Genomic DNA, 144,179 nt, shown 5'->3' with positions numbered 1-144,179 from the left:
ACTAATTCTAACTAAAATCCATAATAAACCAACTATCACCTGCATTTTCATAAATACAAATATCTCCAAAACATTTCAGTATTTTCACAACCATTCATCCCTCAACAGCCATAAAACATAAAGACATAAAACATAAACATATACATCCCCAAAATATGCTCAACAAATACCCTTTCTTATATAGTCCTCAAAATGCTAAAATACCCTCGAGCTCCTAAGCCTGGCCTCAAGGATGTCTTGAAAAAGAAACAATCATATTCAGGTGAGACACATCTTAGTAAGGGAAGAAAATATACATATTAAAACAGCATGTGGTCAACATGAGGTAAATAGATATCATTTTAATTACATTTGCAAATTATTAACATTACTCTGAAATCATTTTTTGAACCTAATCAAACACATGCAAAGATTTAGCCCACGAGACTACCCAAGGTAGGGGTGATTACCCGCTCATACAAGTAGCACCCCTCTACTCTGATACTTAGGCAACCTTGAGGTCATAGCTAAAGCACACTAGGGCACTCACCTTACTCAGTAAGCCCTTAAGTGTTAACTTGATATCGTACTCACGCATTCAACAATAGTTTACCGGCAAAGACCTTAAGGATAGGGAAATCTACCTGCCGATACAAATAGGTTCCCTCTGCCCAAGTACGTTATGCAGCTACTACCACATCTGAAGCTACTAGTGCACTCGCCTTTCTCAGCAAGCCCTCAGGCGAACAGTTTGCCTCGCCCAATTGTAACATGTTCTACATACATAGATACTTCTAATATCATAATACTTTATTCTTTTCTATCATTATTCATTCATACACATCTGTTCATGTTCATAGCTTAAACATTGCATTTTGTTTCACTTTAAGTGACTCTTTCCCATTTATTTCGTTCACATTTGTCATTTCATTTCATGGTCATTCCATTGTCATTTCATTGCATAACATTTTCATTTCATTCCTTCATACTACAACTGGTCTTTAGCCATCATTCGTTAGTCCACATAGAAATGCGCTAGAATCTGCTACAGTTAGTTCACATAGAAATGCGCTAGAATCTGCTAACATGGCTGTCTTTCAGCTATCTTACATTTATATGGTTGCATTTAACATACGCAAGCAACATTGTCCATATCATATTTGATTCTCAATAGTTTACTTACTTAGTCAGCATCTCATACATTTAACATATATTTGTACAGAACCTCATGCCACACAATTTAATAGTAAAATTCATATACATTTCTTACAAAATAAGTCAACCCACATTTAACATTTAAATGTTGAAAATACATTTCATTTCTCACATAAATTCCTCAAAAAATTCCTTTTCACTTTCATTCATTTACTTTCACATATACATAGCTATATAAACATTCCTAGGCTCTGAAAACATCAATTTCATGGTTGACATTTTAAACCCACAAAAACACACACACACACACACACACATATATATATAACACATATTCCATTTGAATTCATGAAAAACCTGATTTAATATATAAATTTTCCCCTTACCTGACTTTCAAACTACGCTTGTAGGGTCCCCGAACTAATACCCACAGCGTTCACCTAGACCCTGAATCCAAAAATCCTAACTTAATTAAAATAAATTCCAACTAACTCAAATCTTAAAATAAAATAAAAAAAACACTTATTTACTATTTCCTAGGCTCCAAATAACAATATTCGTTAAGGAAATCCCAAAATAACTTACTTACCCTGATTTTGGGATGTTTATCAAACCTTACAACCCAACGATCAGCTCCTATAGCCTTGTAGAGAATGATCCTACGAATCTCATGGCGATTCCGGATCGTCAAACCGGGTCAAATTTGGCCCAAAATCGAAGAGGGAAGGCTGGGAAAACCATATTTTAGAGAGAGAAGAAGAAGTTTGCTGAGTTTCCTCGCTGAAATGAAGAAAACTTCAATTTATAGGCAGAGTTTCGTCGACGAGACACGTGGATTTGTCGATGAGACGCTATAGAGACTTCATCGATGAGAAGATACCTTCATCAACAAAATTCAAAGTTCTAAAATATACTCTCTCAGGATTCCTTCATCGACGAGGAACAGAGTTTGTCGACGAGCTTTAGAAGGACACTCGTCGACGAAGACAAGTCATTCATTCGTCGACGAGGCCTTCTTTTCTTTTTAAAAAAATCCTTCCTTTTCCTTTATTATCCATTAATCCATTCCATTTATTATATTTTCTAATTATTTAAATTCTTGGGTCATTACATTCTCCCCTCCTTAAGAAATTTCGTCCTCAAAATTTTACTATGTAATCATGCTTTCACATTACTTGAATTCATTTTCTAACTACCATTATAAGAACTCTACATGCATATCATCATATAAATCATTCCATCATTTCTCATTAAATAAAATTATCATACCTGCTTCTCTAATGGCATCCTCCTTAGCTCGAAGTGTATAAAGCCGAGGCGAACCACCTCTTCCAAGTGGTATCTGCTGCTTTCCCCTATCCTCATTCTGAGCAGCTACCATAGGCAAGGGTTCTCGGTAATCTTTCCTGTGGTGCCCTGGCTTATCGCACCTATAGCAATTCAGAGTGTCATACCAACATTCGCCCCTATGCCTTTTATCACACTTCGGGCATACGGAGCCCATTGCTTCTTTCCTTTTCTTCGCTAATCCCTGACTGGCCTCAAACTGATAACTAGATGGTGCAGGTCTCTTCTTCTGCTCTGAAGGCTCAGTGCTACCCTAGATACTCTTTTCCAACACTGAGGCCTTGTCGACTAATTCTGAAAAACTCTGAACCTGAAACCCGACCACCAATTAATAGATCTTGCACCTTAGGCCTTTCTCAAATTTCTTGGCCTTCCTAACTTCACTTGGGACCATAAATGGAGTGAAACGCTATAGTTCCACAAATTTACCCGCATATTTCGCAACTGTCATATCCCCATGGGTCAGATTAGTGAACATCTCAATCTTTTCCTCTCTAACAGATGAAGGAAAGTACCTGTCAAAGAACAACTCCTTGAATCTCTCCCAGGTAAGAGCTATCCTTACTACCCTCTGATCCTCTAGCAGCTTCGTAGAAAGCCACCAGCACTTCGCCTCTTCTGTCATTTTCAAAGCGGTATAGCGGACCTTTTGTTCGTCCATGCAGTCGAGTACAACCATAATATCCTCTATCTCATGTAGTCAATTCTCTGCTACCACTGGATCAAGTCCTCTTGTAAAGGCTGAAGGGCTCATCCTCATAAATTCTTTTATGCTGCAGCCTTGTCCTGCAAGTGGACAGTTCTGTTCCTTCGGTTCCTTCTTCATTTCTGCTTTAACTTGACGAACGATACCTCGCAGCACCTTAGAGGTATTTATTTCTTCCTCGCTAAAGGTCACTGAATCCTACCTTCCTTCAGCCTCTACATTCTCATCACTAGAATCCATCCTAAAAATAGGACAGAAAAGAGATAAGATTCCATATCATAATTCCAAATATCATAATCATTAACTTAAATCCAATAAAAATCCAAAATCTCCATATAAGGACTAGTCTCACAATTCAGAAACAAAAACATCTAAGGTTTACTGTGGCTTTTCCGAGGCCGCCAACTACTCCGGAAAAATCACAGGAAATCGTCGACATATTTTCGCCTCTAAATTACAAAACACAATCCTATACTTCCCTATATCAAACCTATTTCTCAATACCTAACCTATTCATCTCCTATTTTCATCCTAACTTATTCCTATACTCTGGTATAAATCATCTCCTAAATCCTCAAAATCCCAAAATCATTGCTCTAATACCATAATGTAATGCCCCAAACCCTTAAACCTAGGTCCGGTGCATTATACCTGATAAAATCTTGAAAATACATAATCCATAACATACGCATCAGAAAACATAACATAATCTCCCTATAACATTATACCAAAGTTTACTAATTCTAACTATAATCCATGATAAACCAATCATCGCCTGCATTTCCATAAATACAAACATCTCCAAAACATTTTAGTATTTTCACAACCATTCATCCCTCAATAGCCATAAAACATAAAGACATAAAACATAAACATATACATCCCCAAAATATGCTCAACATATACCCTTTCTTATATAGTCCTCAAAATGCTAAAATACCCTCGAGCTCCTAAGCCCGACCTCGAGGATGTCCTAAAAAAGAAACATTCATATTCGAGTGAGACACATCTCAGTAAAGGAAGAAAATATACATATTAAAATAGCGTGTGGTCAACATGAGGTAAATAGATATCATTTTAATTACATTAGAAAATTATTAACATAATTCTGAAATCATTTTCTAAACCTAATCAAACACATGCAGAGATTTAGCCCACGAGATTACCCAAGGATAGGGGTGATTACCCGCTCATACAAGTAGCACCCCTCTGTTGTGATACTTAGGCAACCCTGAGGTCACAACTAAAGCATACCAGGGCACTCACCTTACTCAGTAAGCCCTTAAGTGTTAACTTGATCTTATACTCAGGCATTCAATAATAGTTTATCAGCAAAGGCCCTAAGGATAGGGAAATCTACTCACCTATACAAATAGGTTCCCTCTGCCCTAGTACGTTATGCAGCTACTGCCACATCTGAAGCTACTAGTGCACTCGCCTTTTTCAGCAAGCCCCCAGGCGAAGAGTTTGCCTCGCCCAATCGTAACATGTTCTACATACATAGGTACTTCTAATATCATAATACTTTATTCCTTTCTATCAATATTCATTTATACACATCTGTTCATGTTCATAGCTTAAACATTGCATTTCGTTTCACTTTAAGTGACTCTTTCCCATTTACTTCATTCACATTTGTCATTTCATTTCATGGTCATTGCATTGTCATTTCATTGCATAATTTTTTAATTTCATTCCTTCGTACTACAGATAGTCTTTAGCCATCATTTGTTAGTTCACATAGAAATGCGCTAGAATATGCTAACATGGCTGTCTTTCAACTGTCTTACATTTACATGGTTGCATTTAACATACACAAGCAACATTGTCCATATCATATTTTATTTTCAATACTTTACTTACTTAGCTTGCATGTCATACATTTAACATATATTTGTACAGAATCTCATGCCACACAATTTAACAATAAAATTCATATACATTCCTTACAAAATAAGTCAACCCACATTTAACATTTATATGCTGAAAATACATTTAATTTCTCACATAAATTCCACAGAAAATTCCTTTTCACTTTCATCCATTTACTTTCACATATACATAGCTATATAAACATTCCTAGGCTCAGAAAACATCAATTTCATGGTTGACATTTTAAAGCCACATAAAAAACACACACACACACACACACACACACACACACACACATATATATATATATATATATATATATAACACATAATCCGTTTTAATTCTTGAAAAACTTGATTAAATATATAAATTTCCCCCTTACCTGACTTTCAAACTATGCCTGTAGGGTCCCCGAACTGATACCCACAACGTTCACGTAGACCCTGAATCCAAAATTCCTAAATTAAAATAAATTCCACCTAACTCAAATCTTAAGAAAAACACTTATTTACTATTTCCTAGGCTCCAAATAACAATATTCGTTAAGGAAATCCCTAAATAACTTACTTACCCTGATTTTGGGATGTTTCCCAAACCTCACAACCCAACGATCAGCTCCTACAACCTTGCAGAGAAAGATCCTACGAACCTTGTGGCGGCTCCGGATCATCAAATCGGGTCAAATCCGGCTCGAAATCGAAGAGAGAAGGCTAGGAAGACCATTTTTTAGAGAGAGAAGAAGAAGTTTGCTGAGTTTCCTCACTGAAATGAAGAAAACTTCAATTTATAGGCAGGGTTTCGTCGACAAGACACGTGGATTCGTCAACGAGGCGCTATAGAGACTTCGTCGACGAGAAGATACCTTCGTCGAAAAAATTCAGAGTTCCAAAATATACTCTCTCGAGATTCCTTCATCGATGAGGAACATAGTTCATTGACGAGCTTTAGAAGGACACTCGTCGATGAAGACAGGACATTCGTCGATGAGGTCTACTTTTATTTTTAAAAAAAATCCTTCCTTTTCCCTTATTAGTAGCATATCTTTGTCCAACACATGAAATTGAGCTTTATGGAATTATTCTAGTACTACATATTTTTTTTTTTACCCTAAACTCATTTTGAAACTTAACAGTTTAATCATCTTAAATTGGCTGCATAATTTAGGGGGAGGAACCTTGTTTTTCAAAATTCATCCGATAAGCAATATATTATCTTGTTTTGTTTATTGGATGATTTGTTTGAGCTGAATGCAACTATCCATTGTTCGCAAAATGATTATATCTTCATATGAATAATTTATATTTTATTTGATATATTGATTGAACTACTGAATGCATGTCTGTATTGAAAGTCTCTTGCATAACGGATGCAGTGATGTGAATTGCATGCTAGTAATGGATATAGGTTCTCGCATGCCTTTAACTAAATGGTATCTGCATGATGCAGATTATTTTATATTGCTTGCTTGAATCTATCAGGTTTTTGGTACATGGAAAAATGAAAAATTATTCAATTTACATATGGCATGCTGCTGAAATTTTGGTAAAAATTTACCCAAAATTAAAATCATGTACCAAGATAAGTAAAATAAAATGCATGCTAAAATGTTTTTTAAAGGATGAGTGAATGATAAATGGATATTAATTTTCATCCTTAGATAAAAATGCATGCAAAACAACTTAATAGGGTAGTACATGTAAAACCCAAAAGGCTATATAATTTGAAAACATGTACAATTTTAATAATCATTAATCTTTCCTAGAATGCTTTAAATTAGACAAATTCTTTACGTCTAGGAAAATATAGTTCATAGACCCCATTTGGTCCTAATCCCTAGGATGTGAATTTCATGTTGGACCCAAATGGTTATTAATCATGTCATACATTTCAAGTCCATGTAACTAGGAAGATTGCATGAATCAGGGGGGGAGTTTTCACTTTGCGCACACTCATTGTATTTTGAGTTGTGTCATTCATCTTTTGATCCCCTATTGCATAATTCTTAAGTATAGCCTTGATTGGCTATCGAGCCTAAAATTGAAATGCAATATGTCATGTTGTGCGCTGAATGACCAATATTTTCTACATACTGAAATTGTTGGAATTGGCATATTCCCAAGAAGGGGGGTGAATTGGACATTTAAAACTTTTTCGCTAATTTAAAAAATTACACCGATTCACCACATCTCATATCCCATTTGAAATAAAACATATATGGAAAGTAAGTGAGTAATGTGTGCATACATACACGTGTATCTCATTTAAAATAAATGTGTGCATGTAAATTGATATAACCATAAATGAACAAGCATACATGTGTTGAATTTAAAGTGCATAAATTAAATGAGATAAGGAGAAAGTGACACACGATATTTGTTATCGAGGTTCGGTCAAACCAGCCTACGTTCCTCGCCTTGGGCATACGCCCCAAGGATTACACTAACCCTGCTCACTTAAATGGGCAGAGCAGAAGCCATTTACATCCTATCCTTATGGGGCGAGGAAAACCCTAGTTTAATTTTTGGGTTGAATCGAACCGATCTCACTTACGGGGTTGAGACTCCCCAGTTCAATTTTTGGGCTGAACCGAACCGGTCTCACTTACGGAGCTGAGACTCCCTAGTTCAATTACGGGCTGAACCTAATCGATACATGAAAAATATTTTTGTACATAAAACATGCTTTTACAAGCAGAGATGTACACATTATAGCTCAAATATATGCACTCTCTAATGATATGCATTATGCTCAGTAGAGTGAAGGTGTTTATCAAATAATATTTGCACAAATAAAATGTATATGAAAAATGAGTATTATTGTTCTCCTATAAATATTTTTCCAAATAAAGAATATTTGGAGAATCTAGGAATTTAAGTTCCAGAAAATATTTGTGCAATAAAATATCTCTTCCAAAAATGTTTATTAAGAAAAATGACCGGAAGAAATGTTAAGGCTACTCTCAAACATGATTTTAGTAAGTGAAGATGCAAATGAGAGTAAGTGTATATGAATGTAAAATAAATGCCCAAAATAAACATGTTCTCTTTCAAAATGATTTTGAAATAAATAAGTGGAAAGAGAGTGGAAGAGTTTTGATAACAAATATGCCCCAAAGAAATGATTTTATTAATAAAAATTGGTTTGGGGGAACTTTGATTAACAAAGGGTTTAGAGAGAATTTGGAATTAATCAAAGTTACTAATCTAGAGTTATGAGGGGATATTTATAGATTTTACGAAAATTATGACCGTTGGGGACACACTCGGTATTTTGGAAAAGTTTAATTAAAAATTAATGACGTTTTAGTGCTTTAAAAAATTCCAACCCGAGAGGTTTCGATTGTCTATATTTTAAGTTTGGTTGACCCAATTTCCAAGTTCAGTCGACCAAGACACTTTTGAACTAAAGGTTCGGTGGACTGAAACAAGGCGATTTCTGAACCTTTCGAGGTTCGGTCGATTGTATTTGAGTTCGGTCTACTATACTGTATGGTTCGATTGACTCAATAAAAAATGATCTGGAAGTTCGATCGATTAAGTTGTTGGAGAGCAGACATGTGTGAGTTCGGTCGACTGAGAAAAATATGTTTTTAAAAGATTCAGCCGACCGAGTGAAGTCAAAATATTGACTTCCACTCAGTTCGATCGACTGAGGCATTTTACACTGGCAGGATTCAGTCGACCGAATTAGTCCACAACTTATTTTTTGTCCAAATAAAAACTTAAATTAAATCCCTATAAATGTGAGTTATTAGCCTAATTGCTTGAGAGTTTCCTATAGTCTTTCTATGGCCTTTTTTTGAAAGTTAACCCCAAAAATCCAACGTTAGTCGATCGAAACCTAAGGTCACTCTACGGTCTTATGGCTCCTTATGGTCAATCTATGGTTCTATCTGAGAAAATAACCATATCATGCATGCATGCAGTATTACAGACCAAATAATAAAAATAAATACAATTACAATAGGAAATAAATGTCTTCTTTGTCTTTTTGCTCTTCTAACTTCATGGAATGCGCTTGATCATATAGGTTTTAAGTCCTACAAGCTTCTATTTCTATTTCCTTATATGTGTGATAAATTAATGGACCTATTCACATGCTAAATACAAACATAAGAAACATGTGCTTTGTCAACATCAAAATTGGGATCGGACTCAAAAAGTCAATAGAAATCCTTTGAAAAGGATGAATATATTATAAGTGTCCTTACATGACTATCATCCTTGAACTATAATGCAAGTATGTGTGCATGCAAATATACAGAGGGAGGTTAAGCCCCACATTTAGGAAAAATGAATAAGAGTTTAATGCATATAATCTCTTACATACTAAGTTTTATTATGAAGGATGAACATATGACGGATGTGCTTAAATGAAATTCATCCTTGAGCGTAAATGCACTTATGTGTGCATGAGACTATACCGGGGAGTTTAAGCCCTATCCTTGTGAAAATGATTAATAGAACCTGCCCCATGGACTCTTCATTATTTCTGTTTTTTGAGTCCTAATTTCTTTTAGTACTCTGAACATCATATCCTATATTTATTGAATCATCTTTGATATGAATTGTTCCTGGTACGCACGAACACTGCACATAACTTAATGTTTGTATTTTCTGGTGCATGTGTTATCCATAGTATCTAAGCACAAATTCAAATTGATAAGGGGAGCACCTAGAAATTAAAATTATATATTGCTGTGCTTACCAACATTATAGGCTTAGATCCATTGTTGAAATTTTCTATGGCTTGCGTACTTTAAAGCATGATGTTTTTATTGAATATTATAAATGAAAATATTTTATTTGCCATAGTTCTTTGCTTTGCCATATGATCCCTATTTTTAAATTTATTTAATGTCTTTGGATCTATGTGGCTGCATTTTTCTAGTACTTTGTGATTTGTGTTTAAATGATAAACCAAAAAAATTATGCTTGCTTGTTCTTTGAATTAAAGTTTCTTTTTCAACAAGCATCGCCCCCAGTGTTTATTGAAAACCATAAGGGGATATATATTTTTATACATATATATTTATTTATTTATATATATGTACATATTCTAAAAGCAAGAAATGAACTTATATATAATATATTTTATCTCTTACTTATGTGTGTGAATGTTTTCATGACTGTCCTTGTATTGTATTGAAATTTTATGTCATGAAATTATATTGTTTATAAATTCCTTATAAGGGTGTTGCATAACTAGTTCATGAATCTTACATGAAATGTATGTGAACTAGTTAGACCATTCTTATGCTCGAGCCTATTTTTTATATATGTTGCATGCTTTAAATTCAAATCTTTTGCGGGGACTTACATTGTGCTTAAATTGCAATGGTTTGAGGATATTTCTGGTCTGATATTGTTAACATGTCATTTTAATATTTTAAATGACCAGTTATATTGTTTTTTATGCTTAACGACCATATCTTTCAAACAGTTATAAATTTTTTTTTTATGCCAACTGTTATATTGAATAGGGGAGAGTTTTCTTCTTTTCTAAGAGAAATAAATAAATATTTTTTTTTTAAAAAAAAGAAGTTCTCTTGGCTAAGTCAGTTTCCAAATGAACAAAATGCTTTCTACTTAACTTAGCCCTTTTGTTGATGACAAAAGGGGGAGAATGTTTTTTTGCAAAAAGATAATGACCGAAAGGGAAAATTTTAGGGGCAAATCGTAAGGACAAATTTCTGAGCGTGTACTTTAACGCAAAAATTTAAATGCATGATTGTTTATTGTGTCTTCTTTCATGAACATAACTGAGTTATTATGTTTATTTTTACACTATGCATATTCTTAAGGGGAGCCTTTTTAAGTTGTACCCATTTTACTCTTGGGTGTTTGCCATCATCAAAAAGGGGGAGATTGTTGACTTTTTGAGTTCGATTCCTATTTTGATGCTGACAAAGCACCAGTTTCTTATGTGTGTTTTTAAGTGTTTGAATAGGTTTATTATTCAACACACACATAAGACAAAAGGGAAATGGAAGCCATAAAACTTAAAACTTACTTCAACTAATGCATTCTATGGAGTGAAGAGCAAAAGAAGAAGATATTTTGTTTTTAATTATATTGCACTTAGTTTTTTTATATCTTTGGTCCGTAATAATGCATGCATCTGCATGATATGTTTGAATGCTCAGAACAACTGCAGATAGACCATAGGGACCAACACATTTCACCAAAAACTTTTTTTCTAAAAATACTAAAATCATACAAAGTTCTTGGAATAGCTTAGGGTCAAAATCAAGGCAAAAACAAATTCGGTTGACTGACGCCAGATTTTTTGGGCAAAATATTCATTGTTAATGCCCTCGATTGACCGAACAAAACTAGTAATAACTAGCTTGGTTGACCGAACCATTGTTTGCCTAGGAGTCAAAAGTTTGATTTGCCCGGTCGACCGAACCTGTAGCGTTATAATTGCCACAGTCGACCGAACCATTCGAAAGTCAACTTTTTGACTTTGGACAGTCGACCATTATGTTTTGAATGTATCTTCCTCGGTTGACCGAACCAACACGTGTCTGACACCCAACTACTTGGTTGACCGAACCTTGTAGTTCTATTTTGCCACGATCGACCGAACCTAAAGGAATGGTCAATCGAACCTTACCTTAGTCGACCGAACCTACGAAAGGTTCAAAATTGCCCTGATATGGTCGACTGAACTTGTAGTTCAAATTATCTACGGTCGGCTGAACTCAGTGATATGGTAGACCGAACCTCTCGGGGTTGGAAATTTTTTAAGGACTAAAATGTAATTAATTTTTTTTATTAAACTTTTTCAAAATACCGAGCGTATCCCCAACAGTCATAATTTTTGGAAAATTTATAAATACCCCCTCCATAACTCAGATTAGCAACTTTGATTAGCCCAAATTTTCTCTCTAATCCATTGTTAATCAAAGTTACCACAACACGTTTTTTATTGTTAAAATCATTCTTTTGGGGCCAAATCTTTTATACAAATCTCTCAGACTCTCTTTTATGAATTTATTTCAAAATCATTTTTGATAAGAGTATTTTATTTAGGGCATTTTATTTGCTTTTATTCTCGCATAACTTTTATTTTTGAAAAATATTTTTAAGAGTATTTGCTTAGGTTTTCTCTCAAATATTTCTTTGATAAATATTTTTGGGAGAAAATTATTTACAACACAAATATTTTCTTGAGCTTAAATTCTTAGATTCTCCAAATATGCTTTATTTGCAAAAATATTTATAGAAGAACAATAATACTCATTTTTCATATATTTTATTTGTACAAAATTATTTGATAGCACCCTTACTCTAGTGAGCATAATGCATATCATTAGAGAATGCTTATATTTTATAAGCTTAAATGTGTACATCTCAGCTTATTATTTGAAGTATGTAATATGTATAAAAATGTTTTTATTGCATCGATTTAGTTCATCCCATTAATTGAACTTGAGAGTCTCAACCTCGTAAATGACACTGGTTGGGTTAAGCCAATAATTTGAACTGGGGAGTCTAAGCCTCGTAAGTGAGACAAGTTGGGCTCAGCCTTGTAATTAAGCTGAGGTTTTCCTTGCCCCTTAAGGAGAGGAGGTTTGTATCTTTTTGACAAACCATATGGGAGGTCCCTGAAATTCTTGAAACCTTAGGTGTGATTTTTGGAATTTTTGAAATCTTAAGGGAAGTCCCTATCTTTTTGCCAAACCTCAAAGGAGGTCAGTGTCTTTTGTTCTTTTATTTTTTAATTTTATTTTTTTTGAATTTGCAAAGGCAATAAGTAGTAAGGTCTTTGGTTTTTTTTTTTTTTTATCAGTAAAGGTAAATGTATTGATCAAATGAATATTTACATGCATTACCTGGGCATTCCCAGGGATAAGGGGGGGACATCCCCATCCTAATTGTTCAAAATATAATCAAAAGGCTAGACGAAGTGGTCTCCCTGTCACCTCAATATATCAAGCCAATCATAACATCAAAAATACCCATTACAACCCATTATAACTTAGTCAATGGAGTACATATCAAATTTATCATACACCATTCTATACGTGTGGCTTTGAATCACTTTCAACAACTTTATTGGCGAGATGACCCTCTTTTTAAATTTCTTTTTATTTCAGAAGTGCCAAATAAAATACGCCGTTGTAGCCAATTAGACCTTCTTCTCAATTGACAGTATCCTTGTTCCTTTAGCTTCTTTATGAAGCCATTTCGAAGCTGCTTTAAGAGTAGTTATGGCTCTAGTTATCCCCAACTAGGATCTGACCAAATCCCAAACTTCTTTAAAGAAATTGCACTTAAAGAAGAGATGCTCATTTGATTCATCATCCTCATTACATAAGTTGCACTGCAAATCGATCCCCTCTCCTTTTAGTCTGTCATTTGCCAACAGTTTCCCTTTTACTCCCATCCACAAGATGAAGGCATGTTTCAGGGTGCTTCCACACTTCCACACTACATTGTACCACCTTACATCATTTGCTTTGTTCCTCCAAAATCCATAGCTTTGTGAAGAGCAAACATTCCCATCAACCACCCATTGATTTATCAAACTCTCTGCTAATCTCTGATTCCCACACCCTTGTAAAAATTGATTTTTCAATTCAACCAATTTCTTAAACAAAGGAGAATCTTCATGCTTTGCTATGGCTTCCCATATGCTAGCCCCTTTTAAGTAAATCTGATTATCCCATTTCGACCATAATGAGTACTTTTTATCATGAATATTCCACATTGCCCAAGTAAGCAATGCATTGTTCCAAGCTTTTAAGTCAAACACTCCAAGTCCCCCTTCAGTTTTTGGCAAACAGACCTCTTTCCAAGCTATCAGGGGCTTCCTTCTATCACCCCAGAGGAAGGTTCTACACAGTCTTACAATGTGGTCCATAACATATTTTGGAATAGTAAAAATGGCTAACCAGAAGCATTTTACTCCTTGTATTACTGAATTGATCAGTTTCATCCTCCCAGCATAGGAAATAGTGTGTTTAGGCCATCCACTCAGTAGATCAGCAATTCTATTAATCAGGGGGCTATAATGTACTTTGTTTAGTCAAGATGTTGCCAATGGGATGCCCAAATATCTAAATGAAAAGTCCCTATCCTGGAAGTTAGTTACTCTTCTAATTTCCTCCAACTCAATATCTTTAATACCAGCAAACAAAATGTTTGATTTCATATTGTTAGCTCTCATCCTTAAACATTCAGAGAACTTACCCAAATAGCTTATGAGCAACTTGACTGAATTAGAGTCTCCTCTGGGAAGCAGAATTAAATCATCTACAAAGGCTAGGTGATTAATCTTTAACTTCTCACATCTAGGGTGGGACTTGAACTCGCGGTTTTTTTCAAGAGTTAACAGGATTCTCGATAGGTATTCCATACATATAACAAACAGCATGGGGGATGATGGGTCCCCTTGCCTCAACCCCTTCTTGCCCTTGAAAAAACCATGATATCCTCTATTTAAAGAAAGGGAGAAGGAAGTGGTGGACACACACTGTATGATCCAACCAACCATAGTTCTAAGGAAGTTCAAATGCACCAGCATATCCTTCACAAACTTCCAAGAGATGGAATCATATGCCTTCTTGAGATCAATTTTTAACAAATATCTAGGAGAGACCATTTTCCTTGCATATTTTCTAATAATATTTTGGACAAGGTATATATTTTCAATCACACTCCTTTGTTTCACAAATGCAGATTGAGCAGGGCTGACCAACTCTTCCAAACATGGCTTAATCCTTTCAGCAAGGATTTTGGAAATTATCTTGTGTGTCACATTGCAGCATGCTATAGGCCTATATTCCTTAACAATAGCAACATGATTGGATTTTGGGATGAGAGCAATAACTGTGTGATTTAGCCGCTTTAATAATTTCCAGATTCAAAGAATTCCTTAATAGTTAAGGAGACATCCTTCCCAACCGTACTCCAAGCCCTCTTGAAAAAACAAACTGAGTAGCCATCAGGACCTAGAGACTTTAGATCCCCAATGCTAAATAATGTTGCTTTTATTTCTTCATCTAAAACTAAGGTAATCATTTGTTCACCCTGGGATCTATTAAGTATTTTCCCATTCGTTATGATTTGAGGATCAATAACACTAGTTTGAGATTCCCTACCCAGTAGCTCCTTATAATAGATTAAGAATTCATCCACCACCTATTGCTGGGATCTGGTTTGTTCACCATCACTCTTAGTAAGAGCTGATATATGATTCCTGCTTAAGTGTCTCCTCATCAAAGCATGGAAAAATGAGGAATTTTTATCACACTCCTTCAAGTACTTTGTTTTTGCTAATTGGGATAGAAATAGTCTATTTGCATCAGCAGTTCTAAAAGCCTCATTTTTTTTTTCAAAACTACCTTTATTTGGAGTTCCTTATCCTCCAGGGAGTCATGCAACATTGTCTAGAGCTCAATAAGCTCAGACATATCATTTTCATCCCTTGTAGATATATGAGAAAAGTGAGTGGAGTTAAGGGTTCTCAATGGACTCTTCAAAGCCTATAATTTTTTAACCAGACTGTATTGGATCCATCCTTGGACTTCCATCTCCCACCCCATTTCAACCACTTTCTGAAAGCTACAATGGTTTGTACACATACTGAAAAATTTGATAGGTCTCTTACCCACATTCTCTTCCTCAAACAATGAGACATTACATATTGAGTGGTTTGACAGTAAGCCTGGAAACTGAAAGTTGGCATGACCTTCCATCCTGTTTTGAACCAGTTCAAGTTGACCATAGCTCTATCATGTTTGCTCCACACCTTACCAATTGTCTAGGTTAGAAAGTATCCCGATGAATTCAAGTCTTCCAACCCCAACCCATTAAAGCATTCATTAACATCTTTCACATCATAATCTGTGACATGCCTTCCATTCTTTCTTTTATCAACTTTCACTATACTGTTAAACTCCCCCATCAATATCTAGGGTTCCATATTTTGATGGTTGAACTAGTAGCGGTCTTGCCAGAGGGGTCTCTTACCTATAATTTTAATGCCATGAACCCTTAAATCCTGGTCCAGCGCGTTATACCTGATAAAATCCCTAATCAACATATACGCAGCCGAAAAACATAAATATAATCTCCACAAATATAGCATAATACCAGAGTTTACTAATTCTAACTACCAACCATAATAAATTAATCATCCACCAGTATTCAAATATATACATGTCTCCAAAACATTATCCACTAATACCAGTATGTTTCACAACTATCCTTTCATAACTGAGTTAAAACATAAAAATATAAAACATAAAATATACATATCTTAACATAAAAATATACCCTTTTTCTTATATCTTCCAAAAATGTTATAAAATCTCGAGCTCTCAAAGCTCGATCCTAAGAAATCCTGAAAAAAATGAATTCATATTTGGGTGAGACACATCTCAGTAAGGGAAGAAACAATATATTAAACTCAGCGTGTGACCATCATGAGATTATACATATCATTTTATAATATTTGCAAATCATTAACATAATTTCCTGAAACCACTTTCTGATCCTAATCAAACACATACAAATATTTAACCCACGAAATTACCCAAGGATAGGGGTGATTACCCCCCCATACAAGTAGCACCCCTCTGCTCTGATACTTAGGTAACCCTAAGGTCACAATTAAAACATACCAGAGCACTCACCTTACTCAGTAAGCCCTCAAGTGTTAAACTGATCTCGTACTCACGCATTCAACAATAGTTTAACGACAAAGGCCCTAAGGATAGGGAATTCTACCCACCCATACAAGTAGGTTCCCTCTGCCCTAGTGCGTTATGCAGCTACTGCCATATCTGAAGGTACTAGTGCACTCGCCTTACTCAGCAAGCCCTCAGGCGAAGAGTGTGCCCTGCCCAAACGTAACATGTTCTACATACATAAATACTTCTAACATCATAATACACCATTCTTTCTGTCATTATACATTCATACACATTCATTCATGTTCATAACTTAACTTTGCATTTTATTTCACTTTAAGTGGCTCTTTCCCATTTACATCATTTACCTTTATCATTTCATTTCATCGTCATTTCATTGCATAACATTTCATTTCATTACTTCGTACTATAGCTGGTCTTTAGCCATCATCAGTTAGTCTACGTAGAAACGTGCTAGATCTGCTAACACGGCTTCCTTTAGCTGTCATCAGTTAGTCTACACAGAAGTGTGCTAGATCTGCTAACATGGCTGTCTTTCAGCTGTCTTACATTTACATGGTTGCATTTAACATACACAAATATCATTGTCCATATCACATTTTATTCATAAGCTTTACTTACTTAACCTGCATCTCATATATTTAACATATATTTGCACAGATTCTCATGCCACACAATTTAACAGTAAAATTCATACATTGCCTATAAAATAAGCCAACCAACAATTAACATTTATATACTGAAAATACCTTTCATTTCTTACATGATTATCCTGAAAATATTTTTCCCACTTTCATCAGTTCATTTTCGCATATACGTATCTAATAAACCCTAAACTCGAAAAAAATATAATTTAAGCAGTTGATATTTTACCCATATTGAAACATATACACGTACATATAACACGATTTATTTTCCATTTAATTCCTAAAAATTATGATTTAATATATATTTTTTCCCTTACCTGGTTTCTTGAACTACGCCAACAAGGACTCCGAAAAATACCTGCGGCGCTCACCCGGACCCTAAATCAAAAATTCCTAACTCCAATAAATTATTCCTGAATAAAATATTATTTAAATATTTCCTAGGGCCATAATTCCTGAATAAATAAATATACCCTTAAATTTAGCCAAATTGCCAAATTTCCTAAATCCCACTCTCGCTTTGGAGTAGAGCCTAGAAAACCCCAATTGAAAAATTAACTACGCCAAAATGACGACAATGACGATTAGGACCCCGTGGTGGTGCCTGATCGTCGATTCAACAGCAGATTTAAAGTAAAATTGAGAAAATGAGGAAAAATTTCCTTTCCCCAGTAGTAGTACCTAAGCCGTTCCCACGACAAATCTGCTCCAGTAGAAATGTCGGTGGCGGAGTTACGAATCCAACGGCACCTTCCGTTTTCTGATCTGCCATAAACTCGTCAAGAAATAAGGGAAGAGAGAGAGATGGAGATGAAGACGACGAAGGAATTCAAAGCGGGGGCGGGCGCAGCTCTCTACAAGTCTAATTTCAGATTTCAATTTGAAATCTGAAGCTTCCTTTCCCTTTTGTCTTTTTCTTTTCTTTTTCTTTACTTTAACTTACTTGAAGATAACTTTTATATGTATAAATATATATATTATACTTTAACTTTTATATATACATATATTAAACTTACATATATATATATATATATATATATCTTTATTCCTTTTTTTTTTACTATTTTTGTTTATTTATTTATTTAACTTAATAAGGTTTAATTAATTCATTAATTAATTAATAATTACTCTTTTTTTTTTCATACCATATTTTTTTGTTTGTTTATTTAATACATTAATTGAATAATGTTTAATTAATTGATTGATTAATAATTTTAATTAATTAATTTTTTTAATAATTTTTTTTCAGGTTATTACAATAATAGTATTAAACCCATAGACAAAGCTCAGAGCAAACTTGTTCAATGTGATAGGACAAGTAATCAAACAGTGTATTACCTAGGCACACATACCTGCCACCTGGAGGTGTTCCTTCTAAGGATTCCACATCACAATAATCCTTCTTGCCCTGTGATATTCAAAGTTGTTCACTTGCTTCCAACTTCTAAACTTTTTATTCATAAGACCCTCAAGATTGGTAGTTGAGAGTTTAAATTCCAAAATACAACAAACATCCACTTTGTTTCTTTTCATGAGGTCAACTACCCCATTTTGTTTCTGGGGTTTATTTAAACCCCTGATATTCTAGCTTGTAATCTTCATTGGGATTTAGAAGGGGGTCTTAACCCCTTTCCAAAAGTCAATGGCTTGAACTGAGGCCCTTTCCCTTCTTTCTTCCTTTTAACAGTTTGAAAATATTCCACTTTTTCCTTTTCTCTGGCCATCTGATTCATCTGTTGCCCAATATTGTTCAGGTCTATGCCATTTCCATTCCTATTTTCCTTCCTAGCCTCCACTAATTCAATAGCTTTACCAAGCCCTGTGGATTCAACATTCTTCTTCTCATTATTAACTTCATCTTGCACTTGGATAGATAGGGCCCTACCTCCATCATCAGTGTTAGATATACCCTCATAATTCAGTTCAATATCCTCTAAAGGGTTTGCATTGTCCTCACCAGTATTACCAGCATCTGTATTTATCAAGTTGTTCTCAGAACTATTGCCTTCACCTTGTGTCTCCTTTTCACTACAAGTATTCCCAATGTTTTTTCCCACCTCCGCCACTTCAATATCATCATCCCCTTTCTCTGGTTTTGATATCTAAGTAGGCACTTTGGGTTTGTACTATGAACCCAATGGCCTTCTAGCCATATCTTTAACACTACAAAAAGTTTCAAAATGGCCAATAGCCTTGCATTTTTTTACAAAACCTCAATAATCCTTCATAAATCACTTCTTGCACAATTTCAACATCATCAGGAAGTAGAATCTTTACCTAATGCTTAATCTCCTTTGCAATGTCAACCTCCACCATAGCTTTAGCATAGGAGATTCGAGCCTTGTTAGTAGTTAATTTTTCCATGTAAAGAGGTCTCCCTATTGCAGAACAAATCCTCCCAATCGCTATGGGGGTCCATAACTCAAATGGAAGATCTTTAAGTTGAATCCAAACAAGCACCACAGTCCTATGCTCAATTCCAAATTGGAAGAATTTGGGCATTTTCTTCAGTATTAGTGTTTTACCAAAAATCGAGTATGGTTCATTTTGAAGGACTTCATTAAGATCCTCCTCTCTATGAAATTTAAACACTATCCATCCCTTGTCATGTTGTATTGACTCCACTAGGACCTTCCACGATCTTAACAAAGAGTTGAATGCCACTTTACCTAGGAATTTTCCTGTAAAGTAATCCACTAGATGCTTATTAGTGATCCCCTCTTTGCTATACATTTCAATAGCTGAGATGCAAACTTTATCATCATTAAAAGTAAATGCAGGCAAGGAACCACAGTATGAGGGGTCCCGATTATCGAAAAAGAGCTATGCCCAGGCAACTCTCTTATTATTCCTTAAGATGGTTCTCTCTTCCCCATTTTCTATCTGCTCTTGATTCCCTACTTCAGTGTCTTCCATACCATTCTTTTGAACATTAGCTCTTTCATGAATTGAGACAGCAGTATCATTTGTGTCCTTGGAGCCCTGATCCTCAGAATCCATGAGGTCCTCATCACCCCATGCCTTTCTGCTACTCTTAGGAATCTCTTTGTTATCATATTTCAATCTTGGAAACCTAACTCCAAGAGACTTTAACCCCTCTTGTTTACTACAAAAATATCCCTCACTCTAGCTATATGAGGAGGAGCAAACATTGAGTCCCTCCACACTATGCAAGCAACCCTTCTCCTTTGAGCTATCAATCCCCTGACTAACATGCATAACCTTCAAACTCACAGTTGATATTGGTTAGCCTTCCCTCTATTCCATTCCCTTCTGATTACAACTTATGGTGTCCCTATTTGGGCTGCAATGATCATCCATTTGATTCGAGCCACCGCCCACCTTCGACACTCCCAGTTGGCTACAACAAACTTTCCCATCACTCAAACTACATGGAGAAGGACTTATATTCTCCCTTTGCTTCTGCAACATCTCCAGTATGTCCGAAGATTTATAAATCTCCATTGTGACTTCCTAATATTTCTTCATTTGCTCACTAGAAAGTCGAGCAAACTCAGCCATAATTTCATGTTTCTTCTTTTTCATCCATATTTCTTTCTTTCCCCCTTTGAAAACTATGAATCTTAGGGTTATTTCAACTTCCTCCTTTGAATCAGCTTCCAACTCTTCTCTTTGTTGTGTCCTAATCACTTCTGTTGATTTAGGTGTAATCCCAAGAGGGAGGGTGAATTGGGTATTTTTAAATTCTTTCAGATTAATTACCACTTAATCCCGATTTTTATGTTTAACAAATTAAATACAGGAGTTTGAGGCTGATTTTAAATTTAGTTTATCAATGAATTATTTTTATCCAATTAAGTGCGAGTGAGGTTATTTAATCATACACACATGAAATGCAAGTAATGATTTGTAGTGCGGAAAATAAAAAGATAAGGGAAGAGAGAAGGCAAACACGATTTTACGAGGTTCAGCCAACTCGGCCTACGTCCTCACCTTGAGCAACCCACTTAACGATTCCACTAAAATCTCTGCTCCTTAAATTGGGATGGAGCTTCACTTACATCCTCTGCTTACAAGAGGCACAACTTCCTCCTCACCCGGTTCACAATCCGAACCATGATTACAATTACAATTTCAAATCTGCAAAACAACTCAAGATTCGCTTCTAACAAAGCTAGTGAGTACAATCGAAATTCCCAACACATATCCATATGATGAAACTTGAAGCTCAATATGTATGTAACGATACAATCATTAATGAATGAATATGCTTCACCAAATTTCTCTTTTATCAATTCTCCTAAAATATTTGTATGAGTAAAAGCTTTGAAGACAAGATGCACAAATATCAAATATGATCTTATTAAAAAGTTTGTCTTGAATATTATAAAGATCTAAATCAATAAGCTTTCTCCCAAATTTTCAACCGCAATATGATCTTTGTAATATGCAAATTTATATATATATATATATATATATATATATATATATATATGATGTGATTACCAAAGATCAAAACCTAATATAAGATTTTTCAGAAAATATCCCTCAATAATATATATAGTTATGAACTTCTAAGGATATTTAATCAAATGGTTTTGAAGTATAAAAAATATCAAGTCTTTAACTAAATACACACTTGAATCAAAACTATTTAACCAATGGTGAAACCTTTCTCAAGTAATGATCTTGTCAAAACAATCTTTATATGTATATGAACACTCAAGATCAATCTCTCTAATAATATTCAATAATAAATGATGAGATAAGAAACTCTTGAAAATAACAAATGGATTTACCAAACCTTAATTCCAAATAGAAATCAAGATGTGTATATGAAATCCCTTCGTTTTTCTAAGTTGATTTGCCCAAGCATGACGAGTATAAGTTGGAGTGCAGGCAAACGTATAGCAATATGTTCAAGTCTCTCAATTCTATTCCAAAAAAGGATGAGGGGTTTTGATGTTGAATATATAGGTACCTTACCCTTAGAATCAATATTAACCGTTAGATCAAAAAATAGTTCTCGTGTTCTCTCATTAAAAAACAAATTTTAAACTTTCCTACCGGTACAGACAATTGAGGATTAAGGCCCAGACGACTGAAGTTCCTTAAAGCTTTGAAAAATTAACTTGGACACAGGGTTAGACAACTAAAGTTGGGGTTCATTCTTCTGAAGTGTCAAGTTTAGATGGCTGAAGTCTGAGTTCAGCCTTCTAAGGTGCTTATGCCAAGTTCTATGTTTCACCATAAATTCTTCGGATGACTGAACTTAATCTTTGGTCTTCTGAAGAAATTCTTTAGACAACTGAACTTAACTTCGGTCTTCTGAAGTTCAATTTTCAGATCACTGAACGTGGAGTTCAATCTTTAGACGACTGAACGTGGAGTTCAATCTTCTGAACTAACTAATTCCTGGATTTTTTTTCTTTTTAATTTGAAAAATTTTTTTTGCTCTCTTTCTTGGCTCTTTTATAAAATATTTTTTAGGGTTTTAAAGATATCTGTAAATCCATGAATGTCTCCCAATGATGTTCATGAGATGCATGAGTCCTAAGGTCATTCTAGGGTATATGTTGAGCCTTAAATTAAATCATATGAAATATGTAAATACACTCAGTTCTAAATACCCATTCCCATGACGTTCTTGAACTTGTCGTTTGCATTCTCATTCTTCAACTCTTTTAGTTCCATGGATTGTGCCAAGTTATGTATGCTTTAATCTTCATGGCTTCCATGACTTGTTATCTTTCTGTGCATGCTAAATATTGTTCCCATTCACAATCTCAATGCATAGATCAAATACCAAGTGATTTGTCATTATCAAAACCGAATCAGACTCATAGAGTCAACAATCTCCCCTTTTTTATGATGACAAATACATGAGCAAAAATATAAAATGGGTTACGCCTAACAAGGCTCCCCCTCAAATAATGCATTAAATATTCAGCAAGTGAAATATGCTCATGTCAAATAAGATATGCTCATGCTCATACACAATTAGTTTTGCCGAACCATTTTTGTCCATTTTTTCTTGCTGTAGCCTAATTCTTCTCCTATAGCCGTATTTTTCTCCCCCGTTACACAACTAGCGTTGCCAACAATTTTTTCTATTATTCTTCTCCCTCTTTGCATAATTAGTTTTGCCAACAATTTTTTCTCCTGATTTTTCTCCCCCTTTTGACATCAACAAAAAAGTGTATAAATACATGAGTGGACATAGTCTTATATTCTTCTCCCCCTTTAACTCTTAAAGGTTTGAACTTATTCAACTAGCTTCTATGAAAGGATTGCACTATGAAACATATATGTCTCCCTGTGTTACTTTAATTTACTTCTCCCCCTTACTAGTGCAAATAGCTGTGTTGCTGAATTTAAATTTCAATGTGAACATACACAATGTGATAAATGTCATATAAATGTATACGCAAACACAGTCATTAAACTTCAATGATTATATGAGGATTAACATGTGGAAGTTAATATGTTCTCATCATTACGAGAGTGTAATACCAAATGTTAACTAATGTGATACCAAATGAGTACAAATGATTCGAAATTGAAAGTTTTAATCAATTTTGAATATTAAGTGACATTGCTCCCTCTAAAGTATGTCATCTAATGTAATTCTAGGCAACCTCTTGACTATGCACCAGGCCTAATTCACGCCTAATTTGGATAAACCTATCCTCCGCAAGTGGTTTCATGAATATGTCGGCCCATTGTTCATCTGTGCATACAAACTCAAGTGTCATATCCCCTTTTCGCACATGATCATGAAGAAAGTGATGTCGTATTTTTATATGCTTAGTTCATGAATGTAATATGGGATTCTTTGAGATGTTTATTGCACTTGTATTGTTGCATCTTATAGGGATTGTTTCATAATTTAATCCAAAATCCGTCAGTTGTTACTTCATGTATAGCGTTTGAGCACAACAACTTCCTGTCGTTGTCTATTCTGCCTCATCTGTGGAAAGAGCAACTGAATTCAGCTTCTTGGAAAACCAAGAGACTAACGAATGTCCTAAGAAATGACAAGTACCATTCGTGCTCTTCCTATCCACTTTGCTACCAACAAAATCAGTATCTGAATAGCTAATAATCTCAAAAGATGTATACTTAGGATACCATAACCCAAGTTCCACGATTCCTATCAGGTATCTAAGTATTCATTTGACAGCTAACAAATGTGACTCTTTTGGTGCTGCCTGAAATCTTGCGCACAAACATATGCTAAACATTATGTCAGGTCTGCTGGCAGTCAGATATAGTAAGCTACCAATCATTCCACGATAAAGCTTAACATCTACTGGTATACCTTGTTCATCTTTGTCTAATTTCAATAAAGAGCTTATAGGTATTCCGAGTATTTTTCCATCTTGCATATTAAACTTTTTGAGTAGATATCTAATGTACTTCGATTGATTTATAAATAGTCCATGTTTCGCTTGTTTGATCTGAAGTCCTAAGAAGAAATTTAGTTCACCTATCATGCTCATCTCAAATTCATTTTGCATAGTGCTAGCAAACTTATTGCATAAGTCTTTATCTGTGGCTCTAGATATCATCTACATATACTTGAACTAGGAGCATGTCATCTTTCTTAGGCTTTATGAAAAGAGTTATGTCTATCATTCCTCTAATAAACCCATTTTCTAGTAGAAAACCACTTAGCCTTTCATACCAAGCTCTAGGAGCTTGCTTTAAATCGTACAAGGCTTTTGTCAGTCTATACACGGGATTTGGATTCTTATGGTTTTCAAAGCCTGGGAGTTGTTCTATATGTAATTCTTCACTTATGTAGTCATTTAAAAATGTGCTTTTGACATCCATTTGATATAGCTTGAAATCCTTAAAAGCTGCATAGGCTAAGAGCATTCGAATGGCTTCCATTCTAGCTACAGGTGCAAAGGTTTCTTCAAAATCTATTTCTTCTTCTTGATTATATCCTTGAGCTACTAGTTTAGCCTTATTTCTAACAACTATCCCATGTTCATCTTTCTTATTCTTATATATCCATTTTGTTCCAATAATTGTCTTATCCTCAAGTCTAGGAACTAATGTCCATACTTTGTTTCTCTCGAACTGGTTTAACTCTTCTTGCATGGACAACACCCACGATTCATCCTCAATTGCTTCACTCACATTTCTAGGTTCTTCTTAAGATAGAAATTCAAAATGACTAATCATATTCCTAAGTGAGGATCATGTGGCTACTCCACGTGATGGTTCACCTATTATTTGATCAATGTGATGATTCTTTATGTACTTCCATTCTCTAGGTGGTTCATTAACCTCATTTTTAGTTTGATTAGTTTCAGTGGATGGTTCCTTAATTTCATTTTTCTTTTCTAAATCATTCTCAATGGATAGTTTTTCAAAATCCTTATTTATCTCAATTTCATCTTCATCGGTTCTTTTTTAGAAGGGATTTGACTCATTGAAAACAACATGAATGGATTCTATAACGGTTAATGTTTGTTTGTTGTATACTCTGTAGACTTTACTATCTAAGGCATACCCTAGGAAGATACCTTCATCTGATTTCACATCAAACTTTCCTAGATGTTCGTTGTCTCTAAGCACAAAACATTTACAGCCAAAGACATGAAAATATGATATGTTTGGTCTATGGCCATTCCATAATTTGTATGGAGTCTTATTAAGAGATGGTCTAATCAAAACTCTATTTATAACAAAACAGGCGGTATTTACTGCCTCAGCCTAGAAGTACTTAGGTAGTTTATGTTTGCTAAGCATAGTTTTGGTCATTTTTTGTATAGACCTATTTTTCCTTTCAACTACACCATTCTATTGTGGTGTTCTAGGAGCCAAAAAATTGTGAGCTATTACTAATGAATTGCAGTAGTCTTCCATGCCTTGATTTTTAAATTCTCTACCCCTATCACCTCGAATTTTAGTGATAGTATATCTCTTTTTATTTTAGATTTTCTTGCACAGGTTTATGAATTGTTCACATGCTTCATCTTTGTGACCTAAGAATAGTACCCATGTATATCTTGAAAAATCATCAACTATGACGAATGCGTATGATTTTCCTCCTAAACTCTGAATTGGGTTTGGACCAAATAAATCTAAGTGTAGCATTTGAAGTGGCCTAGTAGTGGAGATTTCTTTCTTCTTCTTAAAGCTCGTTCTTTCTTGTTTTCCTAGTTGACAAGCCTCACAAATTTTATCTTTGATGAATTTTGTCTTAGGAAATCCCTTAACTAAGTCTCCTTTAACTAGTTTAGATATTAAGTCCATGTTTGCGTGTCCTCGTCTCTTATTCCAAATCCAACTAATTTCATTCATAGCAGAGAAGAATGTCACACTGTGTGAGGTTAAGTTATAAAAACTGGTGGTATAAACATTTTTATGACGCTCAGCAGTGAATAGTATCTTATTATTAGTTTTGTGTTCAACAATGCACTTGTCATGTTCAAAAGAAACTTTGTAACCTTTATCACACAATTGACTTATACTCAATAAGTTTTGCTTTAAACCATCAATCAGTAAAACATCATCTATAATTAGTAATGAATCATTACCAACTTTACCTACACCTGTGATACTTCCCTTAGCATTATCCCCAAAAGTGACAAATCCTCCATCCTTGGGTGTGAAGGATGTGAACTTCGCTTTATCCCCGGTCATATAACGTGAACATCCGCTATCCATATACCATCTGTCTTTTGAGGAGGATGATCTTAAGCATATCTATAAGACACATCGGCTATCCATATACCATCTGTCTTTTGAGGAGGATAGTCTTAAGCATATCTACAAGACACAATTAGATAACTACTTTTGGTACCCAGATTTTCTTGGGTCCATGGGGATTAGTACTAGATTCTCTTTTGACTTTCCAAACTTTCTTAATTTTGAGATCTTTATTTTTGAAAAGACAATCAAATTTGATGTGACCCAACCTCTCTCATTTAAAACATGTAATATTTCTATGATAGTCTTTAGTTGGAACATATGATTTTGACTTTCTTACAAAATATCCCATGTAAAGATGTCTCTATTTTAGATTCTCCTTCCCATTAAAATCAAGACCTTCCTTCCCTAGGGAATTTCTTTGAGCTCCTAGGAGTTTTTCAAAATTATTTTGTCCTTCAGTAAATTTACAGATAGTCTTAGATTTATCTTTTAAATTCTTTTCTAACTCCTCAATTTTCAAATCCTTGTCTTTCATGAGAGATGCATGAGATTCATTTTTACATTCAACTAAACTTGAAAGTTCTTTGACTTTATTTCTCAAATCATAAATTTTCTTAGTTTTATTCTCAAGCATTTTAATAGTGTACAAATATTCTTATTTCAGATCATCGTATGAAAGCATGCCATTCTCATTTTCAGAATCACTAGAATAATAAGAAGATGATGAGAATGATGATTGTACCTCAAAGTCATTATGTGCCATTAGACACAGATTTGCAATCTCATCATCACTAGATTCAGATTCTGAATTACTTGTATTGTGCGTATCCCAACCGACTTTTAGCGCCTTCTTCTTTTTCTTGGAGGCTTTCATTAGTTTGGGACACTCAGGCTTGATGTGTCCAACCTCTCTGCAGTTGTAGCAAGTTGGTGGATCTTCATTTTTTTTCTTCATGCTTAACTCTCCTCTTTCTGATTTTGAGTGCCAGAATTTTTTATTGAACTTCTTATTCTTCTTCAAGAACTCCCGAACTTCTTTGTTAGCAAGGCCATGTCATCTTCTGTATCGGAATCACTTCCTTCACTAGAGATGTTTGACGATGACTTAAGTGTTGTGGCTTTCTTTACTTTAATTTGCTCATTATTCCTCTCATTTATTGCAAGCTCATAGGTGATGAGCGATCCAATTAATTCATCAACAGACATCTCTTTGAGATTTCTCCCTTCTTCTATTGTCGTAACTTTCGCTTCCCAAACTGGAGGTAGTCCCCTGAGTATTTTCCTGATCAACTCATAAGTAAGGTAAGATTTACCAAGAGCATTTAAAGAATTCGTGATGTGTGTGAATCTAGTGTACATGGATTGAATAGATTCATTAGCAGTCATTTTAAATGCTTCATACTCACTAGTGAGCATGTCTATCCTACTATCTTTCACTTCCTTAGTACCTTCATATGTAACTTCTAATTTTTTCTAGATTTCTTTACTAGAATTACATGCCATTACCCTATTAAATTCATTTACATCTAGTGCACAGAAAAGCAAGTTCATCGCTGTAGCATTTATTTGCACTGATTTCCAGTCCTCTTCAATATACTCGTCTTCAATTTTAAGTACATTTACCTTATCAATTACTTTCATGGGAACATGATTTCCCTCAGTAACTATTTTCCATACCTTCTAATCTACATTTAACAGGTATATGCTCATCCTACGTTAGGTGTAATTTACACCACAGAAAATTGGTGGTCTAGTGTATGAGTGTCCTTCACTGAATGGAGTTACACCGATATGTTTCATGTGATCTTTTTACAAATGAACTATTAAGTCTATGTAAACCCGCACTGATACCAAATGTTGATTTAGGTGTAATCCCAAGAGGGGGGTGAATTGGGTATTTTTAAATTCTTTCATATTAATTACCACTTAATCCCAATTTTTATGTTTAAAAAATTAAATGCAGGAGTTTGAAGCTGATTTAAATTTAGTTTATCAATGAATTCTTTTTACCCAATTAAGTGAAAGTGAGGTTATTCAAACATTCACACATGAAATGCAAGTAATGAAATGCAGTGTAGAAATTAAAAAGATAAGGGAATAGAGAAGGAAAACACAATTTTACGAGGTTCAGCCAACTTGGCCTACGTCGTCGCCTTGAGCAACCCACTCAAGGATTCCACTAAAATCCCTGCTCCTTAAATTGGGACGGAGCTTCCCTTACATCCGCTGCTTACAAGAGGCACAACTTCCTCCTCACCCGGCTCACAATCTGAACCATGATTACAATTACAATTTCAAATCTGCAAAACAACTCAAGATTTGTTTCCAACAAAGCTAGTGAGTACAATCTAAATTCCTAACACATATCCATATGATGAAATTTGAAGCTCAATATGTATGTACTGATACAATCGTTAATGAAGGAATATGCTTCACCAAATTTCTCTCTTATCAATTCTCCCGAAATATTTGTATGGGTAATAGCTTTGAAGACAAGTTGCACAAATATCAAATATGATCTTGTTAAAAAGTTTGTCTTGAATATTATAAAGATCTAAATCAATAAGCTTTCTCTCAAATTTTCAACCACAATATGATCTTTGTAATATGCAAATTAATATATATAATTGTTAATGAATGAATATGCTTCACCAAACTTCTCTCTTATCAATTCTCCCAAAATATTTGTATGAATAATAGCTTTGAAGACAAGATGCACAAATATCAAATATGATCTTGTTAAAAAGTTTGTCTTGAATATTATAAAGATCTAAATCAATAAGCTTTCTCCCAAATTTTCAACCACAATATGATCTTTGTAATATGCAAATTAATATATATATATATATATATATATATCTTTGTAATATGCAAATTAATATATATATGATGTGATTACCAAAGATCAAAACCTAATATAAGATATTTCAGAAAATATCCCTCAATAATATATATAGTTATGAACTTCTAAGGATATTTAATTAAATGGTTTTGAAGTATCAAAAATATCAAACCTTTAACTAAATACACACTTGAATCAGAACTATTTAACCAATGGTAAAACCTTTCTCAAGTAATGATCTTGTCAAAACAATCTATATATGTATATGAACACTCAAGATCAATCTCTCTAATAATATTCAATAATAAATGATGAGATAAGAAACTCTTGAAAATAACAAATGGATTTATCAAACCTTAATACCAAATAGAAATCAAGATGTGTATATGAAATCCCTTCGTTTTTCTAAGTTGATTTGCCCAACCTTGATGAGTATAAATTGGAGTGCAGGCAAACGTATAGCAATATGTTCAAGTCTCTCAATTCTATTCCAAAAAAGGATAGGGCACTAGGGTTTTGATGTTGAATATATATGTACCTTACCCTTAGAATCAATATTAACCGTTTGATCAAAAAATAGTTTGCGTGTTCTCTCATTAAAAATCAAACTTTTAAACTTTCTCGCAGGTTCAGACGACTGAGGGTTAAGGCCCAGACAACTGAAGTTCCTTGGAGTTTTGAAAAATTAACCTGGACTTAGGGTCAGATGACCAAAGTTGGGGTTTAGTCTTCTAAAGTGTCGGGTTCAGAAGATTGAAGTCTGAGTTTAGTCTTCCGAGGTGCTTCTGTCAGGTTCTGTGTTTCACAATAAATTCTCTAGATGACTGAACTTTATCTTCGGTCTTCTAAAGAAATTCTTCAGACGACTGAACTTAACTTTGGTCTTCTGAAGTTCAATCTTCAGATGACTAAATGTGGACTTTAGTCTTTTGAACTGAGCAATTCCTAGATTTTTTTTCTTTTTAATTTGAAAAATTTGTTTTGCTCTCTTTCTTGGCTCTTTTATAAAACATTTTTTGGGGTTTTAAAAATATCTCTAAATCCATGAATGTCCCCCAATGATGTTCATGAGATGCATGAGTCCTAAGGTCATTCTAGGGTATATGTTGAGTCTCAAATTAAATCATATGAAATATGTAAATACATTCAGTTCTAAATACTCATTCCCATGACATTCTTGAACTTGCCACTTGCATCCCCATTCTTCAACTCTTTTAGTTCCATGGATTGTGCCAAGTTATGTATGCTTTAATCTTCATGGCTTCTATGACTTGTTATCTTTACGTGCATGCTAAATATTGTTCTTGTTCAAAATCTCAATGCACAGATCAAATACCAAGTGATTTTTCATTATCAAAACTGGATTGGACTCATAGAGTCAACAACTTCTTTTCGCCTCATTGACTCGAACAACCTACAAATTTCAAAAAAAAACCTTGGGCGGGAAAAACTGAAAATCAAATACCAGCACACAATCACTTTGAAGGGTTGCAATTGTCTTCCTTCCAAAACATATTACCAACAATCAATCCACTACAATGGCAAGCAATCCACCACAAGAACGAAAATCAGCCCTAGAGACATATGCCTCTCTAGAAAGAGGAGAGAGCATCTCTCTCTAGCATGTCTTTTTTTGTAGTAGGGTCTTTGTTTTTCAAAGGGTTAAGGGATCATATAATTTTTTGGAATAAAAATGAAAGAGGTGTTGAATTGTAAAGTCATTTCTAGCATTCAAAGTCCAACATAGGGGTTATACTATTCATATGGTGGTTGTACTATTTATATGGTGACTGCACTATTCATTGGGTGGCTGCACTATTCATATGGTGGTTGTACTATTCATATGGTGGATTAACTATTCATTTGATGGCTTTGAAAAAGTGACTTCCAAAACCTTTATAAATAGGGAAGTGGTGGTGAAGGAAGAAATCATCCCAAGCATCTCCAACTCCACCTTTAGAGAGAAATCAAGTACTCTCCTACAAAGTGTCCCTGTTGTAGCCTATGTTTCTAGTTTCTCTTAATTTTAGAGAGATTTGTATACTCCTAATTCAAGAGAGAGGTATCATTGATCTCCTCTTGTAATTAGAGAGAAGTTGTGTCATTATTTTTCATATTGGATTCCTTCTACTCTTGCCCGTGGTTTTTTCCTCGATTTGTTTCGAGGTTTTCCATGTAAATCTTGGTGTCAATTCCTATTTTCTCTTTTCTTATTTTAACTATGTGATACTGTTCCTACCCATTCAATTTCCTACAAGTGGTATCAGAGCCTTGGGTTACGGCCTTTAGGTTGGGGTTACTATTCGTAGTTACTATTCACATGTGTCTCCGGATACTTTTATAGTATTGTGAACGTATACGAGATTTGTTCAAGTGTACAGTTCCATTCATTTACAATACTATTCACGTATACGGTATTAATCACAGTGAAAAAGTGGGAGCCAGTTTAGTGGAGGAGCAGATCTTATCTACTACAATAGCAGCAAAGTATGAAATTAAGAAGTTCAATGGGGGTAATTTCTCCCTTTGGAAATTGAAGGTGAAGGCGGTCCTGAGAAAGGACAATTGCTTAGTGACAATTGGAGACAAACAAACAGGGATTACTAATGAAAAATGGAACAAGATGGATGACAATGCTGTGGCTAATCTTTATTTAGCATTAGCAGATTCAGTATTATCAAGCATTGTGGAGAAGAAGTTAGCAAAATAAATTTGGGATGCGCTGACAAAGCTCTATGAGGTAAAGTCACTTCACAATAAGATCTTCTTAAAGAGGAGACTCTGCACTCTTTGAATGAGTGAGTCCACATCGGTTACGGACCACATCAACAATCTTAATATGTTGTTCTCCCAACTAACAACGCTAGGCCATAAGATTGAGTCAACCGAACGAGCGGAGCTTCTACTCCAAAGTCTACCATATTCGTATGATCAACTCATCATCAACATTACAAATAATATTCAATCAAATAATCTAGTCTTTGATGATGTTACGGCAACTGTTCTGGAAGAGGAATCCAGGCGCAAAAACAAGGAAGACAGATCATCTAGTTCTCAACAAGCTGAGGCACTACCGATGACGAGAGGAAGATCAACAGAACGTGGCTCTAGTAGGAGTCACAATCATGGTAAATCAAAGTCAAGGAGTAAGAAGAATTTTAAATGCGACAATTGTGGCAAAAGGGGGCACATCTCGAAGGATTGTTGGAAAAAGAAGAAGAATGCAGGGAAAGCTCCTGAGGAGAACACTTCTCAATGATGCACTGCGAGTACTTCCAATGATGGTGAAATCCTGTATAGCGAAGTGGAAACTATCTCTAAAGGTGGTAAGAAACTTATTGATGTATGGATCGTGGATTCTGGAGCAACCTGGCACATGACCTCTCGCCAAGACTGGTTTCACTCTTATGAACCTGTTTTAGGCAGATCTGTATTCATGGATAATGATCATGCCTTAGAGATTGTTGGTGTTGGTAATATCAAACTGAATATGTACAACGGTATGATTCGCACTATTCAAGGGGTATGACATGTGAAGGGCTTGAATAAAAATTTATTGTCTCTTGGATAGTTAAATGACCTCAGCTGTAAGACTCTTATTGAAAATGGGATCTTGAAGGTTGTCAAAGGTGCGCTTGTACTGATAAAGGCAGAAAAGATCGTGGCAAATCTATACACACTGTTGGGAAATACTATACAACAGGGAGACGCATTAGTTGCATCAATCTAGGAAGAATCATCGATAATGTGGCATCGTAAACTTGGCCACATTTCTAAACGTGGTCTGAAGATTCTTTCAGAACATAATCTTCTTCCCAGACTCAAATCAGTAAGTCTACCTTCTTGTGAGCATTGTGTTACAAGTAAGCAACATAGATTAAAATTTCAAAGATCTACTGCCAAAAGCGAACAAATTCTAGACTTGATTCATTCTGATGTATGGGAATCACTAGTTCCATCCCTAGGAGGAGCACATTATTTTGTATCGTTTATTGATGACTACTCTGGGAGATTATGGGTGTATCTAATCAAGAGGAAGTCAGATGTGTTTCTAGTGTTCAAAGAATTCAAAGCGCAGGTGGAACTTGAATCTGGAAAAAGAATCAAGTGTTTAAGGATAGATAATGGAGGAGAATATAAAGACAATGATTTTATTTCATTTTGCAAGCAAGAGGGTATTCAAAGGCATTTCACTGTTGTGCATACACTTCAGAAAAATGGCGTAGCAGAGCAAATGAATAGAACCATATTAGAATGGACCAAAGCCATGTTGAAGACTGCAAATCTAGCCAAGTCATTTTGGGCTAAAGCAGTCAGAACCGCTTGTTATGTGATGAATCGGTCACCATCAACAGCAATTGGTTTGAAGACACCGATAGAGATATGGATTGGTAAGCCAACCTAGTATTCTTCTCTTCACATATTTGGATGTCTTGCATATGTAATGCATAATGCCCAGGAAAGAACTAAACCGGACCCAAAGTCTAGGAAATGCATATTCTTGGGTTATGCTGATGAAGTCAAGGGGTATTGCCTGTGGGATCCCACTGCTTGCAAGGTCGTAGTCAGCAGGGATGTGATATTTGCAGAAAATGAACTGCAAAATAAAGAAAACACCAGCACTTCAAAAACGACTACTGTTCAGATAGAAGAAAATAAAAATTCTTCTGAAGCCACACCAGAGCATGAGGAACAAGAACCAAATGAGGCCAATGATACAGAAGTTCGACGTTCAGTACGTGAAACAAGGAAACCATAATGGCACTTAGATTATGTCATGGCAAGTAATATTGCATATTGTCTTCTAACAGAAGATGAAGAGCCATCAACTTTCCATGAGGCTATTAGTAGCACTGATGTTTCTTTGTGAATGATAGCAATGCAGGAAGAAATTGAATCCTTGTATAGAAACAATACAAGGGAGCTTGTTCCATTACCACATGGATGTAAAGCCAATGAAAATAAATGGGTCTACAAGATCAAGCAAGATGGTAACAATCAAGTAGAACGATATCGTGCAAGACTGGTAGTGAAAGGGTATGCTCAGAAAGAAGGTATTGATTTTAATGAGATATTTTCTCCAATTGTTAGACTTACTACTATAAGAACTGTATTGGCTATTTGTGCTGTGTGTGATTTATATCTAGAGCAGTTAGATGTGAAAACTGCTTTTCTTCATGGAGAACTTGAAGAAGAGATTACATGCTCCAACCAGAAGGTTTTGAAGAAAAAAGAAAAGAAAACTTGGTTTGCAGGTTAACCAAATCTCTATACGCCTTAAAGCAGGCGCCAAGATGTTGGTACAAGAGATTTGATTCCTTCATAATTAGCCTCAGATACTATAGACTCAGTGCAAACCGTTGTATGTACTACAAGAGGTTTGGTAATAATGATTTCATTATTTTATTGTTGTATGTGGATGATATGTTGGTTGTAGGCCTGAACAAAGAAAGAGTCCAAGAATTGAAGGCACAATTAGTTAGGGAGTTTGATATAAAGGATTTGGGACCAGAAAACAATATTTTAGGGATGTAAATTAACCGAAACAGAAAAGACAAGAAGATTTGGCTTTCTTAAAAGAATTATTTGAAGAAAGTCTTGCGACGCTTCAACATGAAAGATTGTAAGCCAATTTCTACCCCACTTCCTGTCAATTATAAATTATCCTCAAGTATGTGTCCTAGCAATGAAGCAAAGAGGATGGAATTGTCTCGAGTGCTGTATGCATCAGTAGTGGGAAGCCTAATGTATGCTATGATTTGTACAAGACTAGATATTACTCAAGCAGTTGGTACGGTCAGTCGGTTTATGGCGAATCCTGGTAGAGAGCATTGGAATGCTATGAAGAGGGTTCTAAGATACATCAAAGGGACCTTAGATGCTGCATTATGTTACGAAGGATCAGAATTTATTGTCAGGTGATATGTTGATTCAGATTTTGTAGGTGATCTTGACAAAAGAAAATTCACTACAAGTTATGTGTTTACTCTTGCAGAGAGAAGCAGTAAGCTGGGTATCAAAGTTGTAGACTATTGTGGCATTGTCTACGATTGAAGCTAAATACATGGCAGCTATGTAGGCTTGCAAGGAGGCAATATGGATTAAAATACTATTGCACAATCAAGAGAAAATTTCTCTATATTGTGACAGTTAGAGTGTCATGCATATTGCAAGGAATCCAACTTTTTATTCCAGAACAAAACATATCGGAGTACAATATCACTTCGTTCGAGAAATTGTGGAAGAAGGAAGTGTGGACATGCAAAAAATTCACACCAAAGATAACCTAGCAGATGTTATGACAAAACTAATCAACACTGACAATTTCATATGGTGTAGATCCTCTTATGGCCTAACAGAAATGTAAGTGGCATGGAACTGGCAAGACTAGAAAGGATGAAAAAAAAAAGGTTTGAAAATGACTTTAAGTGGAAGAATGTTGAATTGTAAAGTCATTTCTAGCATTCAAAGTCCAACAGAGGGGTTGTACTATTCATATGGTGGTTGTACTATTTATATGGTGACTATATTATTCATTTGGTGGCTGCACAAGTCTACAAAGGTGGCTACACTATTCATTTAGTGGCTGCACTATTCATATGGTGGTTGTACTATTCATTTGATGGCTTTGAAAAAGAGGCCTACAAAACCCCTATAAATAGGGAAGTGGTGGTGAATGAAGAAATCATACCAAGCATCTCCAACTCCACCTTTAGAGAGAAATCAAGTACTCTCCTACAAAGTGTCCTTGTTGTAGCCTGTGTTTCTAGTTTCTCCTAATTTTAGAGAGATTTGTATACTCCTAATTCAAGAGAGAGGTATCATTGGTCTCTTCTTGTAATTAGAGAGAAGTTGTATTATTATTTTTCATTGTGGATTCCTTCTACTCTTACCCGTGGTTTTTCCCTTGATTTGTTTAGGGGTTTTCCACATAAATCTTGGTGTCAATTCCATTTTATCATTTCTTATTTTAACCATGTGATACTGTTCCTACTCATTCAATTTCCTAACAAGAGGGTGGTGGTGATATTCTCCAATAGCAAGGTGTGATTGATTGTACTTTGAGAGCGGTCAATGGATCTATGCATTCTCTTATTTTTGGAAAAATATATAAAATTTTAATTTCAAAAAAAATATATCTTTTTGAAGGAGACACACAACAAGATAAGAAAAGTCATCATTCTCAAAACAAGTGGATGCTAGCCTTTTAATTCTAATTTTAAAGAATTTATAGGTTACCTTCTTTCTTCAAAAAAGTACTCCCAAATGTAAACTCTTTGAAAAAATTTTTCCTTCATCTTACTTTTTAAAAAAATAAAAATGAAGTGATGACTCTATTTTCAAAATAAAAGATTGAGTTAGAAAACCAATGGTTCAATTTTCTATACTTTACTCATGTTCAAAATGGTCACCAAATTAGTGGGTAATAAATGGACCGCTTGGGTCCGATGTGATAATATCTAAACTCATTTCTTCTATAAATTCATCTGAACGTGTGTGTGTGTGTGTGTGTGTGTGTGTGTGTGTGCGCGCGCGCACGTGCGCATGCGTGTGTGTACTACATGATAATCAATAAAATTTGTCACTCAATAAAATCTAACTACAACATAATAGATATGTTAGTAGCCATCACATCCAAATCAACTACATAAATAGTCAACAATCAATTGACTGAGTACACTTATCCTTGAACTTTGGTGGTTGGAGTTCCTATGTAATAAAAAAAAAAAAAATTAAGAGGCACACACTATAATTTTGAAGAAACAAAAAATTATCATTGTTCAAGAACTATAATTGCAATTTTGAAAGAAGTAAAATTATAACTTATACTTTTAAAGAAATTAGAAATTCAAGACAACATTGCAACAATTCCAGTAATTTGGGATGGCAATGCACATAATGGCTTTTGAAATTTTGCTTTAAAAAAGATCTTACTCAAAAAAAGAAAAGAAATAAAAAATATGTTTTACTTAGATTAGTCATTGAATATTGGGGGAGCATGTGCAAGATTTAATTTATAAATAGCAACCTGCGTCTAAAAAAATTTTGTACATTTCTAAAGGAAGGCTATCTATAATTTTTTATTATTAAAAAGAAAAAGAAAAAGAAAAAGCCAAAGATCTCAAGAAAAATTTGCACGAGGATAAATTATTCTTGGAGAAACATGTTGTGTAAAAACCCCCAAATATGAACAACGGAATATATATATATATATATATATATATATATATATATATATGTGTGTGTGTGTGTGTGTGTGTGTGTGTGTGTGTATAAAAGATCAATCATACAATGCAGCAATCTAAATGGTGAATACAGAACAATTCCACAAACCACAACATGTAAATAGAGTAATAACAATAACAATGACACTAGGAATTACATGGTTCGGCAATACCAACATCCACGGGAGCAAACGGCAAGGATTCACCATCTTTTTATGTAAATTACAAGAACAATAGAATAACCCTCTCAATAATACTCTTAACCACATGTGACTCACCATATACAACATATACTATGTATATATAAGCCTCCTCGGAGGTTTCCCCCCGAAACCTAACTGTATTAATGTCCATTTATTCAAAATTTGTAATCTACGCTGGACATCCCAAGCCAAACCATTGATGGTTTCAGGCAGAATAGAACACTTCCCCTAAACCATCGACAGTCATAGGGAAACGGTCAACGATTTGCCCTACTGCACTGGTGCACCCTGATTTCCTTCATGCCTTCCTTTAGAATGTGAGTCATATTTCAAAACAAACTCCACCTTGGCGAGCATACGCCCCTTAGGAGAAACCAAAAACATGAACCCACTACTCCACCTTGAACTTGGGACATTAGGTTGGAACCATCTCCCATCTAGCAACTAGAGACAAACACCAAGTCCAAGTAAGGCCATTTGAACTTGTCGATGGCATCTTTGGCTTCTACCATCAACCTTAATACAGTTGTACATACAACACTTGAAGAATTCACCCTAGGCTTCCAACAAGGCTTTCCCACAACAGTAATCACAAAAGTTGTTGCAAGTCTTTTATCACCAAAGCTGTTGCAAGTCTTTTATCACCAAAGCATCCTGCATAGTCTTCAACAAATCTCACAACTGACAGTCCACTCTGTTGCCTAGAGAAACACCCCATTGCACCATTATGAGGGACATTTGATATATCCTAGACATCACAGCCCGTCCTTGGACACCGAGTGGTAGACATTCCATATCGATTCTCCATATAACCCCCCTGAGACGGCAAATGAAGTCTCCTTGTGATTCTATCCACAAAGTCACCCTAAGATAACACCAATCTCCTTGCAGCCTTGTCTATGCAAATGATCAAACTAAGACCCTTCTTGGTCGTACCCAACATATTCATGTCAAAACCTTTCAATAGAGTACCCAATTGATTAGCCTTAGTCAAAGCCTTCCCAGCCAATAACATGTTATTCACACACAATAGATACATCACCTCGTTGCATCCTATCACCCTCTTCCACACTGGAAGCCTCACCAACTCACACACATGGTTCTTATGCAATACGTCCATTTCCTCCATCATAACACTTATCCATCTATTTTTCCCTTTTCCATGCATTGCAACTTGAAAAATAGTAGGAACTTTGCTGCTAGTAACTAGTAATGAATGCATATAACACCAGAATCCCAAATTTATGCCTGAGCGGTGGTCTAATAGAGCACATGGGCCTACCGTGATCTTGCTGGTCTCCCGAGCTGAAACTCCCTATGATATGAACAATGTCATATCGACCCTGAGTCTGTTGCTTTACCTACATCACATACACATTCATACCGTGATACTGTTGACTAGAGATAGAATTCCCTACATTTCTCCTAAGTATCTAACTCCACCTAAATTACATGTTTGTTGCTGTCGCAGTTTTCTGGCATTTGTTTCTCTTCCTTTACTTGAGTACGTTGTCCCATGACTTTCTTACCAAAAGTCATGTCCTCAATCACCCCTTTGTTTTCCATAGGATCACCCAACTTGCACTTACCTTTCTTATACCTCAAAAAGATGTACTGTCCAGACATAACACCAAACCTAGATCCTCCATCACTAGAATAGTGCACCAATGGACATCCACTCATAACTGAGTAGTCTACCGCAAAACTTGCCCACAATTCACCTGCAACTCTCCCATCTGGCGATACCTTTGGCAATCGGTCACACGAGAAACGCGTCATACTTACTGACTTCGCCAAGAAATACCCTACAAGTCCTGTAAATAACTTCTTGAACAAAACTAGCATACTCAGTTCCAATGTCTGACCTAAGGATCTCTCTTTAGGTCTGGTTCTTTACCTCAACCACAGCTTAAACCTAGGAAACACATCAGGCTTGTGCCACATGAGATAAACCAAGACCTTTCGTAATACACCCACAAAATACATATGTCTGCACTGTGATGCTATCCTCACTAGTCCCCAAATATCTAAATATATGTAGTCACCTATATGCCTTAACCGCATATGCCACTGAATATCTGACTTAGATTCTACAGCTATAACTCCACCTACAACCGTAACACCCTGTAGTGCATAGATATTTCCTGCTACTTTTTCTCCTTTCATCACTATGGAGTCGCCTTCACACACTTTCATTTCCCTACTTTCAGATTTGTATATGTATCCATTATAATCTAAAATTCCTAATGAAATTACATTCTTTCTTAGACCCAATACATGCCCTTAGGGGTGAGCAAACGGTCGGTTCGGGCAAATTCGGGTAATTAACTGAATTAACCAAAAAATTCGGTTAAATAAAAGCATTAACCAAACGGACCGAATTGGTCGCAGAAACCGAACCGGACCCGACCTAATTGCCCGAACGGGTAATTCGATTAACCATTTTAACCGATTTTATTTAAAATTGATTATTATACAAAAAAATTAAAAAAACCAAATCCAGCTTAATTAAATACCTTATTTATTAATTTTATTAATAAAAATGATATTTTACCATAGAACAAAGAACCCAAAACAAAAAAAAAAATGATGACAAAATATAATGATAATAATAATGATGAGTGTAAGCTAACTTAATTAAACTCCTTAATGCACTTACATAAGCAAAATAGGGTTGTTCACAAGAAGCATAACCATTAACCAGTGTTCATAAAATTGCCAAACCAAATGACGAGTATAAGCACAAGTTTAGTTTCTACTAAAGGCAAATTAAGCAAGACAATCCCAAAATTCAATAGAAAAAAAAAAAAAAAAAAGTGGGGTGGAGTGAATTGGGGGTAGGGTTACCCACCGTCAGCTGAATTAAGAAACTCTTAATTTTGAAGAAAAAAAAAATCTATAATGACACCATCAGAGGCTCAGAACTAGTCAGCTAGGTGTCTTATCCCTGTTTAGATAAAATCTAATTAATGTAAAAATAGAAGTATAGAACCTTGTTTACATAAAATCTAATAAATGTAAAAATAAAATCATCTGCATACCAAAACAATCTAGAAAATCTTCCTAAAAAAATATAATCACAGACCAAACATGAAATTTAAAGTTCTGCAGTGTCTACTTGGATTTGAGTTCAAGAGTCCAAAGTTCATAATATTATATTACAGACCAATGTAAACAGTTTGTGCAAAATAAAAAAAAATAAAAAAAAACATAAAATATAAATTGTTTCTAAAAAATTAAAATAAAAAACTAGGACTTCAATGCTTCATACATCAGCTGACAAGTGACAGCTACAATTTCATGGCTTCTTGTATTAGAAACTCCCACTTTTCAGCTTCTTACATTGCAAAATACAAAGCACAATTTCTCTGCTTATTTCACCTGTAAGCCTGCAACAAACCAAAATAATGATAATTGATAGCGTGTAATTTATATGACAAAACACTAAAGCATAATCTTAATATGAAAGTATGAAACCAACCCTTTGTCTTTCTTTGTTTGTCTTATTCACCAATTGTGGACTCCAATGCAACCTTTGACAACTCTAAAAAATTATATAGAAGCACTCGTAAGTTTTAATAATTAATCATTCAATGAACAAATGAAAATTTTTGACAATATATAAATATAATATTACCTTTTTCTAGATTTTTAAGGCCATCTATGTCTTCTTCAACCTTAATTGGAGTATGTGAACCCCGCATCCAATCTTGTGTACAGATAAGAGTTTGAACAATTTTAGGAGTCAAAGAACTCCTAAAGGCATCGAGAACACGCCCCCCTGTGCTAAAAGCAGACTCTGAAGCAACTGTAGAGATGGGTACTGCTAAAACATCACGAACCATATGTGAAAGGACGGGAAACCTTTGACTATTTAACCTCCACCACTCCAAAATATCAAAGCCCTCCACGTCCTTTTCACAATCCTCCCCCAAATACCTATCCAACTCTGATTTATTATCTCCACCTCCAATTTGAGTCTTGTACTTTTGATACAAAACTTTGAACTTTTGTTCTGCTGCTTCACCTTGACCAGTGGAGCAAGTCGAGCTTGAAGTTTCACTTCTATTTGATTCTTCATTTTTAGATTGTGACAACTTTTTATACTCAGCAAATAATTCCATTGTTGTATCCTGAACCTTTTTCCCCACCAATAAACCTTTGTCACCTTCATACATAGTAGAAAGAGCATATTGCACAAATCCCAACTTACGTCTAGGGTCAAGAACAGATGCAACAAAAATCAACATATTCATTTTGTCAATGTTTCCCCAGTACTTGTTGTATTTATCCTTCATTTTCATGCTCATTAAACTCAACTCCAGGTCATCACTATTTTCCCACTCTTTTAGAAGACAATCAATCCCACTAATTTCATCAAAAAAGGTATTACTTGTAACATACAAAGAACCTGAAACTCGTATAGTGAGTTCATAGAAGTGTTCCAAAAACATCACAAATTTTCTAACTTGTTCCCAATCAAAACTACTTGGTATGCCATCCCTAGTCTCAAGCTCAATTCTAAATGAAGGATCTTCATCCCTAAACCTTTCAAAAGCCATTTCATATCTTTGAGCTGTGTCTAGCATCAGATAAGTAGAATTCCATCGAGTGCTAACATCTAGGCATAACATTTTTTTGCATTCTATTTTTTCTACTTTTGCGCAATGCTTGAAATTTTTCAACCTAGCAGGTGAATGCCTAACATATTTGACTGAGTCTCTAACACGAGCAACTGAATCCCCCATTTCTTTCAAACCATCTTACACAACTAGGTTAATTATATGTGCAATGCACCTCATGTGCAAGAATTTGCCTCCACAAATGTCTTTTCTCCAATTTGAAACTTTTCTTTTTATGTAGGCAATCGCAACGTCATTTGAACTTGCATTATCTATAGTCATTGTAAACACATTATCAACTCCCTAGTCAAGAAAACACCTCTCAATGGCCATACCTATCTCTTCACCTTTATGACTATAAATTGGACAAAAGTTAAGGATCTTTTTGTTCAATTTCCAATCATTATCTATAAAGTGTGCAGTCAAACACATATAATTGACCTTTTGCAAAGAAGTCCATGTATCAGTTGTAAAACTAACCCTTTGAGAGGAGGTTTTCAAAAACTTTTTCAACTTTAACCTCTCTTCCATGTAAAGGTCATAACAATCCCTAGAAATTGTCCATCTTGATGGAATTCGAAAACGAGGGCATGCAACTTTCATAAGATGTTTGAATCCCATATTCTCTACAAATTTAAAAGGCAATTCATCAACAGTAAGCATGTAAGATAATGCCTTTCGAATTGCCTCTTGGTCAAATTTCCAATTTGTAAGAGTTGCCTCTAAGCCCTCTGCATTTTTTAAGGCCGGTTGATAATTTAATTGAGTCTGTTTTGTTTCTTCAACATGTGGATTTTGTGCACATCTAACCATATGATATCTAAGTGTGCCCGTACCATTCTTTTTAGGATCAGCACAGTAATCAATATGACAATAATGACACTTACCCTTAATTTCACCAGACTCTGTCACAAATTTAGTGAAGTGATCCCACACTTCAGATCTTGGTCTCATTCTTTTCCTAACTTTTTCATTAGATTGAGTAGGAGGATTAGTAGCACTCTCACTTGTCATACTGGGATTTGAAGGCTGATGTTGGGAATTAGTTTGCGTCATTATTGCATCTTCCAAGTTTGGCACCTCCACCTCTATAGGCAAGTCATTGCTCATTTTCCCTTTAATATCTGAAAAAAATAAAAAAGAAGGGTAAAGTCCATCATAGAAGAGTACTAATCCAAATTTTTTTAAAAAATATTTTGATCACAACATAAAGCTTTCTTACCTTAAAAACTTTTACATAAAACAATATGCTTACCTATTGCATTCATATTCATAACTTAGCAAGTGGCAATCATATGCAGAAAGCTCAAAAAATGTGGTTCTGGATTTCAATTATTAAAAATGCATGCAATGAGCACGCGTTGATCATCCCACTAAAATTTAATCGATGCATTTGTTGTGAATAACATTTTAATGAATAAATTTGCATCACTTATTTCTGGCTAAAAGAAAATAAAATTACAATACAACGTTTTTCCACAAAATAAAATGGAAGCAGACACTTGATAATGTTTCAATGGAATATGTTCTCATTGAACTTTTAAGATTTAAAATTTTCAAGCACTAAATAATGCATTCCAATAAAACTAACCAAGAACTAGGATAAATTTTCTCCAAATTTCACCTAATTTTCATGGCTCTAAGGTGGTGTTTGGGAGCATCCATTAAATATTTTGAAGCTGAATTCGTTAATAAACACAAAACCAAATTTGTTGAATAATCTGAAGGTCCTATCTATTTACACTGAAACTGAAATACTCATCCTAAATGCAAAATCAACTTCAAAGACAAATCATATTTTCCATTCTAAACCTTCTAATAATTTCTACCGGAAATAAAAAATGAAGCAGCAAAAATGTTGATAAATGCAAACCCAAAAAACGCACATAAATATAATAAAAAAAGTGGAAGAAGAAGAAGAAGAAGAAGAAGAAGAAGAGGAGGGGGAGGAGGAGGAGAAGAGGAAGAGTTACTGCCACTGGGGTCCGGCTTTGCACGGCGAGGTGGTGGCTGAGACTGAGAGTCCGAGATGCTGAGGACTAAGACGAGAGGCTCCAGAGGTGGTCCAATGACTCTGATGGAGAGGCAGAAGAGCTGCGGCCTGCGGGCGTGCGCCGTGCAGGGCAGATCGGCACTCGGCACTCGGCAGAGCGCAGAGAAACTGAGGAACCGAGGAAGCGAGAATAATCCCTAACTCTAATCCCCAATGACCCAATCCGGCAATCCCCGATTCCCCACTGTGAGAGTGTGAGTCTGTGTCTGTGAGTGTGGAGTGAACTAAGCGAAGGCACGGAGCCTTTTTTTCCCCCCAGGCCCAAGCCCCAAGTGGCCAAGCGGGCCAAGCCCGAGTCGCTCGCCAGCCCCGCCCTATTATTAATATATTATAAAGTATATTAAAAATTCGGTTAATCAGTTAACCGATATTTTTTTAACCGTTAACCGAACCGAACCCGATTAACCGAGAGTTTATAGAATTTTAACCGAACCGACCGAACCAGATTTTTTACCCGAACCGAACCGGCCAATTTCGGCCGGTTAATTTGGTTTTCACCGAATTATGCTCACCCCTACATGCCTTACATCATATATGGTTCTTACAACACCATCATACATTTTGATTTTGACATTTTCCATTACCAAGTATTTTACATGAAATATCATTTCTCATCAAAATACAACCAGCATTAACTGACATGTAGGGGTCGAACCATTTTCTATTTGTTATCATGTGATATGAGCACCCGGTATCTAGGATCCTAGAATCATCCATGAGGTACCTCAAACCCGATGAAACACATATCATATCCCCATCACTTTATTCTAAATCTTCCTCCACTATAATTTCAAATTTCGACGGACCCTTAGACATATATTGGCTTTCAAGTTTTCGCCAAACTGATGCCGCAGAATCCTTATCCATGATGTGATACAACACATCATTAGTGAAACAAAGTCAGATGGTTGATACTGCCATTGCCCCCTATTCATTCCAAGTTGCTTCATCCATTCTATCCGCTTGAATTCTATATAATACCTTCACCGTGCCTTGCTACACCAAAAGATCCTTCACCCTTCTCTGCCACAAATCGAAATTCCTGGTTCCATCAAACTTGATAACGTCAAATTTCGTAGACGAAGATGCAGAGACCATAACAACAAAGCTCTAATACAAAATTTTGTGTAAAAACCCCCAAATATGCACAGTGGAATATATATATTTGTGTAAAAGATCAACCATACATTGTAGCAATCTAAATGGTGAATAAAGAACAATTCCACAAACCACAGCAAGTAAATAATGCAATAATAAGAACAATGACACCAGAAATTACGTGGTTCGGAAATGCCTACATCCACGAGAGCAAACGACAGAAATTCACTATCTTCTTGTGTAAATTACAAGAACAATACAAGAACCCTCTCAATAATACTCTCAACCATACTTGACTCACCATATACAACATATACTATGTATATATAAGCCTCCTCGGAGGTTTCCCCCCAAAACCCAACCGTATTAACATCCATTTATTCAAAATTTGAAATTTGTGTTGGGCATCCTGAGCCAAACCATCGACGATTTCAGGCAGAATAGAACGCTACCCCTAAACCGTCAACGATTACAGGGAAACCGCCAATGGTTTGCCCTACTACACTAGTGCACCCTAATTTCCTTCATGCTTTCCTTTAGAATGTGAGTCATATTTCACAACAAAACATATTAGGGGGAAAATCTCCACTGATCATTAAACTAGAGGAGAAACTAACCAGCTAAGGAAACGGTCAACTGGTTCCCCTGATCAAGGCGGTGACCAACCATTAAGGCACGACCGACTAGCTAGCCAAGACGTAATGTTTGGCCATTTTTTAAGATTTTTCTTGATGTTTTGGGTCAATGTTCTGTTCATACACTCTCTGAAGTGTTTGGTAGAGTCGGGTGGTTGTTTGAATGATGTTAGTTTTTATGGTTTTCTCTTTAAAAAACTAAAAATAAAAAATAAAAAATCATTTTCTTCAAAGATTTCTTTCAAAGAATGGCTTTTTTCCACCCATGATGCGACTTTCGGGTGGGAAGATAACTATTTTCTAAAATTTTAGTGATTTTAAAATTTTTTTTTTTAGAGAGTTTAATCTGGAAAATCATTTGCCAAATTCAGATTTTTCTTCAAAATTTCAAGATTCTTTTCAAACCCCAAAATGTTTTTAAGTGAAAAATAAAAATGTTTTGGGAACTATATTTGACTTTATCCCTTCTCTAAAGAGTATGTAGGCAGTTTACTCTTGTAGATCTAACCATAACTTAAAAATACAAAATTCCCTTTTTATGTTTCTTATGTGCTATTTTATTTTGGGCAAAAGAAATGACCTCCCCTGAGTTTGGCAAAAAATATAGGGATCTTTTCTAAGGTTTCAAATATCCCTTTGACTTCCTTTGAGGTTTCAAAAATACCACATACCTCCTATGAGATTTGTCAAAAAAATAAAAAATAAAAAATCTCCTCAAAATACTTTCTTTTTACAAAATACAAGGGGAGGTTTGTATTTTTTTAACAAACCTTAAGGGAGGTCTTTGAAATTCCTAAAACCTTAGGGAAGATCCTTGGAATTTTTGAAACCTTAAGGGAAGTCCCTATCCTTTTGCCAAACCTCAAAGGAAGTCAGTGTCTTTTGTCCTTATATATATATTTGTGAATTTGCAAAGGTGATAAGTAGTAGGGTCTTCGTGGGCATAGGCCTTTGCATAGAATCTACAAAAGTCTTTTCAAAGGGTTGATGGATCATATACTTTTTTGGAATAAAAATGAAGAGGCTGGTAGTTTGCTATAGGCAACTAACCACCAATTAGGGGATGGTCGACTGATCTTATCCGACAACAAGGTGTGATTGACCGGACTTTGAGGGTGGTCAATGGATGTTTGCATTCTCTCATTTTTTGTAAAAATATTTAAAAATTTAATTTCAAAAAATTAAATCCTTTTGAAGGAGACACACAACAAGATAATAACGGTCATCATTCTCAAAACAAGTGGGTGCTAGCCTTTTAATTCTCATTTTAAAGAATTTATAGGTTACATTCCCTCTTCAAAAAAAGTACTCCCAAATGTAAACTCTTTGAAAAAAATTTCCTTCATCTTACTTTTTTTTTTTTTTTAAAAGTGACGATTCTATTTTCAAAATAAAAAGGTGAGTTAGAAAATCAATGGTTCAATGTTCTATACTTTACTCATTTTTCAAAATGGTCACCAAATTAGTTGGTAATAAATGGACCACTTGGGTCTAATGTGATAATATCTAAACTCATCTCTTCTTTAAGTTCATTTGAACACGTGTGTGTGTGTGTGATGGTATATATATTACATGATAATCAATAAGTTTTGTCACTCATTAAAATCTAACCCCGACATAACAGAACTCTATGTTAGCAGCCATCACATCTAAATCAACTACATAAATAGTCTACAATCAATTGATTGAGTATATTTATCCTTGAACTTTGGTTTATGTTACCAGCATTCTCCAAAACACTAGGTAATTGTAATGACATCTTATCATTGACTTATTTTGAAGATTTACAAAATTGAAAAAGCCACCATGCATATGTCATCTCAAACTATTAAAGTGGTCTCAAAGTATTTGGGTTAATGCAATATCTCCCTTAAATTTCTACCTTTAAAATTGCAATTCTAATTCTTTTGAGATTGTAATTTTATTTCTCTCAAAATTACATTTTTAGCTCCTACAACGATGATGACTTTTTGTTCCTAAAATTTTTATTATAATCTTTAATTTTTAATTTAGTTGGTCCTCATTAAATTATGCAATGCAACGGTGCATAAACTTTAAAATTGTTGGTGATGACATTGTGGATGTGTTTTCATTAAATAAGATTCATTTTATTTCATGACTTTTAAATGCGTCAATTAATATTATATTTTGTTCGGTGAGTCACTATCTTGCACAGACATGAAAAACTCACGAAGTCAACAAAAAAGGATTTAAGTGGACATGATTCGATATCTTGAAATATAGTTTGCACCTACCTACAATTAAATGCTACTTGCATTGTTCCAATTGTAATTTAGCATCACATCAAATGTTGTTTACAAAAATTTTAAATTGCCTTCTTCACATCAATTAATAATTACAAATCAAGAGACATGAACTATACTTTTGAAGAAACAAAAAATTATCATTGTTCAAGAAAGATTGCAATTTTGGAAGAAGTAAAATTATGACTTATAGTTTTAAAGAAATCAAAAATTCAAGTCAACATCGTAACAATTTTAATAGTTTTCAATAATATTGTCAGAATTCCAGTAATTTGGGATGGCAATGCACATAATGGGTTTTGAAATTTTGCTTTAAAAGAGATCTTACTCAAAAAAAGAAAAGAAATAAAAAATATCTTTTACTTAGATTAGTCATTGCATGTGCAGGGATTTAATTTATAAATAGCATCTGAAAAAATTGTGTACATTTCTAGAGGAAGGCTATCTATAACTTCTTATTCTTAAAAAGAAAAAGAAAAAGCCAAAGATCTCAAGAAAAATTTGCACCAGGATAAATTATTCTTGGAGAAACAGATTAGGGGGAAAATCTCCACTGATCATTGAACTAAAGTGGAAATTGAAGTAAAAAAAAAAAAAAGGAAAAAAAACAAAACAAAAAAGATTGAACCTGACCGTTGGCCGAGCAGGAAAGGGAAGAACCGAGGCGGCGGCGACTGACACCATCAATCTTTGGCTTGAACAGAATTTGAATTTTGAATTTGGTTTATAAGCCAATCAATCGATCAGCCAGTCAATTAATCCACTTTCTCAGAATCTCTATTATATCTATAAGATTTGAATGTTCTGCTGCATCAGGAAGTGTCTGTCGAGCTCTAGATCCTCTTCTGTCTCTCTCTGTTAAAGACAGGTGACTGCACGCTATTTCCCTCATTGCTTCTTTGCTTGCTCTTTTTACAATCGCGTGATCTATCCAAATCTATTGTTCAGTTTTCCCCAGAATTCTAATGTGGTTCTCTTCCGGGTATTTGTTGAATTTCCATTTTATGATCATATGTTCCATGTTCTCCAAATCAATGCTACCAGATGGGAGCTATATCTTGATGATTCCAGTTCCATGAGAGAGGAAAAATTATGTGAATCAACAGGTGCTTCTGGCTTACATTTGCGTTCGATTCTTGATTGAAGTTTAATTATCGAGATTTTTTTTGTCATATGAACGCAATATCAGCAGTGTTTCTAGAGGATTTTGGCATTTTGGTCTCTGGGTGCTCTTGATTTCGATTACGATGTTGTCTTATCGTTCAGGGATTGTTTGGTTAGCAATTTCAAAGTGTTTTTTGTTTTTTTTTGGTGTGTTTCCAATAACAACTGGATTGATTTTAGCCCTTGAAAGTGCTTTGAAAATGCTAATCAGGGAGTACGGTAGGAAGAAAAGATAGAAGGAAATGAATTTCCTCATCTTCCATGCCCTGCTGAAGTTTGCCCATCCTCCAGATTAATGTGATGTGCCCAGTAAAACGTAATTTCTGTGCATTTCATGCCAGCTGGTTTCAGGGTTAGGTTTCCAGCACTTAGTTGGACGCTTTAGTTTTCCAGTATGGAAATCCAATTTAGTTCAATATTCATGCTTTTCATTTGTACCTGCGGCTCTTCAACATGCTCCTTTTTGTCACTCTACATCTTTCTGAAAAACAATGCAGCTAATTTTAGTTTTAGGCACGGGTGTCCCTCTAAAATACTGGTCATGTTGATTTTCATCATGGAATTTTCTTTCTTCACGAGTGTTGCTGAGAGTATGACTGGTTTATTTTAGTTGTATTCTGTTGTAATCTGACTGGTTTATTTTAGTTGTATTCTGTTGTAATCCAGTAGGGACATCTGGTTCTCTTCACTTTATACCTGTAAACTCGGTTTGTTTGACTCTCTTCCTTCTGCAAGTAAATTTACTTAAGCAAATCATATTTCCACAGCCGGAAATATTATGGGCAAAGCAGTCTATTAGAAACACAGCTGCTTTGGCAGCAAAATTTTCACAATGGATTATCTTATTGTACAGTTCATTTATAATCATGGCCACAACTTCTAGTGTTATATTTTCTGGGAAGAAGTTGACAGACAAAGTTATTTGCCACCAAGAAACCATCATAGGATCAAGGAATTCATTTATGTTAGATGTTATTTACAATATAGAAGCACAGATAAAGAAATTTAGAAACATATTGCTTATTATTTTTATCCAGTAGTAGAATTCGTCACTTGTAGGACAAAGGCATCAGGCATGTTGTCCATTGCAATTTTTTTTTAATATTCTAATTTATAGGTAATTCTTTGTTTGGATGAATTTCTCTTTATGGTGCATTATATTGTAGTAAAATCATCTTCTAGCTGTTGAACTTTTGTTTTGCAAATATTTCAATGTCTATTATTAAATTTTATTCATTCCAAGTCCCTACTTATTGAGTCTATGCCTAAATTTTCAGTTCTGATGCATTAGGGAGCAATATGCATGGACATGGGGAGAAACTATCCAACTTGAAATCTGAGCAGCCAAGTTATTCCAAGAGAAAAATTGGGTCCAAGCTACACACTTCCTTGCAGATCAATGATGGTAGCAAAATATCTCACACCAAACAGCACAAACCAAAATCAAAATTTCATCTGAAAACAGGTGATTCAACCTTGTTAAAAGAAAAAGTTAGGAAAACTTCAAGCAAGGGGAACAGGACTGGCTTTGCAAATGGGAGATGTGTTAATAAAAGAACTCTACCTAGAAATACTGGTACAAAGTTTTCCCGAAAGCAGTCTACATCAAAGTTTCAAGGAGAAAATTCTTTAGGAAGCTTGAGGGGAAATGGAGAAAACACCAATGCAGATTATAATACTCAAAAGTTAAAGAAAAGAAGAAAACATAATAGACAAAAGGATAATGTAGAGCTAGATGAAGCTTCACGGCTGCAGAGACGAGCGAGGTACCTGTTAATTAAAATGAAGCTGGAGCAGAATCTTATTGATGCTTACTCTGGGGAAGGTTGGAAGGGTCAAAGGTACGACAAGTTTACATTGGATTGCTTGCTACAAATAATAATGCTTCGTTGGTTTAGTTGACTTACTTCAATGGAGGGAGTGTCTAATTTATTTATTTTGTGAAATGTGCACTAATAAAATTTTGTAATGAACTAGTAATGATGATGGTTATCATGGGAATTCTGAATGTGTTCGGTAAGTAGGCAATGACACATAACAGAGTTCAGAACAAGGTTTAGGTGAGACGGATGGGTTGCACACTTTCCTGTTAAGTAAATGGCACCCATTCAGTGTTCCTAGTATCACTACACAATAAGAAATTGGACCTATTGAAATTTGCTTAAATTTTTCCCCTTTTTTTTGGGGAAAAAGGTAAGACAGAATATATTAGCTCACAAGGGATACAAGAAAAAATTTACAAGGAATCACCAAAAATCAGAAAATCCTAACCCCAGATTTCCATCTTCTAACATCCTCTATTATCCTTTTCAAAACATCATCAGAGTTCAAAGGAAAGTTATCAAAAATAAAAGAGTTTCTTGATTTCAAGACACTGTAGATACAAGTAGCTCATGTACTCTACTGCTGAAAGCAGAAGGGCTGTTGCCCAGGCAGGGAAGCTTGTTTACCGTGGTTTTAATTTTAGAATAGTGGTAGCAGGTATTATAACATAATGGTAATGTGTGTGGAAGTGGGAGTAGCACATGTTACATAACAGGAAGTGGGCAGCCGCAAATCTTTTTAAAGCACACAGAACCTTATGTAGGAATTGGATGGAAACTCAACTCAGATCTGATTTCAGCAACATAGCTTGAAGCTCTTCTTGGGCAAGACCACATCCCTCTTTTAAATAAGACTTGAAATTTAAGCATTTAAAGGTAGGGAGAAGTCTCAATTTGGCCCCTGTTCCATGAAGGAGCCAAAAGGATGCGAATTGTCAAAAGACATGAAGGTAGATCTACCATTCCCAATATCATAGCTGAAGTTAGGGTATACAAATTTCCTAATTTTATTGGCTGAACTCTCCCAGCATAATGTGAGTGTTTATTAGCCGGCTGTTAATTTAACTGGAGATTTTATCCACCAACTGAAAACTATGGAGCTTATCAATCTTCTTTGTGACCAAAAGAAGCCCCAAAATTTTCAAAGAAAGAGCTCTCTCAACAATAAAGAGTTGATTTTGCTAAGTTGTCCTTAACCCCTGAAAGAAAAATAGAAAATATCCAAGGAGAGCTTCATACACTGGGACAAGAAGCATTACCATTGGAAAAATTGGCTCCTAAGCAAAAAACAAACTTGAGATATTAAGCTTCTTGCATTTAATATCATTAAAGCTTGATATACATTATTAGCTGACAACCTAACAGCTTAAGCTTTTAGGTAAAGTGGTAATCTAACATGGTATCAGAGCTGGTTACCAGGAGGTTCTGGGTTCTAGTTTGCCTGCATTTACTATGTGGCGTTTAAAAAAAAATTATTATATTCCCTGTAATGGTTGTTATCTATCCTGTATGTATCTCTCCACATGCGGAGAAGTGTTAAAGCTTGATATACATTGTTGGCCCCCAACCTAACAGCTTAAGCTTTTAGGTATAGTGGTAATTTAACAAATATGAAGATTTCATTTCCTCTTTGTAGCTGCAGTCCTAAAAATTGTGTTAAAAATCCATCACCATGACAAAAAAAATAGGGAGATAGGAATTCCCCTTGCCTAACCCTCTTTTCCCTTTCAAAAAAATCCTCAACTAAACCATTTAGGGATAAAGAGAAAGAAGTAGTTATGCACTCCTTAATCCAAGAAACAAAGAAGGGGTGCAAATAACTTCCAGAGTTTTTGAGTAAAATGTTTCAATGAGTTGAATCAAAGGCCTTGTTCAAATCCACTTTGATGGTCAACCTGGGAGTGCCTTGGTCAATATGATACTTGTGTAACAATTCTTGTACAAGAAGAAGATTGTCTTGAATACACCCACCTTTAACAGAACCAGTTTGATTCGGGCTTATAAAATCGCCCAAGCAGCTTTGAAGCCTGTTAGCAAGAATCTTTGCAATGCCTTTATGCAAAATACTGCAAGTTTATAATCAGCAGGAGATGATGGATTAGTAGAGTTTGGGACTAGAATAAGAAGAGTTTAATTCACCTGCTTAAGGAGCTTTTTTTGTCCTTGAAAAAAGAGGATATAGCTTCCACAAAATCTACCTCCACAATACTACAACAAGCCTTGAAAATTCAGCATGGTACCCAACAGAGCAAGGGGCCTTGTCATTGCAGAATGGAAAAACATCTTTTCTGATTTCCTCCTTTACAACTGGCTTGGCAAGTGAAGTTTTCTGCTCCTCTGACCAAGAAAAAATGAGAAGGGACCTCAAATAGGAAATATTGCTAGGGATAATCTCCTCATTTTAAGAACATAGGAGATTTGGATAAAAAACCAATAGCTCTTTTATAATTTCCTCACAAGAGTCAAGCTCAGTACCATCTTGCCTCACTAGGCTGCTAATTTGGAACTTAGCTCTTTTAATTTTGACCATTGATGAAAAATATGATAGTATTTTATATCCAATATTGAGCCAAGAGGCCTTAAATTTTTTCTTCAAAAAACTTTCTTCAGCTCTAAGAAGACTAAAGTGCCTTATATGATTGTCTTGCCCTGATGTTTTTGCGGAGCCTAGAGCCTTATGATTGTCCATTATATGATTGTTTTTAAGCCTTACACATACTTTGTAAAAGGAACTAGTGTTTCAGAACCAACCTTTTTCTTAAAAATTTAGAATGAAATAAAAAGAAGCCCTATAGTAGTGACAAGTTATAAGGGGAAATCAGTTTTTCGTTAATTTATTTGTAAATTGACGTTTATTTTGACATATAATGCAAGCAGAATTGAACTTTTGACATTCTATTTTCATATTACAAAAATGCTTCAACTTTATCATACACAATAAAGTTTTTTTTTTTATTTTATGTATTTAGGACACTTAATGATATTCTAAGTGTTAAGCAACGGCATTACTTAAAAGCTTAAGCTGTTAGGTTGTGGGTCAACAATATGTACCAGGCTTAACTCTCCCATACATGCAGCCTGATTGCATGTCGGGAGAAACAAATGATAAATGGCACCCGTTACAGGGAATAAGATAGTTCTTAAAAAACAACCAATAAATTTGGGAACAAATCCAGAACACAGGACCACAATCATGACTCTGATAGCAAGTTAAATTACCACTTCACCTAAAAGCTTAACTGTTAGGTTGTCAGTGAACAATGTATACAAGCCTTAACAGTAAGCAAGTGCCTGACCATTGCTAGAGCTCGTGAAGAAACACACACCAGTAGTATTAAGCATGCTACTTTTGATTTTTCTATTATGTAAAATCGCCTGAATGTTTTTCATAAAAAATTAGATTTCTTTCGATAGACATTTAGGGAACTTGATGATGCTGGTAAGCAAGTGCTTGACCATCACTAGAGCACATGAACAAGCACTTGTGCACATGTGTGCACATACATTTATTTTTTTATTTTTGTAACAATGATAAATTTTGGCATTTTAGAGGAAAAGCCATAAAAGTCCTTTGCTTAATTTTAAGAATAATAAGTTTTGGCATTAACAAAATTTTGAAGTGCTTAACCACTTGGCCTTCACCTGCATGCATTCATTTACCTTGCTTGTATTACCTGCATGATGCATGTTTCAAGGGCTGGGCGTGGTAAGGTAGTTTCCTGGGCAGGGGGGTGAGACCTCTGGCTTAGTAAATGGTCTAACTTTGCAATTCATGACTTGTAAATGGAAATTATCATTAAAAAAAAATTTTGAGCATCTGTCATATGATTTTTTAAAGCTTTTTCTGTAATACAAGTGAAGAAAAGGGATAAGTGCTCTGCTCTAACTTAACATAACACAACCATGTTTAAAATACTTAAATCTGAGATGACATGCTTTGATGGATCATTGTTCCTTTTAGAAGCTTTCCTATTTATTTGCCCACTGTTAATACAAGTTTGTTACTCATGTTTTGACTTCTCTGAACTTTACCTTTTCTATTCAAAATTTCCCATAGTCGAGAAAAAATTAGGCCAGAAAAGGAACTACAAAGAGCCAAGAAGCAGATATTGAAGTGCAAACTTGGAATTCGTGATGCCATTCACCAGCTGGATTTGCTAAGCTCTGTAGGATGCATTGAAGACTCTGTGATTGCACCAGATGGATCTGTTTATCATGAGCATGTAAACACTCAGCCATTTTCTTTAGTTTCATTAAAATATGTATAATTTGACATAACTTTAACAGAGTCCAGGACTCATTCCTATTTAAAATATGTATAATTTGACATAACTTTAACAGAGTCCAGGACTCATTCCTATTGCAGAAGCTCAATTTGTGGGTCTCTTGGAATTTCCCAAAATTGACCAGCTCTTGAAAATGAGCCTTTTTTTTTTTTTTTTTTTTAATATTGAAAGAAAGAAAACTGGATGTTAAAATCTCCATTGAGCACAAGATGACTGATTTTAACATCTGCTTTTCCGAGCCTAGAAGTAAATGGTGAGCAGTTTCCCCTTCGTGGTCATTTTCTAAAACCAAGAACAACCCATACATTTTAGGTCTTCTAGGCTTTTTGTCACACAATTTAGGTCAATATTCATATTTCTCTTTTATTTGCATCTAGATATTCTGTGCGAAGTGCAAGTTGCGAGAAGCTTTTCCAGACAATGACATTATACTATGTGATGGAACATGCAATTGTGCTTTCCACCAAAAATGTCTTGATCCTCCATTAGAAACTGAAAATAGTGAGTTCTCAATCATTTTCTTGAAAACTTATGATTTTTCTTTGGAATTTGTTGCTGCATTGTGTGACAACCTCATCAAATGACATTCATATTCTACGTAGAACTGACTTTCTAGTTTAATTAATTAATTATTTATTTCTCAGTTCCTCCAGGAGATCAAGGCTGGTTGTGCAAATTTTGTGAGTGCAAGATGGAAATACTGGAAGCAATGAATGCACATCTTGGGACCCACTTCTCAGTGGACAGTAATTGGCAGGTTGATAGTGGCACAGAGTTTTTGTCTATTTTTTTTGTTAATTTATAATTCAACAAATTCACTCCTATGGGATCACAATAGGACATTTTCAAGGAAGAAGCTGCTTTTCCTGATGGTGGAAGTGCACCGCTAAAACCTGAGGAGGAATGGCCTTCCGATGATTCTGAAGATGATGATTATGATCCTGCTAGGAATGAAAATAGCAGCAGCAGTAGCAGGGCAGGCACTGAAAGCAATGCTTCAGATGATACAAGCAGTTTCAGCAGTTTAAGTTGGTCATTAGAAGTTCTATCAGGATCTGGAAGGCTGGTGAAGAGACACAGAGACTCCAAAATTGACTCTGTTGATATAGCATTCAGTGGAGATTCTGATGATACCACTGATCATGAAATTATTAATGGTCGTCGGCAGCGAAGGATAGTTGATTATAAGAAGCTGTATGACGTGAGTATCTTGAATTCATGATCTTATGCATAGTTGTGAAATCGAGATTTGAATTGTGAATCAAAATCCCAATATTAGAAATTGAGAATCAAATTGGATAGAAAGATTTGGTACAGATTTCCAAAATTGATTCCAAATTACATGCATATAGTGATAGTTACAACAAACAAAATAGTAAAATACTTTTAGATTTTTAACAATAAAAAAAATCATGTTTCTGATTTCTCTACATAATAGAAAGTAACGGAAAGAGTCCAAGGAAATTAATAAAAAACTGACCCTAATGTTGTACGAGGGAAGGAATCAAGAAAAAAAAAAAACTGAAGATTTGGTGTTTATTAAGAATAAAAAAAGTAAAAAACTATGTTTCATGCATATGCTTTTTTAGTTAAAAAGAAAAATAAAATAAAAGTAACTTAAACAAAACTGATAAATAATTCAACAAACTACTAAGAAAACCAACCTTTGAATCTCGACAACAAAATGAAGCATGAGTGCCACCTTACCTGATCAGTGTTCTCTGGCCTTTTTCCTTAATGGTAGAACACTATACTCCTCCAAGAGTGAAGAATGGTGTTTTGTACGTTCTGTTTGCCCCTCTTTTTTGGCACAGAACGATCGTGTACTGGAAAAAAAAAAAAACAATAGAAAAGAGAAGGATGTTTTTGGGATTCTAATCCAGACGGGTTTGATCAGGTCTGATAGTGTGATAGATTAGGGGATGAATTGATAGATTCAACAATGACTTGGTTGTTCTTTTATTCTATAGGTAGATTTAAATTAATATGATGTGGAATTGATATGGATCATACAATTCAAATCACGAATCATAAGATTCTAATGACTATGGTCTTATGCTTAGTTTAGTCATCAGTTTGAGAATAACTGGAGAAAATGAGAAAAATACCTCAGATGGAGCCAAAAAGAAACTTCAAGTGAGATATATTTAACTGTATCTTGGGTGGCTATTAGATTACATTTAAATTGGCATTAGAACTTACTTCAAGCCAACTAAGCTTGAATCTCTAATTACCTGGGGCAGGCCATTGCCTCTGCGTTTCTGCTCTATGCCCAATAAAAAGTCTCATTTTTTTTTTTTTTGTACTCAACAGTTAAAATTCTCACTCATGGATTCTAGTGGTGTATGGATCAATGTGCTGTTGTTGTGTTGCAGTCTATCCTTTATGTTGAATTTTTTTTATCTTAACCATGCCATCTCTTGTAAAAGTTTCCCCTGGTGATAGGAAATGTTTGGTAAGGATGATCTAGCAAGTGAACAACTTAGTGAAGATGAGGACTGGGGTCCTGCTAGAAAAAGACGGAAAGAAAAGGAATCCGATGCTGCCAGCACCCTTATGACTTTGTATGAAAGTGAGAATAGAAGTGCAGAAGTGGAAAATGCTAAAGTAAAGAGTGAACTTCCTGACTGCTCACATATTAAAAAGCATTTCTTCAGAATTCCACCAAGTGCAGTTGAGGTAACTGGAAGTCCTTTCCCTTAAATGAAGCATCAGTTTATAGAATGTTATCCTTAAGTTTTCGGCTTTTTTAACTATGCTTACTGCTTTTTTTTACTTATGTACTGTACCAGAAACTTCGCCATGTATTTGCTGAAAATGAACTTCCTTCTAGAGCTGTAAAGGAGAAACTTTCTAGGCAGTTGGGTCTTGAACTTGAGAAGGTATAAGTTTAATCATCATATATCATCAAACTGCTTAATGAACCTACCGAAGTCGGTAAACCAAGTACTTATATAACTTATCTTATGCATATTTTCATTTTCTTAAGGAGTTGCAGTTCTTGGTTTATTTATACTGAGATTAAGTGTTTAAGGCTCCTAAAGAAAAAAATAACTTGGTCTCTTGTTGGGAATTTCTAGAAAATGGGTTAACATCTATTTTTTTTTTCCCTTTTTCGATTGATATAATATATTTATTTGAATTACCATAATGACAACAATATTTTGTGATTTGCTTTCCTTGGAAAAATTGAAGTTTTCTTATTGGGTGTGAGAGCGGACTTAAGTTTGTAGAAACTTGGTCAGAACAATCAGCTTAATATTTTCTCATCATTATCTTGCATTTTTCTCCCCCTTTCTGAAATGAAAAGATAGGGAGTTTTGTGTGTGTGTTGGGGGGAGCGGCAGTTAGACCCATCGTCAATCTAGGTCTTCATAATGTACCCCATACCCACCATTCAACCATTTGTGCACATTGATTTTTTTCTTCCTGACTGAAGTGGAGCCTGAATGGAAGTTGATTTTGGGGAAAAGTTGGTCATTTCATCAGGCATGTGGGAAATTGTTCAGTTTCGACAGATAATTTTGTCTGAGCTACAATCAAAATGACTGGAACACATCAAATCATGCTGGTGCTTTGGAGAATGTCCAAGAATGAAGAAGGATCATACATCCATAGGGGAGTAGGACTGTGGCATAATAGGCATTGTTGGAGTAGCTTGTCTTACTTCCCATATACCTCCACATTCAATATGTGCATGTTTGTGTATGTATATCACTTTACTTTCTATTTCAGGTCAACAAATGGTTCAAGAATGCACGTTATATGGCACTTAAATCCAGAAAGGTGAAGTCCTCTTTATTTATTTTTTAATTGACTTTTTTTTTTTTTTTTTGCTTGTTTTGTTTGCATTTTTTCTTTTTGAGTTTAGACTTGCTCTTTGGGGATATATGTTTTTATGTTTGGATTCAATCTGCTGTTCTCTCATCTTGCAGTCTTTTTGAATTTTTAGTTGACACAAATCTGTGAAATAGAAGATGTAAAGTCCATGTAACTGTTGTATTTTGTTAGAATTTGTAATTTTTCAAAAGTATTGACTTCATGGAATATCTCTTGCAACAACCTAACAGGCAGAGGGAGTGAAACCACCTCACAGCCCTGGCCCTAGTATTTTCAAGGAATCCATATCAGAAAACAATGCTATTGATCCAGTGGCAACAATTAATTCATCAGCAACTTTGGCTCTCACACTGAAGAATTTGAAAAAGATTCGTCAGAGAAGAAACCGGAAATCATTTACCAGCCCATCAATTAAGAAGCTGCATAAAGGAGTGTCACTTGGGTCGCCCACAAATGGCAACAAGGTGTGCTTTAGCTTAAAATCCTGGTTTCATTTGATTTGTCATGGTAATATTGAGACCTTTCAAATGTCTGATTGGACTGGGCGAGTCATAGAGGTCATTGGAATTGAGAATTGAAGGTGATCTCTATAATGCCAACAGCTTTTGGGGGAAGTTTAGGAGGTTTCCTTGATAAAATGTTTGGGACCTCTAGGTTGTTCCCAACATTATTGGAAATTACCTGTTCCCTTGAATGAGGGATTTCTGAAAGGCAGTCAATAATCAATTTAATGGCTATAAAATGTCATTCTCTCTTGAAGTTTTACTTGAAATAATATCCCTAATACTCAATACACAAAATTATATTCAACTTACACCAACCCCTTATTGGCTACATGGCTTGAGCATTGTCTTAGGGAGCCAACTAACATGACCTGACCTTAGGTTGGTTTTGGGTTTGACAATTTGCCAACCAATATAAGCTCAGTTTGGTTGAGGTGGATAGTTCCTGCTATCAACAGACAGGCATCCTCCTTTCGGACAACATTGATATATATTCAGTCTACTGGTAACAATGTTTCTTAAATCACTTCTTCTGTTACATTTTTAGGTTGTTATGGAATTTAGTGACAATGTGAGCTTGAAGAAGCAATTGAAACGTTTAAAAGAAAAGATAAATAGGGAGAAGAAGGGTGTAAAGTTGAAGTCTGGAGGAGTTCAAGAAGCGGAGAGGGAGATGGAGAGACTCTGCCAAATGAAGAATAAGCTAGAACAGCTAAAGCAGATGCTCTTGGGACTTCAAAATGACAAAACCAACAAATCAAATGAGCATTCCGTGATTTATGTTCCTGTAGCGGAGCTGAGGGAGAGAGTTTAATGTTTTGCAACTTACTACCATTTTGTATCTGTTTCTGCATGTTGAAAAGGAGCAGAAAACACCATTTTGGTGCATGTATATTAAGTGTCGATGTTCAGCTTTTTGCTCTGAAAATCTTTGTGGTAGTCTTAAATTGTCATTATGGAAAAGTTGTGTACTACAGTCTACATGGGAAAGTCTTCCTAGGAAAATGATGATTCTCTTTTGATATTCTGTAAAACAATACTGTAATTTTTTTTGCAGCAATATGATGCGTTAGGAAATATAATTCAACATTTTTCCATTATTTTATTTGTAGAGTGAAAAGTAATATTGCTTGCTCGTTTTATCAGTGGATTTGATTCTGGTTTCCGCAAGTTGGATTTGAAGAGAAGATTTGGCAGTATCAAAACTTGATAAACAGCTTCCAGAAATATGGTAACAATTTGACATTGCAGGAAATGTTTTGCATAATTGACGAGTGAGAGAATACCAGAATTTTAGCTTTGAACATATTTTCTGTGGTTATGAACCTCAACCCAATGGTAGGGTTGGGTGTTACACCCACCAAAGCACCTAAATTTGAAGTGTTTAAGTCGAGAAAAACAAACTTCCAACAAATATGGATGTAATACAATCCATGTCCTTTCCGACCCTTTGTCCTTGGGGGAAGGAAGGGATATTTTGTTAACACATTCTGTCATAGGTCATCAGTTTGTTTTTACTGCAGACATGCGACCAACTCTTCATTGTTCAAGAAATAACTGTTACACGATGATAGTAAATATATGAATAAATAAATGAAAATAATGACCACAACTCTTCACATGCTGGTTGCTTAGATGGCACAATCTTACCCCAGTTGCTGCCCATCAACCGATGACAGGCATTTAATTGGAGCTTTCAGAAATTTCTTGCATGCTCCTCGACCAAAGTAGGTGATAGAAATAAGCATTTGAAACTGCAAACTGCGGATGGAATGCATCTCTGCATCCATCCAGTGGCCTGATCATAGTGAACCGACCTTCACGGTCGATGAACCATCAGCATTCCCCAAATGACTTCACGGCTCATAACTCAAAAAATGGAAAAAATTCTACAACCAAGCCAGAATTTATTCTTTTGGAAATTTGTTTAATAAAAAAAAAAATTGAAAACTGAGAATCAGCAAACACCTCCAGATGCAGCTTAGGAGCAGGCGTAAAGACAAGTAGCTCGAGGGTTTCAACTAGTATTTTGTATATCGTGATCCTCTCATCAGTAATGGTTACATCTGGCAACACTCATCTCCCTGGAATATGTTTGTAAAGTAATACAAACAAACATACTTTTTTTTTTTTCTTCTTTACTTGTATGATTTAGATGTACAAGATTACATGACAGCACAATTTGATCAACACTAAACCAAAATCATCAAAGCAGCCCCATCATGTTTCAGTTAGCATCTCTCATCCTGGACAGGGGCCTTGTGAACTGTTGCTTCTGGTGCCATCCAATTTTTGCTTTTTAGCAGCTAGTCTGGGTCTCAGCTACGTACAATAAAATGAAACCAGAAACCAGAAATTGTTAATGATGATAACATGCAAACATCTCAATGGATGGGCAAAATGAACAACTAAAACCTTGAAGTGTCTGTGGTCCAGATATTATAGAAAAAGAACTATCAAAGAAAGGGACCTAAAAACTTGGATCAAAAATAACCCAAATCCATATGTAACATCAACTCATGAAATCATACGAATAAAGATCATTACATCATGGACCATTTATTATTATATTTTTACTGTCCTATGGCTAATTTTTGGCACAGGTTTCTCTTCAAGAATGGTCATAGTCAGGCTAACCCTTTCAACATGTTTCAGTTGGAAATTAGGACACTAAAAGAGGACAGATGAGAGAGCTGGAGATGGGTCAAAGAAAGATATTGACTGAAACTACGACTCGGAAGGTTCAAAGTGTTACGGTGCATCAGTAATAGGAAAGCCCCATACATGAATGAATCAATGTCTATAATCTAGATGCTCAATGAAGCAAAATTCAAAATTTTCAAAAAGATGAATAAATAGATTTACTTTCTATCAGTAAAGTGAGCAATGAATTCTTCTCATTAATATTTTCAATCACTTTTTTTCTGTTTAGTTTTTCTGTTAGGACTTTTAAAGATTTGTATGACATTATTTTATAGAAGAAATTTAGAACTTGGGGCCATTTCATATCACTGTCAAAAATTATGAAAATGAAAACCATAAATGAAAAACCAAAAACTAAAACCGAAATCAGTAAATGCTAATATTTCTTAAACTAAAACAAATTAAAAGTTTGATAAAACAAATCATTTTTTTCCTAGAATCAAATAATAATTTAAAAAATATAAGGGCCATCCGATGCAGAAAGCTCCCACACATATGCAGGTGTGAGAAAGGGACAAACCACAATGGACCTATAGTATGCAGCCAAACCTTGCATTTTAGTAAGACAATGCTTCCATACCTTGAACCCATGGCCTCCAAGTCACAAGGCGATAGCTCTACCTTTGTACCAAGGCTCCCTTTCATGAATAAAATAATAAAAATACAAGATAATACAAACAAAAAATACATAATAAAATTACAAATTGTTATAATTATTTTGCTTAATCATCATATTTTAAATTCATTTTACAATAAGAATCTTATTTTACATGACAATTGAAAAATATTTAAATTATTTTTTTAAAATAGATTTTCTTTACTTTAAATTTTTTAACAATTTTCAAAAATTTTATTTTATATTTTTAATTCATTTGATCATTTATTTTAATTTTTAATCAATTACAAATAAAATGAGTGATATTTAATTCAAAAAAGTTAATTTTAGATACTAAAATATTCTGCCAACATGTTGCCAAAACAATTGAAAACCGAAACATATGATTTTCAGTTTTTTTGTAAACAACTAAAAACCAACAATAAAAACAAAAAACTGACAACGTAAACATATTGTTTCTTCACTGTACAAAAACAAAAATAGAAAACAGAAAACATAAGCGAAGCAAAACAAATGCTAAGCTTAAGTTAAGAAATAATTGGAAAATGCTTAAAAAATAACCAAAACATGACGTCAGGGATTACCTTATTTATAAGGGGCATGTGCAAAAGTATTTTTTAAAGCTAAAATTTTTCCTTTTTAGAAGATCTTTGAGAAGGTTGAATGATGACTACTCTATTGGATGAGGAATACATTCCTGCAGTTTCTGGCTAGACTAGAAGTGGGAGTGGGATCCCGCTGTTCAGCTCACTTGAACAGGAATTCTGGATCTTGGGTTTCTTCAGTAAGGAAGCATTTGAGATGGCAAAGAGGGTTAAAAGCTGATTTTTTTTTTTTTCCATCACTTGGGAGTATGTGTTAGCTCATCAGATGAGCATAGAAAGCCACCTCCCTATATAAATTTTACATTATGATAAATTTATTTTCATTTTTCCTCATGATTAAGTAATGATTAATTCCTTACTCATTGGACACTATCATTTGATAATTATTGTGGGCAACACATGCACCATTATTAATCATAAATTATGTAAGCCTTATTGTGACTGCAGCCTTGATAATTATTGTGGGCAACACATGCACCATTATTAATCATAAATTATGTAAGCCTTATTGTGACTGCAGCCTGCTGTATTGTCAGCTTGTTTTCCTGTACTTTTTTTTTTTTTCAGTAACAGGAAATCAAGGGTGTAAAAGCACTGTAGGGAATGGACTTCTCGCTTTACTGGATTAATCACCGGATACATCGCAGGATTTACGATTAATACTGTATCTATGATGATGTAGAGAAATTTAGCATGATGGGCTTGAATATGGGCCCTTTAAGGGAGGGTTGGCATCCCTCAACCCTTCCTTGATTAGCTCACCGCGTCATCTGCAACAAGTGTCCTCTCCCTGCCCCTTCTTTAAACTGGCTACATGTTACCACATCAGTTGACCTTCAAATCCTCTTCTCCCATTGGTCAAAGTCTTACATGGCCACCTCCCATTGAAGGATGACAACACTACTTTAGTGCTATAAATACCCGTCCATTTTTTTTTTTTTTTTTTTTTTATTCCTTGATAGAATACCCCATTCCTTCATTTACAAGAAAATTTTGAACCATTTTCACTCACAACTTCCTCTTTAAAAACTAGAGCTTTTATCTCTCTAATCTTTGCACCTTCACATCCACCTAAGATTCCTTCACCTGCAACTTAACACCTGAGCTTTGCAAGGATTGCTAAGTTTTCCTATCTTGCCCCCCTCTAGTTCTGCTAATTACTTGTCTGCAACACATTCTCTCCTCAACTCCAAAAACTTACCATAAGAAAGGTGTTGTTTCATTTGATAACCATGAGGACTCTCAACCAACATATGGAACAATCATCAATTAACCATCTCAAAGATATAAAGGATGAAAAATCTCAGCTTTACTCATTACACTTGTGCAGTTGTTTCCAGCTTACAGAAGGCTGGAAGAGCACTGCATCCATGATCTCTACAAATACCATCCGCTCTCTAGTCTTTTGGAAGACATTTCTGTACACTTTCATTTAATCCAGCTTTCTTGCTTGCCTTTTGGTCTCTTTTCCATTCCTTTAGCTGGGGGATACCTGATGTTGGATGGATGGCCACTCCTAGGTTAGGTAGGTTCAAACCTATTGGGAGGTACTGTCCTGAGGACAAGAAGTGCTATCAAGTCACTTCAATAATTAAAGAATTGCTTATTTTATTTTTTGGGGATTATATTTGGGGCTGTTTTAATGATGGATTCCTATGGATTTTAAATGTAAGGGTTTAGTCGCAATTTCATATTCCTTATTTTCCTATAAATAATCATGATGTAATTGGGTCTCAGGGGTTGAGATTAATGAATTGAATTGAGTCTGTTGTTTCCCCTATCCTTCTCTTCTTCCCTTTTCCTCTTTTCTTCAGGGATGAACTCCGCCAGCTCCTGTTAGAGCCGAACATATGGTTAACCCCAATCTTCTCACCACTGTTCTTTTACTCCTCTCAGTTCCCCGTTCTTCCCCACTCCCCTCCCTCAGGTTCTAACCTCACCATTGCAACAATTGCAAAACTCCATATCACACAGCTTCACCTGTGACGTTGATGCACACTAAAGCAATCACTTCAGTTAGAGCTTGATCGCCAGAGCTTGTTTCCCTGTGCATTGCCTAAACCTGCTAGCCGGAATCCTATCCCACTCATCTCCAGGCACCATTAAATGTAATCCACCAAACCTCAATCCCTTTGGACCATCAATCATCAACCATCACTGCACAGCTTCCAGCAGCCTAGGCCCTGCCACCATTCATCCATCTTCACTGTGTTCACGTTCATCATCAGACTGCCTTCCTAGGCCTGTTGTGTTAAAGCAGTGCCACATATCTATGTCCCATTCCCCCTAACATCCTCAATCAGTGATTTTCACCCTCAAACACAGCCATGACCAACCACCAAAGTTCAGTCCAGCCTGGCAGCCCTTCATCTTGGGTTGACACTGCTATTGTGTCCCTTTTTTCTTTTTGTGTGAAGCAAATAGTCAAGCAGTACTTCAAGGACCCAAACTGGCCAAACCAGCTCCAAGTAAACTGGATGATTGGATTAATTTGAACAGGACCAAGAGTAATGCCAAACTTCCCTTAACCTAACAAAATTGTCTAACACATGGAAGACTCCAATGAGCTTAAGGTTGTAATGCAAAAGCTATCATCTCAGTTTTCCTGCAAATATCCAGCTGGCTCTCCATCTCATCAAGCAAGGGTACCACCATTATTGCGCCTGGAAGAGATCAGTTCATATTTCAACGAATTAGATTAGATGTTTCAGATTTTAATGGTTACAGTACTCCCAACAAATGTGAAGATTAGTTTTCTTCCCCAGAAAATTATTTTCTGTTGGTATGAATTGGGTGAAACCGAAAAGCTATACCTCGCCAAGTCTAGATTCAAGGGCATTGCTTGCATATGGCGGTTCAAGCAGTAAGAAGTATTCTGAAGATGACCTTATGGATCCATTCAAAGATGGGAGAGATGAATCTTGTTATGTGGGATCAATTTGTCCTCCCAACTCACCTACAACATTTTCAGCACGAAGCAGGAAGTACTAATGACCATCTCCTTAGACCAGCAGATTTATTACTTGGCCATTTTGATAGGACATGGAATGGGAACTAAGCATTATGACGGCCTTATATTGGTAAGGATTGAAGCTTGCAATTGCCTCCAAACTTGCAGTGTGCTGCTTCATTACAGTTGGTGATGCAATTCAGATTGTGACTCAGGTGAAAGAGGATAAGCAACACCATGCCCCTAAAGCACTGCCTCAGGATCTGAGAAGCCTCTTGCACATGAAAAACCAGTTGACCAACCCGGTATGGGTGTTTTGCCTGCTGTTTTAAAGGGCCGGGATCCCACGCATATAGGGTCTAAAATTTCAACTGAGATTTGTCACTTCAAGTACCAGGCCTTCAGTAACTGGAGCCCTAGGCATGTCAAGGCAAATTGGCAACAATGAAGACAAAGATAACATTATAATTGTTGAAGCTGAGACTGGTGTCATTAAATATCATAAATGTGATAATTCTGCCTATCCTGCCAGTATATTGTTTCGCCAGAGTCTATTCAAAGTGATACACTGATACCGACCAGGATTGGAAGCTCTAATATTTTCCAGACCCCATTAATCTATCAGAACCAATTAGATTCTTTAATTATTGATCCTTGTAGCTGCACTAATGTAGGGTAGAGGAAGCTGCTGAGAAGCTGTGTTTGAAGGTTGAGCCCCACCCTCTCCGGCTCTCCCTTACAAGATTGCTTGGGTCAACAATACCAATTTGAAGGTGAATAATTGTTGCTTGCACACTTTCATGAATGGTGCTAGCGGAGATGGTACAGTATGACATTCTCCCTCCTAAGATTTCACATTTTTTAGGGCGTCCATGGTTCTATGACAGGGATGTATCCCACAATACTGGAAAATTCTTAATCTCTCAGTCAATAACAAAAAGAACAAACTTATGCCTTCTCATGATCTTCAAATGGCAAAGTTGAAGCCCACTACCAGTGCCTTTCTGATGCAGCATGTTGGCTATTATTCTGGCAATGGTATTCTTGGTCCTTTTCCCATCACAACAGGATCAAGTTTTTCTCAATAGAGGAGAGTTTATGCAGGACAGACAGCAACAGCTTCGTTAGATATATTCAAGCATATTTGGAGGCCCCATCCCGGGGGTAAGAAGCACAATTGAGTCACTTTAGTAATTAGATAATTAATTATTTTGTCTTTTGAGGATTATCTTAATTATGGAGTCACAGGGATTTTAAATGCAAGGATTTAGCCTTAATTCTTATATCCATTATTTTCCTATAAACAAGGACTTAAATTCAAACTGTCAAAATTTCCACTTTCTATCACCTTCGAAATTGAAATGGAAGTCAATTTCCATTTTACAAATTTCCGTTGAAATCACCTCAAATCATTTGAAATTTATCAAGATCTCAAAATTTTAGCAAAATTTGTCAAAATTCTAGCTATAAATAAATTTCCTTGAAATTCAAATTTGTGAAAACCCAAATTGAAATTTCTCTCTTAATTTATAAACTTTTTTTTTTAAATAGAAAATCAAAAAAATTATTTTACAAGAAGGATATGAATTTTAGTTTTCAGACTCTCAAAATTATATGAAAAACTAGACTTCAATTCAGCTACAAGGTTTCTTTTCATTAAAAAGCAAGAGAAAATGATACGAAAAGAGAAAGGAGAACAAGAAGTCCTCCAACAAAATAAAATTTCACCATCTTAATAAAGCACTCCAACCTCAGGTGATATCTTGAAGAAAAGAAAAAAGCATCCCTCAAAACAGACAGCACAATAAACCCCAAAGAGAAGCCAAATATTGAATCCTGTCCCAAATGAATCCGGCTGAAAACCTTGTCCCTGAAAATAATAATAGTATTTCTTTCCAGATTCCCCACAACACAGCACAAAGAGCACATCCGCAAAACCTTTAGCATCATTCCTTCCCAAATCCAGCAAAAGCAGTAACTAACAGTTCTTCCACTGATTTATAGGAAACCCACATTTCACCAAGCACCTAAAAAGAGAACACAAATTCCAAGCAATACTGTTTCCACACATAAGGCACATATCCAGCAACATAGCATTAGAGGATCTCCTACTATGCAGCAGACTGCCAGTGCAATAAAGGCCACCAACCAAACAAAAGCCTTCATCTTAAAAGGAACTTTGGCCTCCCAAACACCCCAGTAGAGAGGAAAAGTCTCATCAATCTTGGTAAGATGAGAGAAGAAAGACTCGCAAGAATATTACCCTGAAGTGTCCAAAGACCCCAAACTCCTACTGGAGAATCGACAACCCTCCTAAAGAAGACAGCTCCTCCAACTCTCCATCATTCAAATCCCTTCTAAAATGAAAATCCCAAGGAAGTATCCCTCTATGTCAGGACGAAAGAGCTTCTACCACTCAATTAGCATCCTTACCATTATTTTGCAAGCAAATTTACTTTTTATTACTATGTGCCCAACAAGTATCACCTCCAAGGGAAACCTCCACAACCATTTAGCCAGCAGAGAAGCGCTTTTAGACACCAAATTAATAAGACCCAACACCTTCGTCCTTAGACCTATACACCACCTCCCACCAAACCAAATGATCTCTCCTCTCTCCTACACCTAATAATCCTCGCTATCTTTTGAGCTACCCCTCTTGGGATCCTAAAAAGAGATAAATATTACAATGGAAAAATTGAAAGGATGATCTGAATAAGAGTAATTCTACCACTTGGAGAAAACAAAGCTCCTTTACAACAATCCAACAGCTTTGCAACCTTAGATACCATGGGATCCCAAAATGCAAATGAGGCTTTCCATCCAAAGGAATCCCTAATTAGATCAAAGGCCACTCTAAAACCCCACACAAAGCTAGGAAGGTCATCTCCAAATTCCTCTTAGGACTAAATTAATGGGCCCAACACTTTCCAATATTAATTTTAAGACCAGAGATTCTAACTGTAGAATAGTGAGAATGTTAATAGAAGGGTCAACATAGTCAGCTACAATATTTTATTAGACCTTTTACATCTAGATTGTCTGTATTTTTATAAAAATTATATTTAATTGATTAGTGAATTTCATTTATATTAATTGAATATGTTTAAGACGACTAGTATATCACAGTTATTGCACCTTCTACGCCACATATTCTGATGTATTTTACTCATAATATTTTAGTTCTAAATCTTGCATTATTATGTTTGTTAATACTTTCTAAAGTTTCATTAATTACTACTAATTTCCATTATTTTAAAAATCATAACTGAAATTGACATCAACCTTAAAATTTCCTTTAGTCAAATCGCAATTTAAAGCCTTGACTATAAATAATCAAAATCTTTAGTTTTAATCTTCTTACAAGAATGAGACATTGAAACAGCGCCCCACTCCCCCCCACCCCCCCATGGGGGGTGGGGGGTCTCTATTGCATTAAATTAATGTCTCAAAACTTGCCAAAGTTTTAGACTTTTAGCCAAACAGAAATTTAAGACCTTGCCTATAAATAATCAACAGCTTTAGTTTTAATCTTCCTATAAAAAATGCGACATTGAAACCCCACCCCCGAACAAATATATATATATATATATATATATATATATATATATATATAAAGAGAAATATTTCCAATATCTGAAAGTCAGGGATGCATGGGCTTTAGTTTTAATCATCTCAGAAAGATGAGACATTGAAAAAATTTTAAACAAGACCCCCCCCCCCCGCTCACACACAGATTTGTGGGGATCTTGCTGTATCTGGGGATGGATAAGAGCAGATGGTTGTGAAAGCTTGGATTGGGTTTGATGTAACCAAGGTTTTAGAGTGAATTAGTTGATGTGTTTTACTTTGGAATCACTTATCGTTGAGGGTGTTCTTTCACTGGAATAAAAACATGAAAGCACTGCCAATCTACCAATAGATGGGAATAATTAACAAGTCCCAGATAGGAAGTTTTCAAAGACATACCATCTCTATATACTTCAGTTGCTTGTGAACCTGTTCTGTATCCAGCTCCTGCAATAAAAAAAAAAAAAAAAAAACAATATTAAGATAGAACTTAAATATACAACAGAAGAAAAATTTTAAATATCTTCTGCACAGTACAAATTGAAGAGGATATAACATACTACTTTATAAAAGTAAATAATTTTGCAAACTTTGCGTATCTTTTTGCACCTGATTACAAATATTGCCAAATCCCTCCAACTGCAGTTCCAATTTACCCCACAATCCCAGTACCCATTTACTCTGCCACATGTATCCTCATATTGTTATGCCCATATATATGTACACACAGCATATTCATAATTTTCACAAACTTTTATCATAATTTCTACTTGTAACAATCCTAACCAATTTGCACATATTCCTCTCAAAAACTGTGACCCCTCATTTTGCAAATCAATTGACATTACCAGTGTTTTAAAAGGCGAAGGCGTAAGGCGAGACGTTTTACCCTCTGCGAGGCGAGGTGTAAGCCTTAAGGCGTTGAGGCGTAAGCATTTTGGGACTATATTTTTTAAAATAATTAATAAATAAAATTAATTAATATATAATAAAAAATGTGAAAATTTTTAAAATAATAGAGAAAAATATAAAAACATAATTTTTAAATATCATATAGGCCAATTTTAAGTTTTAACTTTTAACTAACAAACATAAATAATATATATTAAAAAAAAAAAGCATGAATCATAAGAAAGCCAAATTACAAGTTGTCTCCAGATTCTAATTCTAAAAGCCAGCTGCAGCCAACACACTGGCAGAGAGTACGAGAGGGTGAGAGGGTCGCAGAGAGAGGCGAGAGACTGCAAAGGGTTGCTGCAGAGAGACGACAGCTTTGAAGGGTTCGTCGAAGGAAAAAAATATGCCAGAACGAGTCGTCAAAGGCAGATCAGAGTTTGGAAGGGAACGTCGACTTGTCGGAGAGAGACGAGAAGCTTGGACGAATCATTGGAAGCAGCCGTCGAGTCATCGGAGAGAGAGGAGGTGCTGGAGGAATCGTCGGAGAGAGAGCAGAGGCTATCGTTGAGAAGAAGACTCACCAGAGGCTTCATCGAGAGAGCAGAAGGGAAGAAGCTTCAATGCATATGCCTTGAGATTTGAGGCATAAAAGATGAGCATTTACAGGAGAGGCGTACGCCTTCTCCCCTGAGGCGTACACCTTTTGGGATTTAGGCATTTCTACCTGCGCCTTAGCGCGTCTTAGGCCCAAATCGCCTCGAGGCACACCTCAATGACACCTTTTAAAACACTGGACGTTACTGGTAAATTCTTCAATATTCCTATCTTTAGAAGCATATTACATCCCTCTCTCTCATACATACACTTGTATCTCCTTCTTCATGCTACTTTACTTCGCTTATGTGGTACTGGTTTTGCATCTTAAGGCCTACCAAGTATTCATGGTAAGGATCCATCAATAGGTCAATATATGTTTGTGCAATGCCCAAGAGAAATGTATTGACACAGGCCACATTGACTAATACACATGTACTACATTCTCTAAGATGATTTTTAATGGAGTTTTCGTAGCTCGCATTTGTGGCATTCCCTTGGAAATAAAAATTTTATTTCAAGGGAATGCCAAAGAAATGCCATAATTAATCCAAAAATGATTGCCAAAGGGATGCCAATGCATGAAAAAGCCAACTTTTAAAGAGTTAGGGTTCAAGGACAATGCAGTAAGATATGATTCACTGTTTCTGCAGCATTTTTAGCAGAGAGAACATCTGTTCACCAGAGTTTTCCCCCTCTTTTGGAGGTTATCAATTGTCAAAATCTTTTTTCAAGTTGCTTCCCAGGAGAAGAAAGCCATTTTTTATTGGGGCCTGTGTCCTCCAAATAGCTTTCTAGGGTTGAATTATGCTATATAAACCTTCAAAATCAATAGGAGCATGTTATATCAAAGAACATAGGCAAAAACAAAAAAAAAAAAAAAACAAACAAACAAACAAACATCTTTAACAGGGGGCTTGCACTTGCCCCAAGAAGGGGTTTTCAACTGCTTTCTTTTTGAGGGCAATACTGATGTAATCAAAAGCCCTCACCTGAGTCACCTAGTTTTGCAGGCCAGGCAATGCAAGGCACTCAAACAATGACTTTCCTGTTTCCAGGTGAGGTGATGTGGTTCAGGCACTGCCTAAGCACTCAGCTGGGTCCAAGACTCTTACGTGTTACCCTAGGCTTAGAAAAATGTTTCTTTCAGCCTTCGTATTTCTATTTATGAAAAAAGGAATATTTTTTTCAAAATTGAATTTCCAGAAAAAATGCTAGACTACATTCTATTAGTCTCTGTTTCTAGGATCTAATGATGCTGTGGATGAGTAACATGAATAATAAAAATTTAATTTCCATGGCAAAAGAACAGATAGAACATGAGGAAATAAAGCATTATGTAACTGAAGGTCAATTAGCCTCAGGATTATTTTGCCAATTACCTAGGAGTTTTGTTCTATTGAAATTCAGCATATTAGAAATTTTGACTTTGTTTTGTTTAGTTTTTTCTTTTTTTTCTTTTTTCATTTTTTGGCTTGTTCAACTTAGGAGCATTTTTGGATTTATTCATGACAGTATTTTCAACGAGTCTTTATTTGGTATATGAAGCTTATATTTGGAAAGATAATCCTGTTTTTTTTCCTTATGCCAGAGTGCAAAACTTACATTTTTTAGTGAGTCTTTACATAATAATGGGTTTTATTGATATTACATTAGTTAAATATTTTAATAAAATATTTACAGTATTTTTAATCACCTCCTCACTTTACTCAGGCAATAGGAAATCTTGACACCTTAACAGCACCTAGAGCCTTTGACAACATTGCATAATACAAAGGACTAACTAGCTATATCAGAAAGACTATAAAAAGAAAATCAAACTGGTAATCCCTAAGAACAACAGGACATTATTATTGTTCTTTGTGCAATCGCATGAAGAAAATCAAATGTTCCAAAGAATCGCAAAGAAACCATTGACCAGACTGATTGAAGCATGCTGTATGATGGACTTCATTACTCATATTTTAACTTTATGGATTAAAAAGGAGTTGGAAAAAAAAAAAAATTTGTAAGAATAGCAAATGTTGTGCACACGATCGTCTTGGAGGCACCATGCTAAGGCTGAGGCAAACTGGTGATGGCATGGCAATGGCAGCCATGGCTGCGACAATTAAGTGTTGGGGGTTGCACAGTGATGAAACACTCTCTCTCTCTCTCTCGCATGCATACATAGACATACATATATGTATCTCATTATCAACTTACAAAACAGCCATGTGGAAAGAATTTCATGGGAACTGGAAGGGACACCGACAAAGCTCACATTTTCAATTACACACAATAAACATGCTACCAGTGAGCTCTGTAATTTTAATGCAGCTAGTGAATTCTCCTAGGAATAAAGCAGTTATCCTTGTGAATTTCATGGTAAGTGGAAAGGGTGATATGATGACAGATAAATTGTTTAAAATGACCTCTTTAGCATAGTTTGCATAAAGTGAACAGCAGCGTAGGTACTTCAGAACATTAGAGGGATGCAGACATGCGAATGTATGTGTACATATGAAAAAGAATATTGGTTAAAAGAAAATGGTATCCGTGAAAAGGAGAAATTTTTTACAAAAATAAGCAATTTCTTGAACAATCAAACTGCTACGGCGGTCAAAATGGCTTCTAAGATACAAGAAGCAAGTAAAGAAATCTTCACAATGAATCTAATGAGAAAACTGATTCATGAGAACAATTGAAAGAACTACCAATGCAATTTATGCAGCTCCCCCAGTCCTTAAATACCTTATTATTCCTCTATTAATAAATCCTATCACCACTGATTTTGCAAATGCATAGTACCCAAAATACAGAAAAAAATTCTTAGCAGTTGACACAACTTATCCTCACATATCAGCTGTTCACAAATTGTAAGAAATGCATTAGATCAGTCATCACTTGTCAAATGCATAATACAAACGATTATGTGTCAAAACATTTCCTAGATATTGAATGCTCTGCTACGACTTTTGAATATTTATGACCAAAGCTATTATTCTTGGCCATTATATCACACAACAGGAAAAAGAGCTAATATACCAAATTTCCCTACATAAACTCTTCAAAACCTGCAAAAGCTAATATTGATCTGCAGTCCTGGACAATGTAACTAATGTAAAAATTATATGCATATTATCTATTTATAGAATCATCAGAGAGACAATGCCAGAACTTTTCAGAAATATTGTGCAGGCCAGAACATAAAGAGAAATACAAAAAGTGAAGGAAAATATTAAAACTTATGCCATTATTACTGTCTGACAATTGCTTCAAGTTGATAGGGAAAAAAGATTTTAAAAAATCAATGATGTTTCAATACAAAAATATCATAAGTCACAGAATAGGATCCAAGAATATAAGAGTTATTTCACCTGAGGCACGGCACAATCAGCATGGGTTGGATCCCAAAGTACAGAGCGGAAACATTCCCAATCATCAGTTTGAACTTCAAAAAGTGGTGCCCTGTTAATATCAATTTCTACAACGTCATGTGTGTAATTAAATATAAATTCATAATCATTTTGATAAACAATTCAAAAGATCACTTCATTATAAGAAGGAAAAATTTTATTAAAGAAAAAGTGAAAAAAAGGACAAAGAAAATTACTCTACATGCACAGAATAATACCGATTTTCATTACATAAATCTGTAAACAACAAGAAAAATAAACCATATAAAACAAAACTTTATACAATTCTATTGGTGTACAGAATAATACCGAATTTCATTACATAAATCTTAAAACAAGAAGAAAAATAAAGCATATAAAAAAACACTTTATACAGTTCTATTGGTGTACTCCTTGGTTTTCCGGTTCAAAGAACAGGAAATCCTAAGGTTGAAACATGAAAAATCTTAAAAGGTTGAAAACATGAAAAGTCAAAAGTTGCTGTTGAAATCAAGCATTCGAGGGAGGGGGGGAGTGAGAACTTGAACTGGATTGTGCAAGGATGCATGACAATTGAGTTGAATAATTGTCAGAGAGTGGTGCTTGTATTGGTTTCTAAGTAATCAAGGAAAATTATGTACTACAAAATGATTGGATCCACTGCACTGATTTATTTCATTTAAGTGATAGATAATAATCTACAAGACATAATTATCTCTACGAATTGAAGTTCCACATTAATTAAAATATTCATATTTTTAATTAATAATTTTATTAATAGTTATTTTAATTATTTTAATTATTTTTAATTAAAATTCAAATATTTTATATTAAATAAAATAATATAGGATTATTATTTTTGATTAATAATAATTTTTATTAATGTATATTTATAGCATATTACTATCATATTAATTTATGATAAAAACAGTACTGTTAATTAAATGAAAATTTTTAATCTATTTAATATTAATTTAAATTCATAGATTTTTCTTGTTCAATCCAGAATTGAATTATAATAACTATTATTCCATAAAACATACTAAAATAATATATAGATATTTCTAAATATATTTCAAATAAAAACATTAATATTTATAATTAAAAATTAAAATGTATAGTTATATTAATTTTCTAACAAAAATTTGAATATTTTCTAGAAATTGAAATAATATAATATTACTATTTATAAATGTAATAATTTTATTATTATTTTGATTATTTTTAATTAAAGTTCAGATATCTTATATTAAAGAAAATAATATAGGGTTATTATTGTTAATTAGTAATAACTTTTATTAACGTATATATATAAGAAACAACCATGGTCTTAAATTTCCACGAAATTGTCGAAATTTCCGATTTCCGTCACCCTCAAAATTGAAATGGCAGTCGATTTCAATCTTGCATAATTTCCGTCGAAATCTCAACGAATTATTCGAAATTTATCAAAATCTCGAAATTTTAGCAAAACTCGTTGAAATTTAACTATACAATGAAATTTCGTCAAAATTCAAATCAAAGATTTAGGAGTGAAGTGAAATTTCTCTTTTAATTTATTTTATTTATTTTACCGAAGCAAAAGATTATTACAAGTGCTTTTGAAATTATATGAAAAAAATAAACTTATAGTAACATTTTACTTAATTATTCATGTCTAAATTATCATTATTTGTATAATGAATAATTTATAAATGATTTATGAATTTTATTTGTATTAACTAAATATGTTTAATGTACATTATCTTACAAATATGTTTGATGCACATACTATTTTACAACTTTTCTACCTCATACATAACATAGATGTATTTAATTTGTAAATTGTAATATATTAGTACTAAAACTTATATTATTATGTTTGTTAACCATTTCTAAAGTTTCACAAAGAATTCGATGCTTTACTACTAATTTCCATTATTTTTTCAAAACGAAATCGAAATTTATGTACTTTTGGAGCTTTGAAATTTGAGTCGAAATCGAAATTTAAGATGTTGCATACAACACAACAACAACAAACCTTAAGTCCCACTAGGTGGGGTTGCCTACATGAATCCTTTTCCGCCAATTCACTAGATCAAGAGTGTTGTCCTCTATTAGATTAAGGCCTATTAAATCCATCCTTACTACCTCATTCCAAGTTATTTTAGGCCTACCCCTACGGCACTACCCCTTTTCATGTCAGACACATAACTAACTCACTTCTCCTTATAGGTGCTCTACTAGACCTGCGTTTCAAATGGCCAAACCATCTAAGTTGTTCGTCCCTTATCTTGTTTTCAACCGGTGTTATGCCTAAGTTATTACATATATGTTTATTTCTTACTTTATCTTTTAATGAACACAACATGCCCAAAACACTCATCCACCTTAACATTCACATCTCAACAACCTTTATTTTTTGTACATATTGTTTCTTAGTTGCCTAATATTTTGAACCATAAAACACAACTAGCCTTATAGCCATCTTATAAAACTTTCCTTTTAATTTTAAGGACATTCTACAATCACACAAGACACCTAATGCACTTCTCCATTGTACCCAGTCTATTTTAATTCTATCTACTACATCTTCAATTTTCCCTTCAACTTGCATAATAGATACAAGATATCTAAATCAAACTGTGCTATTAATCTCGTGATTATCAAGTTTAATCTTATCTCTATTGCTACTCCTTACAATCCTGATATTACATTTCATATATTTTGTTTTATTCCTACTTACCCTAAACCCTTTGGACTCTAATGTGGCTGTTCAAAGTTCTAGCCTAGATTCCACTTCACTCCTACTATCATCAAGCAACACGATATCTCAGCAAACAACAAACACCAAGGGATCTTATTTTGGATACTCTTAGTTCATCAATTACTTAAGTAAAAAGATGAGGACTCAAAGTAGAACCTTGATGTACACCCACTGTGCTTGGAAATCTCTAGATTCACCTCCTACAGTCTTAATGCTAGTCACTACTCTATCATACATAACCTTAATGACCTCCATATATCTACTACAAACTCCCTTCTTTTCTAAGACCCACCAAAAAACTTCCCTAGGTACTCTATCATAAGCTTTCTCTAGGTAAATAAAAACCATATGCAAGTCTCTCTTCTTTTCCCTAAACTTTTCCATTAAACTTCTTAAAAAATAAATAGCTTCTGTTGTTGATCTCCCAAGTCTCAGGCATAAAACCAAATTGATTTTTTGAAATCTTTGTTTCTAATCTTATTCTATGTTCAATTACCTTTTCTCATAATTTCATCATGACTCATAATCCTAATTCCACGATAGTTATTACAGTTTTGAATATCGCCTTTGTTTTTGTACAAATGTACTAATGTACTTTTGCTCCATTGTTCTCCCATTTTCTTGGTTTTTATAATAGTATTGAATAGATTAGTTAACCAACTAATTCCTTTATCCCCTAAACATTTCCAAACTTCAATTGGTATTTTATTTGGTCCTATAGATTTCCCACTTTTCATCCTTTTTAATGTCATCTTAACTTCAAGGATTCTAATTTTGCAAATAAATATTTTATTTTTAGTCTTCTCCTCATTTGTCACTTCCAAATCCATTTTTCATTTTGATTTTCATTAAACAACTTATCAAAGTATCTCTGTCACCTCTCTTTTATGTCTTCTTATCTAATTAAGACATATTCATTCTCGTCCTTTGTATATTGTACATCACCTAAATCTTTACATTTTCTTTCACTAGCTCTAGCAAATTTATAAATGTCTTTTTCTCCTTCTTTTGTATCTAGTTTAGTATATAAAGTATCATAAGCTCTATGTTTAGCTTCACTAATAGTCTTTTTTGCACTTTTCTTGCTTCTTTGTATTTTTCAAGATTTTCTATATTTCTACAATTTCTCCATATTTTATACCAATTTATTTATTTTTGCCTTAATAGCTTTTTCCACTTCTTGATCCCACCACCAACTTTCTTTATTACCCGAGTATCTTCCCTTGGACTCACCTAAAACCTCTTTTGCTATCCTTACGATAGTATTTGCCATTCTATTCCAAATAGTATATGCATCAACCTTATCCCCTACTCTCTAATCATATTCTTTGATCATTTTATCTTTAAATTTTACTATATTATCTCCCTTCAAGTTACATCATCAAGTTTTCTTGTGTTGATTTATGTTGCTACTCTTCCATTTTTTTATATGTATATCTAATACTAAGACTCTATGTTGTATAGTCAAGCTTTCACCTGGAATAATCCTTAACAAGATAGATGATATCTGTTCTTCTTAGTCAATAATAAATCTATTTGGCTTTTATTTTAACCACTCACGAAGGTTATTAAGTGTTCTTCTCCTTTTTTAAAGCAAGTATTCAATATAACCAAATCGTAAGACATGGCAAAATCTAAGATTGTATCATTGGCCTCATTTTTATCTCCATACCCATGGCTTCCATGCATCCTCTCATATCCTATATCATCCTTTCCAATGTGACCATTCAAATCAGCTCCTATGAATGTCTTTTCAGACATTGGTATCTCTTATAAAATATTATCCATATCATCTTCCCAAAATTGTCTTTTAAGATTTTCTGTTAGTCCTATTTTGGGAGCATAAGCACTACTGACGTTCACTATCTCCAAGCCTAAAGCTATCATGATTTTAATGATCCTATCCCTTATTCAGCTAGCATCTGCTACATTATCTTTTAGTTCTTTGTCTACAATAATACCCACCCCGTTTTTATGTTTCTCTTTACCAACGTACCAAAGTTTAAATCCTGATTTTTTAATTTCTCTCTCTCCTACCCATTTCGTCTCTTGAAGGCATATTAAGTTAATTTTCCTCCTAAACATTATTTTCACTATTTCCATACTTTTTCCCATAAGAGTCCCTATATTCTAAGTTGCTAATCTAATCTTAGTTTCTTGTGCTAACTTATTTATCCTCTCCCCTTTATACCAATCCGGTCTATTTCCTTGACCTAGGTGAATTTGATAAAAATTCATGATAATAAGATCTTACAAAGTTTTACACTAGCTGTTAGCTACCTAACAGAACCCAACTCCTTTATCCATGCTTGGGACCGGCTATGGATACAAAGAATTTGCGTTACGCAGGCGAAGTACACATTTGTGTTTATTATTTATTTTTTATTTTTTTGTCAACATAGACAAATTTCTAAATCACACCCTACAACTAGGAAAAACCACACCATTTTTAATACAAATGCATTAAAAAAAAATTAAAGCGTACAATTTTGAGTGTGAATTAAGATAAACTACAATTAGAAAATCATGCAATAGTACTTTTTGAAAAAAAAAAAAAATTGTATATTCCAAAACTTGCAAATGAAAATCACAAAAAAAAAAACACACAAACACACACACAAAAATGCATATATTAAGTCTACAAATCATAAACACAAAATCTCCACTGCTAACCAACTATTAGAAAATTTTTTAATCATAGTAATAAGAAAAGAAATAACAAGAGAGGAGAAGATCTCACTAGTGACTGAAACTAAAAAGGAAATGACAACCACTTGAAAAATACAACAGTATATACCCTTTGCCGCAGGAAATTTTGATACTGCTAACGAAAATCAATCAAAGAATATATAAGCAACAAGGGATTGTAAGAATTTTTCAATCTAAATTCAAGATTCAAAATCCAAAAATACTGAAAAAACAAGTTTCTCAACCCATAAAATCTTTATTACTTCTTCATGATTTTAGGGTTGAAGAAACAAGAATCCTTGAATTTGTTTGGGTCTTTAGGATAAAATAAAAGAAAAGAAAGGAAGTTTAGAGAGGGGATTTGTTTGGTTGGTGAGAAAACAAAACCAAAAAGCAAAGAACGGAATAAATAAAATGAAAGAAAAGAAAAGAAACCTTTGGAAGTAGAAAAAGAAAAGAAACTTTTGGATGTAGAATTAAAAGAAAGAAAAAGAAGAGGAATTTGAGTCAAAGTAGATGAAAGATGAAAGAAGAAATTCTATTAATTGTGGGTTTTTGAGAGAATTTGATAAAATGTCTCAATTGATCTAACTTCGCCTATGATGCACTTAATGTCCTAATTTTTTCACACACAGCCGGTCTCAAGCACAGGTAAAGGAGGAGGGTTGCATTAGGTAGCTGACAGCCAACGTAAAATTTGTCAGATCACTATGATATGAATCCTTACCGAATATTTGCTAGGGCGTCCCCTACAAGTGACGCGTTGCACTTGTACCAACTGGGTGTAGCGAAAAGTGGGCCAGGGTGGGCTAGGTCGTCGCCCCAAAGCGACGCGCCATGTCGGCACTCGGGTATGGTGTCAAATATGCACGGGTTCCTGCATCATTCTAGACGTAAAGGTAAAGATGTTAGTTCAGGAAACTAGGAATAGATTAGTAACTTAGAATATGGGGACACTTACAGGTAAAAGCATGGAAATTGTGGACACAGTGATCAAAAGAAAAATTAATATAATTTGTCTTCAAGAAACTAAGTGGGTGGGTGAGAAAACTAGAGAAATTTATAAATCAGAATTTAAACTTTGGTACACTGGAAAAGAAAAACATAAGAATGGAGTAGGAATTATTATTAACAAAAACTTAAAAAATAGCATTGTTGATGTAAATAGAGTACGGAATAGAATTATAAAAATCAAGATGGTATTAAGACAAGAGATAATAAATATCATTAGTGCTTATGCTCCTCAAGTCGGCTTAGCAGAAAATCTTAAGAGACAATTTTGGGAAGATATAGATAAAATTATACAAGGCATACCAAGGACTGAGAAAATATTTATAGGAGGAGATATGAATAAACACGTTAGAAGGGATAATAAAAATTATGAGAGGATACATATAGGATATGGATATGGAGACAAAAATGAGCCTGAGGAGATGATCTTAGTATAATGAATACTTCGCTATGTCATATGATTTTAACATAATGAATACTTGCTTTTAAACGAGAGAGAAGAACACTTATTAACCTTTAAAAGTGGACCAAATAGAAGTCAAATAGATTTTTTTTAACTAGGAGGGTAGATCGTTTATCATGCAAGGATTGTAAAGTTATTCTAGGTGAAAGCCTAACCAACATAGAGTGTTAGTGTTAGATATATGTATTAAAAAATGGAAGAAAAAAATAAAATAAACCAGTGTAAGAGAACTAGATGGTGGAACCTAAAAAGAGAAAATATAATAAAATTTAAAGATAAAATGATCAAATATAGGGATTGGACTATAAAGGATGGGATAGATACAAATACTCCTTGGAGTAGATTAGTCAGCTCTATTAAAAAGATAGCAAAAGAAATTTTAGGTCAATCAAGGGAAAGATATTAGAATAACAAAGAAAGTTGGTGGTGGGATAAAGATATACAAAAAGTCGTAAAGACAAAAAGAACTTGGTACAAAACGTGGCAAAAATGTAGAAACATGGATAACTTTGAAAAGTATAACGAGACGAAAAAAGATGCAAAAAAGGCCATTAGTGAAGCTAAATACAGATCATTTAATAGTTTGTATGATTTAAATACAAAAAAAGGGGAAAGAGATTTATTTAAACTTGCTAAAACTAGATAAAGGAAGAGTGAGGACTTGGGAAATGTAAAATGTATAAAAAGTGAGGATGATATTGTCTTGGTTAAGGACGAACACATTAAAGAAAGATGGTGAAGTTACTTTAGTAAGTAGTTTAATGAAACCGAATAGAAGGCTTGAACTTAGAATTGTCAAATGAGGAAAAGACTAAAAATATGAGATTTATTAACAAAATTAGAGTTAATGAAGTAAAGTTTGCACTAAAAAAGATGAAAAATGGGGAAGCTATAGGACCAAATAACATCCCAATTGGAGTTTGGAAATGCTTAGGTGATAACGGAATTATATGGTTAACTAATTTATTTAATAAAACTATAAAAACTAAGAAAATGCCAGATGAATGGAGGAAAAGCACTTTAATACCTATATACAAAAATAAAGGAGATATTCAAAATTGTAATAACTATTGTGGAATTAAACTTATGAGTCATACGATGAAACTATGGGAAAAAGTAATTGAACAAAGATTAAGGTTAGAAACGAAAGTCTCGGAAAATCAATAAGGTTTTATGCCTAGGAGATCTACCACAGAAGCTATACATCTTTTAAGAAGATTAATGGAAAAGTTTAAGGAAAAGAAGATGGACTTGTATATGATATTTATTGACCTAGAGAAAGCATACGATAGGATACCTAAGGAAGTTCTAGGTGGGTTTTAGAAAAAAGGGTATATGTAGTAGGTATACCAATGTCATTAAGGATATGTACGTTGGAGTAATGACCATAGTGTTAAATTTCCACGAACTTGTCAAAATTTCCGTTGAAATTGCCGATTTCCATCACCCTCAAAATCGAAATGGCAGTCGATTTCCGTCTTGCATAATTTCCGTCGAAATATCAACGAATCATCCAAAATTTATCGAAATCTCGAAATTTTAGCGAAACCTGTTGAAATTTTAACTATACGATAAAATTTCATCAGAATTCAAATGAGAAATTTAGGAGTGAAGTGAAATTTCTATCTCAATTTCTTTAGTTATTTTATCTAAACAAAAGATTATTAAAAGTGCTTTTGAAATTATATGAAAAAATAAACTTAAAAGTAATATTTTATTTAACCATTCATATCTAAATTATCATTATTTATATAATAAATAATATTTAAATGATTTATGAATTCCATTTGTATTAGCTGAATATATTTAATGTATATTATCTTACACATATGTTTGATACACATACTATTTTACAACTTTTCCACCTTATACAAAACATAGATGTATTTAATTTGTAATATATTAGTCCTAAAACTTATATTATTATGTTTGTTAACCATTTCTAAAGTTTCACAAAGAATTCCGTGTTTTACTACTAATTTCCGTCATTTTTTCAAATCAAAATCAAAATTGACATCGAAATCGAAATTTCAATACTTTTAGAGCTTCAAAATTTGAGTCGAAATCGAAATTTAAGACCTTGGTAATGACTAGTGTAAGAACTATAGATAGAGAAACTAGAGAATTTCCAATCACCATAGGTACATCAAGGATCTGCTTTGAGCTCTTATCCTTTTTGCTTTAGTGATGGACCATTTGACTAAGAGTATTCAAAAGGAAGTTCCATGGTATGTTGTTTGCAGATGATATTGTATTAATTGATGAAACTAAGAGCGGAGTAGAGGCTGAGTTAGAATTATGGAGAGACACTGGAATCTAGAGGCTTTAGGATAAGTAGAAATAAGAAAGAATGCATAAAATGTAATTCTAGTAATGGTAGGAGGTATGTTGGAGACAAAGTTAAACTTGATGATGAAGAAATAAATAGTACTTGTAGATTTTGATACCTTGGATCTATTATGCAAGATGAAGGAAACATTGAAGACGATATAATGCATAAAGTTAAAGTAGGTTAGGTAAAGTGCACCGAGATAAATGGAAATTCCTTCCCTTAACAAATCTGAAGACTTGAAGCTTGATGGATGGGATGTTGGCAGCAACGAGAGTAGATGTGGTGGTGAGAAATTTGACGTCGTGTTGGGAGGCTGACAGTGACAAGCATTGTGTATTTCCGTCACTAAGGCGTGGCAGGTTCTTTGGGCAAGTTCTTTTTCTTTTGTGATCAAGAGAGTAATTTTTATCTAATACCAAATTGATGTAGGAATAGGAATTATAATTCAAAATCATAAAGAGAAACAACGAGGAGGAAAGAAGGGAGAATAATGTATGTTTATAACATATTACTATCATATTAACTATTATAAAAATAATATTATTTATTAAATTAAAATTTTAATTTATTTGCTATTAATTTAAATTAATAGATATTTCTTATCCAATCCAAAATTTAACTATAATAACTAATATGTCATAAGACACAGTAAAATAATATATAATTATTTTAAAATATATTTTAAATAAAAATAATAATATTTTATAATTAAAATTTTAAATAATAATTATATTAATTTTCTAATTAAAATTTAAATATTTTCTATTAATTAAATAACATAATATTATTATTTATTAATTAAAAATGATCTTGTTATTAATGTATATTTATAACATATGATTATCACATTAATTTATGCTAAAAATAGTATTAATAACTACATTAAAATTTTTTAATTTATTTAATGTTAATTTAAATTTATATATGGTTCTTTTTATTCTTTCAAAATTTAATTATATTTTATTAATAACTAATGTTATAATACATAATAAATATATATGATTATTTTCTACTATATTTTAATTAAAAATTTAATTAACAGTTATGCTAATTTTTATATTTAATTAACATTTAAATATTTTTAGTAAGTAAAAATAATATAATATTATTTTTTGATTAACACTAATCTTATTTAAATGTATATTAATAACATATGATTAACATATAAAGTTATGTTAAAATAATATTATTCATTAAATTAGTTTTTTTAATTTTTAATATTAATTTAAATTAATATATGGTTTTTCTTTATTCAGAATTGAATTATGTTTGATCAATAATTAATATGTTATAATACATAATAATAACAAATAAAATTATCTTTTAATATATTTTTTTAAAATTATAAAATGGCCATTAAATTTTCTTATATTTCCAAAATTGACCCCGTGTATGAATAATGCTTCTTATAAGTGGCCAAAGAGTAATCTTAGATTGCTTCTCAAAATTTATTTAAATAGTTCTCAAAAAGTAATTCTAAAAAAACACTTTTTGCAACAAGTGCTTGTTGCAGACTTGCGGTACAAGCCAAACACCACCTTCTTTTTTTTTGTAAAAGTTCTTTTTAAGTGATAAGTGCTATAAGCACTTTTTTTTAAGTGCTCCCAAATGGAGGCAACTCATTACAAGAGCCATATGGTTATAAAAAACCTAGTCAAGCTAGAAGTCCAACAGCCAATCTAAGGGTCCTGGAGCTTTAATTGCCCCAGGTTTCATTAGGACCAGCTATGCACCCAACCCAATGAACAAGCTCGGTTTTAACCAAACTCAGATGTTCCTAGTTGATTGGTTCTAGTAATATGCTTTATTTGTCCGTTGTTAAAATTATAAGTATCGTTACCGAGGCATGATCCTTGGACTCCAAAGCCACAATACGCCCCCTGTTTCGCACCACATATAAACAAGTTCTTGTACTATTTTTTTTACTCATATTAAGTACTAACTACTTGTTAAAAAGTAGCATTTATTTGGGCTAGAAGGAAGTACTTAATAACTTAAAAGTATTGCCAAAACTTCTCATTTATGCATTACTTAACTAATTGAGGAATTCTTACTGTTACGAACAGTAGGCTTTTAAGTGGCACTGTTCAAACAAAAATGAATAGTGTCATTTAATTAGCAGACTGATGGCAACTCGTGGAATAACACCAACAGTGAAGATGACTCTCCTTCCCAATATTTCAAGCCAGCAAGAGATCTTTGTACAGTTCACTACTTAACTAATGGAGGAATTCTTATTGTTACGAACAGTAGGCTTTTAAGTGGCACTGTTCAAACAAAAATGAACAGTGTCATTTAATTAGCAGACTGATGGCAACTCATGGAATAATACAAACGGTGAAGATGACTCTCTTTCCCAATGTTTCAAGCCAGCAAGAGATCTTCCTACAGGCTCTTTCACTTTTTCTCATCTGGGTACCATGTAAAAGGTGGTTGAGAGCTATCACATCTCCATCCCTCTTTTCTTCTGTCTTTGATGCTCCAAATATCAAGACTCGTGCATTCTCACATTGTTGAGTTCACTCCTAATTTGATTTGCCATCAGCCAAATGACGCTCAAAAACTCAAATCAAGCTAAATCACACTAAATACTAGAGAAAGCAACATTTCAAAAAACACCCTATGGCCCATAGAGAAAACTCACATCAAAGCAAAGAAAATGATTTTTCCCAAATAAATGAAGAATGGGTCTCAAAATACAGACATTTATCTCTCTAGCCAAAGTAGGAATAAAACATCAAAAACTACACACCACCACAAAAACTTAGGGGCTGTTTGGTATCACTATCAAAGATTATGAAAACAAAAATTAAAATAAAAACTAAAAACCAGCAACAAAAACTAAAAACCAAAAACCTATTACGTTAATATTTATAAAATTAATACCAATTAAAAACTTGATTGGATAAATTCTCATTTTAATCCTTGAATCAAATAACAATTAAAAAAAAATTTTAAAATAAAAAAATTTATAATAAAATAAAATTATTATAATTATTGTACATAATTCTTATATATCAAAATTCACTTTTCAGTGCTACAAGAACAATCTTATTTGCATGAAAATTGAAAAAATAGGGAAAATATTTTTTAAATGACATTATTATTTTTTCAAATATTTAAAAATTTTATGGATATTTTTATTTTAATTACATTTTAAATAGTCATTTTATTTTGATTTTAATTAAAAATTATGCATAAAATGAATGATTTAAGTCACGGAAGTTAATTTTGCATATTAAAGTATTCTTGTAAGAGGTTGCCAAAACAACAAAAAACAATAAAATCTGAATTTCAATTTTTTGGAAAGCATATGAAAATCAAGAACAAAAATAGGACACTGGCAACGTAAACAAATGCGTTGTCATAATATGAAATGTCAACAGAAAACAAAAACAAAAATGATATATCAAACAGACCAATAGCATGCTTCTGTGCACCAAAGATTCTAAAATGAATCAGCAAACAATTCCATATAATTAGGACATAGCCGACACTCCCCAAACAAACTGAAAAGTTCGCCCCATAAACACCAAGCCACAAAACAATGAAGAGGAAAATGAGCATGATCACTACTGACATAACACAAGACATGCATCAGAAGAAACAGCCATGTAAGGTGTTCTAGTATGAAAATCGTTGGTCTTAGTCCGGTTAAGAATTGTTGTCCAAACAATAGCCTTTACCTTTGAAGGAATTTTAGCATTCTACAAACAATTAGCAAGAGGAAAATAATGAGAAGACCAAGTTAGATGAGTGAAAGGACTTGCAAGTTGCAAGGAAAAACACCACAAGCATCCACAAAGCAATTCCTAACATTCCCAGTTCCAATCAAAAGAATTCTGATCAGAATCCAACAAACTCAGTAGGGAGGAAAGCTGCTCCGTCTCCCTATTGCTATGATTCCTACAAAACTGCAACATCACTATCAAAGATGAGAAAGGAAGAAATAGCTGCCTCAGGATGCAAAGTAAGACGAAATAGAGAAGCAACCAAAAGGCATAAATCCCCAAGTCTCTCTGAAAGTGAACCCTAGAACCGCCTCCCACTTTAAATTTAGTGGAAGGAAAGAATAAAAGAGCTACCAGAAAAATGAATTTCTACAGGCTTAAATACGGAACTCCAGCTGCAGTTTTAGCATCAAGCATAATCTTGTGCAGACCAAATCTACCCTGAATAAGCATACGCTAAAGAGAATTAGTTTCCACAGGAAAACGCCATAACTGCTTACCCACCAAAGCAATGTTTTTAAACCAAAAAAAAATACAGAGACTCAATCTCCCTTATCCTCGGACCTACCAATAACCTCCCAACTCCTTAGATGATCCCTCTTCTCATCCACCCAAATAAAATCTCTCATAATCCTCTGCAACCTATTAGCAAACCCACTAGAACCTTAAAAAAGTATACAAGGAAACACACTTGAACCATGGGTTCCCACCCAAAAAAAAAAAAGACACCTTTCCACCCATCAAACCTCTCAAAGAGAGGACTATTGGAACTCCTAAATAAGTCAAAAGGCCACTGAAAGATCCCACAACCACCGAGAGCAGCAAACCTAGAGGTCACCTCTGGACTCAGATTAATAGCATCTAAACTCTCCCAAATTAATATTATGCCGTGAAACAAGTTAAAAGACATAAAATAGCAAGGATATAACGAGAAGAAGTCCTATCATTAGACAAGGGAGGAAAAATAGTATCACCAGCAAACTGCGAATGTGAAACAATAACCAATCCCTTTCTATGGCAATACCCTGAACAAAACCCCTATCAATTGCCCTTTCAAACATCCTACTAAAATTTATGCAACCAGAATAAAGAGAAAAGGAGATAAAGGATCCCCTTGTCTCAACCCTCTTGAAGCAGAAAACCAAGTGTTGGGTGCACCATTACTAATCATTATAAAAAGGCAAAAGAAAGATAACCTCTAATCCAGCTTCCCCATTTAGAACCAAAACCTTCCTATCTAAGCCTCTGTAACATAATACTTCTCAAACAAATCGCACTTAACCCTTTTTTCTGGCTCCTAACATCCTTCACAACTTCATTAGCCACAAGAACAGAATCTAAAATAAATCATCCACCCACAAAAGCCAACTAAGAACTAGAAATGGCATTTCTATCACCTCTCTAATCCTACAAGCAAAAACCTTAACAATTATCTTATACACACTTTCTGTCAAGATATGAAGCTAATATGTATATTTTTAACATCTTTGGTATTGACATTATTTTGAATTTTGATCACTGGAGCATTTGAATTATTATAGCATGGGCAACACACACACATATATATATATATATTAGCCTACCCCATCTAGTGGAACGTAAGGCTTGATTTGTTGTTGTTGTTGTTGTTTTCTACATATTTTATATATACCCAAAACGTTTACTTGAATAGCAATGCAAAAAATTTATACTTGCACAAGTAAATTTATTAATGAGATGTTGTGAGTGAGAATTTCACAAGGCAATAACATCTTGAAATCTCTATATTATTTCATTTTCTAAACAGATAGAAAGACATTTTATTCAATAGTAGGAGCTAACTGTTACCTTTAAGCAATAGTTATAAGTAGTTAGTATGTGATTTAAATAAGTGCATGCAAGGGACTATAGATCAAATATGTACAAATGTATTTAAATTTAGTACTTATATTACAATTGTGCATAACCAACCACTACTTCAACCAGTACCCAAAATTAGTACTTGTTTTTTTATAATACCAGATAATGTTTTTCTGTATAGTTGACAGTAGTTATTTCAGTTCAATACTCCTTAAAATTCAGTACTAATCAATAAGTGATACAAAATGAAGCCTTAACAGCTCTCAATCACTTGTCCTCGGCTTTTTTTTGTTAATGATCATTGGGGAAAAGTTATTTAAAAAATGAAGCAATTTTCACTAATCCTCAATATTCAAAGATGCTTTCCCATGTCTTCAGCTTATCATGCATAAGTATTTCATTTTTAATGAATTTGTATATCTAGCTGTTCTATGCATTTTGAGTTTTTATTTGTTTTTATTGACCCAGCAATCAACAAAGGAGTTACTTGTTTAACAAGCAAGTTGGCAACCCAGTCCCTTCACCAGGTCAATGTCCAGTCTACTCAATGGCACCTACCCTCACCCCCCGCAGCCCTTTTCCTTTTTTTTTTGGCCGCCTCACAGTGGGCAGCTAGGGGTGTGGATGATTGAAAATAGAAGACAAGAATCAAAATAAATAGATAAATAAAGAATCATTTCTCTTTGTACAACGATAATTCGAAGTCACAAATAAAATAAAATAAAATAAAATAAAAATGTAATTTATTAACTCTATTGATAAATTAATGCAACCATTCAAGGTTCTCCATAGAGCTTATGCTGTTCAAATTTAGAGTTATAAAACAGGTTAAAAATTCCCTAAAAATGTATTGTGCTATAAACCCTAGAAGTTCCTCAAACTACATGATTATAAAGCAAGATGACTTCCAGGCAGTCAGTCCAAAGAGATTATGGTTCATGGAATTTATAAATCTGCACATATAAGAATTATTCACTCTACCTGCGCCACTTCCCGCAGACAGTTCCATCAACACCATCACCAATGCCTTCTATAACTTCCCTACATTGAAGCCAATTACCTATGGAGCTGAGTCTCGCAGGTTTTTTGGAGTTCAAATTCTGAGAAAAATGAATGACAGTTACTTCCCTCCAGTACTCTACTGACAAACAAAAATACAATGACGAAGTAAAATAAAGATAGAAGGCCTCACTTGCAAACTAACAAGCTCTGAAAGATCCATTTCTGTTGGTTCACTAACACACTGAGCATCACTGCATCAAACCAAAACGGCAGTAAGAAATAGTAAATGGCGCACAAAGTTGACAGAGGAAAATAAAGAATAATAGTGCACAGCAATACCACATGGAACATTAAGATCCAAAGAAAAACAGTGGACTGTCTCTTCATATATAACATAGACAGCTCACTCAAAAACAAATCAATTGACATCCAAAAAGGAAGAATGAGGCACAATTTCTTCTACCAATTCAAAAGTGACATCTGCAAGTAAACTAATGAAAACTCTTGTTCAATCACATTAATAGTGCAGAAAACTATCATATGGAACACAAACCGGAATGCCAAACCTACTAATTCAAAGTTTGAATTTAATATTTTTCACATAACATATTATTAGCTAAAGTGTGAGAATTATCACATTATAATTCTATTTTCTGTACATATTAATCTATTTAACAAAGCAAATATCTTCTAGATTTAGAAACACTTCAGCATCCTCTCCAAAACACACAAGCGCCATTGCATATTTTCCACCAATATATCTATACAAGAATACCCCTAGCATTCCACATTTTAGAGCATGTGCTACCATGATCCCATTCCCATTCCATGAACCAAAAGACTCTGCATTCTAGGTAACAGTGGACATCGCACTCTAAAAAAATCAATCAACATCCAAAAATGGGGGAGGGGGGATGAGATACAATTTCTTCTCCCCATTCAAAAGTGGGAACTGCAGCTAAACTGCAGGTAATTTAATGAAAGTCTTGTTCTACCACATTAATAAGGCTGCAACTCCCCCAATCCAATCCCCCTCCCCCCAAACAACACATAGAAAACAAAATTAGAAAATATCAAAGCAGATATGGAGAGAAAAATATAGTGGAGCACAAAGAGTAAAAAAAGATGGAGAGACATTAGGAAGCTTGAATACTGATATCAAATACAAGTATTGCTCCCTATTTCATAGCTTATGTGAACATTATGCATCATCATGACCAATACGTCTTCTGGTCAGAGAACAGATCACTGTTCCAGCCAATCAATAATGATCTACTTTTTAAACCACCCAAATTTTCAATGGATATTAAGACCCAAATTCCAACAACATATAAAAGAAAGATACAGCTAGGATGCATTCTAAATAGGATAGGAAATTAAAGGACATCAAGCTATACTTAAAATGCAATGTCTGTAATTTGCTTTTCCATCTTCATTTTCATAAGTATACTTCACAGGTATTTTGACTGCATGGAATCCCTTCAATACATGTATTTATTCAAAAAAACAAAAAAAAAATCCTTTAGTAGCACTGTATGTTTTAAACTATAAGCACCAGATCTGTTGACATCATTTTCAGTCTTCGTTCTTCCCTCTAAAAGACCCTTCCATTACCCCCAAGACTATAAATTGAATAAATTGACATGAAAGAATAGAAAGAAAGAATTGAACTGAAAAACTGCACATCAGGGCATTATAAGGCATTCTTACTGAAAATGAGACATTACAAGGTGTCATCTCTGGAAGTGTTTTTTTGGTTCCCTCTATGTTATTGAGTGGCAAGGTGTATTCCTGCATTACTATTTCCCAGAAAATTTGGCAAACAATTATTAGTTACCTTTATAAAACAGGGGGCACATCCTCTGGAAAGTTTTCATCTTAAAAAATCCAGGGCTTTGGAGGTAGGAAGGAGGGTAAAATTGTGTGGAGTCCATTCATTTCGCAGTAGTTTCACAAATTTAGTTGGAGCAAAACACGAGAATTTCCAAGGGGTGGGTGAGGTCTTCTGATCTTTCATGGAGCAGAACAGTGTTTAGCTTTCGGTAAACTACTTCTGGGACATTTGAAGCATGTCTTTTATTTCATTAGTTTGCTTCTGGTTTTCCTGCTTTATTATTGCAACTTCTTTTCAATAAGTCTAATCCTCCTTGTAATTAGGGGCGTACTCGGTTTTAATCGGTTCGGTTTTAGCCACCGAACTGAAATATGTGGTTCTTAATAATCATGAACCAATACCAAACCAAAAATCATCGGTTCAACTAGCAGGAAAACCGTATTTTAACGGTTCAGTTCAGTTTATTAACTGAATAAGCAGAATAAAAAAATTAAAACACCATGGTTCAACGAACAGTGGTGAGTTAAAAGATAAAAACAGGCCCAATGATCAATATAGATGATGGGCCCCTCACTTAAGGTCCTAAGAGGAGAAGAATACATATTGAGGAAGGCTGCTGGGATCTTATAGGAAGAAGAGGACTGTCCCAACTTTCATCCAACCAATGTGGGACATTCCCAACTCACAAAATAGAACAGCCCACTTCCACGGCTGCACTGCCTGTTAGTGTTGTTGGAGTTCCTGTGTCCCACATTGCTTAAAGAAGTGGAAGCAACAATTATCCTTCATCATGAAAGGAGGCTTTCATTACCCCACCAAAGAATTGACCAGCCGAAGCGCAGTCCCTCTCTCCTCTTATACTATGGCATGTATTTGTGGATCTGTTTGAACAAATTTTATATTTCTTAAATGTAAGTGTAAAAATTTAAAATCAATTAACACTTAAATGTAAAAGGCATGTTTAAAATTAATAGAATAGAAGTATATTTCAGTTATTTGGTTTTTTCAGTTCAGTATATTTTTAAAACTGAAACCGAAACTGAACCAATTTTGAAAGACACACAAAACCGAAACCAGTAACTGTAACCAAAAAACCAAACCAAGATGTAAACGGTTTGGTTTCAGTCCGGTTTTCGGTTATTTGGTAATTTTTGAACACCCCTACTTGTAATGCTTCCATCTTCTCCATTAATAAATATTTTCTTTTATCCAAAGCAATGTTTTAAAAGGCAAAGGCATAAGGTGAGACTTTTAACCCTTAAGAGGCAAGGTGTAAACCTTTAGGTGTTGAGGGGTGGGTCTTTTAAAAATTTAATTTTTAGAGAAAAAAAAAAAAAATACGTAGATTTAAAAAAAAAAAAAAAAAAATTCAAGAAGTCACAAATATAATGTAAAACAAGATCAAATATAATTTGCAAACTACTTGTTGACCACTCAAAAATTGCTAACATCTGAACTCATGTTGTAAATCATGACAAGATATATATACATAGCATTACAAAGTTCAAATTACTTTCAAGATCTACAGCTTTCAATTATTTTGGAAAGGTTGAAGTTTAAGAGTTCTAAAAATCAACTCACATTATGACATTCTTTCTTATATAAACATGTACTGAAAATTTTCTAGCCAAATCAAACTTGAGAATCACACCCAAAGTGCATAAGCTTCAACTTAAGAGCTGCAAAAGGTGTGCCTTTTGTACAAAAGCATAAGCCTCGATGTATAATGCATTAGCATTTTTGGGATTTGATATTTAAGATTGAGCCTCAAGGCATTTTAGGCATGTTTTGCCTTGAGGCGAGCCTCAATTACGCCTTTTAAAACATTGATCCAAAGGAAACAAAAAGGAAAAAGAAACTGCAAATCCAGTCATGATATGTTCAAGATCAAGTCAAGAACTAAATAGGACTAGGGAAACTTACTCAGAAAAGGGCAATGAAAGTCTAAATAGACATGTGCCAAGATACCAGGAAAAGACAAATGGCCAACATATCATGAAGTACATGAAACTAGATTAAGAAATTTGAGAGAAGCATATCCAACAAGTCAGGATGGTGATTTGCTCTATTGACGCTGGTATATTAGACAAGACCTCAAGCAACCAAAAGGAACATGCCATACACAAAAAATGCCATACTAAAACAATTCAATTTTAATTTATAGCAATATTGATTGATATTTATTACCAAGCTTGATGTGACAACCACAAACTCATAAAAACAAAAAACCAAAATTATATCATGCTGTTTTCAGTTCCCATAGACTTTTAAATTCATGTATGTATGTACTAAAAGTGCTCAAGGATAGGAGGGCGGCAAGAAGTCATTGGGCAAAGCCGTGAGGGCACTTCTATCAGCGATGTGATGGTTTTGCAGAGCATGACCACAGTGTGGTCTCTCTCTCTCTCTCTCAAACACACACAGGCACTTCTATCAGCGATATATGGTTTTGCAGACCTTGACCACAGTGTGGTCACATTTGGGTAGCTCAATTTGAAGAAGATTGACCACTTCAATTAACTAGTGGTTACCAGACCAACAAGTATTGATATTTTTTTTGAAGTGGAAATCAAATCAAATGGTAGGATGTATTCAATCTCTGTTCATGGAAGTTTGAAAGGATTTTTAAATTTAAAAAAAAAATACATTAATAGAGAAAAATTACATCTTAGGGGAGGACACGAGATCCATTAAAGAACAAAATAAAAAATAAAATATCAAAAATAAAATTTCAAAAATAAAATTAAAAACTACAAAAAACAACAACCAAGAAAACCCCTCTTTATACCCTTCCCACCGTAATTCAAAAACATTTCAAGTTGGCTAATTCCCCCCTGACCCTTTTCACCTTAGTTTTACCACCATATAACCAAACTCTATTCCCTCACAATCAGTCAACTGTAGCCTAAATTATCTAACAAATGCTGGAGCTTGAAGATGCTTCCCAGAAACCTCCTCTACAGGGGTGGGCAAAATATCCTGCTTATCCATTTGCTTTAAATCCAAAACTTCATTTTCGAAAAAGCTAATGCCCTCCAATCCTTCCATTGGAGGTGCTGGCACATATGTTAAATCCCCAAGCATATTAACTGATCAATCAGAAACATACCCATACTGTTCCCAAATCTCATCCAAAAGTGAACCCTCATCACAATCAAAATCACTAAAGCCAACAGCATTATTGTCTGAGACGTCCCCTCAATTCTTTTTTACCATGCCAGCACTAACCCTCTCCCCTAGTATCACCCTTCTGAACAATTAGCTCATCCACAATACTTGAACATCTTCCTGAATCTCTCCTAAGAACTTTTTTTTTTATCCCACTAGAAATAACTCATCTTCAAACTTTTTCCTCATTTCAAAACCCATCTGCACTGCCTTCCAACGAGCATAAACTACCCCTAAACTTATCAAAAATAAGCTTCCTCACCAAAAGCGAACCCTCATCACAATCAAAATCACTAAAGCCAACAGCATTATTGTCTGAGACGTCCCCTCAATTCTTTTTTACCATGCCAACACTAACCCTCTCCCCTAGTATCACCCTTCTTAAAGGTCTCAAGGATGGAAAAAAATGGAAGGTTTGTGGAAGTTTCACACCTTCTCTTTGCAAATGATACCATCATTTTTTGTGAAGACAATCCCTTTCATGTCCTTAACCTCCGATGCATTTTGGTAGGGTTTGAGGTTGTCTTGGGCTTAAAAGTGAACCATGGAAAAAGTGAGCTCATTTTAATTAGGGGGAGCTTTCCTCGTTGCTTTTCTAGGTTGTAAGATGGGAACCTTCCCCATTAGTTACCCCAGCCGAACTCCCTCTTGAAGCCAAATTTGAAGACAAAGGAGTTTGGGTCCCCCTTATTGAGAAGTTCGAAAGAAGGGCAGGCTGGAAAACGAAATTCTTGTCTAAGGTGGCAGACTCACACTTACCAGGATCACTTTGACAAAAAACCTTCCCGTCTATTTCATGTCCCTCTTTCCCTTACCGGCTTCCACTACTAGGAGACTAGAGGGAATTCAAAGAAGATTTCTTTGGGGAAGCCTGGAGTGGAGTTTAAATTTTCACCTCATTAAATGGGGTAAACAACCTATTCGTTCAAGAGGTTTGAGGTTGAAATCCCTCCACACATTCGACAAAGGCCTTCTCGGGAAATGGTTGCGAGGTTCATGAAGGAGAAAGATCTCCTTTGGTGGGGAATCATCGCTTCTTTATATGGGCTCAAGCATAACAAATGGATCACTCGTACTAGCAAAGGACCCTATGGAGTGGGGGTTTGAAAGTTCATCAGGAAAAAGTTGGGACGATTTTTTCAGCCACGTCAAATTTCAAGTGGGGAATGGGGACAATGTTTACTTTCGGCATAATAACAAGGATCTTAGAGCTACATTTCCTTCCATCTATAGTTTTTGGCCTATGACAAGGATGCCGTCATCAGCCATCATCTTCAAATCTCATATCAGGGAATCTTCTGGAATATTCCTTGTACTAGAAATGCAGCAAATTGGGAACTACACCCTCTCTCTGAATTTTACAGCAATCTCTATAATTTATGGTATCAAAACATCCCTAATGAACCAAAATGGGCTACGGACAGAGATAGTGTCCTCACTGTGATATCTTTCTACAGGAAGCTATCTCCAATGGAAACAAATTTCAGCAATCTCCCTTGGATTCATATGTGGAAGACAGCAGCCCCTTCAAAGGTCACCTTTCTTCCCCGGGAGGCAACACAGATAAATTTTAAACCTGGACAACTTTCAGAAAAGGGGGCTGACCGTTACTAATAGATGTTTTCTTTGTATGGATGATACAGAATCAGCCAACCACATCCTTCTTCACTGTCCATGGAGAAGAAATCTGTGGAACATGGTTCTGTCCTTGACCATACATCGGCGGGCATTGCCAATTCTGTGGGATGGGAGCTTTACATTAGAACCACCAAGGAGAAGAAAGGCTTTGAACCTCATTCCTCTTGCCACCTTTTGGTGTGCTTGGCAAGAAAGGAACGGGAGAGCCTTCAAAGATTCAGTTGCTCTGCTTCTGATTTGCAAAGAGCAGTGGGTTGCTGATGTTTCCAGCTCGCACAGTGGGAAAATTGTGAATGATCATAATATCATTCTTGATTTGTGTGGCACCATGCAGGGTGGTTGACTGCTTGTACCTTGGGTTGGCATCCCCTTGATGCCCAGCTAATAATAGTTCTTTTCTTACCGATCAAAAAAACAACAATACTTTGCATGACTAGACTAAACCAAGTATTACTGGACTGGGTTGGCCACGATAATTATCCTATTCCATTTGTTCATCTGCCATTTACAAGGGACAATCTATAAGAACCAGTAGAAGGACATGAGTAGAATATACTTTTTTCTTTTAGCTTTTCTTCTGCGTTTGTTGGAGGAATATTGTCCCACCTGTACCATTTGGAAGACTTAAGCCCCCTCCAAGATTTTTTTTCTTTTTTTATAAAAAAGGAAGATCTATTGAAGACATCAAGGAGAAACAGATACAGTAGAGGAGAACATGAAGTTCTCACTCATGAAACGAAAAAAAGAAAATTAACATCAACTTAATAAAACCACCCAATCCCCATTGACCCCCTGAAAACACTAGCCCTTAAAACAGCCTGCACTATAAGCCCAAAGAGAAGCCAAAATGCCAAAAAAAAAAAAATCTAGCATTTCTTTCCAGACAAATTCACCATAACAAAACACAGAGAGCACACCTCCACAACCTATTTACATCCTTACGTTCCCTAAATCCAATAAAGCCCCCTCTACAATTAAGGGTATTATTTGGTCATTTGTTCTTACTAGAGTTAACACTAAAAAACTGTTGCAAAGTAGGGGGGCTTCTAAAGATTTATTTCCGGATGAGTGTGTTCTTTGCTTTGACAGTTCAGAATCTGCTTCTCATATTTTACTGCATTGTTGCTTTTCTCAGAGGTTTTGGATTGAGTTGTTTGGTTTTTTAGAAGAGAGTTGGGTTTATCCGGAATCAATGGAGTTGTTGGCTATTCCCTTTAGAGGAATTGGTGGGAGTAGAGATGGTTTTGAGGAGGTGTGGGTTTTTCACTGTTTTGTGAGGCATTTGGTTAGAAAAGAATGCGAATTAATTTACCAGCAAGAGGACATCTTGATCAACGCTATGGGATAGGATTCAGTATATAGCTTCATTTAGGACTTTTGCAGCTGGTTGCTTCAAGGGATGTGTTTTAAAATTTACAGCATGATCGGTTTGCAGTGTTGGTTTGATTTTACCTTTTTCTTTGTTTTCATCTTGTCCAAGGAGGATTTCTTACGTTCCTTTCTGTATATACTTATTCAATGAAATCTCTTCTTTTTCCATATAAAAAAAAAAGGAAATTCTATTCAGTAATTATTAATCTATTTCACAAAGGAAAATGCTTTCTAGATTTAAAAACGCCTCAACATCCTCTCCAAAATATGAAAATGCCATTACATCTTGTTCACCAATATATTTATATAGTATACTCCTAACTTCCCACATTTTAGAACATATGACATCCCCTTCCATGAACCAGAACATTCCACATTCTGGGTAACATTGATCCAAGATGTAACTCTCAAATTTTTTTGGAAAGGCTTATGTTTTTAGAGATTCAATTAAATTATATATACATCAAAATAAATTTTGCCATCCCTAGTTTACTAACCAAATTTGACTTGAATGCTTGTGAAACCAAAATGTTTAAGCCTTAACAAAAGAATTGCAGAAGGCACACTCTTTGCGCACATGCGAAAGCCTTACTGCACTATATGCTTGCCTTTTCAGTAGTTTTGATATTTTATATTATCTTTCAGGGCATTTTAGGAACATCTTATCTTCAGAGAAGCCATAAGGCAAGCTACAAGTACGCCTTTTAAAAAATTTCCCGGCCCAAAAACAACCAAGTGACTATTTCCAAAGATGAGAACCCTAGACCACTGATTGTTCAAACCCCATCTTCATCCATTGCTACACCCTCCAACTCAACTAACAGGCTCTTATCCTCTTCTATGTCATATATTCCAGACTTGGTGGATCACAAGACCAGGTCTCGCACTTTGTTGTCAGAGGTTCAACAGTAACATCCACATCAACTGTAACATTTGCCAATGGCACAGTATCTCTTCTTTATGTCACTGGTGCTGCTCATCCATGTACAAATATCTCCTATTTATGTTATTGGTGATGCTAATGCCCATACAGCATCTTCAATTTCCATGTACAAATATATCTTTACATTTTATCCCTCCTCATATGTTGTTCAGGATCTCAATATGAAGAAGTGGAGGTCACTTTGCTCATTCATCATTGGAAAAGTTGCAGTTGCTTGTTCCATAATTGAAGCAGGTGTTTGTTCTGGAATGTGAAGCATGCCATCTGGGTAAGCACCAGAGTGTGTTGCACTCATATGGTCATTCATAAAGTTGTAATTCATTTAATTTGGTTCATTATGATAGATGAGGTCCACCATGGGTCACATCTTATTGTGAACTAAGGCTTCATTTTGTACAACTTATTCATAAGCACAGAATCAAAAAAACTGAACTTAATAAGTACTATTAGAAAGTACTTACAGCAGTAAGTAGTGAAAGTTTAAAGCAGTATTTGGTAATATAATATATATTACTATTATTATTACTCCATTCTGCACATATAATATATATTATGATATTTGTAATCAACTAGTAAGACCCGCACACTGCTAGTAAGTACTTTCAGCAGGAAATAGTGAAAGTTAAAAGCAGTGTTTGGTAATGTTAGAAATGTGCTGATTTAGTGATAATAGTCTCACACAAATTAGATAATTAAAATATTGTTATCACTCTATTATATAAATAAAATATATATAATATGACATTTATAAATAAAATATATATAGTATGACATTTATAATTTATATTATGATATTTGTAATCAATTCTGCAATCATATTTTAATAAAATATTTAATATAAAAAAATGACTCCGCCTGTGATGCACTTAATGTCCTAATATTTTCACACACAGCTCGTCCCAAGCCCAAGTAAAGGAGGGTTGCTCTAGGTAGCTGACAACCAGCGTAAAATTTGTCAGATCACTATAATATGAATCCTTAATGATTATTCACTGGAGCGTTCCCCACAAGCGACGCGCTGCAGTTATACCATCCACGTGTAGCAAGAAGTGGGCAAGGGTGGGCTGGGACATCACCCCAAAATGGAGCACAGTGTCAGCGCCCAGGTACAATGTCAAATTTGTAAGGGTTCTTGCATCATTCTGGACGTGGGCAGGTAAAGAAGTTCGCTCAAGAGACTAGGATTAGATTAGAAACTTGGAATATAGGGGCACTAATAGGTAAAAGCATGGAAATTGTGGACACAATGACTAGAAGAAAAGTTAATCCAATCTGCCTTCAAGAAACTAAGTGGGTGGGGGAGAAAGCTAGAGAAATTGATAAATCAGGATTTAAACTTTGGCATACTGGAAAAGAAAAACATAAGAATAGGGTCGAAATTATTGTAGACAAAAACTTAAAAGATAGCGCTATAGATGTCAAAAGATTAGGGGAAAGAATTAAAAATTCAAGATGGTCTTAGATCAAGAGATAATAAATATCATTGGTGCTTATGCTCCTTAAGTACGCTTAGCAGAAAACCTTAAGAGACAATTTTGAAAAGATATAGATGGTATTATACAAGGCATACTACAGACTGAAAAAATATTTACAGGAGGAGATCTGAATGGACATGTTATATGATTAAATAATTTATTTAACACAATTATAAAAACTATGAAAATGTTAGATGAATGGAGGAAAAGCACTTTAATACATGTACACAAAAATAAAGCAGATATTCAATCATACAATTAAACTATGGGAAAGGGTAGTTGAACAAAGATTAAGGCTAGAAACGAAGGTCTCAAAAAATCATTTTGGTTTTATGCCCAAGAGATCTACTACAAAAGCTATATATCTTTTAAGAAGATTAATGGAAAAGTTTAGGGAAAAGAAGGAGGACTTGCATATGGTATTTATTGACTTAGAGAAAGCAAATGATAGGATACAAAGGAATTTCTATGATGGATTTTTGAAAAAAAAGGTGTATGTAGTAGGTATACCTAGGGAAGTTCTATGGTGGATTTTAGAAAAAAAGGTGTATGTAATAGGTATATTAATGTTATTAAGGATATGAATGATGGAGTAATGACTAGTGTTAAGATTATAGGTAGAGAGACTAGAGAATTTTCAATCACAATAGGTGTACATCAAGGATATGCTTTGAGTCCTTATCTTTTTGCTTTAGTGATGGATGACCTAACTAGGAGTATTCCAAATGACATTCCATGGTATATGTTGTTTGCAGATGATATTATCTTGATTGATGAAACTAGAGCTCGAGCAGAGTCTAAATTAGAATTATGGGGAGAAACTTTAGAATCTAGAGGCTTTAGGATAAGTAGAAATAAGACAGAATATATGAAATGTAATTTCAGTAATATTGGGACGAATATTGGAGGCAAAGTTAAACTTGATGATGAAAAAATCAATAGCACTAGAAGATTTTGATACCTTGGATCTATTATGCAAGCTAGGAGAGAAATTGAGGAGAATGTACTGCATAGAGTTAAAGCAAGTTGGGTAAAATGGAGAAGTGTTTCAAGTGTCTTTGTGATCGTAGAATACCCTTAAAATTAAAAGGGAAATTTTATAGTATGGCTGTAAGACAAGCTATGCTATATGGATCAGAATGTTGGGTGACTAAGAAACATCATATCCAAAAAATAAAAGTTGCCGAGATGAGAATGCTTAGATGGATGAGTGGTGTAACATTAAAAGATAAATTATGAAATGAACATAATCGCGGTAAGTTAGGCGTAGCTCCTATTGAAGTTAAGATAAGGGAGAGACGACTCCGATGGTTTGGACACTTACAATATGGGCCACATAGTGCACCAGTAAGAAAGAGTGAGTTGCTGTGAGAGGCGGTAGAAGGGGTAGGGGTAGACCTAAAATAAATTGAAATGAAATAGTGAGTAAGGACTTAATAGCCCTAAATTTGTCGAAAGAAATTTTCCATGATCGCATAAATTGGCAGAAAATGATTCATGTAGACGACCCCACCTAGTGGGACTTAAGGTTTGGTTTGTTGTTGGTGTTGTATTTAATGTAACAAAATAGTATTGCCATCTATTTCCAATAGCATAATAATAATTTATATTATATGTGAAGATATTGGAATACTGTCATAATATGTGATTTTATTATATTATATAGTCAATATATTTTTATTTTATTTTATCAATATACTAGTATAAATTATATTATAATAATCTAATATACAATAAGATATAATATATTATTAATTTATAATATACGACTATAATATGACATCAATATATTATTATACTTATAAAAATAAGCACATACTACTCAACCTCTAATATGTGGCCAAAAGCATTCCCAACTACTTAGAAAACCTTTCATTTAAGAGGTTTTTTAGAAGTAATCAGTTGTAAGTTCTTGTTTTATAAGAAATATTTTAAGAGAAAAGAGAGATTATGCAATACGGAGAACAAGAACTCCATCCATGAAAATTAAAAAAATAGCATAATATGAACTACAATCAACAAAATAAAGCCCAATAATAATTTAGTGTATCACAACTCTAGTCATTCCAAATACAACTCAAAGGAACTCTTATAAAGGCACCGGCCATTAATGCCTAAAGTGACGCAAAGAAAACCACCCCATGCCAAAGCAAATGAAGAGGAAGCGTAGTATTCTAGAAGATTCTTGAATTCCTATCTAATCAAATGCACCACACCGTAGCAAGTTAAGCACAATCAAATAAAATCTTGTAATCTCAAGAGAAACAACTCCGTATTATTTAGGCACGCTAAAGCAAAACAACTCCACATGATTTAGGCTCACTCAACACTCCTCACCATGCTAAAAAAACAAACACATTGTGCAACAAATCCTTATTTCAATTCAAAATTAAGCAACAAACAAAAGCCCTAACTTTAACAGGAATTTGGCCTTCCAAATAAACTTATTTCTAAAACGAAAGGACTTCAAACAAGATAAGAATAAAAAATAAAATCACAAGAAAATATACTAGAGCTATCAGAATGTCAGTCTTTTGTATAGGGAAAAGAGAGCCCAACATGGATCAAGAACAAAACTTATAGCCCACCTCCCTAACACTTGAGATTATGAAAGAACTGAAGATTCCAAAAGCCATTACAATCATCTCAACTGTGAAAATATGGAATAGGAACATCGTGAATGGTGGAAATATGATATAAACTTGGAAAAGCATCACAAACAGCAGCATCCCCTCTCCACATATCATTCCAAAAAGCAAGCATCCCTAGACATGTAATGAGTCAAAGAAACAAAAAGTGGGGTATATTTGAGAAATACAATTCGAAGCATGGTCTTAAATTTCCACAAAATTATCAAAATTTCCACTTTCCACCACCCTAGAAATCGAAATGGCAGTCAATTTCTATCTTGCATAATTTCCGTCAAAATTTCAATGAATCATCCAAAATTTATCAAAATCTCAAAATTTTAGCAAAACTTGTCGAAATTTTAACTATAGAATAAGATTTACTTAAAATTCAAATGTGAGATTTAGACACAAAGTGAAATTCCTCTCTTAATTTATCTTTTTTTTTTAATTAAAACAAAATATTATTACAAGGGCTTTTGAAATTAGACGAAAAATTAAATTTACAACAATATTTTATTGGAACATTCATGTCTAAATTATCTTTATTTTTATAATAAATAATATTTTAAATTGATTATGAATTTCATTTATATTAAACTAATATGTTTAATGCACATATTGTATTATGAAAATGTTTAATACACATTAAATTAGAAATATGTTTAATACACATTATATTACAAACATTGAACCATTGCACCTCATACACCACATAAATGTATTTAATTTGTAATATATTAGTCCTAGAACTTACATTATCATGTCTATTAATCATTTCTAAAGTTTCATAAAAAGAATTCCACGCTTTACTACTAATTTCCATCATTCTTTCAAATCAAAATCGAAGTTTCCATCAAAATTTCCGTACTTTTGCAGCTTTGAAATTTTAGTCGAAATCAAAATTTAAGACATTGATTCCAAATACTAGCATGGGAATTCCTCCACTCACTTTATCATCCCAACCGTTTGTAAGGAACCCATATTTGATCTTGATCACCTTATCCCAAAGGGATTTGATTTTTAAAATAAAATGCGGCAACCACTCCCCCCTAAAGAGATCTTCTTGGCCACTGGACTCCCTATCCCCAATCATCCTCTAAATTTTCACTTCCTCACAACTTCCCAATCAATTAAGTGATCTTTCCAACATCCACCAGACCAAATCAATGAAAATCTCTCATCAAATTCCTTATTATCTCAGCCACATGAACACAAATCCTAAAAAGAGAGAAAAAAAAATAGGAATGCTAGACTAATAAATTCTTTCCAAAGTAACGGGACCAACTAAAGGGAAATAGGTAACTTCCGCCCATCTAATGAGCACACATCGGGAGAAAAATGCCAAAACATAACGAGCACACGTCAGGAGAAAAATGCCTTTGAAGGTCCCCTACTCTACAACAAATTGTTAGTGTTAACTCTATTAAGAACTATTAGATTACCACTTTACCTAAAAGCTTAAGCTGTTAGGTTGGGGGCCAACAATGTATATCAAGCTTTAACACTCCCCCGCACGTGCAGCCCGACAGCATGTGCAGAGATAAAGACATGATAATGTATCACTCATTATAGGGAATATAATAATTTGTTAAATACCATACAATAAACGCGGGGAACAAGACTAGAACACAGGACCTCCTAGTAACCAACCTTGATACCATGTTAGATTACCACTTTATCTAAAAGCGTAAGTTGTTAGGTTGTGGGCCAACAATGCATATCAAGCTTTAACAAGAACAACCAACCATATAAAGCTTTAATATTTTAAGGAATTTTGGCCTTCCAAATTATTTTATGGAGCTAAAAACAAGAATTAGCACTAGTCACGAGATCAAAGATAGATTCACAAGAATAACCCTGAAGAATCTAAGGACCAAGTACAACTATATGCTCAAAAAAAAATAAAAAATAAAAATAAAAAAAATAAAGGCAACAATTTTCTGACATCACCAACAAAGAAAAGAACTCCTCCACCTCCCTATCATTTAGAGATCTCTGAGAGTGGAAGCTGGAATAATGCATATGACAATTAGAAACTAAGAAAGAAGAAATAATGCCATTATGCCCTGTGTAACGGTCCTAGGCTCAACTCCAGTGAGGTATTGTTCGCTCTAGCCCACTGGCCTCACGAGTTTGTCCTATAAAAGGCATCTCACATAGTTGGAGTCCAAACCATTCTTATAAGCCCAAGATCTCCCTATTACACATCCGATGTGGGACCGTGACAAATTCTCCCATCCAATCTCTGACGCACTCATCAGAGTAGCTTATTCCTCTATGTAGGATCCACCCACATGATATTAGCCCCAGGTTAGCTCTGATACCAAATGTCATGATCATGGGCCCAACTCCAATGAGGTATTGTCCTCTTTGGCCCACTAACCTCACAGGTTTGTCCTATAAAATGTGACTCGCGTAGTTGGAGTCCAAACCATCCTTATAAGCCCAAGATCTCCCTAGTATACATTTGATGTGGGACCGTAACACCTGCAATCAAACAGTAAAGATGACGAAAAGAAACAAATAAAGTATAATTTTCCATCCAAATATCTTCCCAAAAACAAACACGAGAACCATTACCCAGAATAAACTTAGTATGAGGAATAAAAGGAGGTAGATCTTAGAGTAGATCTCCATGGAATTTCCAAAGAACATCTAGATCCCAAATTACCATCCCACCCATTCCCATGCAATCCAAATTTATTTTTAATGACTTTATGCCAAAGACAGAAATCCTCAAAAGGGAACTGCCAAAGTCATTTAGCCATAAGGGCAATGTTTTTAGACACCAACCTTCCAAGACCCAAACCCCACTCCAACTTAGACCTACACACAACCTCCCAACTAACCAAATTATTCCTCTTTCTCCCCAACCCCAAACCAAAGGAAATCTCATAGAATTTCCCCATTTTACTAGCTATACCCACTAGAATCCTAAAAATAGATAAATAATGCAAAGGATACTAACAAAGCAAGCATGAATAAGAGTAATGGGACCCCTAAGTAAAATAACACACCTTTCGGCCCATCCAAACACTTAGACACCCTCTCCACCACTATACTTCAAAAGACCATCGACCCAGGATACCACCCAAAAGGACCACTAAGTAAGACAAGGGCCAATACAAAATACCACAACCTGCTACAAGGCCAACTCCCTAGAATTACTGGAATTCATATCAATAGCAGTAATACCCACTCTTACCCAAGTCTATTTTTAAGCCAAGAACACTGCTCAAAGGTTTGAAGATGACCTAGAATATTCAAAAAAGAAGCTTTGTGATCACCTAAAAAAATAACACGGTATCATCAGAAAACTAAACATGGGGCACAACAAGCCCTCTTTACCCACCTCCAAACCTTTCAGTATCCCTTCTCCACCGCCCTATTTACCACTCTACTCAAGACATCTACCACTAACACAAACAAAAAAGGAGATAGTGCATCCCTTTATCTAACACCCCTTGACACACTAAACCAAGACTTGGGATCACCATAACAGAAAAGAAAATATTTGACAAGAAACCACTCATCAAAGGACATCACCTCTCCCCAAACCCCTTCCTAACAAAAATATTATCCAAAAAATCCCAACTAACTCCATCATAAGCTTTTACAAAGTACAATATAAAAATAATTCCCCTTCCATTCCACGTACAACGCCCTCCACTACCTCATTAGCAACCAAAATAGCATCCACAATCTACCTACTCTCCACAAATACACTTTCAGCCTTAGAAATAGCATTGCCAAGCACATTACTTTGGGCCCTTTTAGTGGTGGAAAAGATATTCCACTTCTATTTTTAGTTTTCCAAAGATTATATAAATTTCATCTTATTTCTTAGTTTTCCAAGATTCATGTTAAAAATATAGAAAATAAAGAGCTTGTTTAATTATGCAAACAGTTTTTCAATTTTTTTTTTAACTCTGGATTTCAAAATAATTACAAAAAGGGCAACTTGTTTTTCTATTTTCCAAAAATTATATAAGCTAATATTTGGGATCATGGAATTTTGGGACTAGGATTTGGAAGAAACTCAATACAATTTTAACTATATTTTGTCATCCACATAAATCAAAGTCCAAGATCCAAAATCCATGATCCCAAACACAAAGAAACATAGAAAATAATAAAAATATGTTTTCCATTTTTTTCTATATAAATTTAGGAAAACTAGGTATTAATTTTGTAATTATTTGAAAAATTAGAAATGGAAATAAGATAATTTGCAAAAGCAAGTACCCAAAAAAATGTTATTTTTATTCATTTTTTATAGAAATGTTGCAAAACTAAAAAAATCAGCGAACTTTTTTGTGATCTTTGAAAAACAAAATTGGAAAATGAAAACTTTTTTCCACAACTAAAAGGGCCCTTAGCTTCTCTCTCCTTGTCCCAACTCCCAACAAAGCTTCTTTTTCTATAAAATAAAATGTTTTTATGTTTTGGCAGCTCAAAATTTGTTTCTCACTAGTTCCTTCAATGCTCTTTTTCATGAGGGTGTGGAATAATTTATTAGGTTTATTTAGAGAGAGTTGGGTGCCCATGGGCCGTGGAGCATCTTTGTATCTCTTTTCTTCATTTTGGAAGGAGTAGGGATGGTTTGGCATAGTGGAGATGTGGGTTTTTGCTATCTTGTGGGGGATTTGGTTGAAGCAGAACACACGTATATTCATAAGAATGAAGATGTCTTACGCTACTTTGGGATAGGATCCAGCATTTGGCCTCACTGTGGACTTATGCTGCTGGTTGCTTCAGGGGATTGTCTTTTTCAGACTTATAGCATGATGGAAGGAAGTGCTGTTTTAATTTTTATTTTCTAAGGAGGATTTCTTATGCTCCTTTTTTGTATTGTATTTTTTTTCTTTAGGAAGAAGAAGAACAATGGTGGTAGTAATAAATTAATAATTATAACAATAATAATGACAACAACCACAATTGTGGGAAAAAATTCAGTATTTGGCCTCACTTTGGTGCGCTGGTTTGGGTTTTTCAGAGGAATTAGTTTCCATGAGTTACATAGAGATTGCAGGAACATTTTGGAATGCTGATTTATAAATTTTTGGTATTTTTTTGCTGTTTTTAGTGGATAATTCCAGGCCTTTTTTGGGAAGATGTCTCATTCTCCCTTGTATAAATTCTCTTCCTATGAATAAAATTTTCTTTTGCTATATAAAAAAATTAAAAAAAAAAAAAAAACAACACAATTGTAATAACAATAATTAATAAAATATAAATAAAATAAAATAATTTTGTAATATGTTACTATTATAAAAACAATAAAATAATAATAATAATAACAACAGCAGCAGCAGTAGTAATTCAAACAGTAAAATGAAAACTCAACAAAAACATTATTTATATATATATTCGCTTATTTCATTTTTTTTATTATCAATAAAGAATGTAAAAAATATAACAATCCAAAGAAGCATAAATATCCAATAAAAAAATGTTGAATTGAGGTCGTACATTTTGAATGATTGCAAAATTGAATAGTTTTGCATTAGGGGCATTCTTGGAAAAATGATTTATTTTGTTCCAAGCCACCATTGAAGAATAACAAACAGTGGAAAGGAATAGAAGCTATGATTTTTACAGCCACCTTTTGTTTACTAAATCAAAAGCAGTAACCCAATTCCAACAGTTATTCCACTCCTGCCTTGAATTCCTACCTCAATTCATTTCCTACTTCAATTCCATTCCGCAAACCAATTAGGAAGTAATTATTTTTTTAAGGAATCAAACACTACTTCTTTCCAAGTATTTCTTGCTAGTGATAAGTGATACAACTACTTATTTCATATTACAAAACAGAGGCTTAGATATTTCGTTACTTTAATCAACAGTTACTCGAGAATGACATGGTTGGTTCCAATAGAAGAACATTTTGAGTTGTGTTTTTAAATCCCTAAGTGTTGAAATTCAAACTCTACTTAGTACTTTATTATATGATAATCATTGAAGGGGAGCTTAGGCGTAAGGTTGTCGTCATGTGATCTAGAGGTAATAGGTTCGAAGCGTGGAAACAGCCTCTTAAAAATATGCAAGGTAAGGCTGCATACTATAGACCCATTGTGGTCCGCCCCTTCCCCAGACCTGCATACACGGGAGCTTTGTGCACTGGGCTGCCCTTTTTTTTAATTATATGATAATCATGGAACTCTTTTGTGCTCCTTTTAACAATTTTATGGAAGATCAACAGATCGATAATTATTCTTCTTCTGCTTCTACAACACAAACAAAAAGAAAAAAACAAATGCAAGAATCAGCATTTGCATAATTGTATCAATCATTTTTCATTCTGTTATACCTCAAATGTTGGTTCCAAACAATACTAGGCTGACATCATTCTTGTACACCATGTCATCTTAATCATCAACTCTCCAACAATTTAAAATTGAACTCTTGTTTTTGTATTCTTTGTGTTCCCAAAGGCATTTTTCTTGATTTGCATTCATTTTTTGAATTTATTTATGCCATACCCTTGCTCCAGATTTAGGTATTCATCCCTTGATCTCTTGAGTGTGCGTTTTGGTCCATTCTCATACCCAAAAAGGTTACATTGTCATCCTCCATCTTATTATGGGTTTTTAAGTAACCATCTATCATCTCCATTTTTTTCCTTTCAAAGCACCCTCCTTGTCTTCTCTTGCTTCTCTTCTAATACTCCTCTCCCTTCTAATTCTATTGTGCATGTGACCTCTAAGCCTCATGTATGCAGCTTACCATTCTCTTCCATTTCACAGGAGTACACAACATCAACATTCTATTGCTATTTGAAATGTAAAACTTGTACCTCACATCCTATTGAAAGATTCCTCCTTGGATCTGTGAGCTGTCATACTGTTGCTTTGTTGCTTCACTTTCTTTGTTGACTCCTTCAAAGCCTTTTCCAGAAACCATGTCTAATCAAGGTTGGAGAACAGCTATAGGTGAAGAGATCATACTTATACATGAAAACTTGTTCCTCTTCCTCACAAAAAAGGAAAAAAAATATATTTGGTTGTTTGTGTCTATGCAAAAAATTACTGATAGATTTGTCACAAAGTTAAAAGCAACAATAGTAGGTAGGTATACACACAAACCTGTAACATTGATTATGTAGAGAGTCACTCCAGTAGCTAAGATTATTTTTGTTTGATTTTGTTATTTATTGTTGATAACTGCTAATTATTATTATTATAAATATTTTTATTATTATTTTATAAACAAAGAAATCTAATAGAATAGAATAAAAAATAAAATAAATAAAATAATACAAAGAAATAAAATCAGCCATCAGACTACTAAAGCTAGCCAATCCCAACGAATATCAGAAAACCTCACTCCCAAAAAGTAACCAGCAGCAGCACACCAAACTCCCATAACAAAGAAGAATTCATCTTTTTCCCATTAAATATTTGAGCACTTTGTTCCAGCCATAAAACCCACAGAACTGCAAAACCACACAACTTCACAGAGCATCTGCTTCCTTCCTTCTACCAAAACCAGGGAAAAAAAGACCAACAAATCGTCCACCCCAGGAGACCAAAAAGCTCATTCCGAATATTCCAACCAAAACCAAAAGAAAAAAAAAACAGATCAGAAGCTGTTTCTGAACCATGAAAACATAAAGAACACACATCAGGTTAAATAAGTTGGCCTTTTAATTCTGACTGGGCAAGTGCAGTGTCTCACAGGAGATCTATTAGTGGGTATTGCATTTTTCTGCGATGTACTCAAACTTCTTGGTGAAGATGCAGATTGTTGTGCTATAGAAACAAAAGCAGAGTACTGGCTCACACTACTTGTTAGTTGATGCAGTAATAGAATTTATTGAGGCACTTGGTTTTCTTCCCTTCCAACAGAGCCATATTGTGACAACAAGATACAGTGCATGTATTTTCGAATCCAGTATTTGATGCAGAGACTAAGCACACCATAGATCAATAAGTTTGTGCACATGAAACTTGTGAGGGGAGATATTTGCACTCTATACATCTCATCTGAGATGCAGCTTGTGGATTTATTTGCTCAGGGGTTTTAAGTGAGAAGCTTGAATTATTTGATATTTGTAGTCCAGACTGAGGAGAGTTATTCAAAATTCATTAGATTAGATATGCATGCCAAATGTGCATTGGACTTATTAAAACTTAGTGTTACCAGATAATAAACAAGGATAAGCAAAAAAAAACTTAATGAACATCTTATAGAAAATCATGGTCTCACATAACCAACTTGTATGAAAGTAAATAGTGATGGTCTCACTTAGCCAACTTAAAGAAAATTACACCTCACCTCCCTCAACAGTACCCAGCTACCCTCCAACCCACCCTCTCCTCAAAAGAAAAAGAAAATGAGAGAATAAAACCACATACTGATAGCACAAAAATTCATGTTAATTAAAAAATTCTCTCAAAACTATTAAGGACAAATATGAGGACTACAAATAGAACATACTTGGTAATAGGACCAGACCAGTTGGGAACTTCAGCTTGGAAAGCTTTACCAATTCGAACCCCAGTTGTGTACGGCACTGCATCTTTTAACATGAGAGCTATTGATCCTAATTCACCTCTAGATGTTGCACTTTTGCAGCGTACTGGTTCACTGCTAGTATTCGGCAATTTTCCGGTAGTTTTCTCCCTTAATATTTTATGTTTCTTTTTCACACAAGAGTGACACAACCACTCATCAACTGGCATCTCCTTTATACGAGGATTGCAGCAAGGCACATGGTATGCATCTTCACAATGATCACAGATGAGCATATTCAGTGTAATTTCTGAATTACGACAAACTTTGCATGACCGAGAGAAGCTACCATCACCACTACTACCAACATCTTCAGAAAAAAAATTAGTGCTGATGGGCAAAAATCTTTTTAGTAAGCCCTGGCTTCTAAGAATAGAGATGCATATATCCTTTTCTGACAGATCTTCCCTTGCTACCTCCATAGCCAACACACCAGAAGAAGAGCACTCACCTGTGTCATCTACTTCAGTCTTCATGGAAGTTGAATCAAGTTCCACATTGAACTTTGATGATGAGCAACTGTCATTTACACTCTGAAACTCACTGTTCTTGTGCACATTATTTTTTAGGGCTTGATCAGACCCATGCTGTTCCCCAACTGAACATCCATCAATAGATTCTGACTTTGAGACCAAGGGATCAATATTACATATAGTAGGCATAACAGGAGCTCCAACAGCTTCAATTTCAGGTTCAACGAGAAATACATTTGGTTCATCCTGGGCCACTATTGGAGAGGCTTCAGAACTGACAGCAGACAGACAGTGCCCACTTGCCTTTGTGTTTGCAGATGCCTGAGCAGAAAATATAGTGACAGAGCTCTTCTGAAGCTTTCTTCGCCGATATACAAAATTAAGCGTACAGCTGCCTGACATGGTACTGGTAGCTAGCTCTGAACTATTTCTTGGAACATTTAAGGAACATGAATCGTCAATCTTCTTTTCCCCAGGGATTACAGCAGCTTTCCTGCAGGCAGCCTGAGGATGAATATCACAGTTTGGACTGTTCTGCCAAGTTTCAGTACCAGGCATCCAGTCACATAAAAAGTCTTGTTTCCCATGGTCAGAAACTAAAGATAGAGCAGCTTCAATTGAAGTAGGAAGGGAACTCTGTATCAACATTTTCACCTGAATCACCTTTCCTGATATGTGGCATTTGTTTCTTTTAATATTCCGATTTAGACCACTGGCTTAAATTTTCTTCCAGATAACTTTAAGAGTAAACAAAATGACAAAGCATAAAAGCTCCCATCCCTCATCTGCATAAAGCTTCCTGGACATTTAAAAGACCGCAAGTTAATATAGAAGTTCCGGTTGACAAGTTGTTCTAAAAATCAAGCAAGAAAAAGGGAGAAAAGTAGGACAGCTTTTTATTGCAGATTAAATAAGCCCTATGCATGTGAGGAAGACAGCTTTTGGAAGAAATGCTGCAGAGATAAACATGGCAAAGAGCCAGCAGATGACAACAAATAGACACAAGGCACACATACACATAATTATTTATCAGTCTTCTTGAAACCATTGTTGTAACACATTTTCAATATTATCTTAAACAAAGACATTGATATTTGTAACAGGTACATAAATCAATCCAAATTTTATCTTAGTCATTGTGCTCTACCTCTAAAATGGAAGGAAGGTTGTATAGCAGAGTGTTGACTGCATGGTCATGCCCTGGTCCCATCGTGTGTTGGTCTAGAACTGAAATAATTATTATAAAGTTATTGACGTGTTAAAAGTGTGTTAACATGAGCACAATATGTAATGATATAAACCAAAGGCTTTGATAAGCATATAACCGCCTGGAAGTGGTCAAACAACCGAGTTAAAAAGTTATGGTGGAAGCTACTGTGCTTTGTAAACATTATTTTATGAACCATTTATTTTAGGGTCGGAGGGGGAAATCACCTTTTTTTTCCAGGACTTCTTATCCTCCTTGTATATTCTCTCGTCCATAAATAAAGTTTCTTTGTCTATCCACAAAAAGGAAAAGAATAATAATAACTCCACTGAACCAGTCAACCAAAATTCTCAACCACACATGCACTTTGCATCCTCATGAATCTTTCACATGTGATGATCCAAATAGTTAACCAGGAGATGAGAGTGGATCATATAGTTTCACAATGAAAGTGCTTTGTAGAGAGCATCGGTGTTGAACCCAAAATTTTCTGATGGCCACACTGCCGCACTCTTTGGGCAGTAATAATTCTGATACCACATGTAACTATCCAAGTCTATGGCTCCAAAAAACTAAAACATAAGACCTTAAACCCTAAACCTTAACCCTAAACACTAAACCCGAAACCCTAAACCCTAAAACCCTAAAACCCTAAACCCTAAACCCTAAACCCCAAACCTAGAAAACCCTAAACCCAAACCCCAAACCCAAAAGCCTAAACCCTAAACCCTAAACCCTAAATCCAAAACCCTAAACCCTAAACCCTAAAACTAAAAAGCCTGAATCCTAAACCCTAAACCCTAAACCCTAAACACTAAACCCTAAACCCCACCCCTAAACCATAAACCCTAAACCCTAAACAAATAAGCACATAACCTCCAATGAATGCCCAATCAACTGACTTAAAAGCTTACGCTGGAGGTTACCATGTCTATCCAGTGACATCTATTATAAGCCACACATTCCACTCAAGAGTCATAGAGGGTCAAGGACGTTCAGTGATGCAATGCTGGGAAAAAGTTGTCCAGCGATTGAATACAAAATTCATATAGCATAAATAGAAAAATAGTTAAACAATGTGAAGGAATTGAAGAAGAAAGAAGCCTACTTGAGCTTCTCAGGTTGGTAACTCCAAAAGGGAACTCCAATCTGAAATTATATTGAAATAAGTCAAGAGAAAAATAGCTATAAAAGCATCAAGAAGAGGGTTCATATAATGTTCACAAACTTGGACTGGTCCTTGGCCAGCTAGGTGACTAGGTGAGTCCAAACAGATCCACATGGTCGGACCAGCAGCCAAAGCCGTGGGTCAATATTTTTTACATATTCTATATAAATTATATTTTAGACAATACTTGTAATTTATACACTGTAGATTATAATGATGCCTATATACATAGAATACATGCTTCACCATATATAATGACTAAACAAAATTTTTTTAGTTTCCGTCAAGATGTGAACTAATATTAGCATTTGAATCATCATTTCATTTGTGCATGTGTACACCTTATATGTTTGTGGACACTGGACATAAATAATTTTTCACTTTGATTAGCACTAAAATAGAAGTAAAAATTATTAAATTATAATTTTTTGTCTGCGGACATCTCACTCTATAAAAATATTACATGTTTATTTAGTAATATTTATTTTTTCTATCATGTGATATGATACTTTTTTGAATCATCGCTTTATTTGTGCATGTGTGTAGACCTTAACCCCCTATTTGATTTGCAAAATCAGACAAGGAATTAAATCTCAAGAAAAAAATTGCATTTCTGCGTTTGGTTTGAGAAATTAAGAGTAGAATCATATTCCAGCCGGAATACAATTCCTGCAAATGGGGAATCATGATTCCAGTCCAGACGACAGGCTGCAATCGATTTTCATTCCATGAAATCAGACTCATTTTATAATAAAAAAAATTATAAAAGCAACACCAAATGCTAATAGTACTAATTATTATTAATATTATAATAAAAATAATAACTAATGATAATTGCATTAACAATAAATAATTTTTACTATTATAAAATAATAATAACAACAAGAACAATATTAATAATAAAAAAGAACAAAATAGTAATAATTATTTTAAGTATAGTAATTATTATAAAAATAATAAAAAATAATAACAACTAATAATGACTTCAATAAAAATAATATTTATTATTGTAAAATAATAATAACAAGAGTAATAATTATTAAAAAAGGCAAAAATAATTATTATTATTATTTCAAGGATAATAATTATTATAAAAATAATAAAAATAGTAATAACAAATAAATAATAATAATTACATTAATGATAATGACTCTTATGAAAATAATAAAAAAACAATAATAAAAAAAACAACAATAAAAAATAATACTAATTATTATTATTGTAAAAACAATAGCAACTAATAATAATTACAATAACAATAATAACAACTAATACTAATATTTATTACTACTAAATAATTATTAAAATAATGAAAAAAAACATTATAAATAATAAAAAAAGGAAAAAATAATTATTATTATTTTTTTAAGGACAATAATTATAATAAAAATAATAAATAAATAATAACAACTAAGTAATAATAACTAAGATAAAGATAATATTTATTATTGTAAAATAATAACAACAAGAAAAATAATATAAAAGGAAAAAAGTAATAATTATTTTAAGGATGCTAATTATTATCAACTAATTAAAAAATAGTAAAAACAACAATAAAAATAATAACTATATTAATAATAATCACTATTATAAAATAATAAAAAATAATAATCAAACGAAGACAACAACAACAATAATACTACTAATTGTTATTAGTATTATAAAAACAAGAACAATTAATAATAGTTACAATAACAGTAATTAAAACTAATAATAATAAAAATTGCAAAAATAATAATTATTATTACTATTTTAAGGGCAATAATTATTACAGAAATAATAACAAAACTAATAATAATAACAATAACAATAATAATTATTTACTATAAAATAATAATAACAAAAAGAACAATAATAATATAAAAAGGAAAAATAGTTATTATTATTATTATTTTAAGGATAATAATTAGTATAAAATAAAAATAATAATAACAATAATAAAAAATAATATTAAAACTAATAAAAATTACGATTATAAAACAAAATTAAATAATTATGTATTAGGATTTTTAATAAAAAAAATTACTTCTTTTTCATTCCATTATAGAAGTCATTGAAGGATACCAAATGTTGAAAAGAAATTGAAACTGGATTCCTACAGTCATTACATTACTAACCAAACGCAGTAATTGCATTCCAGAAACAATTCCATTCCTAACTTGATTCCATTCCTCTCTCGATTCCTTCTCTATTTCAATTCCATTCCGCAAACCAAACAAGAGGTAAATGTTTGTGGACATAAATAATTTTTTATTAGCATTAAAATAGAAGTGCACCAAATTATTACATTTATAAATTTTTGCTTGTGGATGTATCCTGCTATAGAAAATATTATATGTTTATTTAATAATATTTATTTATTCTATTTTTATCCAAAGTTGTAAAATTCCATTTAAGTTTTTTAGAATAAGAGGATACATTAAAAGAAGAGAGATATAACAAGAGTAAAGAGGAGGCTAAAAGTCTGTGACATCCTCATTAAAGAAATTAAAAAATAATATAAATGGAGAAAAAAGCAAGAAAATAACAATAAGAAGCTCAAGCCAAAAATCTAAGAAAAAATCCCTTTATTAAGCCCACAGAGAAGCAAGGAAAAAATTATATCTATCCCAAAGCAAATGTGAGAGTGAGCACTAAAAATCTATGTGTTCATCTCCAACCGTATAGCAGCACAAAACCACAATGCCCTTGCATCCTCACACCTCAAAACGCCTTTGACATTAGTCCGCAAAAAGTTCCCGAGGAGCTAGGGCACACACAACACTCACCAAAAAGTCCAAATTATTTATTCATGAGCTCCAACCTATCGAACAACAAACACAAAGATGAGAATGTGACTCCTGCCTACTAAAGCAGATCGCATGCATTAAGAGATAAATCCTTATACAACCACCTAACCTATGAGCTATGGTAGATTGTTGGCAAGGCCACAATTTCGATTTTGAGTAGAAGTCTGAGACTACAAATTTATGGTAATTATGATGTTGATGTCAATTTTAATTCCAATTTTGAAAAATATGGAAACTAGTAAAGCATGAATTCTATAAAAAAAACTTTAGAAGTTGTTAATAAACACAATAATGCAAGATTTAAAACTAAAATATTATAAATAAAATACATCTATGACATAGATATGGTGAATAAGATGCAACATTGCAATATAATAATCATATTAAACATATTCAATAAATACATAATGAATTCATAAATTAGTTTAATATTATTTATTTTACAAATACGGATGATTTGTACATAAATAGTCAAACAAATGTTGTGTCTAATATTTAACTTTTCACACAATTTCAAAAGCTTGAATGCTATAATTCAAATCCTTGTTGTAATAATCTTTAGTTTAAAAAAAAGATTAATTAAGAGAGAGATTTCAATTTGGGGTTAAACTCATATTTTAAATTAAATGAAATTTTACATATTTAAAATTTCCACAAGTTCCGCTAAAATTTTTAGATTTCAAATGATTCTATGAAATTTTAATAGAACTTTTGCAAAATGGATATCAACTGCTATTTCAATTTCAAGGGTGGTGGGAAATCAAAATTTTCGATGGAAATTTCAACAATTTTGTGGAAATTTAAAACCATGATTGTTGGCGCCAACTCTGTTAAGGATGGCCAGTGTTAAGGATAGCAAACCATATAAAAGCATCGACCCTAGAGGGGACCTTGAATTTCCAAATATGGTCAATAAGAGGCCCATGGTGGACCTAAGCTAACACAATGATAAGTATCCCATCTTCCATCCCATCCCCTTTACCACCCCTCTAGGATTCAAACTTGAGACCTCCAAAATGGACGTCTCAAGCTTTAACCAATGGGATGTATCCCTAGGAGATGGCTTTGCCAATACAAGAGGAAAGAAAATAAAGGAACAAATCAAATGTGAATAAAAAGGTTTACAAGAAAACATCCCCAAAATCAGGCCTAAACCCTAGAATTTGTATTAAACAAGACTGGAAAGATTCTAGCAAAGATGGTTCCACAGCATCCCTATCATTAAGATTTTTGCAAAACTAAAGGTCCTAAGAAACACAATCCCCATGATCCCTTACACGAAAAAGAGTCAGCTTCTAAAGGGAAAACACAAAAACCACTTCCCCACTAGAGCAATGACCTTCAATGACAAGTTACTAAGAAGCCCCTTTGATCCTTTAGACCCATCTCCTCCCCTAACCCCTAACCAAAGGAAACCCCTCCTTACATGCTCAAACTTAGCAGCTACCCTAATAGAAATCGATAAAAAGTAAAAGTGCAATCAACAGTGGGTTGTGGGTGGGCCATGGCAGTGGTTACTATAGAAGGCCTATGTTGTCATTATTACTTATGAATGTGGCAACACATAGAACATCTTTGGCTATGTGATTTGGAACCAAGGGAGACACCTATGTGCTTACATGCAAATGTAAAAACAAGAGCTTGCGTTAACAAGACCAGTATAATGTCACCCAGAGATGTTCACCGTCCATACAGTTAAGAGATTACTCATTACATAAATAAAGTTTATTTTGATGTGTACCTATGAATGTGGAGGCAGATGTCCTATTAAGGCATGTTTTTGGCCATATGATTTAAACAGAACCAATCATGGTAGAGAGAACACTACTGCGTTTATGCGCAAGGGCAAGAACATAATTCTAAAATCTGCCAAACCCAGACCCAAAGACTATGAATAAGAAGAAATCAGCCCCATAAATCCAGTTAGGAAGGAATCCATATCCTACACCATAGGGCATTTGAGAGAGAGTCTGAAAAATGAGTACTTCAAGTTGTTAGGCTCTTCAGAGGTTTGAGATCCTATGTATAAGTCGTCTCCTGGTGTAGGAGATTTATCATCTGAATTATCAAGTGTTATCTCATTAGAGCTCCCTTGTCGCTGCCATCGATGAGAGGGAATCAGCATGCCATAGATTTGTTCTAGAATCCAGTTACTTGATCTTGGCCACTACATGTTGAATCCAAAGGAGCATACTAAACTGAATACACAAGTAGGAAAGCTTCTAGAGAGGGGGTTTGGGAGTCCTGCCAACCTTTTTGGTCCCTAAGAAAGATAGATCTTTGAGGATGCGCATGGGTGGTAGAGCCATTAATAAGATCACCATGAATGAATACCAACAACAAATTAGAATCAGGCCAAAAGATGATTGGAAACTTACATTTAAGACCCAAGATGGTTTATTTAAGTGCTTAGCCACGTCGTTTGGACTCTTTAATGCCCCTGGCAACTTCAAGAGGGTTATGAAACAGGTCTCACCATTCCATAGTGATCTAATTTGTTGATATTCTTGTCTATAGTAGTACTAAGAAGGAGCACTCATCTTTGTTAAGTTTTTGTCATTCTCTGAGGAAAGTTAAGTTGTATGCTAAGCTCAAAAACTACACCTTTTTTTGCAGCCTACGTAGCTCTTTCTTGATTTTGTGATTTTTGCAGAGTGATCCTGTAAAAACCAGAGCCATGAGGATATTTCTACCTATACCAATGGAGGAGATTCCTAAGAGGGATTTAGTTCAAGATCGTACGGATAAAAACTGGGTTTAAATATGTGTGAACCTGGAGATGAAGTGTGCTTTGAAAGGGGTAGAAACAAAGTGAAGAAGGGTCAGAGCCCGTCAGCAAACTTGAAGTGCTTGGTGAATTACTGCATAAAAAGATTGAAAAGGGGTTTTCTAGGTTAATTGATTTTTTTCCCTTTTTTTGGGTGATTTCATGTCCCCTTAGGATGTAACTTCTCTTTCTCAATCTAATATACTTTCTTTTTTATTAAAAAAAAAAAAAAACAACATGGTCTTTGGGTTGCTAGCGATGCCTTCAAGGTAGGTATAGGTGGAGTTTTGCTCGAGCAAGAGATTCTATGACATTTTGTGAGAAACACCTAGAGACTAAATAGAAATACAATATTATAAGGGCATGATCTTGAATTTCCATGAAATTATTGAAACTTTCATCGAAATTTCTGCTTTCAACCACCCTCAAAATCAAAACATCGGTTAAAATTTCGACAAATCATCCCAAAGCTAGCAAAATCTAGAAATTTCAATAATGTGCTTGAAAATTGGACTATGGAACAAAATTTACTTCGATGAAATTTTTTCCTTAATAAATCTTCTTTTTTATTGAAAACAAAGAATATCCAAATAAGGATGTGAATGATAACTTTCAGGCTTTTGAAAGTTCATGCAAAATTGAACTTAGATATTAGATACAACATTTTATTCATCTTTTTATGTATAAATTAGATATAGTTGCATAATAACTAACATTTCACTAATTTAGGAATTTCATTTAGATCAATTGAACATGAATATGTTTAATACAGTTATTATATTATAATTATTGAACCTTATACACTAGATACATGTCATAGATGCATTATATTTATAATTTTTAGTTCTAGATCTCTCATTATTATGTTTATTAACAATTCCTAAACTTTCACAAAAAGATTCCATGATCTACCATTAATTTCCTCCATTCCTTAAATTCAAAATCGACATTGAAATTTCCATCCAAATTTAGGTTATGTTTGGTTTGCGGAATGCCTATTCCCAAGAAAAGATTAGTTTTAGTAGGTTAGTTACAATTAGTTATGCAAGAAATTATGTTATTACTATAAAGCAAATAAAAATGTGAAACATTTTATGAGTCCGTAATAAGGAATAGACAAGAAATAACTATTACCAAATTTCATGGGAATGTCTATTCCTTTCTTATTACATGTTGAATGTAATAATTAGAAATACACAAGGAATAATTATTCCCTTGATTTTCAAAATGTAAACTATATTCCATCTTGTTCCAAGAATTAACTATTCCACCGAACCAAACAAGCCGTTAAAACCTTCAATAAGGAATTTTATGCTTTGGCGAGATCTCCATCATTGGATATATTGTCTTTATCCAAAGAATTTGCATTCTATTATGAACACGTTGCTTTGAGCCTCTATCATATGAGTTCACAGAAAAAGTTAAAGTGTTAAGTACTAGTTACGTACAATTCCTTAATGAATATACCTATGTTCTCATACATCGTTTGGGCATACGTCCTTAGCAGAGGAGTTGTCATTTTTCATGTGATGACTGGTGAGAAATATTGGGATCATTTTTTCAAGTGGATAGTGAGGGTAACTGTGTTGAGCATATTGACCTTTTATCCATGAGGATTGCCTATTCAATAGCACTAGGTCATGTATTCTTGACACTTCTTTTAGGGATTTCCTAGTTTGTGCATGTGGGTGCATTAACTCTTGATTTGGTAGATGTAAGATCATGCTTTGTTTGGAGATGGGTCCATTGGTCTTTTTCTAAAGAAGAATATAGCTACGATAGTCTCATAGTGCCATACTTGTCAATAAGTTAAGTCTAGGAAATAGAGCATTAGCTTTAAGCCACTTCCTCCTTTGCCACACATGCCTTGGAAAGACTTAAGTAAGTTAATCCCAAAACAACTCAAGGACACAATTTCATCTTTGTTGTAGTTGATTAGTTTCCAAAAGAGCTCATTCTATCTTATACCATAAGACCTCAAATGCATCACATGTAGGTAAGTTATTTTTTAAGGAGATTGTCAAACCGCTTGGTTTGCCTAATTATTTAGTGAAAAGCTAAGTTTATTTGTTATTTTTGAAAGACAATTTTAGACGAAGTATGACAGTGATTTGATATTTTCTCCCCTTGGTGCCATACCCAAACTAATGGTCATAGAGAGGTTGTTAATCATAATCAGAGTAATCCCTTTAGATTTGTTGTTGGAGAAAAACAGGGCAATTGGGACTTGGTGGTATCTACTTATAACAACTTTGTGAACAATTCAATGTATAAAAGTTCTTCTAAGTGTGTATTCAACTATAGACCACATATGCCAATTAAACTTGTTTATTAACCACCAAATGCCCATATTTTTGGGCATGCATGGCATTTTAATCATCACATCTATGAGTTGCATCCTAAGATTAGGCATAATCTTGCCATGACTAACATGGATTACATATTGGGTCTAATGTGGATCATGCAACTAGAGAATGTAACATGGTGCTGGTGTCAAATTTTGAATTATACTTAAACATCATTCAAGAAATTCCTTCAAGAAAGTCCACACCCACGCCATTGGCCCATTCTCCACCATCAAGAAACTTAGGCCTTAAGCATACTTGCTTATTTGCATAATCATATGAACATTAGTCTTATTTTCAATGTAGAAGGTTTGGCCCTTACTAAGGCACATTCAAGCCTCTCACCTTCTCTTCTAGTGCTCACAAATGTTCTACAGTCCCTCAAGCACCATCAATCCTCAACAATGGACATGGTTATTCTCTAAATGAGTTTGTTAGTTCTCCTAAGGGTGGTTTATGACAATATTTGGTTCAATCAAGAGGCCAACCCACTTAGAATGCTACATGGCTTATTGAGATGATGTTCATGAGATTGCTCAAGCTATGGTAAAGTGGTACCTACATTCAAACTCTCTAGGGTCGAGTTCCACTTAACCAGGAAGTGCTACAGTAATTAACTACTAGAGCAGGCAGCAGCATAGGCTTTGGAAGCTAGGAAGCACATGTGATTTTTTTAAAAATATGTTTTAATTTTGTTTTTAATAATTTAGAGGTTATTATGTAAATATGTGTTTTTTTCAATTATTTAGAGGTCACTAAGTAAATATATTGATGCAGGAGCAGCATCAAGGATCTGCAGCCATCTCCAGGATTAGAAGAAATAGAAGAGAGGAAGGAAGGGAAGGGAAGTGAGAGGAGATACCAAGGGGAATTCATGATCACAACTCAATTCAAATTCAACATCAACTGCTTACAACATGGCTTTCACACACTATTTATAAGAAATCCTCTAAACACATGAAATTACACAAATACCCCTAAAACTACATTGTATTACAAATATAGCCCTAGAATACATAATACTACAAACAAGCCCCCAACATACATAATCGTAACACAAGCAAACTACACACATATACTAAAACAACTAACTAAGCACATTTGGGTTTGAACCCAATAACCATTGACCCTATTCTTCGACATAGGCCTCCAAATTGGGTTGAAAGACCTGCTTCTCATCCCACATCAATTCTCTCCTTCCAAAAAGAACTCAACTCCATCAAGTTAGGGAAAGTAACAAGGAGACAATCACCATGAATAGCGTCATCTCATTTCATAAAGGAACCAGCAGTATGCTTCAACTTGGTGAGTGGAAGAATTCATGATGGCATCAACTCATTCTTCTTGTTGTCAATGATGAGGGAATAAGAATTCTCATATCCATCATGCTTCACCTTCCAATCAAATAACCATGATCAGCCCAAAAGGATAAGACAAATTTTGAGAAGAAGGCTATCACATTGCACTATCTCCATGATGGAACCAATCTTGAATGTAAGTAAGCAGCGATCATGGACCTTCAAGTTGGTATTATTCACCCAAACAATTCTGCATTCCGGATGAGGCCCAACATCCTATGTAACTTCTTCACAGCTTCTTTAGAAACTACATTTATGCAACTACTAGGATCAATAACCAAAGTACAAAGTTGTTTTTGGCATATCATTGGAGTATGGAAGACGTTGGCCCACCTCCAATACTCGATTTCTTTAACCTTGTGGGAAGATACCCTACACCGAAGCACTAAATAGGTTTTCAAATTGCCATCATCATCTAAGTCACTTGGAATTTTTGTTTCAGCTTCAACTACTTGTGTGTCATCATCATCATCATCTTTTTTTCTGCAACAGCCATAAATAGATTAGGACATTGTGCAGCACAATGTCCAACTCTTTGATTTGAAGCAAGAATAAAAGATAGTGATGGAGTACACTAGTAGATTTTATCATCTAGCTACTCATTTTTATATAGAATGGAAAGAGGATGTGATGATAGCTTTGTATAGAGAAGGGTTGAAGCCAACTATTGCCTCCAATTTGTTGCATGTCATCTCATTACAGTTGGGGATGCAGCACAGGTTGCCACTTAGATTGAGTAGGACATGCAACGCAATCCTCCTAGAGCAACATATTCTCTTTGGTTTGAGAAGAGTACTAGTGGAGTCATACAAGAGAAGACAATTGAGCCATTGGGTAAAGGTGTTCAAACTAATACCTCTTGGAAGACTCCTGCAATGGTGCTCTAGTGATGCTTTAGTGAGCAGTGGTATATCAAAGACTGGTGAATCAAATGGTAATAGTGGCGTGTGAAAACGAATCTCACAAGGGTGCATTTTGGGGGGTCAGAAGCTAGAGAATTTTAGGTGGCGTTAATGCTTCACAACTGGTTGAATGGTGTTGAAATTTCAAGGGTAAGGGTGTTGAGGGGTTCTATTTTTTATGGTGGTGGTGGCATCGTAAATCTATTCCACGAAATTATGGTCTCAAAAATTTCCAGGCAGAGAAGAATTTAGAGAGAGAATGAAGGAAGAGAAACAGAGAGAGAAGAAGACAAAAAGGAAGAATAAAGGAGAAGAAGGGAAGTTACAGAACTGTGACGAGAAGGAAGAAGAGAACAAGAGGGGGAAGAAGAAGAACAAAAGGGAAAGATGGGGGAATCAAAATGGAAGAATGAGATTGTGGTTGGGCTCTGATACCAAATGATGCAGGGGCAGGATCAAGGAACTGCACCCATCTCTGAGATCAGAAGAAATAGAAGACGGGAAGCAAGGGGAAGGGAGAAGAGAGAAGGTACTAGAGTGGAATTCACATTCACAACTCAATTCAAATTCAACATCAAATGCTTACAACATGGCTTTGACACACTATTTAGAAGAAAGCCTCTAAACACATGAAATTACACACATACCCCTAAAATTACACTGCATTACAAATATACCCCTAGAATACACAAATACTACAACCAAGCCCCCAACATACAAAATCCTAATACAAGCAAACTACACGCATATACTCAAACAACTAACTAAGCACATTTGGGCTTTGGACCCAATAAACGATTGACCCTATTGTTTGCTATAGGCCTCCAAATTGTCGAAGTGATCCATCCAAATACCCACTTCTCGTCCTACATCTATGTGCTTTGTTGTTAAATAAATATGTCTCTTACTTAATTGTGGGGTTTTTAAATACGTGAGTGCATTGTGAAAAAGTAGAGTGCATTTTGGAATTCAATTAAAAAAAGAAATAACTTCCCTCCTCTATTACCCTTCCTCTCTCTTTCCCCTCCTTTTCTTCTTTCGTTCTCTCTCTCTCCCCCCCCCCCCCTCCCTTCTTCTTGCTGTCTCTCCACAATTACCCAAGAGAAAGTACACCATGTTACAGAAGTTCACATTTTGGCTTGCTCAATTAGAGCACCAGTAATTTGAAGTGGAGGCTCCTACTTTGTCAAAGGGTAGGGTTGTGATGTTGAGAGAGAGTGGTCGTCATGGAAGACGAGCCTATATGGAAGTCCTATGCATTGTTTAAGAAATGAGCTTGACTTTTATTTGACTTAGTTGATTTTACTAATGTTTCTAGCCAGTGAATTAGCAAAGTATTTACCCTTTAGTGAGTGTTGCACAGCATCAGGCAGTGATAGATATGATTGTTAGAAAGATAATATGATAGCAGCTGCTGTTCAATGAGATTCTTTTCAAAACCCTAGAAAAAAGATAGTATGATAGCAGCTGTTGTTCAATGAGATTCTTCTTCAAAACCCTAGAAGACAATTGGGGTCTATGGAGGAATTAGGAAAGTATTAAACTTTTAGCGAGTGCCATGCAGCATCATGTTGTGATATGTAATTGTTAAATTGAGAATATGATAGCAGCCCTTATTCAGTGAGATTCTTTTTCAGAACTACAGAGTATAGACCACCTAATTACTTATATATCATTAGCCTCTTCCTTCTTGAAAGTTATCCTCCAAGCAGTCAACAACTGCAGGAGGCAACCATTGGCATTGGAAATTTTAATAGTCCCTTGCCCAAGGGGACCAAAAAAAAAAAAAATGGTAACATGCAGCATCATGTTCTAGAGGGGGTTTGGGCAGCTTCAAGGAAAAACTTGACCTTATCAATGTAACGTTTGCAAACAATTTGTATAGTGCTCAAATAAGAGTGGCACAATCAAGGGCACCTTCTTGACCTAACCCCCGTTAGGTATTGTCCACTTTGACCCACTGGTCTCACAATTTTCTCCTATAAAAGGCGCCTCACATAGTTGGAGCCCAAACTATCCTTATAAGCCCAAGATCTCCTGAGTACAAGTCCGATGTGGGATTGTGACACACACTCCCATCCAATCTCTAACGCCCTCATTTCAGTAGCCTAAGTCTCTATGTGGGACCTACACCTTTGTGTAGAATCGACCCACATGAGATTACCACTAGAGTAGCTCTAATACCAATCTTCTCAGCTCAAATCAAGTAAGGCATTGTCTATTTTGGCCCACCAGTATCACAGTTTTGTCCTATAAAAGGCACCTCACATAGTTAGAGCCCAAACCATCCTTATATACCCAAGATCTCCCAAATACATTTTTTATGTCAGATTTCATGACACGGTGCAAATATAGTTTGGAGGCATAACTTTCCAGAAGTCAGTAACACCTAACTCACGTTTCCTTTCTGACCATAGCCTAATCGTCCCCAGCACAGTGGCAGTGTATTTTGGCTCCAAAGCCTTTCAAGTTTGTGGTTGTATAAGTATAGAGCCAATCTAGCTTCACTGTTGCTGGAGGGGAACAACCAGACAATGTCATCGACTTAGCAGCATATCACAAACTAAATCAAGAAAATGCAGCTCTCAAAGCCTTGAACAATGAGCTGGGCTTTTTTCAGAGAATAAAATTTCTCAAACTCCAACTAGATGAAGTTCAAAAGAGACACCCAACCCAAGATAATCTTATGACAAAACCATGGCATAGATCTCCATGAAACTATCAAAGTTTCGCTTCCTATCACCCTTAATTGAAATGGCAATCAATTTCCATTCTACAAAATTTCTACTAAAATTTCCACAAATCACCTGAAATTTACTGAAATCTCTGAACTTCAACAAAATTTGTCAAAATTTTAAATACAGAATCAAACTTCACTAAAAAAACAAAAAAAACAAACAAAAAAAAAACAAACAAAACAAACAAATATGATATTCAAAACCCAAATGAAATATATCTCTTAATTTGTCTTTTTCTTTTTAACTAAAACTAAAGACTCTTACAAGAAATACAAGCATAGCTTTTAGAATTTTGAAATTATATGCAAAATTAAACTTAAATATTAGTTCCAGCATTTACATAACAATTTATTAGTATTCGCATAATACGCATAATAAAAAATACTTAAATGAATCTACGATTTTCAATTATTATAATTGAATATGCTTAATACGATTATTATAATACAATAATTGCCATATCTCATCTGCATCTCTCCCTTCATGCTTGAATCGTTTGTCATAGTTGCCCACCTTCTACTAGCTAACCTTTTACTACTCCATGAACTTCCCCTCAAATCCCACAAAGGGAAATTCCCAGGAATCTTATGAATCCTTCTAGTGTGTTTCCAAATCATTTAAAGCTTTGACTTGTTTTTCATCAATGCAAATCTTGTCTGATTTGGTCATTGCATTGCTCCTAGGATCCAAGGCCATCTCAGGTCTCCCACCTTCAAACACTACTCAATCTTTATGCTATATCTACTTTGACTCACTCCCTTCCATCATGATTGAATCATTTTTCATACCTCCTTAACTACCAACTAAGCTTTTGCTACTCAACATAATGTTTGTATCTTTGTTTTCCTCGAGGTTCCGAACCCATCCTTCCTCACCTTTAAAGTCATTAGATTTGAACTAATTCGAGCCCTAGTTTGGTCTTTGGGCTTTAACTTCTCCACTAATCTAATCCTATTACCACATCCTCCCCAACCAGCCTACCAGCTCCTATGTCTTGCTCACGAATAATCATCTTCCTCAGTTCCTTCGCCCTCCTCATTCTCGGCTGTAACTCCTTTTGCTGGAATTTCAATTACGCGAGATCCAACTTCCACTCTAACTATTGTTAGCATCTTAGGTGTCCAAATCCCTCAACTGGTCCATTTGAAATGGGTCCAAATATCATCATCAATCCCTAGAAACCCTCCAGAGCCTCCACAAGAATCACCTACTAGAAAGACGTTCTCACCCCACAAGTGTGTCAGCAAGCCTATAGCTTGATAAAGTAAGAATTAGACCCCACCATTCACACTGATTAGATCAGCACTTCCTTTACAAAGATTTCCCTATTTGCTTCGATGGAAATTAAGAAAAAAGGCCCATTTTGGCCATATCCAACATGCACACTCTAAAAGGAGTTTTCCACATCTTGTTTTCTCATACATCAATTCCACCTCCCATCCACAAATTCTTCTCCCCAATAATACATCAACCAACCAAAGTACACTTCAAAAGTAATTTCACATCTTGAAAGATTGAGAGTTATATCATGCTTCTATATCTTTTTCTCCACTCTACTTCTATTTCGTCCATTGACTCTTAGAACTTGTTAGCTACTTCGCTATAGCATTTGCCTATCAAAAATGGTACTCTGTTCCCTATTTTTGGCAAACCCTAAACATATTTGTCTAAAGGATTTCCATACCTTGTATTGTTATATCAAAATTCAGATCCACTACCATATTTTATTGCAACTTTAAATCACCTACAATAACCCCACACACACCCCCCCCCCCCAAAAAAAAAGAAAAACATTCCCCGACTTCTATGAACTTCCATTATATTGTCTAAGGTTTTTCCATTAGATACTTTTTTCCATTTAATTGCAAACCATGCCAAATACCTTTTTTTGATTGTAACTTCTTGTAGATATCCTAATTGCCGCTCAATGAGGCTTGAGTTCCTTTATTCATCTCCATCACAATTGATCAAATCACAGGTTCAACTTCCAACCCGAGCAGCAACTCAACACCTAATTTGTATCTTCCCATCGAGAATAAAAGAGATAACGATATTGAGTTGCGCTCCCTTAGAAGTTTTATAGCATGTTTCATGCTTAAACATCATTTATGTTTTTCGAAATTAATCTTTCACAGGCAAAAATAAACCAACAGAAACTCGCAAGCAACACCAAGTGAGATTCCTAAGAGCAATGGTCAAGGAGACATCAAGACCCTCAAGCTATGTAATGCAGCCTAAATTATGACACAAGGTTGTTCACAAACAATGAAGTCAATATTTGCCTTTTCTTTTAATTTAACCTAAGATCAGATAAGGGTCCATAAAATCAGATCAGAAGATCGAATTGTAAATAACAAATTCAAAATAACACCATAAGAAGGCGGGACAAAATTTCTCTGTACTAGTTAATTTTTTTTTCACATTGGATTGAAATTTCTTCATCTGGGCCAAGAAGGATGAAGGAGCCACCAACTAACTCGTGCATCAAACCAGGAATCAGGTGCATGAAAGTAATATCAGCAACAATCGAAACTAATAATTTTTAAGCAACAAAATACCCCATTACAGAAATCACAGATTATTTTTTTAAGTAGCAAAATACTCCATTTCAGAAATCACAGATACATTAGCAAAAACATGTCGACGGAGAGAGAGAGAGAGAGAGAGAGAGCACCTTATAAAGCGAGGTAGAAGAGAAGGGGGAGCCCCGCCTTGCCGGACAGATCAGTTGCCACGATGTCGCCACTCGCCAAACAGGTGAGAGGCGGAGAAAACAAGAAACCGAGAGAACCAGAAAAATCCCTACCCAGCAGATTGAGAGAAACCCCTAACGCCTAGAACTCTAGAGTTCATTTCACCACAAAATATGTTATTTTATATTTATTAAAAAATTGGAGCAACATTCTCCAAAAACTTAGCACTAAATGTAATCTAAACTTGCCATGGTTACTTGGAAGCCCAATATTTTTTTCTATGAATACTCTTCTACTCAAAATAAAATATTCTTGTTGTACATTTTCACCATACTTTGTCTATATTAAAACAGTCTGAAGTATCACGAGTTAAGCTTGTTCAGAACATTATGTTTGCCTGTGACCGCTTGTCTCGTGTGCTTGGGATGGGTTTTCATCGTGTATGCTAGCATAAGGTTATTTTCTACTAGTAGTGTCTTTGTATGTCAAATAAGGTAGCATGATTTCTCAGTCACTTTGATGTTTCCTAGTATTAGAGTGGGAATGGTCTAGAAAACTCTTTAGGAGAGGGTGAGTGTTCATCAGTCATTGTAAGACTCACTAGCTATTGTCAACGTGTTTAACCTACTTGTCTCCCTCGCTAAACATATGATGTCAACGAAGGTATTGTTAATGAATTGTGTAGTTTCAATGTTTGTTGCTTACGTGTCACTGCTTTCATGATTGCTTACTGTTCCCGCTGCCATTTGATTGAATGCTAATAAAAGTATTTCGTAGATGAATGTTGGTAAACGATAGGCTGGCTAGTTAAACAAGAGTGTTTTAACTAGCACCGCACGACCCTTTCACAAAAGTGTGAAAATAGTCGGACTGTGACACTTGGTATTAGAGCCAAGGCTCAGTTGTTACGAGAATTTAGTTACCTTTATCGTGGGATTTGGAAAGTTTTGGTCAGTGACCATGACACCAAACAATGCTAAGAGGATCAGCGTGCTAGAAGCACAAGTTGAGGCAACAACCAACATAGTAGCCTCTAACAACAACTGCCTCGCCTGAATGGCGAATAACAATTGTGGTGGGTTGCACACACAAGACCTGTGACGACCCGCTCATTTTTCCACTTTTTTTTTATAATAATATCATCATAAAATCAATACCACACATCTCACATTCCAACTCAGTAGGTCACAATCCACCTGGACCCGTGGGTACTAGGGATAAATCAAAACATACAACAGAAGCCCTAGCAGCAGAAAACATACAATCTCATGCATCTCATCATTTCATATATCATAATATACCAGAGTTACTACAATTGCTGTACTTCTATATATATACATCCTAAAATGAAATCTAAGGACAAATCTCACAAAACCTAACTATCCCTACCAAAAACTTACCCTTCAAAAAGGGCAGATATCCAGCACTAGGTCAGCGGGGCTTTTCCCGTTCTCCTATCAGGGGCTCCTGAAAAGTTTATAAGATTAAGGGATGAGACACCTCTCAGTAAGAGAAATAAACTAATACCAGTGTGTGGCAACATGAGTATTCCGTATTCTACATATATCATACGTAACATATTCAATAACTGTTTATCAAATCTGGGAAAACATATGTACATCAAAACATGGAAGAACATACAGCATTTCATAAGCATATCTCATCTCACATCATACTAATAACATAAAAACATGGTAGGTTAGCTGGCTGTTGTCATGTATTACCCCCACATGACTGGGTTGTGTGGCCCGAAGGTGGGACCTGACAATGGTTGGCCGACCATTATCAAGTCAATAGTCTAGTCTGTAAGTCCGATGGGTCTGCCAGACTTGGTCCATACACCAGGGGCGATAACAGCACACTTCTTTAATAACCACATCGACCATCCATCTCACACCACTCCGTACAGCGATGTTAACACAAATATCATGATCACGAAGACCATGAACACATAGCAACGGTACCGTGCAAGTGCTAGCCTATAACAAGCCAACCAGGTTCTGATATCATATACCTATACTAAAACAGTGATACATAGATATCTCATATCATTTATTCTCACATCAATCACATCATTTTGCATATATACCTGTATCATAAAAATCATCGGCCCGTATGTCGGTATTACACATTTTATCATAGCCCCGCCCGTACGTCGACAAATCACATAACACAGCCCGTACGCTGGCAAATCACAAAGCTCGGCCTGTACGCCGGCAAATCACATAACACAGTCCATATGCTAGAAAATCACATAACTCGGCCCGTACGCCGGCAAATCACATAGCACAGCCCGTACGCTGGCAAATCTCATCCACATAGCACGGCCCGTACGCCAGCAAATCACAGTCACATATAAAAATCTCGCCCCGTACACCAATTTTCCATCATAAAAATCCACCTCATCCACAATCCCAGAAAAGAGTATTTCAAGACAGTTTAATACTCATGCCACACAAACGGATTTTCATATATTCAATCATACGATCATTTTCATAGTATTTTGCAAATATAAAACATATATATATAATTATATACATTTTCCGCAAATCATATGCTAAATATATAGATACATACATTTTCTCAAAACAAAACTAACTTAGTTTATCCCCTCACCTGATTCTTGAAAAGCCTCTACAAAAATCTTCCCCGCACCTGCAGGATTCCCAACTCAACACCCTGAAAATGAAAACTCCCAGTATTAAAGTTCAGTATTTTCTTCCTGAAAATGAAAACTCCCAGTATTAAAGTTCAGTATTTTCGTACGTACAACATTTTCTATAACTGCCACAAAGTCAAATTTGGCTTAAAAAACCTTACCTCAACTCTAGGATGATTCCCAACTTCATTTTACCAACAATCTGCTCCAGCAAACTTGTAGAGAACTTCGCCAGGAGCATCATGGTAGCTTCAAATCTTTGATCTGGTAAGAAACGAGCTCAAAATAGAAGAGAGAGAGAGAGAGAAAACCGAAGAGGAGAGAGAGAGAGAGAGAGAGAGAGAAAGTTAGCTTCTTAGAGAAGCTTAAATCCGAATTTCCATATTTATAGAATAGCGAATTTCGTCAACGAGCCACGTCATTCGTCGACGAGTCCTTCACAATTTTCGTCGACAAGACCTTGTATTCGTCGATGAAATTCAGGCTACCTCAGAACCCCTCTCGGTATTTTCTCGTCAACGAGCCCCCTTTGTTCATCAACGAATTCTCTTAAGCCTTCGTCAACGAATCCCCTGTATTCGTCGACGAAGTCCTGCAGATCCCCTTTTCCGTTTTTTCCTCCCAAAGTTCAATGTCATCGACGAACGCGAAGAGTTCGTCGATGAAGTCGACGGCCTCCTTCTGTTTTCGGTCTCCATTTCCCTCTTTTTATTATTTAAACACCATTCTAAATTCGAGTTGTTACAAGACCCCACGAATTTGTACTTCTGTCCTCCTAGAGGTCTAAACATTACCTTTCTCTGATAACAGTCAATACTAGCGTAGTGAGTAGCTAGTCAGTCCATCCTCAGTATCACCTCAAACTCATGTATATCCAAGACCACCAATAAAGACCTCCCCTAAATGCATACTGGACAGTTCTTGAGTACCTTCTCACATATCCCCATAGCCCCTGTCAACGTAGCCACTGACAACCTGACACCCAACTGCTGTGTTTCTAACCCACAAAATTTAACAAACTCTTGGGCGATAAAAGAATAAGCCACCCCTGAATCAAACAAAGCAGTAGTTGTAAATGACATAATTGAAACTGTACCTCTCACAACATCTCCTACCACCTCAGCATCCCTCGGTGTCAATACGTAGACTCGTGCCAAGGTGATATTCCTTTATTGTCCACCACGGGGTGCCTGATGGCCTCCTATGAATGGTCTAGGAACAAGCGCAATAGCTAGCAGTGAGGAAACCCTGCTCATATTACATACCTAAGCAATGGAAAACATAAAAACATGCATCCATATTTACAATACCAGAATTCAGTTTTTCCCCAAAACATAATTACATAATTACACATCATTCCAGTATCATATACCCAAAACTCCTGGTTACTACCCCAAAATACAATCTCCTATTAAAACTTACCCTACAAATAGGGTAGTGTACTTAGCCTCTCTATCTGCGAGCGTGATCCGCTCGTCTAACTGGATCACCTGAAAAATATTAGATCACTAAGATGAGACAACGCTCAGTAAGAGGAAATATGCTATTACTAGTGTGTGTCAACTAAGCTTATAAACATATTATACTGACAAATAACATAAACTAAATTTAGTTGCCAAAACATCTCATAGTACATCGTACACTCATATAGTTTAAAATACAACTGAAATCTCTAAGTATTACTTATTCATAATTCTAGTATCATAGAATATCTGTCGTTGTTTGTAAATATATATACATAAAAGTAACTGTAATAATACCCTAGAAAACTGTACATCATGATTTAACCTTTACCCCTCCTCAGCCCAGCCTTGACACAAACTTCGTGACACGGTAACTGGTAAACTGATCCGAAATAGCAACGGTACTATGCTCTGCTGATAACTGATCTAATTCATTAGGGTTTAATACTGTATATATGCATTAACTTGCTGTTTCATCATGATTTCAAAATAATCATAACACCGTAAACTGATATGAAAATGCTGCAATAACTGAACTGAAATATTTATAATAATTGGCCTGTAATATCTGAATTGTATAAACTGTAATATCATAGTGTTATGGCTTTAAAGTTCTGGAAATCATGGTAATCTGTTAATACTGTAAATCATGATAGTTTGATAACTGTATAATGATATTTTCTGCTAATATACTATAAAACATGATATCTGAAAGCTATATAAATTCTGTAAAGATTTGTTACAAGCTCTTGCCATACAACTAATTAAATAAATTTCCATGCTGTAAAATCTGTATTTTTTGATATACTAATAATTTGTGTACTGAATAATAATCTGATAAAACATATAATTTACTGACAACTATACTAAAATTTCTAGCATAGTATATTTCCCTTACCTGACTGGCTGGGAGGCTCACCTTCAACTTTATTTTCATGCTCACGGCGCACAATCCTCAAAATCCTGAAATAACATATTTATACAAATATATCGGTAAATCATTGAATTCCCCAGAAGATCATCTCACTCATATTTCCTGAACCTACCTATTCACAATTTCTTAAACTTTAATATACCTGGCTCCTAGAAAAATATCTGTTGGGGTCCTCAACTCATGCCTGAGGGTCCCAAAAACACCCTAACCCGGAAAATATAACACCCTAATTTTTATTCCACAAAATAACAATATATACCCTCACAACACAAAATCTGAGCTCAGATAAAACTAGTAATAATGGAAATACCTAAAAATCCACTTACCTTGATTTTGGGATGTTTCCCAAACTTCTCAAATCGAATTTCTGCTCCGGCTAAGTTGTAGAGCATCTCCCCAGGTTCAATGTGGTAGCTTCTGATAATCAAATTGGGGAGAATCGGAGCCAAAAATCTAGAGAGAAGGAGAGAGGAGCCGAGCTAGAGAGAGAAGGAAATAGAAAAAAAATATATATTTCTCCGCTGAAATGTCATTTTCGGTTATTTATAGTCCTCTTGCCACGTGGCCTCGTCGATGAGCACGTCACCTCGTCGACGAGTCTAAGAAAGGAGTTTGTCGACGAACACCTAACCCTCGTCAACGAGTTTCAAGCCCCGAAAATAGCTCCTCGGTAAACTCTCGTCAACGAGGCCCTACTGCATCCTCTTTAAAAATTCCCTTTTCTTCTCATTTCTTTATTATTTAATTCCCATAGTTTTTTGAGTAACTACATTCTCCCTTCTTTATAAAATTTCGTCCTTGAAATTTGTTATCTGTATTGAACACCATCCATTGAGGAAAATGGGCTTATTTTATTAATTATCCTCACTTGTGGCGAGGAATACTGTGATTACATAAGAAGTTCTGGGAGATTACAAATGTACCCATAAAATAAAATTCTCCTAAAACCAAAACACTACCTATCATATAATCTAAAATACAACTATACATTTTTCATTCTGTACTGAATAAACAAAATTGTCTTTATCTGAATAATTCTGACTAATATTGTACCCGATTAAATAGGTGTGAATATTTATGTCTGATCTCCTCCTCAAGCTCCCATGAAGCTTCCTCTATGGCATGATTCCTCCACAGGACTTTTATTAATTGAATTTTCTTGGTGCGCAATTCCTGTTCCCTCCTATCTAAGATCTGCACTGGTGCTTCCTCATATGCTAGTGAATCTCTAAGCTCTATCTCTACATAATTGATCACGTGGGATGGGTTTGGGACGTATTTCTTTAACATGGATACATGAAGTACATTGTATATTCCAGATAGAGCTGGTGGTAAAGCTAGCTTGTAGGCAACTAACCCCACTTTTTCAAGTATCTTAAATGGGTCAATGTACCTAGGGCTCAGTTTACCCTTCTTCCCAAATCTCATAACTTCTCTCAGTGGAGCTACCTTAAAAAATACCTGATCTCTCACGTCAAACTCTAACTCCCAACGACGAGTATCTGCGTAGCTTTTCTGCCAACTCTGAGTTGCACTAATTCTATTTTTAATAAGACAGACTTTATCGTACGCTTGCTGCACCAACTCTGGTCCCAATACTCGCCTTTCTCTTGCTTCATCCCAGTATAATGAAGAATGGCACCTCCTACCATATAAAGCCTCATACGATGTCATCCCAATACTGGTCTGATAACTATTATTGTACACAAACTCGACCAGCGGCAAATACTAGGTCTAACTACCCCCGAAATCTAGCACACATGCATGTAGCATATCCTCAAGTATTTGTATTGTCCTCTGTCTATTTATCTGTCTAAGGATGAAAAGTTGTGCTAAATGCTAACTGTGACCCCATAGCCTCCTGAAAGCTCCTCCAAAACCGTGAAGTAAATTGGGGGTCTCAATCTGAGACTATAGATACTAGCACACCATGTGAGCGCATTATCTCATGAATGTATAACTCTGTCAGTCTATCCATAGAATAGTTGACTTTGATAGGGATGAAGTGAGCGGTCTTCATTAATCAATCTACGACCACCCAAATAACGTTTTGTCCATGTCGCGTTGGCGGTAGCCCTGTTACAAAATCCATAGAGATGTGATCACATTTCCACTCAAGGATGTAGAGTGGCGGCAACTGCCCCGCGGGTCTCTGGTGCTCAGCCTTTATCTGCTAGCATGTCAAGCACTACTTTACGAATTTAGCAATCTCCTTCTTCATGTCGCTCCACGAGAAGGATTCTTGTAGATCCCGATACATTTTAGTACTACGTGGATGCAAGGTGTATAGGAATCTGTGAGCCTCCTCCAAGATAACTCTCCTGATCTGAGCATTTGTAGGAACGCATAATCTGGTACGACACCGCAGGGCTCCGTCATCTAATATACTGAACTCTTCTTCCTGCCCGTCTTGCACTTTCTCTATCAATTCTGCTAGTTCTAGATCAGTTCTCTAGGCAACTTTAATCTTTTCTTGCAATGTAGGTTGTATCACTAGGTTGGCAATGAATGCCTGGTGATCACCCTCTACTATCTCTACTCCAAGTCTCTCCAGATCCATCTAGATAGGGCATTGAATCTCAACTACTGACACCGTTGCTCCTATTTTTTTCCTATTCAGTGCATCAGTCACCACATTTGCTTTCTCTAGGTGGTAGCTGATAGTACAATCATAATCCTTGATAAGCTTCAACCATCTTCTCTGTCACATATTCAAATAATTGAGTATTCATCTTTTATGTTATTGTTTGGTTTATCACTCTCCCTCTCTCTCTCTCTTGTCTTGTTGCTTTAATGTTATTTAAATATATTGGTGGAATAGTTAATGTTAGACTTAAATACTAATTTTTACTTTGTTTTTGCAGTGATTTATTAGATTAATTTAAGTTCTTATCTTTTAATTTGTTAGTTTAAAAGCTTTAAGGTTGAAGTAATTTGTTACTTTACTTTGTTGTCTTTTATTTTATCGGTGGAATGGGTTATTGTGGAAGTTGTTTGACCCGCAAAATTTGGATCGCAAACATGAGTGGCTAGGTTGTATAACTTGGGTTGTGGGTTAATGTCGGTTGCTTTCTATGGTTTACTAGTTTTCCTACGATATTATTGTTAAACTTTTATTTGGCTAAAACTGAAAATTGAAGGCATCGTTGATAAATCGCTGACTCTTATTTCTTGTTTTGTTATTGACGTTAGGCACATCAAAACCTTGATTTAATCTAGGATTTTTGTCAATTAATTTTTACACGAAATTCTGTTGATGCTTAATGAAAGTTTATATTTTCTTCTGTTTGGATGTGGCGAATTTACTCGAGCTTTAGTCTAAAAATTTCATCTTATTAATGCATTGATTGGATTAACAAGAAGAGGAGTAAGGCCTAGGGAATTAGTAAACGGTGGAAGAAAAAAGACGTTGAACCTATAACCCGAGTGTTTGGTAAATTGTTTCAGTTAATCTATTTAGTTTTGGCTGCGTTATTAGATTTATATTTTTGGAAAATTGACAAAATTTTAGTCCCATCTTGATAGTTTACTCAATCATTTCCCATTTTTTTTACTATTTACAAAAACATAAAAGAAAACAAAAAATTATCACACCACATTTTACTGTAGCATGATTTCACTAAACTTTCACAAATACTTTGATACTCAGTGATCTATGTGGAATACGATCCTGGACTCATCCTTGATACAACTTGACACTTCTGCACTTGGAAGCATAACTCAGAATGAGTCAAGTTTTTGGTGCCGTTGTCGGGGACCAATTGGTGTCATTTGAGTGTTTTTTTGATTTCAGAGAGGGTGTTTGTAGAGCTGTGAATGTCTTCACAGCCTGGGTGACATCTTCTTCCTCTCCTTTGACCTGTTTGCTTTTTTTTTTTTTTTTTTTATTTCGTTTATACTGAGTTTGTGTGTCTGGTTGGGCTAGAGATAACACATTTAGACTAGTTAGGAAAGACTCATCCATCTCATCATCAAGTGCACCTGTTTCACTTGAATTACTTGAATCATCATCTGACACTCATAGCATCATGGCTGCAAATGAACATTATGATAGGGAGAACCCTTATAAAAGCCTTAGAGAATACTTGCAACCTGTTAGGACCAGTATCCCATCCTGCATTATTCTACCTTTGAATGCAAATGCTTTTAATTTTAAACCTGAGATGATACCATTGTTACCTCATTTTCATGACATTGAATCTGAAAACTCATATTTGCATATCAAAGAGTTTGAAGAAGTGTGTTCCACGTTCATGGATAGAACATGCATAGAAAAGGTAATAAGACTGAAATTGTTTCCATTTTCCTTAAAAGATAAGGCGAAGACCTGGTTAAATTCCTTGAGACCAAGATCCAATGGGACTTGGCAAGAAATGCAATCTAAGTTTTTAAAGAAATTTTTTCCCATGTAGAGAACTAATGTTTTGAAAAGACAAATCATGAATTTTTGCCAAAAGGATGTGGAAGCATTTTATCAGTGTTGGAAACATTTCAAAAACCTCTTAAATGTATGTCCTCACCATGGAGATATGAGAATTGGAGGGCCATCGGTTTTTTTTATAAGGGGTTGGAATTGGAGGGTCATCGGTTTTTTTTATAAGGGGTTGCAACCAAAGATGAGACAATTTGTAGAAACAATGTGCAATGGTGAGTTTTTCAATAAAGGACTAGAAGAAGCTTTTGACTATTTTGATTATTTGGCTGAAAATGCCCAATCTTGGGATGTCTCTGATGTGTATGATAGATTTGAAAAGCAAAAATGTATTAGTGGAGGTGGTAAATATCAACTGGAAGAAGTTGATGATTTTAATGCTAGGCTTGCACTGATTTCTAAGAGGTTAGATTCCATTGAGCTTAAGAAGGTAAATGAAATGCATGTTTTACCATCATCTTCTAAAAAATGCAGCATATGTGAGGATCCAGGGCATGTGACTGATGCATGTCCAACTATTCCTACTTTTAAGGAAATTTTGCTTGATTAATCTAACCCGGTGCATATGGTTTCTAAGAATTCTTCTGGACCTTATTCTAATACTTACAATGCAAGTTGGAGAAATCATCCAAATCTCAATTGGAAAAATGACTAAGTGGGGCCATTTGCGCAGGGACCAAGTCAATATACTCCTTATGCAGCAGCTCGCCAAGGCTTGGGACCACGTCATTTTCCAAATCAGCCGCCCCTAATGCAGAGAAGAGGAGTGGAAGACTCCATACATCAGCTAACTGTTAGCTTGCAATAGTTCATGCAGAGTCAGAACACGATCAACAACCAGAACTCCCAGGCCATCAATGACATCAGAGGGACTCTCACTAGAGTAACCACCACCTTAAGTAACTAGGAGAAAGGAAAATTTCCAAGTCAACCCCAACCCAATCCACAAGGGCACAATCAATCATCTCAGAATTCAGGTGAAGGCAATGTGAAATTAGTGAAAGCTATTACAACTTTGAGGAATGGTAAGGTTTTGGGTGACCTTGCCCATAGTGCAGGAGGTTCAGGTAAAAATGTTAACCCTCCTCTTGATAGTGGTGAGTCAAGTACTTTAAATACAAATAATGATGCATGTCCAATGCCTACACTGTTTCCACAACGTTTGCTTTCTTTGCACAAGGATAAATAACATGCTAAAATCCTGGAAATTTTTAAGTAAGTTAGGATTAACATTCCACTTCTTGATGTTATAAGACAAATTCCTGCTTATGAATTTCTAAATGATTTATGCACTGTGAAAAGCAAATTGAATGTGCAAAAAAAGGTTTTCCTCACAGAACAAGTTAGTGCCATTATTCAAAGTCACACACCACCTAAGTACAAGGATCCTGGGTCACCTACTATTTCATGTGTCATTGGAAATTCTAGGATTGGGCAGGCTTTGCTGGACTTAGGTGCGGGGGTTAAATTTGAAATGAGAAATAGCTTCCCAAGAGGGGGGGGGGGGTGAATTGGATTCTTTTTAAATTTTAATGGTTTTTAAGCTATTGATTTTAATTATCTAGAAAACAAGATATATAAACGATAACTACACTTAAAAATACTGAAATTTAAATTCACAAGTCAATTAATGAAATCAACGTAATTCAATCATTCAACCAAAAATATTAGAGCTTTAGTTGATTTTTCTGTAAACTCTTAGTATGCACTTTACTTGATCAAAATTTCCGCAGATTAACCAATGTACTCCCTTTTTGGGTTTCTGCAAATGATTAATGAAAACGTAATTTCTAAATATCAAGTACCTTTGTTTCTTTCTCACTTAAGAATCTGCAACCTGCACATTTAAATCATACCACAATAGCAAGTAAATAATATAAAGTAAAGCAGAGAGAAAGACACAAGATTTTTACGAGGTTCGGCTTCAACACAACCTACTTCCTCACCTTTGACAAAACACCAAAGGATTCCACTATATCAGTTCCGTTACCTAGTGGAACAATACCAATTTACAACCACTCATTCTGTCAGGCTAGAGCCCGCCTCTCCAAACAATAACCCAATGTTTGGTCCAACGATTCAACAACTTTGAATCGTTTAAGAATGATGATAAAGAAATTTGTGTAAAAAAAAAAACTCTCACAATATAGTAGATTAGTATAATGATCAGCTCACTTATACTCCAAAGTAATTCAAATATAAGAAATTTGAAGCTCAACGCTTAGTATGAATTACCAAATGATTTTTCAAAGAAAATGAAAGATTATGATTTTTTAAATCTTTGCTTCAAAAATATAAATCAATATCAGATCAGAAATTTTAAGCACAAGAAAATTTTAGATCCTTTGAGAAATTTGAATACTTGAAAATCACTTGATTTAAAAACCTTTGAAAAGTAGCTTGATCTAAAAACCTTGAAGGTTGCTTGATCTTAAACTTTGAAGATTGCTGGATCTGAAAACTTTGAAGATTTCTGGATCAGAAAACTCTTGAGAATTGCTTAATTTCAAAAACCTTTCAATATTGCTTCTATGATCATTATTTTAAACCTTTGAAGCTTTTGACTATTTATAGATGTTTTTAGAAGCCATCCATTACTCCCAAAGATTCCTAAAATTCATTTCCAAATATTTTGAAATAAATATGTTTAAAAACATGGTTTAAAAAATCGTCCCTTCTTAAGTCCTTTTTATTTGTTAAAAAAAATACTTTTTAGAGTATATATGTTTGAAAAATATTTTTGATTTTCTATGAGCTTCAAACCACTTTATATTTGAGTTTAACCTTTGAAGTACTTACATTAAGAACATCCTAAAATATAATTATTTAATCTTCAATCTTGTTCTTACATCATCTTTGTTGTTTCAATCTTTTATTTGAGCTTTTCACCGGTATAATTTTATTCCTCATGCTCTTTGTAATCCATAAGCTTTTCTTTGTGTTCTTCAAGGATTCTTTGTAATCCAAAAACTATACTTGTGTTCTTCAAGAA

At 34.7% G+C, this 144,179-nt stretch overlaps 3 protein-coding genes across 9 annotated transcripts; 1 reads left to right on the top strand and 2 right to left on the bottom strand.

Annotated features, from left to right (window-relative positions):
* Positions 1 to 41,774: 41,774 nt before the first annotated feature.
* On the bottom strand, positions 41,775 to 43,019 carry LOC131166768 (zinc finger BED domain-containing protein RICESLEEPER 2-like). The gene is made up of 3 exons (XM_058125339.1): positions 42,683 to 43,019; positions 41,909 to 42,439; positions 41,775 to 41,815 (listed from the first exon to the last, which is right to left on the bottom strand). Exons 1-3 carry the CDS (start codon positions 43,017 to 43,019, stop codon positions 41,775 to 41,777), a joined length of 909 nt encoding a protein of 302 aa, XP_057981322.1.
* A 6,328-nt stretch (positions 43,020 to 49,347) lies between these two features.
* On the top strand, positions 49,348 to 61,659 carry LOC131165478 (pathogenesis-related homeodomain protein). 4 transcript variants are annotated; one of them, XM_058123331.1, is made up of 12 exons: positions 49,376 to 49,811; positions 49,988 to 50,049; positions 51,399 to 51,948; positions 55,988 to 56,153; positions 56,594 to 56,717; positions 56,861 to 56,973; positions 57,055 to 57,417; positions 58,662 to 58,895; positions 59,009 to 59,098; positions 59,952 to 60,002; positions 60,287 to 60,520; positions 61,107 to 61,659. In XM_058123331.1, the coding sequence occupies exons 2-12, from the start codon at positions 50,019 to 50,021 to the stop codon at positions 61,371 to 61,373; spliced, it is 2,223 nt and encodes a 740-aa protein (XP_057979314.1). In that variant the 5' UTR covers positions 49,376 to 49,811; positions 49,988 to 50,018; the 3' UTR covers positions 61,374 to 61,659. The 4 variants fall into 4 exon arrangements, with proteins under 4 accessions (XP_057979315.1, XP_057979314.1, XP_057979316.1 ...); XM_058123332.1 differs by lacking the exon at positions 49,988 to 50,049 and having other exon boundaries at positions 49,348 to 49,811; positions 51,385 to 51,948; XM_058123333.1 differs by lacking the exon at positions 59,952 to 60,002 and having other exon boundaries at positions 49,430 to 49,811.
* Positions 61,660 to 62,569: 910 nt separating this feature from the next.
* LOC131165477 (uncharacterized) lies at positions 62,570 to 131,954 on the bottom strand. 4 transcript variants are annotated; one of them, XM_058123329.1, is made up of 8 exons: positions 131,681 to 131,954; positions 114,880 to 114,959; positions 113,185 to 114,531; positions 91,874 to 91,934; positions 91,663 to 91,781; positions 75,854 to 75,944; positions 71,403 to 71,450; positions 62,570 to 62,881 (listed from the first exon to the last, which is right to left on the bottom strand). In XM_058123329.1, the coding sequence occupies exons 3-8, from the start codon at positions 114,378 to 114,380 to the stop codon at positions 62,801 to 62,803; spliced, it is 1,596 nt and encodes a 531-aa protein (XP_057979312.1). In that variant the 5' UTR covers positions 114,381 to 114,531; positions 114,880 to 114,959; positions 131,681 to 131,954; the 3' UTR covers positions 62,570 to 62,800. The 4 variants fall into 4 exon arrangements, 3 of the variants coding, with proteins under 3 accessions (XP_057979312.1, XP_057979313.1, XP_057979311.1); XM_058123330.1 differs by lacking the exon at positions 131,681 to 131,954 and adding an exon at positions 115,167 to 115,533; XM_058123328.1 differs by lacking the exon at positions 114,880 to 114,959.
* Between the last annotated feature and the right edge of the window lie 12,225 nt (positions 131,955 to 144,179).

This window comes from Malania oleifera, chromosome 10, assembly GCF_029873635.1.
Source record: "Malania oleifera isolate guangnan ecotype guangnan chromosome 10, ASM2987363v1, whole genome shotgun sequence".
In the NCBI taxonomy this organism is placed as follows: Eukaryota; Viridiplantae; Streptophyta; class Magnoliopsida; order Santalales; family Ximeniaceae; genus Malania; species Malania oleifera.
The sequence above is the reverse complement of the archived record's forward strand: the minus strand, read 5'-3'. Positions and strand labels throughout refer to the sequence as shown.

Excerpts from the sequence above, each read along its gene's own strand:
- LOC131165478 (XM_058123331.1), top strand. The coding sequence starts at position 50,019 with ATGAGAGAGGAAAAATTATGTGAATCAACAG. Across the intron at positions 51,949-55,987 it reads GAAGGTTGGAAGGGTCAAAG|TCGAGAAAAAATTAGGCCAG; the intron begins GTACGACAAGTT and ends AATTTCCCATAG. Across the intron at positions 58,896-59,008 it reads TTCCACCAAGTGCAGTTGAG|AAACTTCGCCATGTATTTGC; the intron begins GTAACTGGAAGT and ends GTACTGTACCAG.
- LOC131166768 (XM_058125339.1), bottom strand. The coding sequence starts at position 43,019 with ATGGGGGATTCAGTTGCTCGTGTTAGAGACTCAGTCAAATATGTTAGG. Across the intron at positions 42,440-42,682 it reads ACTCACTATACGAGTTTCAG|GTGACAAAGGTTTATTGGTG; the intron begins GTTCTTTGTATG and ends CTATGTATGAAG. Across the intron at positions 41,816-41,908 it reads CCTTAAAAATCTAGAAAAAG|AGTTGTCAAAGGTTGCATTG; the intron begins GTAATATTATAT and ends ATAATTTTTTAG.
- LOC131165477 (XM_058123329.1), bottom strand. The coding sequence starts at position 114,380 with ATGTTGATACAGAGTTCCCTTCCTACTTCAATTGAAGCTGCTCTATCT. Across the intron at positions 91,782-91,873 it reads CAGAGCTTGTTAGTTTGCAA|AATTTGAACTCCAAAAAACC; the intron begins GTGAGGCCTTCT and ends CATTTTTCTCAG. Across the intron at positions 75,945-91,662 it reads GTCTGCGGGAAGTGGCGCAG|GGCACCACTTTTTGAAGTTC; the intron begins GTAGAGTGAATA and ends TGATATTAACAG.